Below are 144179 nucleotides of genomic sequence, written 5' to 3' on the forward strand. Positions count from 1 at the left end.
ACCATGTTCAAATCTAGATAAAAAGTGCTCTAGATCTTTATACATACCCATCTAGATGTTTCCAGAAGTATTTCAAGGTTTTTGAAGCCTTTATTCAAACATTCATCAGAGCCCCCTGGTGTTCAAATGGTAAGGCTATAGTAAGTGCTCAAAAAGGGTAATTTTTTGACCATGTTCAAATCTAGATAAAAAGTGCTCTAGATCATTATAAATACCCATCTAGATGTTTCCAGAAGTATTTCAAGGTGTTTGAAGCCTTTATTCAAACATTCATTGGTGCCCCCTGGTGTTCAAATGGTAAGGCTATAGTAAGTGCTCAAAAAGGGTCATTTTGGACTGTCTTCAAATCTAGTTTCAAAGTGTTCCAGATAATTATCCATGCCCACCTAAATGTTTCTAGAGGTATTTCAAGGCTTTTTGTGCCTTTATTTAAACATTCATTGGTTCCCCCTGGTGTTCAAATGGTAAGGCTATAGTAAGTGCTCAACAAGGGTCATTTTGGACTATCTTCAAATCTAGTTATAAAGTGTTCTAGATCATTATAGATGCCCACCTAAATGTTTCTGGAGGTATTTCAAGGCTTTTTGTGCCTTTGTTTAAACATTCATTGGTTCCCCCTGGTGTTCAAATGGTAAGGCTATAGTAAGTGCTCAAAAAGGGTAATTTTTTGACCATGTTCAAATCTAGATAAAAAGTGCTCTAGATCATTATAAATACCCATCTAGATGTTTCCAGAAGTATTTCAAGGTGTTTGAAGCCTTTATTCAAACATTCATTGGTGCCCCCTGGTGTTCAAATGGTAAGGCTATAGTAAGTGCTCAAAAAAGGGTCATTTTTTGACCATGTTCACATCTAGATAAAAAGTGCTCTAGATCATTTTACATGCCCACCTAAAGGTTTCCAGAAGAATTTCAAGATGTTTCAAGCCTTTGTTCAAACATTCATTGGAGCCCCTTTGTGTTCAAATGGTAAGGCTATATAGTAAGTGCTCAAAAAGGGTCATTTTGGACTGTCTTCAAATGTGGTTACAAAGTGTTCTAGATAATTATCCATGCCCACCCAAATGTTTCTAGAGGTATTTCAAGGCTTTTTGTGCCTTTATTCAAACATTCATCAGAGCCCCCTGGTGTTCAAATGGTAAGGCTATAGTAAGTGCTCAAAAAGAGTAATTTTTTGACCATGTTCAAATCTAGATAAAAAGTGCTCTAGATCATTATAAATACCCATCTAGATGTTTCCAGAAGTATTTCAAGGTGTTTGAAGCCTTTATTCAAACATTCATTGGTTACCCCCTGGTGTTCAAATGGTAAGGCTATAGCAAGTGCTCAAAAAAGGGTCATTTTTTGACCATGTTCAAATCTAGATAAAAAGTGCTCTAGATCATTATAAATACCCATCTAGATGTTTCCAGAAGTATTTCAAGGTGTTTGAAGCCTTTATTCAAACATTCATTGGCGCCCCCTGGTGTTCAAATGGTAAGGCTATAGTAAGTGCTCAAAAAGGGTCATTTTGGACTGTCTTCAAATCTAGTTTCAAAGTGTTCCAGATAATTATCCATGCCCATCTAAATGTTTCTAGAGGTATTTCAAGGCTTTTTGTGCCTTTATTCAAACATTCATTGGTGCCCCCTGGTGTTCAAATGGTAAGGCTATAGTAAGTGCTCAAAAAGGGTCATTTTGGACTATTTTCAAATCTAGTTATAAAGTGTTCTAGATCATTATAGATGCCCACCTAAATGTTTCTGGAGGTATTTCAAGGCTTTTTGTGCCTTTGTTTAAACATTCATTGGTTCCCCCTGGTGTTCAAATGGTAAGGCTATAGTAAGTGCTCAAAAAGGGTAATTTTTTGACCATGTTCAAATCTAGATAAAAAGTGCTCTAGATCATTATAAATACCCATCTAGATGTTTCCAGAAGTATTTCAAGGTGTTTGAAGCCTTTATTCAAACATTCATTGGTGCCCCCTGGTGTTCAAATGGTAAGGCTATAGTAAGTGCTCAAAAAAGGGTCATTTTTTGACCATGTTCAAATCTAGATAAAAAGTGCTCTAGATCATTTTACATGCCCACCTAAAGGTTTCCAGAAGAATTTCAAGATGTTTCAAGCCTTTGTTCAAACATTCATTGGAGCCCCTTTGTGTTCAAATGGTAAGGCTATATAGTAAGTGCTCAAAAAGGGTCATTTTGGACTGTCTTCAAATGTGGTTACAAAGTGTTCTAGATAATTATCCATGCCCACCCAAATGTTTCTAGAGGTATTTCAAGGCTTTTTGTGCCTTTATTCAAACATTCATCAGAGCCCCCTGGTGTTCAAATGGTAAGGCTATAGTAAGTGCTCAAAAAGAGTAATTTTTTGACCATGTTCAAATCTAGATAAAAAGTGCTCTAGATCATTATACATACCCATCTAGATGTTTCCAGAAGTATTTCAAGGTGTTTGAAGCCTTTATTCAAACATTTATCAGAGCCCCCTGGTGTTCAAATGGTAAGGCTATAGTAAGTGCTCAAAAAGGGTCATTTTTTGACCATGTTCAAATCTAGATAAAAAGTGCTCTAGATCATTATAAATACCCATCTAGATGTTTCCAGAAGTATTTCAAGGTGTTTGAAGCCTTTATTCAAACATTCATTGGTGCCCCCTGGTGTTCAAATGGTAAGGCTATAGCAAGTGCTCAAAAAAGGGTCATTTTTTGACCATGTTCAAATCTAGATAAAAAGTGCTCTAGATCATTATAAATACCCATCTAGATGTTTCCAGAAGTATTTCAAGGTGTTTGAAGCCTTTATTCAAACATTCATTGGCGCCCCCTGGTGTTCAAATGGTAAGGCTATAGTAAGTGCTCAAAAAGGGTCATTTTGGACTGTCTTCAAATCTAGTTTCAAAGTGTTCCAGATAATTATCCATGCCCACCTAAATGTTTCTAGAGGTATTTCAAGGCTTTTTGTGCCTTTATTCAAACATTCATTGGTGCCCCCTGGTGTTCAAATGGTAAGGCTATAGTAAGTGCTCAAAAAGGGTCATTTTGGACTATTTTCAAATCTAGTTATAAAGTGTTCTAGATCATTATAGATGCCCACCTAAATGTTTCTGGAGGTATTTCAAGGCTTTTTGTGCCTTTGTTTAAACATTCATTGGTTCCCCCTGGTGTTCAAATGGTAAGGCTATAGTAAGTGCTCAAAAAGGGTAATTTTTTGACCATGTTCAAATCTAGATAAAAAGTGCTCTAGATCATTATAAATACCCATCTAGATGTTTCCAGAAGTATTTCAAGGTGTTTGAAGCCTTTATTCAAACATTCATTGGTGCCCCCTGGTGTTCAAATGGTAAGGCTATAGTAAGTGCTCAAAAAGGGTCATTTTTTGACCATGTTCAAATCTAGATAAAAAGTGCTCTAGATCATTATACATACCCATCTAGATGTTTCCAGAAGTATTTCAAGGTGTTTGAAGATTTTATTCAAACATTTATCAGAGCCCCCTGGTGTTCAAATGGTAAGGCTATTGTAAGTGCTCAAAAAAGGGTCATTTTTTGACCATGTTCAAATCTAGATAAAAAGTGCTCTAGATCTTTATACATACCCATCTAGATGTTTCCAGAAGTATTTCAAGGTTTTTGAAGCCTTTATTCAAACATTCATCAGAGCCCCCTGGTGTTCAAATGGTAAGGCTATAGTAAGTGCTCAAAAAGGGTCATTTTGGACTATTTTCAAATCTAGTTATAAAGTGTTCTAGATCATTATAGATGCCCACCTAAATGTTTCTGGAGGTATTTCAAGGCTTTTTGTGCCTTTGTTTAAACATTCATTGGTTCCCCCTGGTGTTCAAATGGTAAGGCTATAGTAAGTGCTCAAAAAGGGTAATTTTTTGACCATGTTCAAATCTAGATAAAAAGTGCTCTAGATCATTATAAATACCCATCTAGATGTTTCCAGAAGTATTTCAAGGTGTTTGAAGCCTTTATTCAAACATTCATTGGTGCCCCCTGGTGTTCAAATGGTAAGGCTATAGTAAGTGCTCAAAAAAGGGTCATTTTTTGACCATGTTCAAATCTAGATAAAAAGTGCTCTAGATCATTTTACATGCCCACCTAAAGGTTTCCAGAAGAATTTCAAGATGTTTCAAGCCTTTGTTCAAACATTCATTGGAGCCCCTTTGTGTTCAAATGGTAAGGCTATATAGTAAGTGCTCAAAAAGGGTCATTTTGGACTGTCTTCAAATGTGGTTACAAAGTGTTCTAGATAATTATCCATGCCCACCCAAATGTTTCTAGAGGTATTTCAAGGCTTTTTGTGCCTTTATTCAAACATTCATCAGAGCCCCCTGGTGTTCAAATGGTAAGGCTATAGTAAGTGCTCAAAAAGAGTAATTTTTTGACCATGTTCAAATCTAGATAAAAAGTGCTCTAGATCGTTATACATACCCATCTAGATGTTTCCAGAAGTATTTCAAGGTGTTTGAAGCCTTTATTCAAACATTTATCAGAGCCCCCTGGTGTTCAAATGGTAAGGCTATAGTAAGTGCTCAAAAAGGGTCATTTTTTGACCATGTTCAAATCTAGATAAAAAGTGCTCTAGATCATTATAAATACCCATCTAGATGTTTCCAGAAGTATTTCAAGGTGTTTGAAGCCTTTATTCAAACATTCATCGGAGCCCCCTGGTGTTCAAATGGTAAGGCTATAGTAAGTGCTCAAAAAGGGTCATTTTGGACTATCTTCAAATCTGGTTACAAAGTGTTCTAGATAATTTTCCATGCCCACCTAAATGTTTCTAGAGGTATTTCAAGTTTTTTTTGCCTTTATTCAAACATTTATCGGAGCCCCCTGGTGTTCAAATGGTTAGGCTATAGTAAGTGCTCAAAAAGGATAATTTTTTGACCATGTTCAAATCTAGATAAAAAGTGCTCTAGATCATTATACATACCCATCTAGATGTTTCCAGAAGTATTTCAAGGTGTTTAATGCCTTTATTCAAACATTCATCAGAGCCCCCGGTGTTCAAATGGTAAGGCTATAGTAAGTGCTCAAAAAAGGGTCATTTTTTGACCATGTTCACATCTAGATAAAAAGTGCTCTAGATCATTTTACATGCCCACCTAAAGGTTTCCAGAAGAATTTCAAGATGTTTCAAGCCTTTGTTCAAACATTCATCGGAGCCCCTTTGTGTTCAAATGGTAAGGCTATATAGTAAGTGCTCAAAAAGGGTCATTTTGGACTGTCTTCAAATGTGGTTACAAAGTGTTCTAGATAATTATCCATGCCCACCCAAATGTTTCTAGAGGTATTTCAAGGCTTTTTGTGCCTTTATTCAAACATTCATCAGAGCCCCCTGGTGTTCAAATGGTAAGGCTATAGTAAGTGCTCAAAAAGAGTAATTTTTTGACCATGTTCAAATCTAGATAAAAAGTGCTCTAGATCGTTATACATACCCATCTAGATGTTTCCAGAAGTATTTCAAGGTGTTTGAAGCCTTTATTCAAACATTTATCAGAGCCCCCTGGTGTTCAAATGGTAAGGCTATAGTAAGTGCTCAAAAAGGGTCATTTTTTGACCATGTTCAAATCTAGATAAAAAGTGCTCTAGATCATTATAAATACCCATCTAGATGTTTCCAGAAGTATTTCAAGGTGTTTGAAGCCTTTATTCAAACATTCATCGGAGCCCCCTGGTGTTCAAATGGTAAGGCTATAGTAAGTGCTCAAAAAGGGTCATTTTGGACTATCTTCAAATCTGGTTACAAAGTGTTCTAGATAATTTTCCATGCCCACCTAAATGTTTCTAGAGGTATTTCAAGTTTTTTTTGCCTTTATTCAAACATTTATCGGAGCCCCCTGGTGTTCAAATGGTTAGGCTATAGTAAGTGCTCAAAAAGGATAATTTTTTGACCATGTTCAAATCTAGATAAAAAGTGCTCTAGATCATTATACATACCCATCTAGATGTTTCCAGAAGTATTTCAAGGTGTTTAATGCCTTTATTCAAACATTCATCAGAGCCCCCGGTGTTCAAATGGTAAGGCTATAGTAAGTGCTCAAAAAAGGGTCATTTTTTGACCATGTTCACATCTAGATAAAAAGTGCTCTAGATCATTTTACATGCCCACCTAAAGGTTTCCAGAAGAATTTCAAGATGTTTCAAGCCTTTGTTCAAACATTCATCGGAGCCCCTTTGTGTTCAAATGGTAAGGCTATATAGTAAGTGCTCAAAAAGGGTCATTTTGGACTGTCTTCAAATGTGGTTACAAAGTGTTCTAGATAATTATCCATGCCCACCCAAATGTTTCTAGAGGTATTTCAAGGCTTTTTGTGCCTTTATTCAAACATTCATCAGAGCCCCCTGGTGTTCAAATGGTAAGGCTATAGTAAGTGCTCAAAAAGAGTAATTTTTTGACCATGTTCAAATCTAGATAAAAAGTGCTCTAGATCTTTATACATACCCATCTAGATGTTTCCAGAAGTATTTCAAGGTTTTTGAAGCCTTTATTCAAACATTCATCAGAGCCCCCTGGTGTTCAAATGGTAAGGCTATAGTAAGTGCTCAAAAAGGGTAATTTTTTGACCATGTTCAAATCTAGATAAAAAGTGCTCTAGATCATTATAAATACCCATCTAGATGTTTCCAGAAGTATTTCAAGGTGTTTGAAGCCTTTATTCAAACATTCATTGGTGCCCCCTGGTGTTCAAATGGTAAGGCTATAGTAAGTGCTCAAAAAGGGTCATTTTGGACTGTCTTCAAATCTAGTTTCAAAGTGTTCCAGATAATTATCCATGCCCACCTAAATGTTTCTAGAGGTATTTCAAGGCTTTTTGTGCCTTTATTTAAACATTCATTGGTTCCCCCTGGTGTTCAAATGGTAAGGCTATAGTAAGTGCTCAACAAGGGTCATTTTGGACTATCTTCAAATCTAGTTATAAAGTGTTCTAGATCATTATAGATGCCCACCTAAATGTTTCTGGAGGTATTTCAAGGCTTTTTGTGCCTTTGTTTAAACATTCATTGGTTCCCCCTGGTGTTCAAATGGTAAGGCTATAGCAAGTGCTCAAAAAAGGGTCATTTTTTGACCATGTTCAAATCTAGATAAAAAGTGCTCTAGATCATTATAAATACCCACCTAGATGTTTCCAGAAGTATTTCAAGGTGTTTGAAGCCTTTATTCAAACATTCATTGGTGCCCCCTGGTGTTCAAATGGTAAGGCTATAGTAAGTGCTCAAAAAGGGTCATTTTGGACTGTCTTCAAATCTAGTTTCAAAGTGTTCCAGATAATTTTCCATGCCCACCTAAATGTTTCTAGAGGTATTTCAAGGCTTTTTGTGCCTTTGTTTAAACATTCATTGGTTCCCCCTGGTGTTCAAATGGTAAGGCTATAGTAAGTGCTCAAAAAGGGTAATTTTTTGACCATGTTCAAATCTAGATAAAAAGTGCTCTAGATCATTATAAATACCCATCTAGATGTTTCCAGAAGTATTTCAAGGTGTTTGAAGCCTTTATTCAAACATTCATTGGTGCCCCCATGTGTTCAAATGGTAAGGCTATAGTAAGTGCTCAAAAAGGGTCATTTTGGACTGTCTTCAAATCTAGTTTCAAAGTGTTCCAGATAAATATCCATGCCCACCTAAATGTTTCTAGAGGTATTTCAAGGCTTTTTATGCCTTTATTCAAACATTCATTGGTTCCCCCCTGGTGTTCAAATGGTAAGGCTATAGTAAGTGCTCAAAAAAGGGTCATTTTTTTGACCATGTTTAAAATCTAGATAAAAAAGTGTTCTAGATCATTTTACATGCGAACCTAGGTGTTTCCAGAAGTATTTCAAGATGTTTCAAGCCTTTTTTCAAACATTCATCGGAGCCCCCTGGTGTTCAAATGGTAAGGCTATTATAGTAAGTGCTCAAAAAGGGTCATTTTGGACTGTCTTCAGATCTGGTTACAAAGTGTTCCAGATAATTATCCATGCCCACCTAAATGTTTCTAGAGGTATTTCCAGGCTTTTTGTGCCTTTATTCAAACAATCATCCGAGCCCTCTGGTGTTCAAATGGTAAGGCTATAGTAAGTGCTCAAAAAAGGGTCATTTTTTGACCATGTTCAAATCTAGATAAAAAGTGCTCTAGATCATTTTACATGCCCAGCTAAGTGTTTCCAGAAGAATTTCAAGATGTTTCAAGCCTTTGTTCAAACATTCATCGGAGCCCCCTTGTGTTCAAATGGTAAGGCTATAGTAAGTGCTCAAAAAGGGTCATTTTGGACTATCGTCAAATCTGGTTATAAAGGTTTCTAGATCATTATAGAGGCCCACCTTAATGTTTCTGGAGGTATTTCAAGGGTTTTTGTGCCTTTGTTTAAACATTCATCGGAGCCCCCTGGTGTTCAAATGGTAAGGCTATATAGTAAGTGCTCAAAAAGGATAATTTTTTGACCATGTTCAAATCTAGATAAAAAGTGCTCTAAATCATTTTACATGCCCACCTAAAGGTTTCCAGAAGAATTTCAAGATGTTTCAAGCCTTTGTTCAAACATTCATCGGAGCCCCTTTGTGTTCAAATGGTAAGGCTATAGTAAGTGCTCAAAAAGGGTCATTTTGGACTGTCTTCAAATGTGGTTACAAAGTTTTCTAGATAATTATCCATGCCCACCCAAATGTTTCTAGAGGTATTTCAAGGCTTTTTGTGCCTTTATTCAAACATTCATCAGAGCCCCCTGGTGTTCAAATGGTAAGGCTATAGTAAGTGCTCAAAAAGGGTAAATTTTTGACCATGTTCAAATCTAGATAAAAAGTGCTCTAGATCATTTTACATGCCCACCTAAATGTTTCCAGAAGAACACTAAACACTGAACAGTTTTATAGAACTGGTCTTAAATGTTCATTATTATTCTTAATGGTTTCTTGTGCTTACTGCAGTAAGAGTGATCATGTTGTTAATTTTTAATAGTATTCTGAATAAAGTATCTTCATTAGAGGCATAACATCACCTTCCTCATATCTGTTTGAGTATTTGCAGATTCAGGGATAGTTGTTTGTACTTATTGTGGGATTGTACATCTGATGAGTGGCCAATACATTCTCTCACCTGTCACTGTTAAAATTATGAAATGGCTGCATATATGTGTGATTATACAGGGTGGGGAAGCCAAATGTACACTGAACATTTAGTTGTTTTTTCTCAGCAGACACTACGTCAGTTGTTTTGAACCCAAACATATACTGATGTCATAATCATACCTAACACTATTATCCATACCTTTTCACAAACTTTTGTCCATATGAGTAATCAGGAAAGCAAACGTCAAAGAGTGTGTGATTTGCTGAATGCACTCGTCACACCAAAGGAGATTTCAAAAATAGTTGGAGTGTCCATAAAGACTGTTTCTAATGGAAAGAAGAGAATGACTATGAGCAAAACTATTACCAGAAAGTCTGGAAGATACTATTAAAGAAGAATGGGAGAAGTTGTCACCCCAATATTTGAGGAACACTTGTGCAAGTTTCAGGAAGCGTGTGAAGGCAGTTATTGAGAAAGAAGGAGGACACATAGAATAAAAACATTTTCTATTATGGACATTTTCTTGTGGCAAATAATTCTCATGACTTTCAATAAACTAATTGGTCATACACTGTCTTTCAATCCCTGCCTCAAAATATTGTACATTTTGCTTCCCCACCCTGTATAATTAACATTAACTTTCTTCCCTTATTATCAAGGAGACCAGCCATACGAGTCAAGTCCAGAGATCATCAAAAGTACATTTGTTACGAGAGGAAACAGATTTTCAAATGCTTTTTGGGATGTGGTGAGTAAAAAAACATCAGTACACAGATATGAGATGTTTTTACCTTCATCCATGTTTATCAATGATCCAGCTGTGGTCAGTCCGGCTGTGGTTACTCTACTGTGGTCAGTCCAACTTGGGTCAGTACAACTGGGGTCAGTCCAACTGTGGTCAGTCCAGCTGTGGTCAGTCCAGCTGTGGTTACTCTACTGTGGTCAGTCCAGCTGTGGTCATTCCAGCTGTGGCCAGTCCAGCTGCAGTCAGTCCAACTGTGGTCAGTCCAGCTGTGGTCAGTCCAGCTGTGGTTACTCTACTGTGGTCAGTCCAGCTGTGGTCATTCCAACTGTGGTCAGTCCAGCTGTGGTCAGTACAACTGGGGTCAGTCCAACTGTGGTCAGTCCAGCTGTGGTTACTCTACTGTGGTCAGTCCAGCTGTGGTTACTCTACTGTGGTCAGTCCAGCTGTGGTCAGTCCAGCTGTGGTCATTCCAGCTGTGGCCAGTCCAACTGTGGTCAGTCCAGCTGTGGCCAGTCCAGCTGTGGCCAGTCCAGCTGTGGTTACTCTACTGTGGTCAGTCCAGCTGTGGTTACTCTACTGTGGTCAGTCCAGCTGTGGTCAGTCCAGCTGTGGCCAGTCCAACTGTGGTCAGTCCAGCTGTGGTCAGTCCAGCTGTGGTTACTCTACTGTGGTCAGTCCAGCTGTGGTCATTCCAGCTGTGGCCAGTCCAGCTGCAGTCAGTACAACTGTGGTCAGTCCAGCTGTGGTCAGTCCAGCTGTGGTTACTCTACTGTGGTCAGTCCAGCTGTGGTCATTCCAACTGTGGTCAGTCCAGCTGTGGTCAGTACAACTGGGGTCAGTCCAACTGTGGTCAGTCCAGCTGTGGTCAGTCCAGCTGTGGTTACTCTACTGTGGTCAGTCCAGCTGTGGTTACTCTACTGTGGTCAGTCCAGCTGTGGTCAGTCCAGCTGTGGTCATTCCAGCTGTGGCCAGTCCAACTGTGGTCAGTCCAGCTGTGGTTACTCTACTGTGGTCAGTCCAGCTGTGGTCATTCCAACTGTGGTCAGTCCAGCTGTGGTCAGTACAACTGGGGTCAGTCCAACTGTGGTCAGTCCAGCTGTGGTCAGTCCAGCTGTGGTTACTCTACTGTGGTCAGTCCAGCTGTGGTTACTCTACTGTGGTCAGTCCAGCTGTGGTCAGTCCAGCTGTGGTCATTCCAGCTGTGGCCAGTCCAACTGTGGTCAGTCCAGCTGTGGCCAGTCCAGCTGTGGCCAGTCCAGCTGTGGTTACTCTACTGTGGTCAGTCCAGCTGTGGTTACTCTACTGTGGTCAGTCCAGCTGTGGCCAGTCCAGCTGTGGCCAGTCCAACTGTGGTCAGTCCAGCTGTGGTCAGTCCAACTGGGGTCAGTCCAACTGTGGCCAGTCCAGCTGTGGTCAGTCCAACTGGGGTCAGTCCAACTGTGGCCAGTCCAGCTGTGGCCAGTCCAGCTGTGGTCAGTCCAGCTGTGGTCAGTCCATCTGTGGTCAGTCCAGCTGTGGTCAGTCCAGCTGTGGTCAGTCCATCTGTGGTCAGTCCAACTGTGGTCAGTCCATCTGTGGTCAGTCCAGCTGTGGTCAGTCCAACTGTGGTCAGTCCAGCTGTGGTCAGTCCATCTGTGGTCAGTCCAGCTGTGGTCAGTCCAACTGTGGTCAGTCCAGCTGTGGTCAGTCCAGCTGTGGTCAGTCCAACTGCGGTCAGTCCATCTGTGGTCAGTCCAGCTGTGGTCAGTCCAACTGTGGTCAGTCCAGCTGTGGTCAGTCCAGCTGTGGTCAGTCCAGCTGTGGTCAGTCCAGCTGTGGTCAGTCCATCTGTGGTCAGTCCAGCTGTGGTCAGTCCAGCTGTGGTCAGTAAAATCCGACAGAATCGTCTCAGTCAGTTGTCAGACTCCTGTCAGTTCAGTTCCACATTCAGTTTAATGTGATCTGGAGTGGACTGAACCAGTCCAATAAGAACAGAATAATATAGAAATAATGTCAACTCCAAACTTTTCTCTACGTTTAAGAGTGAAAAACGTTAATTTACATGATGAACAGGTTTCCATCTACAAACTATCCTTTCAAACAATGTGAATAATATGAACAAACTGAAAAAATCAGTGTCATTTGAACACTATTCTGCCTCAGTTTATCCTTTCCACATGTACTTTATAACTTACAGATCACAAATACACCAAAAATTAGATAACAGACAGAATCCTGTTAAAATTGTACTGACTTCTCTTAAAACATTTCAGGTTGTTCATATTTGTTCAGGTTATTCACATTTTTTGCAAAATTACACTTTGTTTTATTGTAAATACATGAAAATATTGACATTTACAGAGAAACATTTGAAGTTATCATTATCTGTATCTGTATATCAGATGGGAGACACCCCCACAGGTGACAGAGAACAAACAGGCCCAGATCCTGTGGGACCTCCAGATCCAGATGGAGACGGCCGATCAGTCTGACAGAGGTAGAGATAGACGGAGGAACAGCAGAAAAAAGAGGATGAGAAGCTGGAGGAATACCAACAACTAAAAGAGGAGAGACAGTGGTACCAGTAGTGATGGGGGGGGGGGGGGGGGCAGTGACCCCCAAACTGAGAGGATGGAACCAACAGAAACCAGGAACAACCGCAGAGTCCAACAGAGAAGAACCAGACCAGAACCACCAGACCCAGACCTGTGGTAGGGGACCCAGTCTGAAGGAGACAGCGCCCAGGAGGGACACAAGAAGATTTATATATATACAGGGTGTCCCATAAGTCTCCATACATAGGAGACATAACACATATGGTTCTAACATGTATTTCTTTCTATTTCTTCTTTATAGTTCTTCAGCAGTGGAGGACACGCATTGAAATGTGTTCCCGACAAAATGGCAGTCATATAGAGCATATTATAGAAATAAAAATGGTTTATGTCAAGAAACATTTATTTTTCCTATGTATGGAGACTTATGGGACACCCTGTATATACACACACACACACACACACACACACACTCAGCAGTGTCATCTGCTTGTCTCTCAGACAGTTGAAGCTCATTGTCGGCTTCCAAAAAAAAAAAGGTCTAGTTATTTAAACTTAAATTTGTCTTCTGTTCCTTTTTCAGAAAATGCTCAGTGACCTTATCGTACCAAGTAAAACAAGAAAATGCTGAAATTATGTTAAATTGAAACAAGGAAGAACAATGGTTGTGTTTTCTTCCAGGTCAGTAAATGAACAGTTCATTTGGTTTCTGTGATTCCACAGCAGAATGTGACGGTATTAAACTGAACTGTGTCAGTGAAGGAGCAGATCTGAAAACAGCTGTCAATCAAACTGCATTCAGCCTTTGGACTGATCCTCCAATCGGCACGCGGAAGCTCAGCATCTGGCCCGGCCGAGCTCCGCCCACTGCTCCATTCACCCCCAGAGACGCTGAGCGTCCAGGGGCGGGACAACATGGTGTCATTTATCCAATTAGTGTCCAGTTTGTAGTGGTTTTTCCAGCAGTTCCACTCAGTCCCATTGAAGTGCATGGACGCTGAGCGTCTACGACAAATGCACTGAGCAGAGATGGAGGAGAAAACACAGACACGGGAATGGAGGAGAAGTGAACAACATCCAGTCCACTGATCTGGGATCAAACTGATTCTGAACCAACTGGTCTGAGAGATGAACGTGTTCCAACACATTTGGAGTCAATGAAATGAAAACAACTGAACAGATTTGAGCATTTAATGGGAGTCATTTTAGGTCAGCTGAGCTTCCACTGCAGTCTGACACACATACTTTTTTATAATACAGCTGCTTATCCATTTTTCAGAGGGTAGTTATTGATCTGTAATCTAATCCAACACTATATGGTTTTTAGTTCAACAGTACCAGTTTCTTCGCATCATGGATCGGTGTAAATCTTTCAAACAGCACCATTCCATATTCCTGTCCTACTGTTACTGTTTTCCACCTGAATACTGGTGGAGTGTTTGGAGTCCAGTCTGTTTCAGGCAGTGGTGTAGTGGTCCCTGGAGAAGTGGGGATAGTCTCAATTTTGTATTTATTTTTTTTATCCATCAGTAGTATTTGTTCACTATTATAAAATGATCATGACTTGATCAGGAGCAGTTTGTAGGTTTGACTGGAAACACAAGCAGCTGCAGGAATGGAAATGGATTTAAAAGGAGGAAAACAGAGGAAAACGTTAGCCTTTCATAACATTTACCTTCATAACATTAGCCTTTCATAATGTTAGCCTTTCATAACATTAACCTTCATAACATTAGCCTTTCATGATGTTAGCCTTCATAACATTAACCTTCATAACATTAACCTTTAATAATGTTCCCCTTTCATAACGTTAGCCTTTATAATGTTAGCCTTTCATAATGTTAACCTTCATAACATTAGCCTTTCATAATGTTAGCCTTTCATAACATTAACCTTCATAACATTAGCCTTTCATAATCTTAGCCTTTCATAACGTTAACATTCATAACGTTAGCCTTTCATAATGTTAGCCTTTCATGTTAGCCTTTCATAATGTTAACTGTCATAACATTAGCCTTTCATAATGTTAGCCTTCATAACATTAGCCTTTCAAACTGTTAGCCTTCATAACATTACCCTTTCATAATGTTTGCCTTTCATAACGTTAGCCTTTATAATGTTAACCTTTCATAATGTTGGCTGTTCATAGCATTAGCCTTTCATCACATTACCCTTTCATAGCATTAGCCTTTCATCACCTTAGCCTTTCATAACATTAGCCATTCATCATGATAGCCTTTCCTAACGTTAGCCTTTCATAACATTAGCCTTTCATAATGTTAGTCTTTCATAACGTTAACCTCCTCGCACAGTTTACCTATTGGCGACCAGATCTTTTCTCTAAATGTACAGTCATATGTTCAGTAGTTTAAAAATCACTAAAATACACTTTATTCATTTATTTTCATTGTTTACATATTTTCCAGTCAGTGTCTATGTTTAAAGTTGTAGTTTTTACTTTAAACTTCTATTCTCTCTGATTGGTCCTGTGATACGGTCCTCTACTGTCCTCTAGTGGTGATAACACAAACTGCAGCTCACTGTTCAGTCATTTATGGACCTGATCAAACCTGTTAATGCTGTCATGGAAAACACACAACTGTTCACACACACGCTTTAATAGAACTGTTCATTGGACATGAATCAGGAGGCGTCAATACAAGTCCTAATAATAGTGAACAGAAGAGTTAAAGGAGAATATATGGAGGATTAAAGATGCAAAAGGATTAAAGGGAATTTAATCACTGATACATGTTGGACATTCAGACTGCTGTCTTCACCTGAGGGTCAGTCTGCATCACAGTAAAACAATACAACAGTCAGGCAACGATTAAAAAAAAACCAATTATACAAGAAGTCCAAAAAAAAATACCACAAATATGTACAGAAATAAAAATATTATTTATTTATATATATTAGTGCTGGGCAGCAATTAAAATGTTCAATCGCGTGGATTTCTGTGATTAATCACTATTAATCGCATAGTTATATGGGGGGGGGGGGGGGGGGTTGCCGGCATCAACAGTGTGTATTTCCTTTCAGTGATATTTCAGACTGCAGTACTCCGCTGATCAAAATAATTGCACATGTCAGTGCTTCCAAACACCTGTGTCCTTCTCCCCCCCACCATCTGAAGACATTTCAAATGAAAATGTCCATGGAACAGACCGCTACTGTTACACATGTTTATGTCCACACATGTTTATTTACACTTGTGAGTGATTGACAGGAGTCTTAGTCCCACTAATCAGTACTAATACTAATAAGAACAATAATATGTGATGTTCAGTCGTTCAAAGTAAACAAAGGGGGCCCTCTAGTGGTGGGAATAAGTGTCACTAATGTATGTTTTGTCCTTTCGGTGTTACCGTAGTCAGTTCAGACATAAGAAGGAACTAACAGACACGTTTCTTTCACTCTGTTTGTATGGCCCCAAAAACGTTTGTGAGTATTTTCTGTTCAGTTGTTGTCAGAATGAATAGTATCAAATATCTCTGATGTGAACTTTTGTTACTGGATAAAAAGTAAATCTTGTAAATCTTGTAAATCTTAAATTAATCTGTAAATGCTAATCGTTAGCGTGTCTCAGTATTTTCCCATTCAAGTTAGCATCGAGCTAGCAATCTTTTTCCCATTCATTTAAATGTATAATGCCATGTAAATGTACTAAGGCAGTGAACAGAACTCAGACATATTTTGTATGTATGTTGTAATCTTACAGTGAGTTTCAAGTAAAAAATTTGTAGAGAAGTTTTGGGCGTCCGTCTTTTCTTGGTAAACCTGTTGTCTATCTGCAGCTAATCGCTACACGCACACAAGCAGAAGAATAGGAGTTAGAATAAAATGGCATTAACGGGAGAGAAAAAAAATTGTCGGCGTTATTTAATGAATGTGTTAACGCTGTAATAACGCGTTAACTTGCCCAGCCCTAACATACACACACACACACATATATATATATATATATATATATAAATGACCAAGGGTCTTGTAGTTCATATTCAAAGACATTAATTGACATTTGCTTGACCTTTCAAGGTCACTCCAGGTCAAAGGTCACTGCACCAAATTAAAGCCCATATATGACTTCCTATCTATTATCAATAGTAATTAGATCAATATCTTCAACTGTTTCAATTTATAACACTTTGAAATGGGTCCCATTATAAACCAATGGGGATTTAGAAAATTTTTAAAAATTCATATTAAATTCACAAATCAATATTTCCCGATTCTGTGAACAAACTTGGTAGACCTTAGCCCAAAGATGTTCCACAACAAATACCAACTCATTCTAATCGACAGTTTTGGGGAAGAAGGTTCTGGAAAAACTGTTTATGGACCACAGCTGATCCCAGTCGTCCATCGGACCTTCAGGACATTGGACTAAAAACAAAATCTGACAGGTTTATCACACATCATCAGTAGGTTAAGTCAGAAGGATGGTGTTTTGTGGACGTAGACTGTGGTCGTAGACTGTGTCTGTGGTCGTGTATCTCATCCTGTCTTCCGTATCTTCAGTGTGAAGCGCCCCCTACTGGCCTGAAACAAACATGTCATCATCATGTGCTGCTGTCACTCATGTGTGTGGGAGTCCATGTCCAGTCCATTCAAACACTGAATCCAATCAGCTGATCAGGTAAATGCTGCTGACATGGGACACTCTGAAAGCACACAGACGTTCAGTCTCAGTGTTTGTTTGTCTGGATTTTACCTGGTGGACTGGAACAGACAGGAGGTGGACCGACTAAATCCAGGACTTGGACTCCACAGACTGGAATTCCCATCCTCAGTCCCTCCAGGTTTTAGCTTTAGACCGTCACATGACCTGAGTCATGTGATCTCATCTGTGTGGACATTTTCCAGATGAAACCCAGCCCAGTTCAACCTGTCAAACCATTAAACACACATGAAGGACATTGGTGTTGGACGGTGGAAAAGCACCATGAAGAAGAACCACTGAGAGTGGAAGAACCACTGATAACGGAAGAACCACCGAGAACGGAAGAACCACCGATAACAGAAGAACCACTGATAACGGAAGAACGACCAAGAACGGAAGAACCACAGAAAACGGAAGAACGACCGAGAACGGAAGAACAACCTAGAACAGAAGAACCACCAATAACGGAAGAACCACCAAGAATGGAAGAACCACCGAGAACGGAAGAACCACTGAGAATGGAAGAACGACCAGTGACGGAAGAACCACCGAGAACGGAAGAACCACCGAGAATGGAAGAACGACCAATGACGGAAGAACCACTGAGAACGGAAGAACCACCGAGAATGGAAGAACGACCAATGACGGAAGAACCACCGAGAACGGAAGAACCACAGAGAATGGAAGAACGACCAATGACGGAAGAACCACCGAGAACGGAAGAACCACTGAGAATGGAAGAACGACCAATGACGGAAGAACCACTGAGAACGGAAGAACCACCGAGAATGGAAGAACGACCAATGACGGAAGAACCACCGAGAACGGAACAAAGACTGATGACAGAATAACGGCCGATAACGTAATAATGACCGATAACAGAAGAACCACCAATAACGGAAGAACCACCGATGATGGAAGAACCACCAATAATGGAATAACCCCCAATGATGGAATAAAGACTGATGACGGAAGAACCACCGAGAACGGAATAACTTTTGGCCGTACGTTATTGGCCTAGTAAAAAAAATCTCTCCCTCTCTCTCTGATTTTATCACAGTTCTCTCTAATAAATCAAACTTAAATACAGTTATATTCATATAATTTTCTGCTATTACCTCACTTATTACATTTGCAAAGAATTTTTCTTTACCAGGGCAATAACATAATAAGTTATTACGTTATGGGTTCAGGGACCGTTATTCTGCGATCAGCTGTTATTGTGTGATCGGTCTTTATTCCATTATCATCCATTATTCTGTGATTGTCATGTCCACACCATGAGTCTGGTAAAGCTGCACAAACACATGTGTCAGATGTTGGAGGTAAACCCAGTTTGGCAGAAGCGTCCCATGTCAGCGTTCAAGTGTGTTAGTGTTGAATAAAGCTGTGAACTGACCCGACAGTAGAAGTAGAGGAAAATGATCCCCGTGATCAGGATGAAGTGGACCAGAACCACCCTGATGATCAGATTTCTCACCAAGTCTGAAACACAACAACAACAACAACAATAACCATCAGAGTGGAGCTGAAGAGTCCTGACGTCTGGAAAAGCTGACAAACTGCATCTGTTTGACACTATTCTGCTAATCACAGTGTGAACAGAACTGATCCAATCAACAGCTGGAACACATGCACATCTACTGATGGAACACATGCACATCTACTGATGGAACACATGCACATCTACTGATAGAACATATTCAGTGTGAAGAACATCTGCACTAACAGAACACATTCCCATCATGAGGCTGTTTGTGCTGAGCTCAGTGGGATTGTGTGTTTGAGTTCAGACTGCAGTTGGATTTGGGTCCAAATGGGAGTTGAGTTCACACACACACAACTGTTAGTGTTGGAACAGAACCTGTTCAGTCCTGGTGGTGGCGCTGGTGCAGTGGACAGCACTGTGGCCTCACAGCAACAAGGTCCTGAGTCCAGGTCCACCCACAGGGGTCAGTCTGAGGCCCACGCCCATTTTGGACAATGTGCTCAGACCGTCACCCATATCTACAGCCGATATCTGAGGCCCATAGTTGATGTTTTTGAAAGCACATTGACCGTAAAATACAATTGAAACACTCAGATGATTAAGATTTGTACACAGCGATATAAATGACATGATTAATCCACGTACACATAGTACTGTTTGAACATTGATCTCAGTTCACGTGGAAGAATAACTCTTGAATAAATCCAGTTTTGCTGTGAGCTGCTCTAAAGTGTCCCAGTCACCTCATGTATTTCTCTACTGGTGAAGCTTGCCTCCCAGTTCAACTCATGGACGTCACTACTGATAAGTTCAGGGTCAGTTCTGTTCGCTGGAGAAGATGTTGTGTCTACAAAGGCTGGGAACTCGCACTCCAATAGATACACGTCTACGACAACAATCCCAACACTTTGCGTAGCACGTTCTAGTAGCAAAGACATAAACTGACGGTCGGCGAGTGGCGTCAATAGGTGAGGTCCAATCAGAAGACGCAGTCAGATGACGTTGTGAAGTCCAACCTATTGTTCGGGGTGGAGAAATCCGAGAAGATAATTATCGATCGGACCCAGAATTCAGGCCTTTTGCTACTTGAGTTTCTGCGGGAGCCCTTGTCCAGAAAGACCAGCGCTGGCATTTAGGTTTCACATGTGATCAGAATAAATTCTTAAACTGAGACCAAGTGCGTCCTGAACTCGTCTTTGGAGCTTCCAATCAACGAACACCAAAAATGCTTCCAAAGTGCTGCCCACACAGGTGCCTGATCAAATACCTGACAGCATTTGGACTCTTTCATCCCCCTGGCCATCAGACTGTACAACTCATCACTGAGTGGTTGGGGGGGGGGGGGTGTCGGTCTCAATCATGACCACATTAGGACTGATCCAATGTGACTTTAAAATATCCAAACACCTTATGTAGTTGGACGACAGCCACTTTTCAAACCAGACTAGAACACTAAAATCACTGTTACACTTTATATCAATGCCCTGAAATGTGTAAATACAATCACAAGTCTTTCTTTACAGTTTTGTACAGGAAGCCCTTTTAGAGGTAGTTCTTTAGCAAGTGTCTTTGAGAGTAGATATACGATCCGGAATGTCAACCTGTACTAACCCACTGTTGGGTTTGGGTCTGTCTGTGTTTGTCTTCTAGTGCTGTATGCAAAACTGAGGAATACTGGAATTTCCCTCAGGATCAATAAAGTATCTATCTATCTATCTATCTATCTATCTATCTATCTATCTATCTATCTATCTATCTATCTATCTATCTATCTATCTATCTATCTATCTATCTATCTATCTATCTATCTATCTATCTATCTATCTATCTATCTATCTATCTATCTACTGATCCACCATGACCCCCTCTAGACCCTGGACATGTGGACCACACACACATGTACAGATGCACCTTGAACTGTGGACACTAGCTGTTCTTCACATTCAACTGGATGGACTGGCTTTAAACCTGGGTTTAAACTCAGCTGTGCTTTGAACTGAGCTCAGATTAAAGGAGTGTTTGTTGGTTCAGCCCAGTCTCTGACAGGTTCAACTGGACCGACTTTACCTGATCTCAGTTCTACCATCGTGGTTCTGCTCACACCTGTTCACTCTGCTCACTGGGAATGTTGTGGAACATGGTCATGTGACTGTTACTGATGCATTGTGGGTGTTTTGTGTGCGTTTGTCCTGACGTTACCTCCCACAGTCAGATAGAGGGCGGGGCTCTGAGACGACGTGAAGCTGCGGTTATAAACGTCCACGTGATAAACACATGTGTAGTTCCCTCGGTGGGCGTAGCCCATGGAAGACAACAGGAAGTGGGTGGAGTGATTGACGGCCGGCAGGGTGAGGTTCAGGGGCTTCGTGGTGTCGGAGATCAGCCGGAAGGAGCCTCCTGGGTACTGCGGTCGGACGGAGCAGGTGACGGTGAAGTCGGAGAACACCAGCACCCGGAACCCCTGCCGGTAGACCTCAAAGACCCCGTCAGACAGGGAGATGTTGGGCTGAGGCAGCAGATCTGTCCACACACAGAGACATGATTGGACCAAGCAGCACACATGAGCACAAACAAGCAGTCAGAGAATCCATCCTCCTCAGAGACACAGATGGATCTGATCCACAGGAGTTTGGGATGGGATGAACACTGACCAATGAAAACAGGAGGAATGGCTCATTTAGAGCACAGCTGACCTTCAAAGGCATTATGGGTAAAAAAGGACACACATGTGGTGCTTTTAGAGTCTCACATGTCAACATTTGGTCCTTTTGTCCTAAATGAGACTAATGGGAAATCTGTTTGTGTTTTCAGCCTCATCTGGTCCAAATGAAGACGTTCATTTGGGATCTGGACGTTCCATAGGTCAAAGGTCAATATTTGACACATTTGACCGAAAAAACAATGAACTGAGACAAAATAATCAACTGATGAAATGAACAGATTCATTCGATGGAACTTTAAACATCAGAGTCAGAACCATCTGGTCACTGAGAATTCAGTTCAGACAGTTTGTGTCCGTTTGTACCTGAACACACCACGTCCACAGCAGAGGAGCGATTAAAGGGATCATGTAGTTCAACACAGTCCCTGGATCCAGATGTCAGCTTTACACAAGGAACTGAGACCAACCACACAGGTCTGTCTGGAGAATCATCTGTGTTGTTGACTGAAACAACTGATCCACAGTCCAGATACTGACACACAGCAGATCCAGACTTCAGGTCCCAGTCTTTACTCAGGTCTGCTACTGGTCTCCACTGTCCCTGGTGTTGGATCTCCAAAGTACCAGCACAGCGGCTCGGCTGTCCCACCAACCTGACCCCACCTGGATCTGAGCAGAGACACAAAGACAGGAGGACTGGTTCAGCTGTTTAGAACATGTTTGGACTGTCATCCAAGAGACGAAGAGAGACGAAACATTTACAAAAGAGCTGAAGCAGTCCAGTAGAACCCAGAAGAACCATGACCTGGACAAATGAGAACCTACACAGACTAAGAAAGGAGTCCAAGAAAGATAAGGAAAGGTAAGATAAGAAGCATGAAAAAGGAAAAATCTGCTATTTTTATAAGTATTTATATAAATTTAGATTTAAATGTAAATATTATATTCATATTTACATTATATCTGCACATGGTGTCATATGGGGGGGGGGGGTTCCTGTGAACTGTTCTGTATTTCAACGACTGTAGGAAGGACTGACCTGTGCTATCCTCATTCTCTCATTAGACGTGTAAAAGTCTGTCATATGAAAGCCACGCCCCCTTGGTACCTGTACAGGTGAGTCCTGCAGCTGTTCCAGGTGAGCAGGTCTTCCCAGCTGAGCTGGACCTCCTACAGTCCAGGACCGCAGACTCATTTCCTTCACACTGGAGCTCACTGGTCCAGACTGGAGCCTCCCCCTCTCCATAGAGCCCCCCCTGGAGGAGCCCAGGAGCCCCACAGCCCAGCTCCCTACAGACCACCTGGGTATCGTTCAGGTCCAAATCCTCTTCACACACTGAGGACCAGGACCGGTTGGAGCGGACCTCCAGTCTGCCTGAACACCGACTGGAACCATGGACCAGTCTGACAGAGTCTGTGGACCCACAACAACACACACACGTTTAAAGACACAAAAGCCCCTGGACAGACGGCAGTGTGAGGGTGGACTCTGTCAAAGCCTCCTGTCAGTCATTAGTGACACAGGAACTAAACTGGACTCATGGACCAGTTCAAGCAGAACCACAACGTCCTCAAAGAAAACAGCAGAACACAGAACACACCAATAAAAGGCCCTTTAGTGCTGAATGAGTATGGAGGCAGATTTGTGTCTTTATTAATTAAACAAAAGCAAAGTTGCCTTAACCAAAAAAATATTTTCAATAAAAAAAAAAACTTCACTTCAATCAAAAGAAACCTTTTCAATCAAAGAAAAAAAGTGTTAAAAAAAAAAAAAATTAGATCCAAAAAATTGTATTTGAACACTTGTTTTCTTTGATTGAAAAGTTTTTTTTTTGATTGAAGTGAGTTTATTTTTTGATTGAAAATATATTTTTTTTATTGAAGTCATCTTTTTAGTATCTGGGCCATATTAGGGTAGGATATTTGTGTCTATATTATTCAATCCCAAAAAAATATCACTTCGATCAAAAAAAATATTTTCTTTGAAGTGAAAACAGTTTTGAAGTCTTTTTTTTTTTTTTTTTTTTTTTTTTGATTAAAACATTTTGACACAAACATCCCACAGTAGGCAGATGCTTCCCCATTGTTCAGACATGTTTGAATGACAAGTGTCTACACCAATGACGTTTAACATAGGAATGTGTGTTTAGAATTTGTCAAAGTGCAGGTATGAGGGGAAAATCCATCTTCCATCTCCATCCTATCCATCCACACAAACCCTTGAAACGACAGCATTTCTATTCCACAGACAACATTAGATGCCTTTTCAAACGGACACTGAGGGCAAAACTGTGGTTTTGTGGATGTCAGTACCATAAACAGTGTCAGATCCATCTGTTTCCAGGAAACACCCTGTACGGCTCGGCGCTTTGGACTCCAGGGTTTTGTTTCTGGGTTAAATAGTGAACGCACCGTTAGCACCCTTCAACACAAATAGTGAGCTAACGATGGGTCAGCGAACGCAGAGGCTAAACCAACGCAGAGTCTGTTTCTGGGCTTACATTCAGACTGGACTCAAACAGGCCTCAGGTCCACTCTGTGGATCCTCAGTCACAGGTTAGAGTTAGTTGAACGTCAGCGCTGGTGGACACACAGTCATTCTGAAGTCAGACTGAACATTCAGTATGTGTGAGTGGGGTCTGTTCAAAGGCAACCACACAATCCCAGTGGTCAGTGAATGCACCATAATGCAGTGGGTTTGATCAGTGACCTGTGCACTGGTTCATCTCAGACCACTGGAAACATGTGGCTCATGTCGAACATCTGCATTTAAGGACATGCTTTAGTGTCAGTGATGTTTCCATGGGGTCCTCAGAGTCCAGCAGACCCACATAGAGCTGGAAAAAGAGCACATGGACCAACACAAAGTCCAGTTCAAACTAATGGACTCAGTCCTTCTGAGCTGTTCAACAGCCTGTTGGAAAGCAGAGTCATGTGACCACGTTCATGGACTGGAACTGAATTCAGCTGCATGTGTTTGATGGTTCAGTCCAACTGTCCAATGTGTGGACCTGGTCTGACTGGGTCTGGTTTGACCCAGCTCAGATCAAACACACCTGAATGGACTCATGGAAGAACTGGGACAGAACCAGGACCATCATCAGTAGACTTACCTGAACAGGTGAGGGACAGGGGGAAGCCTCTGCGGTTAGGATATATTCTCACGCAGTCCATCAGTGCAGATGTAGAGAGAAGACAGGTGGGGCTGATGAGGCACACAGGAACATATGAACCAGATTCTCTCACAGAAACAGCAGATCCACAGTCCAGTCGACGACATATGAAATCTGCTGTCTTCAGGGTCCAGGGGTCAAAGGGATTATAACCATATCCCACGTCTCTCCATTCTCCATGATGTTTGATCTGTACTTTACCGTTACAGCGACTGGCTCCTCCCACCAGTCTGACATCATCAGGATCTGATCAAATACAAGTGACAGATAAATGAGCTCAAAGTGAGTGAACTGATGTCAGCTGGTGTCAGTCAAAGCTCCGCCCACCTGTGCAGGTAAGGTCCTACAGCTGTTCCAGATGAGCAGGTCTGTGCCCCTGAGCTTCCACAGTCCAGCAGAGCAGACTCATGGCCTTCACAGGTGAACGTCTGCACCACAGGAGCCTCCGCTGCTCCAGAGAGCGCCCCCTGGAGGAGCCCAGGAGCCCCACAGCCCAGCTCCCTACAGACCACCTGGGCACCACGAAGGTCCAAGTGTCCTTCACACACTGAGGACCAGGACCTGGACTGGTTAGACCGGACCTCCAGTCTGCCTGAACACATACTGGACCCATGGACCAGTCTGACAGAGTCTGTGGACACAGATGGAAGAAGACTGGAATAAGACGAGAGTCTGAAGTGGACTCTAAGGGACTGTAGTGGACTGGAGTAGACCAGGGTCTGGGGTTTGGACTATATAGTGGATTTGACTGGACTGTAGTGGACTGGAGTAGACCAGGGTCTGGGGTTTGGACTATATAGTGGATTTGACTGGACTGTAGTGGACTGGAGAAGACCAGGGTCTGGGGCTTGGACTGTATATTGGATTTTACTGGACTCTAGTGGACTGTAGTGGACTCACATTCATATGTGTTTGTTTCTTCTGTGTGACATGATGTTCATCAGTTGTTTGTTTGTGGACATGGATATTATAGTATTGCTCAGTTTGTGTGAGTTCACATTAAATCCGAGATGAAGTCTTGGACTGACCCGGATCTGAGAGTCCACAGAGTCTGGAGCCCACAGTGACAGTGGAAGGGTTAGGGTTCAGTGTTCATGCTCTTACCTGAACAATTCAGCTCCAGGGGTGAAGAGAGAGATGAAGTAGATCTAAAACAGTTCCTCAGTTCAGATTCATCACAGTCTGAACTGATCCTCCAACTATCTGTAACTGAATCAGTCCCTCTGTCTCTCACTGAAACTGCAGATCCACAGTCCAGTTCTGCACAGACTCTGTTTCCTAACTTCCTGTACCAGTAAAACCCATTCACTGGTTTCCAGTTTCCATCCTGTCGTTTCATCTCCAGGTCACCATGACAACGACTGGCTCCTCCCACCAACCTGAAGTGGACCACCCCTGTAGAAATAAGACAGACCAGTCAGAGTCCAGTCCAGAACCAGCCCAGCCCATGTGGACCACATGGACTGGATTCTTGAGCACATGTGGTTTCCATGTGTGAACAGTGTTTTCAGTCCCACTGACAGATTTTGTGTCCAAACGGACTCAGTTCATCCCTCATTCATTCAGTCAGTGAATTGAATGGCTCAGTCTGCTCCTGTTTGTCAGTGTTTCCTTCACTTGTGGATCTTTAAAGCCACACTTGTCCAAATGTCAGGAACAGGAGCTGAGCGTGCTCAGTGGAGCTTCTGTAAACCCATCCTTCCTGAATCCTCTGCATTGGCTCCAGTTTGTTCAGATGAAAACCACCTGAACCAGGATGTTCAGCTTCAGCCCAGTTCACATCCCTCCTTTGTGCATTTCTTACCTGTTGAAGTGCTGTTGTTTTCAGACAGGAGCCCTGCAGGAAAAACACAAAGGACAGCCATGAAAACAGGACAAGACTGGGATTAGAACTCCAACATGTCCACATGAGGAACCAAACAGGAAACTGAGGCTGATCAGGTTGGATCCAAATCTGTCTGAACTGTGTTTGTGCTTTGACTTTGACAAACGGCGTCTAAATACCAAAGCAGCACATGAGACACAGATGAAGGTTCAAATACAAATCTATGACATGATTGAACAGCAGCAGATGAACCACCACAAGACAAACTGACACATTTAGGTTGAGCAGGATCAGTCCAACTGGAGGAATCGTTCATGAATCAGCTGAAATAAACCCAGACTTGATGAAACTGATTATTGTTCAGTTTATGTTTGATGGTTGAATTCTAAAAACACTGAAGCAGAACTGATCTGGACTGATTCAACTCATACTTGGATCATCTGAACCCACATGTTGAGTTGAACAGGTTCTGTCAGTGGATTGTGGAACAGCAGATGACAGATAGACTGTGGAACCAATCACAGAGCTGGAATCAGCAGCTGCTGTGACAAACAGGAAGTGGATCAGTAAAGGTGCTTCAGACTCTTCATGTACTGGTGTGTGTTGAGAGGAAACACAACATGGATGTGTTTGATCCTGATCCACAAATCCAACACAGACCAGTTAAATCAGTGGTTTTCAACCTTTTTTGGCTCCTGACCCCATTTTAACATCACAAATTTCTAGTGATCCCAGATGTTCAAAACGGAGACTTTTTTTTGGCTAAAATTTGTTTTTTGATCCTGTAATAGTTTGCTATACTATCTTAGAAATAAACATTAATGTTAGAGGACATTCAGTCTATATACTGTATATTATTGTGGACAGAGGCAGTAAATCCAGGTGTAGATTACTGCACAAAGGGAGAATTTGATTTTCCTTGGTCAGGATCTGTCCAGACAGTCCAGTTTATATTTACAAGGAGGACAATTAATACTGAACAAACATTACATCAAATTATGAATTATGAAAGAGCTGCAGCATCTGAAATGGACCAAAATGAACATTTGACACATAAATGTCCTATATTTTTTATTAGTAAGTTGTTGGTTTTTTTTTTTTTATCAGTTACTAGAAATTCCAGGCGACCCCACATGGGGTCCCAACCCCAGGGTTGAAAAGTTAAAGACAGAACCTGAGGCTGATGAAAGCACAACACACATGTTCAGTGGTTTATCCCATGGTATCTATGACAGAAGGCAGTAATGGACCCAGTCAGCAGCTCCTCCTGCTGAATCAGCTCTGACACTGTTGGAACAGACAGGATTCAACAAAGCAACAATATTTGACTGGATTCACACTGATCTGAGTCTGAGCCTCAGGTACCATCATGACAGTCACATGACCATCAGCACACGCTAGGACTGACATCAAACACACACACACACACACACACACACACACACACACACACACCAAGGCAGTAGGTTTGATTCTGACACTAGTGTGGACACTAAAGTGCTCCAAGGCAGAACTCCTGAAAGTTGATATTTGTTTGCATTTGGAATCATAATTTCACATCATGCCGAGCTGATCGAACAAACAAACACAGAAAAAAATTCAGTAATTGACAAGTTTATAAAGTATATGTGAATATTTAAAGACAAAACAAGAATTTAATGCATTCTGCAAAGTTTTCTAATGACAAACAAATGCATCATTATTTAACTGAACCTGAGAATTTACAGACTCTACTCCTCTAACTCCTCCCTCCTCTCCCTCCTCCTGCCTCTCCTCCTCCCTCCTCTCCCTCCTCCTGCCTCTCCTCCTCCCTCCTCTACCTCCTCCTGCCTCTCCTCCTCTACCTCCTCCCCCTCCTCCCCCTCCTCTTCTACCTCCTCCTCCTCCCTCCTCTCTGTCTCCTGACACAAATATGTTGATTCATGTCATATGAACAGATTCTGGATACTCTGTTCATACAGTTTGATGGTTCAGTTTCTGTCTGAACAAATAAGGCTTTTACTTTCAATTATTACATGGAATTTATTCCCAAAAATATGGATAAAATCACATCTAGAATCTGAGGTTTTATTGTATTTCCTTCACAAATTGTCTTTATTTGTGTTTTTTAAACAGTTGCTCTCTTCTACAGAAATACATGAAAATAATAAGTAAAGTAACTTTTTAAAGTGTATCTGTTTGTCATTGAATTGTGTCTTTTCTTCAGTATCTGTGTTGAGCCTCTACAGTTCTAGACCCTTAAACTAACTGACACTGGGACTCCTATAGAAGTGTCTTATGTCCAGTTTTCTTTTCTTTGACATCCTTTACATCCTAATTACTGAGCACACACACACACACACACACACACACACATGTCCAAATGTCCATGTAAATGACTCCACTCATATTCAAATCCGTCTAGCTGATGTGACCCAGACAGAACAAATACAAACAGACTGAAAACTGACGTTAGCGCTCCAACGAGCAGGTTCCTTTGACAAGTAGATGGAGTGACAGCGGGGACGGCCAATCACATGTACGTTAGCAAAACCACAGAGCCAATCGGAGAGCGACATTTATGTTAGAGGCGGGACTTCTAGCAGAGACCGACTGTTAACCCTTTGTGTGGCAGAATCATTGCCTAAACACTCCGGACAGCGGTTGGACTGATAGTGAGTACACAGTAGTGGATGGATATTGGTAGGGACGTGTCCCTAGTGTCCATACGCAGTTCTACGCCCCTGTTTACCATTAGGACAGTCACATGACCACCAGCACACGCTATGACTGATATCAAACACACACATGACAGATGTGTAACCATGGAGATGAACCCTTCCAGCTCAGTGTGTGTGTGTGTGTGTGCGTGTGTGTGTGTGTGTGTGTGTGTCCACCCTCCCTCATACCTTGAATCCAGAAGGACATCCAGATGACCATCAGTGTGTGCTCCATGTCCACTCTCATCTCTGCTCCGTCTCTTCTCTGTCTCTGTGTTTCCTCAGGACACCAGTCAGTTCCTACTCATTCTTATCTCCTCATCTCCTCTGCTGTGGTTGGGCTTCTACGTCACACGCCTTCACATATTTGAGCAGAAATATTCCACTATGAGTCCCAACCACTGTTTTCTGGACGCAACCATTCAATCATTTACAAAAAGGTTGAATGTAGAAAATGGAACAGTCTAATGTGGAGTTCTAGTCACATATGAGTGTGGATGGAAATGGAGTGGTTGAAGGAACTCATCTGCTGCTACTAACAAGGTTCTAATAGTTTTGGATTTTTCATTCTAGTTTAGTTTTATTTAGTGTTGACTTTTTTTCTCTAATTCAGTTCATTTTAATTTGTTTTTAGAGCAGGTTTACTAGTTTTTATTAGTTTTCAGTTTTTTCTAAATGCTTAGTTGTAGTTTTTTTTTTTTTTTTCTCTTCTTCTCTGTGGTCGTATTCAAATAAATCCCAGACAGGACTCTGCTGCTTTCTCCCAACTTTAGTCTCCATGTTTCCAGGTAGAGTGGGGACCAGAAGACGACTGGAAACCACAAGTGAACACAAGTGACGGACCCTTAAATATCATATGGTGACAGCAGAGAAAACTGCTAGAGCGAAATAAATCGATTTCATATCAATCCAACATTGACAAAGATGAAAACGAAGGGAATTTAATCTATAATTTTTATCTGTTTTAGTTAGTTTTGTAAACACACAATACAGTTTCAATTAGTTATGGTTTTTTTCTTTTAATTATAGTTTTTATTTATTTCAGTTAATGAAAATGTTTTTACAATTCTAGTTTTTGTCATTTTGTTAACGATAATAACCTTGGTGCCTAATAATTGTGCACACGGTGTATAAACCAATATAAAAATAAATAAAAGTAAATCAACTGTGATGGACACAGTTGCTGATCAATATCAGAGGGTTCAGTTTTTTTACTCTTCACTTTTCTGATCCATATCACAGATGAAAAGAATCGAACCACACTGGGTTCCTGTGGTCCCTGGTTGCTGATAGGTGATTGGCTGACGCTGTCGTCGAGCCTCGTGATGCGTGTACGGACAGAAAAACAGGAAGTGTGTGATGATACAGATCAGCTCCGCTCAGGTAATACATGTTTCCGTGTGCAGATTCAGTTCAGATACTGAGTTTATCATGATCTTAAACCTTCCACTGAAGTAAACAGTGTGGAAATGGACTTGAACAATACTGGATGAATCAGAAAACTGTCCCTGTGCTCATCCTACAGACGCTCCAACACTGGTTGAACACTAAACATCTGGAGGACAAGGAGCCTTTCCAGTCCAGTGGAGCTCCAGCTGTCTCCTGTGTGAATGTGTCCTCAGTGCATGTCCTCATGTCTCAGTTGGACAACTCACTGCTGATGGAGCTAATACTGTCCTCTTCAGTTTAAGGTTCACCTTCAGTGTTCATGAGTTCAGTGTGTCCCAGTGTCTGACATTCAGCTTTAAAGTTACTAATCTAACATTTACAGCCTTTCACTTTTATATGTTGAGCCCAATTCAAACCTCTGAAATCTAAGCAGAAAAAAAAGTAGAAAATTCAAATGTCTGATCCAGACCTTCAGTTCCACTGATCCAGATCCTCCCTCCATCCATGGAAAAGATGAACATCCTGGTCTGTCCTGAGGACGGCGTCCCAGGGGAAGGCAGCAGTTCTGTCCACAGAAGAAAATCCAGCAAAAACCAGCCTGAACACAAATGGACAGACGATTACTAAGACAGTCCACAGAACAAACATTTACCTTTAACACTGGACAACATTTAAGAAGGGCTGTGTTTTCAGGATCCAAATACCTGTACCCATTTAATAGTGTTGAATTTCAGTCCAACTGGTTGAATCCATGTCAGTCATATGTCAACACATCCACAGCAGTAGAACACACGGCGCCATGTTAGCTTGGAAAGCCTCCATGTTAGCTTAGCTTAGCTCCAGCACAACCCAACTCAACTCATATGAAACGTTTTTACAGTTTAATATCAGAACAACTTTCATATCCTGACTGAGTTTAGACATATCCACTTCCAGATAACATCTTACATTCAGCTAATAAATGTAACAGAGATAAATAATCTAAGCTAAGCTAAACTAAGCTAAACGGTGCTGCTAACTTACCAGGATATTCTCTGTGGTCAAACCAGACCCTAGTGTTTTTCATGTGCACTATTTATCTGACAATTACAGTAAAATAAGTTGGCTAAAATGGTTTAAAGGCTATTTTTAACATGAAATGAAATCACTTTCCTCCATAAGTATTTCACCAATTTGGTATTTTTGGTATTGGTACTTCATATACTATTAGCACAAATGTTGTCTTCCTGTTTTCTTGTCGTCTGTTCCTAAAGTTAGAACTGAACAGGGAAAAAGGCCTTCAGGTTTGCGGCCCCGTTTACCTGGAATGAACTACAAAAAAACCTGAAACTTAAAGATTTGGTTTCATTGGACACTTAAGAGGATGTTGTATGACTTAGAGAGGGAGACGTGTGTCTGCAGATGTTTTACCTGACACACCTTGTCTACATTTCATGAGCACTTTTTGCAAAGTTGACTTTGGAAGGTTTGACTGTCTATGTGCTTTTTATGTATTCGTTTTATGTATGAAAGTCTGTGTCTGTAACTATTTAATGAACTGCTGCCCGTTTGGGCCAGGACACTTGAAAAAGAGATTTTTAATTTCAGTAAGGTTTTCCTCGTTAAATAAAGGTAAAATAAAATAAATACTATGAACTACTTTTACTGTGTACTTTTGGAGGAATCATACTCCAAAATCCCTTCTGGGCTACTTCTGGAGTAAATGAATTTTATTTTAGTAATTTTATTCATTGTTGAATTTACTCTTTAACACTATTTCCGATGAAAACACTTGTAGGCTGAGCTTTGTGGAGCTCAAATGTATTGACAAAGATGAAAACAAAGGGAATTTTATCCATAATTTTTATCCATTTTAGTTTTGTGAACACAATACAGTTTCAGTTAGTTATTGTTTTTTGTTTTAGTTATAGTTTTTATTTCAGTTAAGGAAAATGCTTTTTCAATTCTAATTTTCGTCATTTCGTTAGTTTTCGTTAACGATAATAACCTTGGGCAGGAGATGGGTCCACAGCACAACTCTTCTTTAACCCTTTCATGCATACAGGTCACTACAGTGGACAGCTGTTCTTTTGTACATTCATGGTTGTTTTAGTTGCATATCAGCCAACACTGAACGCTTTTGCATCACCCCATACACTGCAATTCATACTATTACTCTAACTTAGCTGTTCTTGATAAACTTGATCTGCAGTAACATGTTTTAGTGTAAATCAATTGCTACTTCTTATTAGACTGTAATTAACAGTTTTCTTACTCAAAATGGTGTTTTTTTTTGCATATTATCTCCATGAAGTGAGTAATAATTAGTATTAGAGTAGGTTAAAATGTGAGAAAACATCAAATTAGCTGCATGACAAAATTTTTTGTTTTTTTTTTCATAGTTTTCACACACGATATCACTTTCTGATGATGAGTTTAAAAATTATGTTCTTTGCCTCAAAAATTAAACACATGGTGTCCAGCTGAGTGGGCATTTTTGTAACTCCATGAAAAATAGGTTCATAAAAAAATTTCAATTTAGTTGTTGTTTTTTTTCTCGCCTAAAGAGGAATAAAAATTCTCAGGAAAAAAATCTCAACTAAGGTTCTCATAATTCATGCATGAAAGGGTTAAACAGTCCGTCCTCTCCTAATATTCCACTGTTTCCACTCGCTGATCCTTCCTACAGGACTCTGAGCACTTCATAAAAACCTGACCAACCGTCCATATTTACCAAACCCACCTCAGAACCAGGTCCAACGCTGCTGTTAGACCCACATTAAGGCAGACTGAGCCCCTGAGTGCCCCCCCTAGACTACCCAACCCACAGTCGGACTGAACTGAACCCTGGTCTTCATGTGGTTTCTCTAAAATATCAGTGGCTGTGTGTTTAAAACCACCATCACATCATCTGCATAGGCCGACAGTTGGACCGCTGCAGGACACCCAGGGAAACACACTCCTGTCAGGTCCTGTCTGAGTCTGTGCAGCAGAGGTTCAATGGACACAGAATAGAACATGCCTGACAGTGAGCACCCCTGTCCTACCCCCCTTTGGACATGGAAAGGCGCAGCTAGACCACCATTAATCTTCAGTATACTCACAACATCACGGTACAAAACCTGGATCCTGGCGATAAAACCCTGGCTAAACCCAAATGCAGAAAGTGTTTTCCACAGATACTGATGTTCAACCCAGTCAAATGCCTTTTCCTGATCTATGGAAGTCAGACCAGTATCTGTGCCCAAAGAGCCAGAGACGTCCACAGCAGGCCTAATTAGAGTGATGTTGTCCCTCATTAACCTGCCGGGCACACAGTATGACTGCTCAACCTGAACTATGTGTGCCATCACTTCTCTTAATCTCAAGGCCAGAGCTTTTGACAGGACCTTATAGTCTCCACAGAGCAGACAGACCGGTCTCCAGTTCTTTAAATCCTGTAGGTCTCCTTTCTTTGGGAGCAGGGTGATCACAGCCCTCCTACAGCTCTGAGGCAACAGTCCATTTTTAAAACTGTCCTGGAACACCTCCAGCATGTCCTGTCCAATCACAGACCAGAAAGTCTTATAAAAACCCACAGGTATCCCATCAGTACCTGGAGCCTTACCGTTAGCCAGGCTCATGAGGGCCTCATGAAGCTCCTCCACCGTCAGATCAGCTGATAACAGAGAGTCTGAGGACTCTGAGCCAAACCTGACAGTAAAGTTTCTTCCAGCTTTGGATCATCTACAAAGTCACTTTTAAACAGGTTTTCATAAAAGCGTGTGGCGTACCTCCTCATCTCAGCTGCTTCAGTCAGTACACAGCCATCGTCCGAGCGGAGGCAGTGGAGAACCTTCCTCTGTCCATTTTTACTCTCCAGGCTGAAAAAAAAGACTTGGAAGGGGCATCCATCATGGAGGCATTCATAAACTGTGAGCGCACCAGTGCTCCCTGTGCTGTGATGTCCAACAGGTTGGCTGTAGCAGCCTTTGGACTTTGAAGGACTTCAATCTGACCTGGATCTCCTGGACAGCTCAGTAAGTGCTGGACCTCAGTCTCCAGGTCCTGAAGGGATCTAATCATGTGTTTAGTAAATCTTTTGTAATTAATGATATGATTATTGACAAGAACTTAGATTGCATGTTTTTAATGGAGACATGGACAGGCGCTGATGGAGCGGCAACTTTAAATGAAACCACACCTCCTGATTATAACTACGCATACTCATCCCGCACAGGAAAAAGAGGAGGTGGCACAGCCACAATCTTTTCCACCTCATACGGCTTCAAAAATGTTTATTTTAATCACTACTCATCATTTGAGTATCACTCTCTGGTTTTAATTAATCCTCATATTCTTTTTATCTGCATTTATCGCCCCCCCCATGCCCTCTACACTCTTTATCAGTCAGTTCTCAGATCTCCTGTCCATCGCTCACTCAACATATGAGAAAATTATTATTGTAGGTGATTTTAATTTACACATTGATAATCAATCAGACTTGTTGGCAACAGAACTTTTAAATATTTTAAATTGTATGGATTTTAAACATGTCTCACAACCCACAGCAGAGGCCTCATACTGGACCTTGTGATCACATATGGTATTTCTGCTGATCCTGTCTGTGTTGTGGCTGTTGGCCTATCGGATCATTTTTGCGTGTTTTTTAATGTCAGTATTATTGTTCAGCCTCGGTCTGTACAAACTGTCAAGAAGTGTTATCTTACTGCTGAAGTGACTTCAAATTTTTAACCCAAATTCCTCGTCCTGTTTTACCCTCTTCCTGTGATTTTATTGTTGACAATTTTAATAATAAATTGAAATCTACTCTTGATGCTGTAGCCCCTTTAAAAGTAAAAATGGGTAAAATAAAAAACTGCCCATGGAAAAATGAAAAAAATAAAATTCTCAAGAAAAATTGCAGGAAAGCAGAAAGAAAGTGGTGCAAGAATAAAATCACAGTCAATTATGAAATTTACAGAGAACAACTTCAAAACTACAATAACTGTCTGAAGGAAGAAAGACATTCATATTTTTCCAAACTTATAAATGACAACCGCCATAATCCAAAGGTCCTGTTTTCCACATTTAGCTCGGTAATGAACCCCATCTTCGACAACAGTGCTCCGTCAAATATGCCCAACTGTGATATGTTCTTAAGTCACTTCACCAGTAAAATACAGTCTATCAGGTCAGACCTGCAGCATCTACAGCCAGGCAACGCTTTTATCTCAGATCCACTGGTTTCATCTGCTACTTTGGAGAATTTTGCCCTGGTTGATGCTGAGAGTCTTAACAAAGTTGTTTTACAGTTAAAAACAACCACTTGCTTTTTAGATTCCATTCCCACTTCTCTTTGTAAATCGTTTTTTTCATTTATAGATGACGATGTTCTTAATGTAAATTATTCTCAGCAGACAGGGGTCTTTCCAACAGCTCTTAAAACCGCCATGGTCAGACCCCTTCTCAAGAATCATAAACTGGACCCCCCCTTGCCAGTAACTACAGACCTGTGTCCAACCTGCCGTTTTTAAGTAAAGTTTTAGAGAAAATTGTTTTTAACCAGATCAACGATTTTATTAATTCTAACAACATTTTAGAATTTTATCAATCTGGTTTTAGAGCGCACCATAGCACAGAGACGGCACTGGTTCAAATTTTAAATGACATTAGATCCAACATGGACAACAAAAAGCTTGCCGTCTTGGTCCTGTTGGATCTTACGGCAGCGTTTGACTGTGGACCACCACATTCTTTTAGACAGATTACATAACACAGTTGGTCTGTCTGGGTCTGTTTTTAACTGCTTTGAATCATTTTTAACAAACAGGGATTTGTATGTTAGTATTGGGGAACACTCATCAAAAAGGTGCAAAATGGATTGTGGTGTTCCCCAAGGGTCAATTTTAGGTCCAACCCTTTTTAACCTTTATATGCTGCCTCTAGGACAGGTCATCAGGAGACACGGCATTAACTTTCATAGTTATGCTGATGACACTCAACTTTATGTTGCCGTGTCTCCAGATGACCTCAGCCCCATCGACACCCTTTTTAATTGCATTTTAGATTTTAAGTCCTGGATGGCAGCAAACTTCCTCCAGCTCAACCAGGACAAAACTGAGGTTTTAACTGTTGGTCCTGAGGCTCAGAGGGACAGGCTCGAAGCTGAGCTCCAAACCCATTCACTGGGCTCCTCTGAGAGGGTTCAGAGTCTGGGTGTTTCACTAGACTGTGAGCTTAGCTTTGAGCCACACATCAGGTCTGTCACCAAAACTGGTTTTTATCATTTCAAAAATATTGCCAGAGTACGACCATTTCTCTCTCGAGCCAGTGCACAGACTTTGATACATGCATTTGTCACGAGTCGAATTGATTCTTGTAACGCTCTCCTTCCTGGTCTTCCTCAGAAGACCATTGTGCCGCTGCAGCTGCTCCAGAACTCTGCAGCCCGACTGCTGACGAGGACCAGAACCAGAACATGTGACCCCAGTGCTCAGGTCTGTGCACTGGCTCCTGTGAGCTTCAGGATCAATTTTAAAGTACTTTTATTGGTTTTTAAAACTCTTAATGGTCTTAGCCCTATTTATTTATCTGATTTGCTTTTAACATATGAGCCCTCTGGGACCCTCAGGTCCTCAGGTAGTCATCTGTTAACTGTTCCTAGAGTCCACACTAAGACTCATGGTGAGGCCTCTTTCAGCTTTTATGGCCCCAAACTATGGAACAGCCGACCTGAGGACCTGAGGTCCGCTGCCAGTGTTCAGATTTTTAAAAGTAAACTTAAAACTTATCTTTTTAGTCTAGCTTTTAATTAAACCCTTACTGTAAACTTTACTTTGTTGCTTGTATTTTATTTCCAACCGAGGGACAGTGGGGGGGTTTTGTTGTGAAGCACTTTGTGCTACATGTAACATGTATGAAAAGTGCTATAGAAGAAAAGTTTGATTGATTGATAGTTTAATATCTGACTGTTCTACAGAGATTTACAGTTGGGTTCATTATCTGTGTGAGATAAACGCAGATTTATGCAACTGTTCATCCACCTGTTCACAGTTATCTAAGATTATTATATCCTGTGTAGATCAGTGTTCTTATTTCATATATCAACCAATACATCAGTTATCAACCAATATCGGATATTGGCTGATATATTGATATCAGCTTTTTTTTAGCCCCCAATATCACTATCGGTATCAGCTCCAAAATTCCCATATCAGTCAGGCTCTGGTCTGGACTAGGACAGTGGTCTCCAACCTGTTTTTACTCCTGATCCCATTTTAACATCACAAATTTCTGGCGACAACAGACATTCAAAATGGAGACTTTCTTTTTTTCCTAAAATTAATTAGTTTTTGATCATGCAATAGTTTGCTATACTATGTTGCAAATAAACGTTAATTTTAAATGACATTTAGTCTATATAAAATCTATTATTGTGGACAGAGGCAGTAAATCCAGGTGTAGATTAAAGGTCAGGATCTGTCCAGTCAGTCCAGCTGGGATTTACAAGGAGGACAATTAATACTGAACAAACAAGAACTGAAACTATGAATTATGAAAGAGCTGCAGCATCTGAAACTGACCACAGTGAACATGTGACACAAACAGAAGCACAGTGCTGCAGTTTCAGACTCAGTGTTTGTCATGTGTTTTATGGATTGGGATTGTCTCTGTCAACTCACCATAGATTTTTTCAGACTGATCTCATGAAAACACATTGTGACGCCAGTTTATTGCATTTGGCATGCTATACGTACGCATTTTCATCCTTATTTAACACCATTTGATGGTGTGTCAATGCGCTAGCCGCTAACCCTAACCGCTAATCGTGCTAGTCACTTACCCTAAATCTAAGCGCTAATTGTGCTAATGGTGTGCTATTTTATGTGGCGTAACAATACACGCTGAAAGCTTATGCTTACAGATAACACGCTAATTAAAAGTGGCGTGTTATCTGCACACAATTCATGATATCACATTGTATTTTTTATTAGTAAGTTTAATTTTTATCAATTACTAGAAATTTCAGGTGACCCCATTTGAATTCCAGGTGACCCCACATGGGGTCCTGACCCCAAGGTTGAAAAACACTGGACCAGGAGGATGATAGACGATAATAAACAGCAGAGGCGGGAGTGGTTTATGGACTGGGTTGGATAGGCTGAAACTAAGACTTTCAAATGAGTTTATGTTCAACATTATTATGAAATAATAAATGATCTTCATGAGGTTCTAATCAATAATATTCCATAAATACATTTACAGTCAGGTTACAGTGAGGATGGAGGAGGTTCACTTCTATATTTGTCAAACTGTGTTTTCATCTGCTGGAAGTCAGAGTTCCTTCTGGAAAACTCATTGATTGAACTAGTTTTATTGAGCTGATTTCCAAATAGTTCAGGTAGAAAAATTACATGGGATCAGAAATATAAGCTTTTATTTGTCCCACCAGGGGAAACTCCAGGTTACAGCAGCAAAGCACAAAAAGCACAAGAGCAGAAGAAAAATAAATAAAGACAAATCCAAAAAGCTATTTATACTATTTACACTATTTACAGTTGTCAAAAAAGCTATTCATACTATTTATACTATTTATACATTTATACTATTTCCAGTTGTGTGTCTGTTGATCATGATACAACAGGGATGTGGTTTATCGCCCAGAGTATCAGGATAATCCTTTCATTTGTGCATCAGTCTAATGTGGATCAGGACTCAGGTCCAGGTCCAGGGTTCTGGACAGGTTGCAGTCCAGTTCACATAAGGCTGATATCAGAAATGATGCCGCTGCTGGTCCTTTGCGTCGCACCGTGTCGATCACATCTGCAGCCTTATGGGCTCGGCCTTTCGTTTTTACACACTCATACTCTCTGTCATTAATAAACATCTGGTGTAAAAGTCGGTCCAACAGCTGGTTCAGAACAGGATCCGTCACACGATCCACAAATTCAGGCCGAACCGAAGACAACGTCTGCTGTGGTGAGATGTTCCGCTGAGTCCTCAGTCCACCTCCTCCAGTTAAAGCAGGATCTGGAAGTGACCACACTGGGTTCAGTTCACAGTCAGACCTGTGCAATCAGCTGAGTTCAGACTGAAACAGGAGAGAACAGGGGTGGTTTATGGGTGAAAGTCGACTGTGACATCACTGTCACCAAGTTTCTGTGGTTAAACTCACAGGGTGTTTCTACATAGTTGATTTTCAGAAAATGTAAAAAGATGTTCCCACCACTTCAACAAACAGATCACACAGTGTCATCTAACTCCTGTGACTGATCAGCTGACTGATGTTCCACTGTTTCCGTCAAGTCCACAAGTTATACCGCATTTATTGTTCAAGTAAAGGAAGTTAGTAAAGTTTATGCACATAGCCCTTGCTATTCTGCTACAGCCGTCCTGGATCAAAACACTTAAAGCAGATCCAGTCAATGTCAAGACTGTGAAGATGTGGACTGACGAGGCTGTAGCAGAACTGCACGGCTGTTTGGAGGCATTTATTAAAGGTGCAGTCTGTGAATTCTGTTCATTCTACAACTGACACACACATGAAGGAATCCTGTTCATTTCAGTCCTGATCTCAGTGACAGTAGTATTCCAGACAGAAGATTCACATTTAAAGCTCAGCGTCAGCCCCAAATGATGGTTATGATGTCATTGTGTGTTTTGGTCTGAGGCTCCGCCCACCACCTGTCTGCCAATCACAGAGTCAGTACCTCAGTTCATCCAGGTTGGCAGTTCCACTGAGCTGCAGCTGAACATTTATGAGCACAAATGTGTGACCTGAAGAAACCCAGAAGGACTAAAGGGATTATTCCAACGACGACAAAGAGACAAAGAGAGAAAAGAAACAAGGATCTGGAGGAGAAGAATGAGAAACAGACGACTGAAAGAGGAGAAGAATGAGAAACAGACCACTGAAAGAGGAGAAGAATGAGAAACAGACCACTGAAAGAGGAGAAGAATTAGAAACAGACGACTGAAAGAGGAGAAGAATGAGAAACAGACGACTGAAAGAGGAGAAGAATGAGAAACAGACGACTGAAAGAGGAGAAGAATTAGAAACAGACGACTGAAAGAGGAGAAGAATTAGAAACAGACGACTGAAAGAGGAGAAGAATGAGAAACAGACGACTGAAAGAGGAGAAGAATTAGAAACAGACGACTGAAAGAGAAGAAGAATTAGAAGACCGCCGCCGACTCTGCCTTAGTCTGACCACCGTAAGAATCACTGAGACCACCGTCTGCACCCGGTCCCAGGCTGTGGTCTCTTCTCCTGGTCCTGGTGAACAGACCTGGTCCTGCTGTAGGACTGGTCTCTGTCCATGGTATCTTCTTGTAGTTCAGTGTTTTCTGTGGAAGTGACCTCTGCATATAATCCAAAAGGGGGGGGGGGGGGGGGGGGGGGGTGTCTGTGGTTCGGTCGACTCGGCTCAGTATTCCTGCAGACCGTTTCCATTCCAGGATACTACAGACTTTACAGTACCTGGTCGTCATAGCGATGCGGTGCGTTACTTCTGTGTCGTCTGTTCAGAGTTGCTGATAAACTCACTTGTTGCGTGTTGTCTCGTCTGAATTTTTACATCGGCCACCAAAGACTGAATCTCCTGGACCAACCGTGGTGTAGTTTTGGGCTGTTGTCATGTGGATTAATGTACCGACATATTTACTGTCAACTTCTGCATCTATTTTTGTAAAACAGCGGGTCACAGAGACGACTGTCTGCGGTCTCTGTTCACCAGAGCCTGTGCTGTTGTGGCGTTCCACCAGGTTTGGGAACAGCCCATCCAGAGGCCTGGCTGTATGACTGGAGCTCAAAGCGTCCTCCACCATAACCAGTGCCCGGAGACGTTGTTCAGGTGATAGACGTGGCATGATGCCGTTCACTGGACTAACAATGGAGGCCTTTTTTGGGCCTTTACATAGGCCTTCCAAACCAACCCTCAGATGGTGCACAGACCCACTGAGTATTGTTCAATGTGTATTTGGTCCACTTTAGCAAAGAGACCAACCCATGTGTAATGAACCGTGACAACAGGACAGCTCCTCATTATCTGAACGACCCCAGCGCTAAGGCATCAAAAAATACACCATGAATAATTACAACCCCCTAAAGTAGAAATATGCAGACATTTACACCTCAAAGTTTCTGTTGACTGTCAGTACACTGATGTAGAATCAGTCTGGGGTGATTTTTTGTATAAATTTCTGGTGTGGTGGACAGGATTAGTGGAAACACTAGTAGTAGACACTCATACTGGATCTGTCAGCCCCTAGTCTGGGGGGAGGAGCGGAGGATACCACACTGTACAGTATCTGAATGGGACTGCAGTACCAGTTTGGGCCACAAACCTACATACGACACCTTTAATGCAGATGAAACTGGTTTTGATGGCAGTGGTGCTGTTTTTTTTTTTTTTTTTTGGTCTGATGCTGCAGGACTAAGTCTTACCAGTCAGATCTACTTCATGCCTCCAGACCTCGGCGTTTCCTTGGTGTCGGATCGTTAAAGTCACTCGTTCTGCGTTTGTTGGAAGACGGATCTCAAACATCGTGTGATAATTTGGTCCAAAGTTCAGGTCAAACTTGCTTGCCTGCAAATCAGCAGAAGATTCATAGTTTTAATCATCTCCAAAGTGACTTAAAGGTGCAGTTGAATGAAGACTCGGCTCACCTCCGGCTGTATCAGTTCAGCTTCAGGACAGTCCACACAGTATTTTTCTTTGGTTATGAGGTCACATGTGGCAGGTACACTGATGTATACGGCATTCTGTTCAATTTCTTTTACCTTAAGAAAAATCAAAATATTTTTACAAGTAACAGACACAGCAAAGGGCGTCTCAGCTCTTTTCAATTTAACGATTCACAAATAAATCATCCCTTGCAAATTATTTCACTTATTTACAAATTAGACACAGGGTAAAGAACATCGGTTTAGTTCAAATACACAACACATGTTACTAACATGTTATTACACGATAACACATACTCTACTTCTAAATGTGTCTTCTGGATTGGAGAATTTTCAGTCAGTTATGAACTTACATAAGCCTTTACATCTTTGACTGGGACATTGATTGGCAGTAGTAGCATCTCTAGTTTCTGTCTCTGTGTTCTTGGGTTTGGTGGTGTGAGGAACAGCAGAACTTGGCCACTGACTGATCTGATGTACTGATAAAAGCCTCTGAAAGCCTCCCAGACGAGGCCAAACAGGGACAGATGTTGGACGTTGATGACCACATGAGTGTCTGTGATCTCCAGAGGTTCAGTGAACTCCATTCCATCATCAGTGATGTGGACCACAGACAGCAGGCTGTTAGAGCGTTGACCTGTAAAAACACACAGCCTTCAGTTTTCATTCACACCCTCATCACAGTGTGTGTGAACCAAGGTTATAATAGTTTTGGATTTTTTTTTTTTTAACTTATTTTTTATTAAAGTTTTCTTGAACTATTACAGTGGAAAGGTGAAGCACATACACACTGTTGAGTATTCAACCTTGCGATGAATCATCATGTCCTTGATGTCTGGTAGTAGAAGACATGGTGATGGCGTCCTCTTCCTGCCTTCTATAATTTGTTCATTTTTCCCACTTGTTATCCAGTTGGGACTCTTGCGGTCTCAGTTTGTGTCAGTCTCTCTTTAACATAGATCTCCTCCACAGTGCACGTCCACTGGTCCATGGTCAGGGCTGTTAGTTTGGACCACAATCTTGTGATGGACTTTTTACTTGCAGATAATATTTTTAATTAGGTACTGATCCTCTTTTCGTACTACCTCACCCGTCAAAACTCCAAAGTACAGTACCTTACAAGATTTGGGTATTTCACATCCTATTATTTTTTAAAGGTCTGCCATATTTTGTCCCAATACGGTTTTCTCTTTTGGCAAGTCCAAAATATATGCGTATGGTCTACATCTATGAGTCCGCATGATCTCCAGCACGGTTGCTGGATTGGTACCACTCCCCTCCTGATTTCAGGAGTAATGAAATATCGGATTAAATTTTTCCATTTGAATTCTCTCCATGTCCTGGAGTTAGTGGATGTGCACAGCGTTTCACACATGGTAGACCATTCCTCTTCAGTTATTTCTTCCCCAAGCTCTGTTTCCCACTTCTGTTTGATACAAAGAGAGGAACTATTTCTACATGAAGTTTTGGATTTTTAATCATAGTTTTATTTAGTTTTGACTTTTTTTTCTCTAATTCAGTCAGTTTTAATTAGTTTTTAGAGCAGGTTTGATAGTTTTTATTAGCTGTCGTTTTTTCTGAATGCTTAGTTTTAGTATTCGTTTCAGTTTTTTCATATATATTATCTTCCATCCTATTCCAAGAAATAAGTGAGGTAACCCTGGACATTTTATTTGGGGGTGGGGTTAGGGCGGCTCTGACTGAACAGAGACACAAACACATGGACAGTACCATGTATAAATTCCCTATAGCAGGTTGGAGGGGGTAGTGTAGGTGGGGGTGCAATCCATACCAAGGTTCTAATAGTTTTGGATTTTTCATTCTAGTTTAGTTTTATTTAGTTTTGACTTTTTTTTTCTCTAATTCAGTTCGTTTTAATTCATTTTTAGAGCAGGTTTGATAGTTTTTATTAGTTTTCGTTCTTTTCTAAATGTTTAGTTGTAGTTTAGTTGTAGTTCAGTCGTCTCTTTTCTCTTCTTCTCTGTGGTCGTATTCAAATAAATCCCAGACAGGACTCTGCTGCTTTCTCCCAACTTTAGTCTCCATGTTTCCAGGTAGAGTGGGGACCAGAAGACGACTGGAAACCACAAGTGAACACAAGTGACGGACCCTTAAATATCATATGATGTTACTAGCTAAAATTACTAGAGCAAAATAAATGGATTTCGTATCAATCCGACATTGATAAAGACGAAAATGAAGGGAACTTTATCCATAATTTTTATCCGTTTTAGTTAGTTTTGTAAACACACAATACAGTTTCTGTTAGTTATGCTTTTTTTTTTTATAGTTTTCATTTATTTCAGTTAACGAAAATGTTTTTACAATTCTAGTTTTCATCATCTCATTAGTTTTTGTTAACGATAATAGCCTTGATCCATACACGTCACTTATGTGAAAACGAAACTGAAACTTTCCATACTTTCACCCTTGGCCTCCTGACTTCTGTACCTCTCTTTTACCGCTGATCTTAGACAAAATTTTCACGTTCTATCCTATATCAACATTGACAAAGATGAAAACGATGGGAATTTTATCCATAATTTTTATACAGTTTTAGTTAGTTTTGTAAACACACAATACAGTTTCAGTTAGTTATCGTTTTTTTCTTTTAATTTGAGTTTTTATTTCTTTCAGTTAACGAAAATGTTTTTACAATTTTAGTTTTCGTCATTTTGTTCGTTTTCGTTCACGATAATAACCTTGGTGTGAACAGATGAATCTGAGGATGGAGTTGGTTCATGTGTGTGATGAACACGTCCTCTCTCAGACGTCGGCAGGATCACGGTTCAGCTGTTGAACTTTCTTACCGTGCTTGGTCTCACAGTGTGGGAGGCGGAGCTGCCAAACGGCGTTCTCAGGACACTCCATACTGAACAGCGGCCCTGCAGGCGTCCTGCCAGCTGACTGGAGGAGGAGCTCATCCCATTGGACGGTCCCGTACATCAGCCCCGCCTCCCGAGCCACAACAAACACCAATCCAGTCCGAGTACAACGGAAGGCACCTGAATGAGGACAGCTGAACCTGGGAGACACAGAGCGGTCCTGTTACTGTCCTCTGTCCATGCTGAGGATGCAGGTTTCATGTCCAGTGGAAGTCAAGTGTGTCCTAGTGGAGAGTCTTCAGTCAGTCACCAACGCTGTCTTTGTCTCAACATTCAACATCAAAAACAAGACTCTGCTTAACCCTTTACTCTGATCATTAACTGTGGTTTTAGCTCCGAGTCCTGCTGAAACCATGACAACACAAACAATCTTCATCAGGCCTTTTACTTCATGTACAATTTGCAGATAAAGTGTAGGTGCTACTCGGAAACTGGATAGCCGTGATCCATGACATTTTTGAGATGGAAACACTCACATTTTCTTTACGACTTGAACAGGAGAAATTTAAAAATTGTTGGGTGCCTTGGATTACATATATAACCTCAGAAAACCGGACTTTGACTGAACGTAGAAGATGGGACTAACTCTCTCCCCTCAAGGTTTGTTTTTTTGTTTATGTGTTTTCTTTTTCTGTGCTACTCTTATGTTCATGGTTGACTTTTGTACTTGAATATCCTAATACTAAATGTACATGTGCACTGTTAGGCTCTTTTTTTTCTCCTTTCTTCTTTCTTTGTATTATGACTATGAATGCTGCCTTGTGTGTATACATATAAATTCATTTATGCACCCCCCCACCCCCCCTTTTTTTTTTCTTTTTTCAGTGTGTTTCAGTGTGGTTGGATAAATGTACAGGCTTGTTAATATCATTTTTACTATCCACTTTTTACATACTTATTTAATTTACTTATACTATCCTTTTCTTTTTTTTTCTCTCTCTCCTTTTAATGATCATTATTGACATCCTTTTTTTTCTTCTTTAAAAAAAGAGAACAGTGTACTTTGGATAATTGATGTCATGTATAATATCTTATAAGATCGTTCGGAATAAACATGTGAATTTTAAAAAAAGTGTAGTTGCTGCGGTGCCTTTAAAGTCAGAGGAACAAACTGCATTTGTGGACATAATGTGAATGAGCAGCTGCTGCAGGATGAACACTATAAACATGCATGAGTGGTGAAAGCATAAACACTGAAAGAGTGAAACTGGTACCTGTATGAAATGAGTCCAGACTCAGCTGATAGTTCAGGTGTGAACTCCTAGAATTGACAAAAGTCCAGTTACTTTAATATTCCTTGAATATTACATATTACATTTAACATAAACAGCAGATTTGTCTTTTCTACTTCATGTTTAACTCTTGAATGTTTGTCTTTATGCACTTGTTTGTCTTTCACATGTTGCTGCTGTAAACACTGCAGTTTCCCCATGATGGGACCACTGAAGTCAGATCTTATCTTATTAGTTCTGTTCACATTAGGGCTGCACGATTTTGGCAAAAAATAAAATCCCGATTTTTTTCCCTCTAAAAACTCAATTTTCCATTTCGAATTCGATTTTTGGGTAAAACTAAGTCAGCATGTCATTTTTGTGAGCAGCCCGCAATGCAAGCCACTGCTCCGACCTCAAATCTGTGACGGTATCATGTGATGGGCCCACAGAAGTTTATTTTTTTTTTATTTTTTTTCATTAAATCTTTATCGAATGAAGTAGAGTATACAAACAATGTATACAACAAGAAAATAACATAAGTTTGCCAGGGGGAATACACTACAATACAATGTCCAAATCAGAACAAATACTGATGGTTTTTAGAGCCTTTTGTTTCCAGATTTATCGAACAGCTTTGAATAAAGTTCAACATCTTTCAAAAAATAATATTTTGTTTTATGTAACAGAACTTACATTTATGAATGAAAAATTTAGCAGGTAAGAGAAATAAATAAATTATATATATATATATATTTTTTTTTTTTTTTTTTTTTTTTTTTTTCCCCTTTTTGGGGTATATGGGTGATACCAATGTAAGTCAGTGACAGGCATCAGTCATGCATGTGTGCGTGGACCAGGTAATATGAGAGATCCACATGTGGTTCTATTTAAATATGAGTGATCCACATGTGGTTCTATTTAAATATGAGAGATCCACATGTGGTTCTATTTAAATATGAGTGATCCACATGTGGTTCTGTTTAAATATGAGTGATCCACATGTGGTTCTGTTTAAATATGAGTGATCCACATGTGGTTCTATTTAAATATGAGTGATCCACATGTGGTTCTATTTAAATATGAGTGATCCACATGTGGTTCTGTTTAAATATGAGTGATCCACATGTGGTTCTGTTTAAATATGAGTGATCCACATGTGGTTCTGTTTAAATATGAGTGATCCACATGTGGTTCTGTTTAAATATGAGTGATCCACATGTGGTTCTGTTTAAATATGAGTGATCCTCATGTGGTTCTATTTAAATATGAGTGATCCTCATGTGGTTCTGTTTAAATATGAGTGATCCACATGTGGTTCTGTTTAAATATGAGTGATCCTCATGTGGTTCTATTTAAATATGAGTGATCCTCATGTGGTTCTGTTTAAATATGAGTGATCCACATGTGGTTCTGTTTAAATATGAGTGATCCTCATGTGGTTCTGTTTAAATATGAGTGATCCACATGTGGTTCTGTTTAAATATGAGAGATCCTCATGTGGTTCTGTTTAAATATGAGTGATCCACATGTGGTTCTGTTTAAATATGAGTGATCCTCATGTGGTTCTGTTTAAATATGAGTGATCCACATGTGGTTCTGTTTAAATATGAGTGATCCCCATGTGGTTCTATTTAAATATGAGTGATCCTCATGTGGTTCTGTTTAAATATGAGTGATCCACATGTGGTTCTATTTAAATATGAGTGATCCTCATGTAGTTCTATTTAAATATGAGTGATCCTCATGTGGTTCTGTTTAAATATGAGTGATCCACATGTGGTTCTATTTAAATATGAGTGATCCTCATGTAGTTCTATTTAAATATGAGTGATCCACATGTGGTTCTGTTTAAATATGAGTGATCCACATGTGGTTCTGTTTAAATATGAGTGATCCACATGTGGTTCTGTTTAAACTGGTGGATCCATGCGAGGAACAGACCGACCCAGGACACACTGGAGGGATTCTATCCTGGAGCTGGTGGATGTGTGTGGGCAGTGGGCTGTGTGGGCTCCTCTGCTGAGGCTGATGACCCTGCGACCTGGACCCAGTTCGGAAGAAGACAGTATGGTACGGATCCAGGACAGTGGAAGATGAGTGATCCACATACAGTTATATTTCAATTGTGGGATCCGTGAAACCACGGTTTACATTGGTATCACTACTGCGGGTTCATTAACAGATTTAAAATCCGGTCATTACACAGACTTCTGTGAAAGACTGCTGTCACAGATAGGAGGAGGAGCCTACGGTAGCTTGCGGGCGCGCGGTCCAGCACGAAAGAGATTAAATCGATTTGATGATTTCCCTTTTTTAAAAATCATCCTAATTAAAAAATCTGATTTTGATTTAAAATCGATTAATCGTGCAGCCCTAGTTCACATGTACTATTTGGTCCTGGTTCATGGCTTGACTGTGATTGGTCCCAGTGGTTGTCATTTCTCTGGGTGTACCTCCCAGTTGGACGCTCCAGCCTGAGCCTCTGTGCAGACCAGCTGCTGCTTCTGTGGATCTGCAGGATTCATGCCAGGGTCTGGGTCCACACAGACCTCTGCCACGTCCTCACACACCTTCAGGTCTGAGACTGATGTGGATGGATCTGGTGGGTGATGAGAACCAGCAGACGTTAAACTGACATGTGGACATTCTTCAGCCCAGTGGCTCCAGACACAAACAGAACATGAAACATCATCATCCACTGACATTATTACCTCCATCAGGACATACTGTGATCACTTTGTTTGTTTGTTTGTTTGTTTGTTTGTTCTCATCTTCAGTGTAAAACTCTTCCACCCATCTTTCCCAGATCTTCCCCACAGATAGGCCTAGGCCCTGGGACCAACCCAGTCCATTTTGGTCCCAGTAGGACAAAGTTCAAGGTCACAGCAAGGTCACAACATCTACAGTTTTCCATCTGTCATCACTGAGACATTTTACAAAATTCATAAAAAAATTCCAAACGACTCCGATTCTCCTCCAGTTGGATCCACCTGTAGCTTAGAACAGTCTCTTGTATGTGGAACTAAATTGTCCACATCCACTGTGGAATTTGGACCCTGTGGACATTTACACTGAACATTGGAAATCCCATTTCCCACACATTTGAAATTAGAGCTCAACTAATACTGATCGGAATTGAATATAATTGGACAGACACATGACTGGGACCAAGCTGCAACTTTGTATGAAATATCGTTCCGCTCCATTTCTCTTCTGTTACGCTCTGTTGACTTCTGTTATTTTTTCATTACCATGTTTGACCACAATTTTTCTGCTGTATGAAAAAACCTTGAAACTGTTGAATTTAAACAGAAATAGTCGATCCACACATGCACACTGTTCGGGGTGCTTGGCGGAGGTTTGCGTTCTCTGAACACTTGTTTCATTCATGTGATTTGTTTTTGTAAAGTTCACTTCCATCGTCCCTGCAGAAAAATGTCCCGTCTGCATTAATCCAAGTCCAACGAGGAGCAGTGGGGACATCCAGGGACCGACTCCACATCTAAACCAGAACCTCAGTCAAGGACACTGAGAGGAGAGTTAACCTAGCATAGGTTTTTGATGGTGGGGAAAACCAAATGAGCTAAAGAAACCTGCACAGCATGAGGAGAACATGCAAATCCAGAGACAGGCCCTGGTCCAACTGGGTCTGATATTGACCAGCTCATCTGTGCACCAGGCCTCCAAACCAACACCTTTGAGTTCAGTTCAATTAGAACCTGTTCCTGTACTCCAGTGTTTTTCAACCTTGGGGTCTGGACCCCACCTGGGGTTGTCTGGAATTCAAATGGGTTCACCTGAAATTTCTAGAAAATGATAAAAAAAAAGAAAAAAAAAAAGAAAAACAAAAACTTACTAATAAAAAATATATGGTGAGTTGACAGAGACAATCACAATCGATCAAAGACATGACGAACTCTAAAGCTGAAACTGCAGAGCTGTGGTTCTGTTTCTGTGTCAAATGTTCACTGTGGTCAGTTTCAGATGCTGCAGCTCTTTCATAATTCATAGTTTCAGTTCTTGTTTGTTCAGTATTAATTGTCCTCCTTGTAAATCACAGCTGGACTGACTGGACAGATCCTGAGCCTTTGTGCAGTAATCTACACCTGGATTTACTGCCTCCGTCCACAATAATAGACATTATATAGACTAAATATCCTCTAAAATTAACATGTATTTGCAACATAGTACAGCATGATCAAAAACAAATAAATTTTAGCAAAAAAAAAAAAAAGTCTCTACTTCGAATGTGTGGGGTCGCCAGAAATTTGTGATGTTAAAATGGGGTCACAAGGCAAAAAAGGTTGGAAACCACTGCTGTACTCACATTGTTGGTGTCTGTCAGCTGTAGTTCTATTCGGTCCATCACTATAGAAATAAACACAAACACAGCGGTTATCTGGGCTGTTTTACACACAGTGGAACTAAAGACTCCAAAACATCTGACCATCTCAAACTGGACTTGGGAGTTCAGCTATGTTTAAACCAGTGGTTCACAGTCTTTTTTCTGTTGCAGGTTCTGTTCAGTGTTGTGTTAAACTTTCTTTGGTAGATTACCCTCATTATTTTAATCTGTCAAAATGATGGACAGCCTTTAGAGTTTTCTGTCATTTAAAAAAAAATCTGTCAATGACAGAATATTTTCGGTTAACGTGACCTCTGTTGCACATGTTTCTTTTCCAGTCAAATCCTTGTCTATTCTCCAAACCTAAACTCTTTGTCTAGTCTAGTGGCAGATCACCATGGCAGTAGATCTGTCTGTTGTCCGTCCCTAAAATGAGTCCAGGGTGCTCCAACACTAAAACATTAGTTCCACCTGCTACATGTTCTAACCTGAAGGGGAAAAAAATAAACACCCAGGAGTGAACCCATGCCCTTCTGACAAGCCTTCACGCCTCCCCTAGGGGGCCTGCCCCGCAGTTTGAGAAACACTGGTGTAAACTGACATGAAACAGGAAGTAGTAAGGATTAGTGGTGGAATTAATTAATCAAATATTAGAATCAAACATGAATGAAGTGACATCAGTCCCATTAGTTCCCATTTAAGACATCTGTCAATCGACCATGAGATGACTCTCCATTAGTCAGTGTCAGCTGTAAAATAAAGGTCTACAATAGTTTGTAAAGGTCGTAGTAGTGACGGTACCTTTTCTCTGCAGGTCCAGGTTCAGTGTCAGAGTGTAGAGGAGGGTCTTTGGACTGGTCACTCTTCATAGACCCACAGCTGGACTCTGCAGACTCTGATGCGTCCTCGTCTTCATCCAAACAATCGCTAAATGGGACTCCAGTTAATATGTCCAATGCTCGTCGATGATCAAAGAGCCTGGTAAGATAATATATACACCGTTGTGTTTTAATGCATGGCCTTGGCGTGTCCTTCCTTATTGTTGTCTGTTGCCATTACCCTGAAATCCCCCTTACACCTGATCCACATCATATCCACCTTTAATCTGGATTAAACTTCAGATGGCTCATGGATGCAGTGTTGTCTGTTCTTCAGGATAAAACTGTTTTCTACTCAAACTCACTGTATCATCTATTATGCTAGTCCAGGGGTTTGCAACCTGTGGCTCCAGGGCCACATGTGGCTCTTCAGCACCTCTCTACGGCTCCTCTGGTCAAAAAACATAAGGAACATTTTGAAATGAACAGAATGAGTCATTACTTTTTAACATTATTAAAGGCCTAAATCTATTCTAACTTTGTCTGTTTGCAAAAATGCACAGGCTTTACATGGAATAAAATAGATTTTTTGCAACATAAAAAGCAAAATGGATTATTTTCTTGCCAAATTCAATACAAGATGCTCAATTTGCATTTGTTCTTAGTTTGTAAGTATGCCACTACACATGAAAGTTGTGCTTTTTCTCCATTACACAACATAAATATGTTTTGGAATAGTGAAATAGTGTCCATCATTTAAAAAACTGTACAAATCTTGAATGTTTTCTTTCTTGTAGTTGTATAATTTCATACATGCACCAGACATTGCATTATTGTAATGGAAATACAAAGTTAAAAAGCAAACTAATCACAACTAGGCTACAGCAGAGCAGTCACCTCATGGTAAAATGGAGATGGGTTTAAATATTTTTTTCATGACTCCAGTCAGATTTCTTTCTGTTTTTTTCAAGACAAAAATAGCTCTTTAGTTTGTTTAGGTTGCCGACCCCTGTGCTAGTCAATTCTGAGCCGGTACGCAGCCTTAGATCCTCGGGGGGGCGGAGGGCTCCTGGCTGTTCCAAAGTCCAGGTTTAAATGGAAATGCGACCGCGCCTTTTCCATCAGGGCCCCTCGACTTTGGAACAGCCTGCCCCAGGAGATAAGGCTGCGGAATCAGTGTCATCTTTTAAATCCCTTCTTAAAACGCATTTTTATAGACTTGCCTTCATGTGATGTTGTGTCTTTTTTAATTACCTCCGCCAAGGAGGTTCTATTTTTGCCAGCATTGGTTTGTCTGTCTGTCCATGTGCAAGATAACTCAGAAAGTTATGGATGGATTTGGATGAAAATTTTGCGAAATGTTGATACTGGCACAAGGAAAAAATGATTACATTTTGGTGGTGATGGGGGGGGCACCAATCTGTCTTGGCGGAGGTCTGAGCTCTCCGAGTGCTTTGCTAGTTTATATGTAGTAACTTTTCTTTTTAGGGTGGTCATTGACAGTGGTTTCAGAGCGGTAACTAACCCTAACCTCTTAACTGTTGTAAACGATTGTAAAACATAATAGTTGAATTTACATCCATAAATAATGTTAGCTAAGGTTTAGGAAAAGATGAAGGTTTGGGCTAAAAACAGCTCCTTTCACATCATTAATGTTTTACATTTGAAAGGTTTTGCACTTTCTTTGTACTGTGTGATTTAATATAATGGTATAAAACACTCATGTATAAAAAGCATTTGTCTTAACTGTGCTTTTGAGTAGTTCAATTGTGTTAGTCATTAAAACTTTTGACCTGATGATATGTTTAGTTTGAATCCAGCCTTTCAAACATGATTACCTCCAACAAGGAGGTTCTGTTTTTGCCAGTGTTGGTTTGTCTGTCTGTCTGTCTGTCTGTCTGTCTGTGTGCAAGATAACTCAAAAAGTTCTGGATGGATTTGGATGAAAATTTCAGGAAATGTTGAAAGGAACAAATTATTAAATTTTGGTGGAGATGGGGGGGGCACTGATCTGCCTTATCGGAGGTCTGTGCTCTCTTTGAGTGCTTTTCTAGTGTTTTTAATGTTTTAATGTTGAATATTCATTTTTACGCTGTTTTGGTTATTCATTTATATTGACATACATGATGTTTTATTGCACTCCTTCATTTCGCATTAATCTGACGCCATCATGTTCTGTTATTTCTGCCCTCTCCACTATGATACATTCAAAGTTAGTCATGTTTTCACGTTGCTGTACTTATCTCTTTTATTGTGTTTGTGCTGTTTGCTGTTTTTTCTGCTTTTTGTGCACTTTGTTTTGTCTGTCAAAGTACTTTGTAAACTCAGTTTTTAAAGGTGCTATATAAATAAAGTTGTTATTATTACCTTCGCCAGGAGGTATTGTGATCACTTTGTGTGTTTGTTTGTTTGTTTGTTCTCATCTTCAGTGTAAAACTCTTCCACCCATCTTTCCCAGATCTTCCCCACAGATAGGCCTAGGCCCTGGGACCAACCCAGTACATTTTGGTCCCAGTAGGCCAAAGTTCAAGGTCACAGCAAGGTCACAACATCTACAATTTTCCATCTGTCATCATTGAGACATTTTACAAAATTCATCCGAAATTCCAAACGACTCCGATTCTCCTCCAGTTGGATCCACCTGTAGTTTAGAACAATCTCTTGTATGTGGAACTAAATTGTCCACATCCACTGTGGAATGTGGACTCTGTGGACATTTACACTGAACACTGAAAATCCCATTTACCACACATTTAAAATTAGAACTCAACTAATATTGATGTGAATTGAATAGAATTTGACAGAGACATGGCTGGGACCAAGCTGCAACTTTTTCTGCTGTATGGAACAACCTGGAAACTGTTGAATTTAAAAAGAAATAGTCGATCCACACATGCACACTGTTTGGGGTGCTTGGCGGAGGTTTGCATTCTCTGAACACTTGTTATTATTATTATGATTATCATGATTATTATTATTATTATTATTATTATTAACTAAACATTAATCTTCAATTTTATAACTTTCTTTGCATCAGACCTTGACTAAACATGTAAACTTGACAGAACTCACCAAAGATTCTGTATTCTACAGTCTGGATTGTGCAGAAAATTCTGCATCAACTCCAACGCTGAATAACTCAAGCTGTTTCCACTAAGTTCCAGTTGTCTGAGATGGGAGGGATTGGACTTCAGCGCTGAGACTAGATAAGAACAGCTGATCTCTGACAAACCGCAGTTGAACAGTCTGAAGAAAGAAGAAATGATGCAAATTAAAATTCATGATTAATACAGTCAGATGTGCATCGTCGTGCTGAAATAACCATAGACATCCTGGGAAATATGTCAACTTGATGATGCGTCTGTAAAACTCAGGCACCAGCAGTTAAATCTGAATGATTTAAAACAGGGGTGTCAAACATGCGGCCCAGGGGCCAAAACCAGCCCGCCAAAGGGTCCAATCTGGCCTGCGGGATGAATTTGCAAAGTGGAAGTTAGGTCATCAAACTCAAAAATAATATCATAATAACCTATAAATAATGACAACGCCAATTTTTTTGTCTTTGATTTAGTGCAAAAAACATTAAATCATGAAAATGTTTACATTAACAAACTATCCTTTACCAATAAAATGTGAATATCCTGAACAAATATGAGCAACCCGAAATGTCTAAAGAAAATTCAGTGCAATTTGAACAATATTCTGCCTGTTACTGAATGTTTTGTGTCTTTGTAGATCGGATCTGTAATGCATATGTAGAAATGATAAGTTGAGGCACAATATTGATAAAATTGTACTTCTATTTCTTAACAAATTTCATTTTTTTCAGGTTATTCACATCCTTTTTGTTTGGATGGTTTGTATCCTGGCCCGCAGGATGAATTAGTGAAATACATAAATTATACTGAAGATATTAACAATCAAGGATGTCAAAATAATTTTAGTTCAGTTCCATCTAAAGTGGGTCAGACCAGTAAAATATTATCATAATAAACTATAAATAATGAAAACCACAAATTTTTCTCTTTGTTTTAGTGTAAAAAAAAAAGTAAAATTGCACAAAAATGTTAACATTTACAGACTAGCCTTTTACAAAAAATGTGAAAAACCTGAACAAATATGAACAACCTGAAATGTCTTAAGAGATTTAAGAGTAATTGTACCAATATTCTGTCTGTTATTGAATGTTTTGTGTATTTGTAGATCCACTGTGATCTGTATGTTGTAATGAACATGTAAAAATGAGAAGCTGAGGCCAAATAATGGCATAAATTGTTAAAAATTGCACTTTTTTTCTTAATAAATTTCAATTTGCTCATGGTTTGTTCATGTTTTTCCACATTTTTTTAAAGGATAGTTTGTAGATGTAAAAATGTTTATAATATAATCTTACTTTTTTCACTCTAAAACAGAAATTAGACATACACATTTTAAAAAACTGATATTAATGTACTATCATGTTATTATTTTAATGATCCAGCTCACTCCAGGTCATACTGGGCTTTATATGGCCCCTGAACTAACATGAGTTTGACACTCCTGATTTAAAACACAGAGAATTGTGCAGGATTCTCTAGAAGCACATAAATGTTCACCCGAAACAAAAATGTAACACAACAGCAATGTTCTGTTTATTTAATTCTGTTTGTGCAATGGACAAAAGTCTATTTACACTTTTATCTGGTACATGGGTGTCAAACATGTGTCCCGGGGCCCAAATGCGTCCCACCAAAGGTTCCAATCTGACCCCTGGGATGAATTTACAAAGTGCAAAAATTCCACAGTCCAGGCTGTGGAACTCATTTTAGTTCAGGTTCCACATACAGACCAATCTGATCTACAGTCAAATATCAGAATAATAACCTACAAAAAGTAATGACTCCATATTTTCTTGGTTTGATGTGAAAAAAATATTACACTATAACTGTAAATAATGACAACTTCAATTTTTTGTCTGTTTTTGTGCAAAAAAATATCATTAAATTACGAAAATATTTCATTTACAAACTATCCTGTAACAATAAAATGTGAATAACCTGAACAAATATGAACAACCTGAAATGTCTAAAGAAAGTTCAGCACAATTTTGACAATTTTCTGCCTGTTCCTCAGTGTTTAGTGCAGTGGTTCCCAACCTTTTTTGCCTCATGACCCTATTTTAACATCACAAATTTCAGGCGACCCCAGACATTCAAAACAGAGACATTTTATTTGACTAAAATTTATTTGTTTTTGATTGTGTAATAGTTTGCTAAAATATGCTGCAAATAAATGTTAATTTTAGGCCACATTTAGGCTATATAATGCAAATTTTTATAAGTAAGTTTTAATTTTTTATCAATTACTAGAAATTTCAGGCGACCCCATTTGAATTCCAGGCGACTCCACGTGGGGTCCTGACCCCAAGGTTGAAAATCATTGGTTTAGTGTCTTCGTGGCAGATACTTGAGGGCAACAATAGGGCTGACGAGCCACTGCGGGACCCACAAAAACTGAAGTCAAAGTCCTCATCGAGACTGAAGGACCAACAACAGAGTCTTTGTAGATCTGATCAATAATGTTTGTAAGTTAAGGCAGAATATTGTCAAAATTGCACTTATTTTTCTTAAGAAATTTTATTTTTTTCAGGTTATTCACATCTTTTTTGCTTGGATAGTTTATAGACGGAAGTATTTTCATAATTTAATGGGTTTTTTTGTACTAAAACAGTGGTTCCCAAGCTTTTTTTGGCTCGTGACCCCATTTTAACATCACAAATTTCTGGTGATCAAATCAGACTGAATGTGGAACCTGAAAGAAAATGAGTTTGTGAACCCTGATCTAGATACAGACCATAACAATACATTAATTAGATCCAAGATTGGATCAAATATGCAAATGATGACCTGACCTCAGATCCCGTACTCTACAGTCTGGACTCTGTAGGAAACCACACAGCAGTTTCACCCCTGAATCCAGCAGCTTATTTGCACTTAGTTCCAGCTTCGTCAGATTGGAGGGGTTGGACTTCAGCGCCGAGACGAGAGATGAGCAGCTGAGCTCTGACAAACCACAGTTAGCCAGTCTGAAAGAAAAACAAAACAGTTTTATTAAATGTCCAGCTCAAAATAGAAAAATACATCATGTAAAAACAAAAATGCTGCTTTACATAACAAAATAAAGAGTAATACTTATTGGTGCCTAATTACAATTTTTTAATTCAAAGTAATTCAGCGTTCAAAGACTGAGCCTTTCTAGTAACAGCGACCTTTTCTTTTCTGAAATTAGGTAATAAACACAAGCAAATTTACAATTTTATGGAAATCCACTGACTTATGCATTCAAATAAATTACTTTCAGTTGGTTAAATATGTACAATGTACAATTGTTAATAGGCCTGTAACGGTACACAAAATGTTTGGTTTGGCACGTTTTTGGTTTTCAAAGCCACGGTTCGTTTTTTTTTGTTTGTTTGTTTGTTTGTTTTTCAGTTCAGTATGGGAAGAAAGAAAACCCCTCAAAATGTCTTTAATACATTTATGAATTTTTGAACATTTTCCCCAAAAATTTTTGGAGACAATAGAATATAGAAAAATCGGACCAATGTCCCTGTAGCTTACCGGCCAAATGGTCGGAGCCGACTGGGGGGGTGCGGCCCATAACTAACATAACTAACGCTGGTGTGAAACAAAAGTGAAACTTCACATCCTTTACATGTTATACAGGGACTGGACTGATGGTGGAGGGTCTTCAGTCTGTTCCTTCCAGGTTGTCAGCATATTTGTTTTGTTTTTTTTTTCCTTATATCAGCTGCTATTTCATATTTCGGGTCAATGTGTGCTCCTTCAGTATGTCCATGTGAAACTTGCGCGGATTTAAAGTTCCACATCAAACGACGTCTTTCGTTCCTTCTTCTTTTTCTCCTCATACTGTGCTGTTTCAGTTCAGCTGTGGACTGAACCGAACAGGTGGGACCTGAAACGGTTCGGTTCAGCATGTGGACCGGTACAGGCCTAATTGTTAACAGTGAACTGACCTCAAAGTCTGTATTCTAGAGTCTGGATGCTCCAGAAAATCACACAACAACTTCACTCCTGAATCTTGAAGCTGGTTCCAAGTCAGGTCTAGCCGCCGAAGATGGGAGGGATTGGACTTGAGAGCTGAAGCCAGAGAAGAACAGCTGATCTCTGTCAAACTGCACCATCCCAATCTGAAGAAAGAGAAAAAAAGGATTCCACTGTAGGAGACACTGTTTGACTAATCATCTGTTATACATGTCGGAGCTAGGGCTGTGTATCAGCAACAATCTGCCAATACGATGCAAATCACAATACTAAGATCACAATACAAAACATCGCGATATATCACGATACTGTTAAAAAGGCAATTTTTTACTGGTTTTGGGTTTTTCTTTTTTTAAAGATTTTTTTCCTGGAAGAATTGAATTTCACCCTAAATCTGCACAAATCCTAAACACATTTGTATTTGATCCCAACAGGATCTAATGTTCTATCACCAAATGTTCAAACTGTGTTCAAACTGAAATTCTGTTTTACAGACATTCCAGTTTCAGATCCTGTTCAAATGTTCAGATTCTATTAGTTCACAACTAACATCAGAACAGGATTTTTGTGTAATCCAAACAAAGGAACTACCATCTGCCTCTCAGACAGTAAAAAGTGCTTTTAGGATGCATCAAGTAACCACTATTTAATAAAACAGTGTTAAATTATATTAAATAAGATAAACAGGCTTTTTATGGGCCACCATGATGCTTTGTTTTATTCGCTTAAGTCTTTTATTCCTGTTATAGTATTTTATTTTCTGTTGGACTGTCTTCTCTCTGTAGCACTTTGGGATTCTGCTGAATGAAAAGTGCTTTATAAATGCAATTTATTATTATTATTATTATTATTATTATTATTATTAATAATAATAATAATAATAATAATAATTAATAATAATAATAATAATAATAATAATAATAATACAGAAAACCAAAAAACTAAAATTAATAAATAGCTAAAAATGTAGATACAGTACTTAATACTGTTACAGTACCATGAAATGAAATATTGCGATACACTGCAGAACCCATATTTTCTAACACCCTTAGTTGGAGCTATGCTGTGTTTCAGTTTTTTTTCCATCAATGAGCTGTCAACATACAGAATGCACTCACAGATAACTCAATAAAATAGATTTATAGTTTCATTCACATTATCTTTAGTGAAAATACATCATATTTTTTATATGATAAATACCTGCAAGTGATATTGAGCAATCTGAGCACAACATAGAGAACATCACACATTGTTGAAAAAATCATGTAAAATACGAAGTCCAGAAATATAACATAGATACAAATGTTTATAGATATTTTACATACAGTGGGTATGAATATTAATATTGATATATCTATATCATACTCAATACTGTTTTGTATCAGATAAAAAATGAGGAAACCGAACTGATCAACATTTTGTTCCCTTTCCTCTAATCACTATGTTCACACCAAGGTTCTATTGTTTTGGATTTTTCATTATAGTTTAGTTTTATTTAGTTTTGACCTTTTTTTTTCTCTAACATTAAACATTAAACTATAAAAATACTGACATTTCCAAACTCTCCTGTACCAATAAAATGTGACTAACCTGAACAAATGTGTCCAACCTGAAATGTCTGTATTAAATTCAGTCCAGTTTGAACTCTTTTCTTCCTGTTCCTCAGTGTTTAGTGTCTTTGTAGATCTGATCCAGAATGCACATGGACTAATGAGAAGTGGAGGAAGAAGACTGAGAAAATTGCATTAAATTTTCTGAAGTTCTTTTAATTTAAATTTCAGGGTTTTTTAGGTTTTTTTTTCATAGTTTATAAAAGTATTTTCATAATTTAATGGGTATTTTTGCTCTAAAACACAGACATAAATTGTCAGTTGTCGTTATTTCTAGGTTCTTCTGTTCTTATTTTCCTGGTTGGGTCCACTGCAGATCAAATCAGACTGAATGTGGAACCTGAAAGAACAGGAGTTTGAGAGCCCTGGTGTAACAGAGTACTTATACCCCTTTATGGATAATTTTCTTTTGAGCTGTTTAGGGTTGGGCCAGTCTAAGATTTTTCAAACTGGTTTGATATCACAAAACAAAACGATGCACCAGATTTTACCACAAGGCGTTGAACTCAGCAAAAGAGAAGTGGGATTACTCCAGTCCATCACTGAGTGTTGTGACTCTAGTCCACTAGGTGGCAGTAATGCATCTGTTAAATACTATAGAACAGGGCAGTCAAACTCATTTTAGTTCAGTTCCACATTCAGCTAAATTTGATCTGCAGTGGACCGAACCAGTAAAATAAGAACAGAATAATATAGAAATAATGAAAACTGCAAACTTTTCTTTATGTTTTACAGTGAAAAAAGCAAAATTACATGATGAAAATGTTTACATCTACAAACTATCCTTTCAAATAATGTGAATAACATGAACAAACAGAAAAAAAAATTGTAATTTTAACAATGTAATGCTTTAGTTTATCATTTCCACATGTACATTATAACTTACAGATCACAGTGGATCTACAAATACAACAAAAAATTTAATAACAGGTGGAATATTCTTAAAATTGTACTTACTTCTCTTAAGACATTTCAGGTTGTTCATATTTGTTCAGGTTATTCAGATTTTTTGTAAAATTATACTTTGTTTTAGTGTAAATACATGAAAATATTTACATTTACAAAGAGAAACATTTGGTCCAGGCTGTGGAACTCATTTTAGTGTCGGTTCCACACAAAGACCAATCTGATCTACAGTCAAATAATAACAGCAGAAGAACCCACACAAAAGAATGACTGCAGATTTACTACTGGGTTTGATGGGAAAAAAATAATATTACATTATGTCTGTAAATAATGACAACTTCAAATTTTTTTTCATTGTTTTAGTTCAAAAAATAACGTTAAATTATGAAAATATTTCCATTTCCAAACTCTCCTGTACCAATAAAATGTGAATAACCTGAACAAATGTGTCCAACCTGAAATGTCTGTATTAAATTCAGTCCAGTTTGAACTCTTTTCTTCCTGTTCCTCAGTGTTTAGTGTCTTTGCAGATCTGATCCAGAATGCACACTGCAGTAAGTATTTTCATAATTTAATGGGGCTTTTTGCACTAAAACAGAGACATAAATTTGGAGTAGTCATTATTTACAGATTATTAAGCTATAATTTTTTAATATTTTTTTTTACTAGTCCGGCCCACTTGGGATCAAATCAGGCTGAATGTGGCCCCTGAAAAAAACAAGAGTTTGAGAGCCCTGCTTTAACTGATCCTTTTTTGTTGTTGTGGCTTGGGAAAAGGCCCTACCTTTTGCCAAGCCACAGTTATAAATAAGAATGTGTTCTTTATCTGTCTATCCTGGTTAAATCAAAGTTAAAAAATAAATAAATAAATAAATAAATAAATAAATAAATAAATAAATATATATATATATATATACAGGGTGGGGAAGCAAAATGTACAATATTTTGAGGCAGGGATTGAAAGACAGTGTATGACCAATTAGTTTATTGAAAGTCATGGGAATTTATTTGCCACAAGAAAATGTCCATAATAGAAAATGTTTTTATTCTATGTGTCCTCCTTCTTTCTCAATAACTGCCTTCACACACTTCCTGAAACTTGCGCAAGTGTTCCTCAAATATTGGGGTGACAACTTCTCCCATTCTTCTTTAATCGTATCTTCCAGACTTTCTGGTAATAGTTTTGCTCATAGTCATTCTCTTCTTTCCATTATAAACAGTCTTTATGGACACTCCAACTATTTTTGAAATCTCCTTTGGTGTGACGAGTGCATTCAGCAAATCACACACTCTTTGACGTTTGCTTTCCTGATTACTCATATGGGCAAAAGTTTGTGAAAAGGTATGGATAATAGTGTTAGGTATGATTATGACATCAGTATATGTTTGGGTTCAAAACAACTGACGTAGTGTCTGCTGAGAAAAAACAACTAAATGTTCATTGTAAATTTTGCTTCCCCACCCTGTGTGTGTGTGTGTGTGTGTGTGTGTATATATATATATATATATATATATATATATATATATATATATATATATATATATATATATATATATAAATACACAAGTATTATTAGTAACATAAATTAATATGGTAAACTGATTCATTGTAACCTGATAACAATGAACTGACCTCAGTGTCTGTAATCTACAGAGTGGATTCTGTAGAAAATCGTCCAACATCTTCACTCCTGCATCCTTTATGTCTTCATTTTTTCTTAGATCCAGTTCTATGAGATAGGAGGGATTGGACTTCAGAGCAGAGGCCAGAGAAGAACAGCTGATCCATGACAAACTGCACAAACTCAGCCTGATGAGAGAATAAATGATGGAGATTAAAATATAAGAATGGCAGTTAGATGTACGGTGGCCCAGAGGTGCAAAAGCCCAAAAAATTATCCAGTATGAGAAAAAAAAGACAACAGCCCAAAAAATGATCTACTATAAGAAAAAAAAGACAACAGCCCAAAAAATGATCCACTGTAAGAAAAAAAAGACAACAGCCCAAAAAATGATCCACTGTAAGAAAAAAAAGACAACAGCCCAAAAAAATGATCCACTATAAGAAAAAAAAAAACAACAGCCCAAAAAAATTATCCACTACATATTTTTAAAATAACTTTATTTTTAGCGTACAGACCTCCCCTTCCAGTGGGTTACTCTTGTTAGCATTAGCCACATTAGCTGAAGGCTTTAAAAATTTTTAGCCTATGCTTTTATTTTTTCTGGTGGCCTTAATTTAAAGCAAGAGACCTTTGGGTAAACAGCGCCCCCTTAACTGAAAAGGTGGATGATGATTTTTTTCTTAGAGTGGATCATTTTTTGGGCTGTTCTCTTTTTTTCTTAGAGTGGATCATTTTTTGGGCTGTTCTCTTTTTTTCTTATAGTGGATAATTTTTTGTGCTGTTGCACCTCTGGGCACAGATGTGCTCAGGTTCAAATATGTATACATTTTTAAATACTTAGTTTTTTTTCTAAATTTTAGAGTTTTAAAAGGTTTGAAAAACAGATCAGCTGATGGTTTTTATCTGCACAAGAGAAACAGAAACAGTTTTAACCTCAGTATGCTGTTTGTTGTTTGCTGCTGATGATTAAACTTGAAGAACATGCTTGAATTGTGTGTGTGGTTAAAGCATTTACAGTTAAAATGGAAATATTTAAGAGTTCTTATTTTACAATATCCTAATATACACAGATCTACAGTACCTCAGGTGCATGAAGACTTCATATTGAAGTGGTGATATTGAACTAACCTGAGAATCTGTAGTCTGCAGTCTGGACTCTGCAGAAAACCACACAGATGTTTCACTCCTGAATCCTGCAGATCTTCATTTCCACTCAGTTCCAGTTCTCTTAGATGAGAAGAATTGAACTTTAGAGCCGAGCCCAGAGGAACACAGTCGATCTCTGACAAACAGCACCAGCCCAGTCTGAAGAAATAAATTATACCAATTATTCAACTTCAGTAGACAACGTCCCTCCTATAAATCAGCAACTCACCATCTGTTCAGAACGGACAAAGATTTAAAATATATAAAGTGAGAAAACTTGACATCTAAACTCAACAAGACACTGAATTAAATGGTGTGCATATAAAATAATTCCACTGCATCTGCTAATTAGAGTTGAAGTAGGGATGTAACGATATGAAAATTTCATATCACGGTTATTGTGACCAAAATTATCACGGTTATCATTATTATCGCAGTATGGTTGAAATTGTGCTCAAAATGTTCAAAAAGTACAAATACACACACTGAAAGAATTTAACCAAGTTGTATTTTGTGGATATGATCAGGAGTGTATGTGGACATTGGTTTTTACGCTGCTACTGAAACCTTAAAGTTCTATCTAATCTAATCTGATCTGATCTAATCTGATCTAATCCAGATATTGTTCAGATAAAATAATTATCTGAACTGAATTTTGACATCCATCCATCCATCCACCCGTTCGTCCGTCCATCCATCCATCCACCCGTTCGTCCATCCGTCCATCCGTCCATCCATCCATCCTTCCACCCACCCACCAATCCATCTATCCTATAAGGTATAATGCTCAGTTCAGCTCTACCAAAGATAGACTGAATCACAAAATACATTTTCGGATGAAGATATTCAATGGGAACCAGTATAATATGAGTTTTATATCTGTACTTTACTGTCACTGCAACTTTCACATCATATTAATCTGAGAAAAGACTAAACATGCCACCTGACCGAAGAGTGTGTAGTTTACAAAGTGGACTCTGCAGAAAATCACACAGCAGCTTCACTCCGGAACCCTTCAAATCTCTGTTCCCACCCAGGTTCAAGTGTCTCAGGTGGCTAGGATTGGACTTCAGTGCCCAGACCAGACAGCTGATGTCCGACAACCCACAACACCACAACCTGCAAAGGAAAAAAAAAAACTATTATAATGTAGAAAACGATTTCCAGAGTAAGTACTACTGTCCTGCATGTTTTAGATGTTTCCCTTTTCCAGTCCACCTGATGGTCGTTATCAGGCTTCTGCAGAGCTGGATCATAGGCTGATCATTTGAATCAGGTGTGTTGGAAGAGGGAAACATCTAAAACAAGCAGGATAGTAGATCTCCAGGAACAGGACTGGACACCCCTGATGTCCATTTCACAAAGTAGGTTCAACAAACTCTGAGTCTAACCTGAACTATTATCTCAGCAAAAGACAAATGCTCACAAGCACAGATTTAGACAAATTTGAGAACAATATCTGAGAAATAGGCCTTTTGTAAACAAAGAAAAAGTTTAGATCTTTGAGTTCAGCTCATGAAAAATAGGAGCAAAAACAAAAGTGTTCCATTTATATTTTTGTTCAGTGTACAATGACAGACTCCAATTTATGAGACAAAACATGTAATATATCCAAAGACAGATGGTGAACTGACCTCAGAGTCTCAAGTCTACAGTTCTTACTCTGCAATCCACCAGAAAGTATCTCCAGACTTGAATCCTTCAGGCTGCTATAACCCAGGTCTAGTTCTCTTAGATGAGAAGATCTCGATTTCAGAGCTGAGGCCACAACTTCAAGGTGAGTCTCAGAGAGTGAAGAGTTAGAGAGTCTGTGAATGACAGATTTAAAATGAAATGATTGTTATGCAAACTCAACCATTCTTCAATTTGATGCCACTTATCCAGGTCCAGGCCTCAGCAGTAAATCCCTGACCTACTTCTCCATGGCCTTCTTGTCCCAGTTGGAACTAGAAGCACTCGGAGAGCGCAGACCTCCGCCAAGGCTGATCAGTGGCCCCCCCCGTGGGCCCCCCCACCCCCGATCACCACCAAAATTTAATCATTTCTTCCTTATCCCATTTCCAACAAACCCTGAAAATTTCATCCAAATCTGTCCATAACTTTTTGAGTTATGTTGCACACTAACGGACAGACAAACAAACAAACAAACCCTGGCAAAAACATAACCTCCTTGGTGGAGGTAATTACCTACACCTAATGAGGGTTCATGTAGGAGGTATCTGGACCAGATGAACCACCTAAACTGGTTCTTTTGATCCTGTTGTAAAAGCCATCCCAGAGGAATTGAGCTGAACCTCTAAGCCACAGGTGTCAAACATGCGGCCTGGGGGCCAAATCCGGCCCACCAAAGGGTCCAGTCCGGCCCTGCAGGATGAATTTGTGAAATGCAAAAATTACACTAAGAATTAACAATGTTCAGGTTCCACATTCAGACCAATTCAATCTCAAGTGGGTCACACCAGTAAAATACTATCACAATAACATAAAAATAATGACAACTCCAAATGTTTCTCTTTGTAAATGTAAATATTTTCATGTATTTACACTAAAACAAAGTATAATTTTGCAAAAAAAAATGCAAATAACCTGAAATATCTTAAGAGAAGCAAGTACAGTTTTAACAATATTCTGCCTGTTACTCAATGTTTTGTGTATTTGTAGATCCACTGTGATCTGTAAGTTATAATGTACATGTGTAAATGATAAACTGAGGCAGAATATTGTTCAAATTACACTGATTTTTTCAGTTTGTTTATTGTTTTGAAAGGATAGTTTGTAGATGTAAACCTTTTCATAATGTAAATTAACTTTTTTTGCTCTAAAACACAGAGAAAAGTTTGGAGTTGACATTATTTATATATTATTACATTATTATTTTTCTGGTCCGGCCCATTTCAGATCAAATTTAGCTGAATCTGGACCCTGAACTAAAATGAGTTTGACACCCCTGCTCTAAGCAGTTTTTCTACCAACTGGTTCTATTTCCAGTCAGATCAACAGAACTTCAACCCCAGTGTAGACAATGTGGGTTAAACACTACTGTCATTTTCCAGACCTTTCAAACGGAAAGTTGTGCTCCATAGCCTTGAACTTCTTAGGTGAAATCATTAAAGCCACAGTGATCAGCTGACCAACCTTGGTAGGACTCCCTTTTTAGCTTAACGTCACCCTGTACCTCTGGTGTCCACTGACAGGGTCCAGAGTTACTGTTACAACAAGCACAAACTTAAGGTCACAACTGTGTAGTCTCTTTAGAAAAGGTGTTGACCATGGCCCATTTGGACTCCCTAAGCTGAAAGTTGAAAGTCTGAACATGTAGCTGCTAGTCTGATAACACAACTAAAGGCATTCCACAACCTATTGCCAAGGTTTTTTGGGGGTGTTGTGAACTCCTTTATGCTCAAGGTATTCATTACGATGAACTACGTTTAGCACTTAAGTCAAATAACAGAAGACAACTTGACTCAGACAAGGCTCATGTTTTTGTAATTTCCCGAGTCCCCCAGTAGAACCATGAAGCCCCCAGAGAGAGGACTTTCCAACACCCGATCCAGGAACTGAAAGAGACTTCTCCAAACTGCTGTTCAGTACATAACTTCAAGCAACTGAAACAAACCTCCAACTGAGCCAGGGGGATTTAGAGAAAACCTACACCTGCTCATTGACTCTCATCCCAGACAACTTCAAAGTGGAAAAGAGTCCAGCCCCTCAAGGAGATAAAGATATAGCTGAATAACAAACAGAATCTGGTGCCTGTCAACTACTCACACCAGCCGAAGTTCCCTTAGCACTAGAGAAACTCAAGAGCAAACTTTGGCAACCAGGGATCAGATCGTAAAGGTACACCATCAGCTCCCAACCAGTCTACACAGTGCAAGGTTCCCAAGAGGGCAGGGCCATGGGTTTCTTCAAGCTGGGCTCCATAGCTGAAGGCCCACCACCAAGCCCCTCCCTCAAAATCCTAATTCAACTCCCTGAACTTCCACCAGGTTAAGCAAAGCAAGACGTGACAAATCACAGATCAATAGCATTAATGTTTATATCAAGACTTACAGAGCTCTTCTGCAGTTCCTCACAGCTGGAATAAGCCTTAGTCGTCCTTCAAGTGATGCGTTGTACTTATTCAGGGCCAACTCATCCAGAACCTCCTCTGACATCTGCAGCATGTAGGCCAGAGCTGAACACTGGATCTCAGACAATTTCTTTAGTGGTTTCTTCCCTGATTTCAAAAACTCTTGGATCTCCTGATGGACAGTTTGGTCGTTCATCTCTGTCAGACAGTGGAAGATGTTGATGTTTCTGTCAGGAGAGATACACATAGGCTCCATAGATTTCAGGTTGTGTATGACTATCTGTATTGTTTTTGAACTGATCTCTGTTGGACCCAGTAGATCTCCTAAAACTCTCTGGTTGGACTCCAGACAGAGGCCATGAAGGAAACGAATGAACAGGTCCAGGTGACCATTTTTACTATTGAGGGACTTCTTCAGGGCTGTTTTGAGGAAGACCTCCAGTGTTGAATTACGGTCCCATCGTTCCAGAAACCCCTCCAGTACTTCATAGTTCCTGTTGGTGTAACAGTGGTAGATGTAGACTGCAGCCAGAAACTCCTGAATGCTCAGATGAACAAAGCTGTAGACTGTCTTCTGGAACATCACTCTCTCTGTTTTGAAGATCTCTGTACAAACTCCAGAGTAAACCAAGGCCTCTGTGACGTCCAGACCACACTGCTCCAGGTCTTCGTCATAGAACATGATGTTTCCTTCCATCAGTTGTTCAAATGCCAATCTACCCAACTTCAGAAGAACTTCCCGGTCAGCCTCTGTCAGCTCTTCTGGACTGGTCTCATGCCCTTTTTCATACTTCTCCTTCTTCCTCTTTGTCTGGACCATGATGAAGTGTGAGTACAGGTTGGTCAGGGTCTTGGGCAGATCTCCTCTCTGGTCTGAAGTCAACATGTGCTCCAGAACCATAGAACTGATCCAGCAGAAGAGTGGAATTTGACACATGATGTGGAGTGTTTTCGAAGTCTTGATGTGTGAGATGATTTTGTTGGACAGATCTTCATCACTGGATCTCTTCTTGAAGTACTCCTCCTTCTGCTCATCAGTGGTGAATCCTCTGACTTCTGTTATCCTGTCCACACATGAAGGAGGGATCTGATTGGCTGCTGCAGGTCTGGAAGTTATCCAGATGAGAGCTGATGGAAGCAGGTTCCCCTTGATGAGGTTGGTCAACAGGACGTTGACTGGTTTCTTCTGTGTGACGTCTGAAACCACCTCAGAGTCGTTAAAATCCAGTGACAGTCTGCTTTCATCCAGGCCATCGAAGATGAACAGAAGTTTGCAGACGCTGATCTGCTCTGCTGTGACCTTCTGTAATGTTGGATGGAAAACATGGAGCAGCGTCAGTAGACTGTACTGCTCATCTGAGACCAGGTTCAGCTCTCTGAAGGACAGCAGAACCACCAGACTGATGTCCTGGTTTTCTAAACCCTCGGCCCAGTCCAGAGTGAACTTCAGCACCGAGAAGGTTTTTCCAACTCCAGCGACACCGTTGGTCAGAACCACTCTGGGTTTCTGCTGGTCTGGAGGGGCTTTGAAGATGTCCCGACACCTGATTGGTTTGTCGTGGATGATCTTCTCATAAACCCTCTCCAGCGTCCTCACCTCATGTTGGGTATTAACGTCTTCACTCTGTCCCTCTGTGATGTAGAGCTCAGTGTAGATCTGGTTTAGACTGGTTCTACTTCCTGCTTCATCGGTTCCTTCAGCCACACATTCACATCTGCTCCTCAGACTGAGCTTATGTTCTTCTAAAACCTTCACTGAAAGAAAATAATAAAAGTTAAGTAACTTACATAGATTTTTCAGTTTCCCAAAAATATTGTAACTGAGAAAAACCTAAAGAAAATGTAGTGAAATTGTTGTTTGTGTTTTCAGATGTGAGGTTGTGTCCAGACACATGTCCAGTCTTACTTTGTACAGTGGTGTCCATCTGTGGTCCAGTTCTGGTTCTGGATGTTTCTTCACACGGGGGGTCTCCTGATGAACCAAACTGGTCCCTGCAGACTTCATCTGCAGAACCAGTGTCCATAGTTGGTCCACACTTTATCACTCAGGATGTTCTGACACAAAAAAACAGGATACTGGATCTACCAGGTGTCCTCTTCCTGTCTCTGTGGACACAAATTCAGGTGTTTCTTACATGCGATGTACAAGAATGATGATTAGTCAGTTAGTCTTCATCAGAGTCAACATCCTTCACATTAGGGATGCACCGATTCCGATACAAGTATTGAGCATCGGCTCCAATACTCAGTGTATGTACTTGTACTCATACCCATAAAAGTAATCCAATACAACTGCACCGATACCACTTACGGCCATGTGACATTCCCAGTTCAGTGCAGCAGGTACGAGGAGGAGGAATAATGTGTGTGAGTGTGAAGAGTGTGGAGATTTTTCCAAATAAATGATGGTGATAAAAGTAACACTGACTGCAAGTAAAGTTAAAGACACAGACAGATACAGACGCAGCCTACTGTCCGTCCTCTGCGTACATTCCATCTGTTTTCCAGGTGCTGGAGGATGAGTACCCAGACAGAGAATACCAGCGGAACCATGGAGGTAGAGGATCTGTTCAAAGAGCCACTGTGGGAGTTAGAGAAAAACTACTGACACATTTAGGACAACTACCCGGGGCTCGGCCGGGGGTACAGAGCGGTGCAGACCGCTGCCAGCAGAAGTGGAAATGAAACTGTGCATGCAGGCCACCAGCTCTGCCTCAGAGAGAATCTTTAGTGCATCAGGCAACATTGTGAGTTGTGAGATGTCCTGTCTGAAGCCAGACACGGTTAACAAGCCAGTGTTCCTGGCAAAGAATCTGTAGAAGTTGTGCTGTAACTACCTCTGTTCTGTGAGTAGCAAATGCATTTTCTGTAAACACTTCTGTTGTCTTTAGAAGAATAGAACATGTTGCACTTGAATGCACTTTCAATATTTCACCTTCCACCAGCTGCTGCATATGTTTGTTATTTATTGGTAAAGCAGAGCTGCAGTAAAATGTCTGATTTGTAATTCATTTATTCGTACTTTATGTTAATGTTGATGACTGGCAGTGAGTTCTTATGAATAAAACTGCACTTTCCACATTCTTTTGTATTATGATGTTTGTATTTTTCTGAAAAATGCTTGGTTTTCACCGAACCTGTAGTCATATTGTATCGTATCGATATCGAGATATCTGGCATGAATATTGAGATATGAAATTTTGTCCATATCGTTCAGCCCTACAAAGAACTGGAATGGGATTATTAAGTACTCGTATTGGTACTCAGTATCGGCAAGTACTCAAATGTAGGTACTCGTACTCGGTCTGGAAAAAAGCGGTATTGATGCATCCCTAATTCACATTGTCATGGAGTTCTCCCTCTAATCATACAAAGTCTTTAATGTGGATTTCCTTTTTTACCAACAAAACCGAATGTTTTCAGACTCATCAGGTGAAGCTACAGAGGTCACATCCCAGAACATGTGGCCATAATATTACAAGAATAAAGTCGTACCCTGCTGGTCCACAGCAGTAGTATCTGTGTTGGATAAAGTCCTGGATCTGAACTAGACTCAGTAAATCTGCTCAGTCCCAGCAGATCATGCATATATTCACTGGAGTCAGTCCATGGTCTACTGGAAATGACCTTTGGATCAGCTGGTTCTGGTCCTAGTTTTGGACCCTTTGGATCAGCTGGTTCTGGTCCTAGTTTTGGACCCTTTGGATCAGCTGGTTCTGGTCCTAGTTTTGGACCCTGGTTGTCAGTCCTGATGAAACCATGTATATTAGTTTCAGGTCCAAATAGCGCTGACCCCCTCCCCCCTGGATCAGGTCTGGATCCTCCATTTGTGTCCACATGTCAGTGTTCATGGACCACTTGTTCTTTGGTAGCTCGTACAGATCCATGTCCAGTCCAACTGTCCTTCATTTAATTTCAGATTTCCCATGTTCCTTTGCTCTGGCTGTGTTTACTGCTATACTCCGTCATGTTGAACAGGTTGGTTTAAGACACTCAGTCTGACTGAGAGGGGCGTGGCCTGGGGGGGAAGTGACGTATGTGCAGACCCTCTATATCCAAGCCGCTGCTAACTTCACCTCGTTAATAAATACACAGTATGGTACTGGTAAGTACGGTACTTTATTAGGACGATGTGGTTCCACAAATACAAGTGGTATGTGAGGAAGAAATGGTAAAAGTAACAAAAGTACAAAGTAAAATCACTTTGTATTATTTGTACTAACTTCCTTAAGTTTCAAATTCTTATGGTACTCACGTGCACACACGTTTTAACGCCTTACTTTGAAAACCGGAAACGGAGACGCGTCCATTTCACTCAGCGGTTTAACGTCCGGCTTCATTTACCCTGGTGGTTCGGCGCGGTTCGGTTCCTGTTGTTTCTTCTTTACTTTGGGTTTGTTTTGTGTTCTAACGTCCGAACTTCCTGTCTGTCACCGGACGAACGGTCTTAGCTCCGCCTCTTCCGCCTCCTGTCACTCCAGTCTGCCTCCACTGATCTGCGCATGTCCGGATACACCTGCGCGGCTCACAGATGGAGTGGAGCTGTCTGTAATCTATAATATCTGTAATAAACATCTATAATAAGTCTGTAATATTTGAATTTACTAAAAAATGAATGAAGAAAATAAGAATTACACAAAAAAACAAATACTGTATGAATGTATAATATCTACAAAACAAAATAAGACAAAATAAAAGTATTATTAATGAATGAATGAATGAACGAATGAATGAATGAATGAAATCTTTATTTTGAACATGTAGACAGTGAAATCAAAACAAAAATCAGCCAACAAAATATAAGTACTGATACCTAAATGATTGATAAGCGAACAAACAACAAAAATAAATAAATAAATAAATAATAGAATAACAATAGCACACATCCTTTTTCCTATATACATTAATGTGATAATACCAATTTACAACTTATCCTACCAGATATTAATTCAAAAAATAAATTAAAAAAATTATATATATATATATATATATATATATATATATATATATATATATATATATATATATAAAGACATATAATATTCTATGTTGTCCTATATAGTAATATCATAATAATATATTCATATATCCATATTTAAACTAGATATTATCAGCACATATGTGTCAAAGCCCCACTATGAAAAACAACTGGATTCCCCCCTCAAGCCCTTTCCTCTCTGTATTTTGTAAAAATCATTTGTTTGTATTTGTTTTTTAATGAAAATAAATAATTGGTAAAAATGTACAAAAAATACTACACATCTATAAATCATGGTAATAATTTTAACAGTAATAATAATGACAACCAAAATCCATTTATTTTTCAAATGGTTAATGCTGGAGAAGAATTCAAATAAATACACAAATACTATCTATCTATCTATCTATCTATCTATCTATCTATCTATCTATACATACATATATATATATATATATATATATATATATATATATATATATATATATATATATATATATATATATATTTGAGCAATAATAATAATAGTAATAATAAACAAAATTAATAATAATTGAAATTAATTAACTAGGGATGCACCCATACCACTTTTTTCCAGACTGAGTATGAGTACTTACATTTGAGTACTTGCCGATACCGAGTACTGATCCTAGTCCTTAGTAATCCCATTCCAGTTGTTAGTTCCTTTTGTAAATGTGCTTTATTGTCGTTGTCATTAGTCTGACTGGAACAAAGTGCTGCTACTGACATTTAATGTGTTGGAATGAGCGTTTGTCAGTTAATCCACCAGGGGGCGCCACTCTGAATTAACCATACTGGACAAATACCACGAAGAAGAGGAAAGTTTTTAGTGAAGAAGAAGAAAGTCAGTAATACCAAACCTGTAGACGACAGAGGAACACTACTGTGATACTAATGTTAGTGTTTTCTCTGTAAGGTTTAAAAGTTTAGCTTCAGCAGGAAGAGAAAAGACAAATGAGTGACAGGTTTGGTTTTCACTTCCGCTGGCTGCGGTCCGCACCGCTCCGTACTCCCACTGGTATTCTCTGTCTGGGTACTCATCCTCCATCAGCTGGAAAACAGATGAATGTAGTCAGATTACAGACAGAAGGCTGCGTCTGTATCTGTGTCTGAACGGTACTGTCAGTCAGCCTTACTGTGATCACATCATTTATTTGGTTCCATCTCCACACTCTTCACACTCACACATTCTTCCTCCTCCTCGTACCTGCTGCACTGAACTGGGAATGGCACACGGACACAAGTGGGATCGGTGCATTTGTATCGGATTACTTTTATGAGTACGAGTACACACACTGAGTATCGGAGCCGATGCTGATACTTGTATCGGTATTGGTGCGTCCCTAGACTTAACAAAAACTATGAACTATCTGTAAAGAACTTTGAATGTGGATGAAAAATGAGAAACAGCTGATGTGTCAAAATGACACACATGAATGAAACAACATCAAAGTAAAGAATAATAATAATAATATAAAAAAAAAAATAAAAAAAAAGAATAAATACGGATGAAATAATGTGAGTGTGAATCAGTGAAATGATGAAGTTCAATGTTTCTTTAATAAAGTTCGAACTTTCTGAGAATAAATGTGTCAAAAACCAGTTGCTGCTCTCTGATTGGCTGACAGCAATTTACTAAAGAACCATCTGGACATAAAACACTCATGTTAAAACTGATTAATTATCAGTAATCAGAACTGATCAGTGACTCCATTCTTACCCCAGTTCAGGGCGTCACCATGGTAACACAGGCCCGCTGTAGAAGCTCATTAAAGTTTGTCATTAATGAGACTAACAGATTAATTCAGATTAAAGTGTTTTAATGAAATTTGTGTCGACAAGGAGTTGGAAACCTATTAAAATAAATGAAAAATAAATCCAACAGAGAGTTTCACATTAAAACCAAAGTGATTTGATATAAACTGAGGCTGGAAGCAGAAACACAGAGACGTTATATTTAGAAACAGAAAAGACACACACTGTAAAAAAAAAAAAAAAAATCTGTAATTTAACAGAATTTTCACTGTTTATTTTACAGATTTTTCCTGTATTTTCAAGAAACAGGAAAATATCAATGAAATGACAAAAACAGACTGTGATTTTACATGTCAAATGGAAAAGAACACGAAAAAACTGCAACTGTGAATAACCATAAAATTTCCCTTTTTTAAAAGTTTTTTAACAGAAAAATACAGTTAAAATACATTTGCAAATGTATCATAATTTCACAAATATTTCTTTTCTATCTGTGAGATTAAACTGTTAATTTAAAGTTTAATACTGTTAAAAAAAATAATAATAATAAAACCAGATAAAATTACTGACCATTAACAGTAACAGAAGTATTAGTTCTGTCAGTTGAACCAGACTTGTTTGTTCACTGACAAATATCTTGTGTAATTACAGGAGGTTTCACAACACAAATGTTGAATAAATGTATTTTTGTGAATGTATAACATGTATAAGCACTGATAAACTGTCCAAATACAGTTTTTATCAGTGGATTGGACAACTGAGTCTCACTGAAAATTATTACCTCCGCCAAGGAGGTTATGTTTTTGCCAGGGTTTGTTTGTCTGTTTGTTTGTCTGTCCGTTAGTGTGCAATATAACTCAAAAAGTTATGGACAGATTTGGATGAAATTTTCAGGGTTTGTTGGAAATGGGATAAGGAAGAAATGATTAAATTTTGGTGGTGATCGGGGGTGGGGGGGGCCCACGGGGGGGGGGCACTGATCAGCCTTGGCGGAGGTCTGCGCTCTCCGAGTGCTTCTAGTTTATATATATATTTATAGGGAATTGGATTGTTTTAATAAATGAAAATATTCTTTATTAAACATTAAAAACTCAAAAAAAAAACAAAAAAAAAAAAGAGTAAAATCTCATGTAAAGTTAGGGCAAAAAAACTGTATTTTAATTATGGAAAATTACCGTATTTTTATGAGATGGTTATTTTCCGTTATTTAACAGTATTTTTTCAGTACCCCTGCCACCAGAATATTACTGTTTTTTTTTTTTTTTGTTTTTTTACAGTGTTCTTCTCTGTGGTCGTATTCAAATAAATCCCAGACAGGACTCTGCTGCTTTCTCCCAACTTTAGTCTGCATGTTTCCAGGTAGAGTGGGGACCAGAATCCCTTCCAAGCTCCAAAAGTGTTTGTTTTTTCATCTGAAATAGGCTTTAAGACTAAATTCAATGATGAATAAAATTAATTTTTCTACTAAGAACCTTGTGAATTTGGTATTTTTGGTATTAGTACTTCATATACCATTAGCACAAACACTATGAACTACTTTTACTGTGTACTTTTGGAGTAATCATACTATAAAATCCCTTCCAAGCTCCAAAAGTGTTTGTTTTCTTGTGAAATAGTGTAAAAGACTAAATTTAATGATGAATAAAATTATTTTTTCCAATATGTACCATGTGAATTTGTAATATTTGGTATTAGTACTTCATATACTGTTAGCACAAATACTATGAAATACTTTTACTGTGTACTTTTGGAGTAATCATAATCCAGAATCCATTCCACACTGCACTTCTGTTTGTTGTATTCAGTGGTTGGAACAGATAAAATGTAAAAAAAGATTAAAACTTTTAAAAGTTTATAAGCTCTGTAATTTTTTGCGGCTCCAGGCTTTTTTTTTTTTTTTTTTTTTTTTTGGTGGAAGACGAGGCAAAATGGCTCTGACTGATAATAAAAGTTGCAGAGCCCTGGTGTAGAAGAGTAAGAGTCTTTCCAAATGGAAAACACCTTCATTTGTTCATTTGATGCCATTGAATCCGTACGATGATGATGATCATCGAATTTTATAAGAATTTTGATAGAACACAATTACAACCATGGAAGTTCTCAAGACAATGTCCGTCATAAAATCTGTATTTATTTTTTTCAGTTTCACCACGTTTATTTTGAAGGACAGTTTATCTGTTTGGTAGAACATGTTTTCAGACAATGACAGCTTACACATGTACAGTTTTTTCTTCATAAATATAACAGAATCATCGTAAATGAATCATCACCAGTGACTGGAAGTGTTTTCATTCGTTCATCTTCATTCATTTTCATATAAAACAATAGTCGATCCATTCATGGAGGTGATTTCATGCAATTATTCGATCATAATTCAATGTTTTTTTTCTCTGTCCAGTGAAACTATCAGACTCATTATGAACTGAAAATATCTAGACACAGAAACAGCTACGGAAACCCAAAAGTCTCCAGTGTTTTTTATTCTCTGATAAGTGATTAAATGGAGGTGAACTAGAAATAACCAACAGTGATGAAAGAGCTTTAAGACTTTTATTTAAGAGAGGCAAAAGTTCATTAATGTGTCAAACTGAAATAAATTAAAGCCTCAAACACCACATGTTAATTCCTTCTTTCATGTCAGATTCTAATTAACTGATCCGTTAAATGCTTCGTTAACTCCACGTCGTCGGCCCAGTTCTACATCCACACACTGAAAACACCGAAACCTGGAAAAAAATCAGACCGATCACTGAATCTGAGCAGAAGGAGGTCAAGGTCAATCCGTGAAGAACATCGAATGAATTTATCCAAAGATTCACAAACATGAAACTGAAGCTCCGTATGTTCAAGAAAAGTGAAGGTTAGTTTCACAGTCAGCTGCTTCCATCACAGTGGTTCACATCTTCAGCTTATTTCCACTGAAATCACCAGAAATGATCCAATTACCAGAAAGATACAGGATGTTTCACAGCACTTTAAGTGACGACGTCTTCACATGGTTTTCTGTGCATTTAGGATCCAAACCTGAGGAGGATGGCTTTGTTTTGTCACATGGTTCTGTCACCTCCAGGTCTTCAGTGGTTAATGGTCCAGAACATCATCTAGAGCCAGTTTTGTCAAACTGTATCGGAAACAAAACACCCATAGTTGACGCCGTTGATGATGATGAAGTGAATCATAACGACAGAGGAACCAAAATGTCTCCCACTGGTTTCATGATTTATTTACTCAGTTAATCTTATACTGGGGGGGGGGGGTTTATTGTCAAATACCACATTAGCCCTGATTTTCTGATGCAACAAGATGTTCTCAGCACTCCTGTGGAATTTTTTTTGAAATTTTCATCCTAACCCCCCCACACCCCAAAAATGACTTTTTTAACTCTGAAAATCTGCTCTTTCAGCTCCTCCACTCTTTTGTCCAGTTCAGTGTCTAAATCTGTTCATGATGGGACAGTTCATGGTCCTGTCAGTGCCAGACTGGATCATAAGAGTACTGTGGACTAGGAACAGTCTAAAGTCAAGGTCATGGTGGAGGTCAAAGGTCACCAAAATGACTAGTTTTTTCAAAAATTCATACCATTCTGACATTTGATCAAATCTGTCCTCAGTTCTGTTCCTCTGGTTTCCTGGTGGGACCCCCCCCCCCCCCCCTTTGGCCCTTTACAGACACAGTACAGACTAAATATTACAACATGTACATTCCATTTGAATTTGCCGCCATTAGTGTGGAGGAAACACTAGCATACATTTAGGAGGGAAGCACTAACACTTCATTCATTCATTCATTTTCTGAACCCACTTTATTCTCACTAGGGTCAGGGGGCGGAGCCAACCCCAGCTACTTACGGGTGAAGGTGGGGTTCACCCTGGACATGTGACCAGTTCATCCCAGACTGAACATATAGAGACAAACACACTGTCACATTCACACCTATGGGCGATTTAGATGAACCCATGAACCTATCAGAGCATGTCTTTGGATGGTGGGAGGAGCCAGAGGACCAGAGAGAACCCACACAGACACAGAAAGGCTCCACCCCCATGGACTAAAGGCCCCACCCCCATGTCCTGGTGTTGAACTGACCCCAGGACCTTCTGTCTGTGGCTCCAGGTCTGTCCTCTGCCCCCACAGGACAGGTTCATGTAACTGTCAGTGCTGTGGAACTGCCGTCTGTTCTGTGTTCATGTCTGTGCAGAATACACAGGAAACAGTTGTGTTGAATGGGTCTGACTGAATGTCAGCTGTTTGTGGTCAGTAGATGTGTTCTGAGGACAGAACCTGAGCCCAACATTTGGAAGAACCCACATGAACAGCTGAGTTCCATCACATATGCATTTGGACCATTTGGGTGACCTTTGACCTCTAACTGGACCTTGACTCTACAGCTTCTGTAGTGCACAGCACTGCAGACATGACATGTCTGCCAAAAAACATTTAAGGGCCCAGCATGAGCACATTGACACATTGTACTTGATCAAAAGTGAAGAAGGTTTGAAGTTGACAAAAACTCCACGTTTTCAGGGCTGAAAAAGTAATTTTCAGGGTGGGGGGGTTGGGGATTGATTTGAAATTTTTTCACATTTTTGTATTCCCAAGACATGGGAGCATTAGAAAATCTGGGCTAAAGTTGAATCTGAACCCCCCCCACTTCATATATATATATATATATATATATATATATATATATATATATATATATATATATATATATATATATACAAAAGGAAAAAAAAAAAGAAAGCTCCAAATTGTTTAAAAATGAAAATAAGATGAACAATAAATTAACAAAAAAAACAAAAAAAACAATTACAATTACAATTAAAAAAAAAAAAAAAAAATACTGAAGAATAAATGGTTTCCAAAATGTAGTTTCGAAGCTTTTTGGAACCAGAAGTGATCATATTTGGACAAGACCTCATCAGCGTTTAACCAGAAACAGTTTTCTTTTATATTTCAGTGAATATTTTCTGATTTCAAATGCACATTAATCCTGAAAACTGTTTGTACTTTTCACAATAAAAGCATCACCAATACTGTGACTGAAGGAGATGTGGTTATTTACATGTTTTTACAGTCTTCATGAACCATCACCTTCCAAATGAAATCAGATACACTATCAAAGACGACAGCGGTGGCATGACATCATCAGAAGGCGACATAAACAGGAAGTGGAGGACGATAAAGCTGACGTGGTGGCTCAGACCTCCATACTGTCACCCTTTGGCGTCTGGGAAATCCACAGGTTGGACGGATCGGACGGCGTCTTAGTACGAGGTTTACTGGAAAACAGACAAAAAAACAACCACGACGGATGAAAACAAATACATGAAAACACACCAAACAGATAAAAAAACAGACGACAACCAGATAAAAACAAACAAAACCTCCACCAAGGCATATCAGTGCCCCCCCCCCCCCCCCAGGATCGAGGACCAAGTTCCAGGACCTGTTAATCCAGGATCCGTTAATCCAGGACCTGCCGGTCTACGTCCAGGCCCAGTGTGTGCTCACCTTCTTGTGAACATCTGGAAACAGCAGGTGGCCGATGCCACCAGGATGAGCAGCATCAGGGGGATTGTGGGAATTATGACGTAGACCAGCAGCATCCCTGAAACAGACAGGTCAAAGGTCAAAGGTCATAGTCAGCACCAATCACAGCTGGAGACAGGAGGTCAAAGGTCAGGGTGGTACCTGATGCTCCGGCCATCATAACATGAGGAGGAGCGTCAGCGCTGCGATCTGGTGACGACGCTGAGGAAACACGACCCATGATCACATGACCATCCCAACATGGTGGAAGACAGAAGAAGAAGAACAGGAAACAAACAGAAGAAGAACAGGAAACAAACAGAAGAAGAACAGGAAACAAACAGAAGAAGAACAGGAAATGAACAGACCGACAATAATCAAACCTACAGTCGCTACAATGACATATTAGCTTCGTTTACAGCTTCACAACCCACAGATGGAAGGAAGTGTTCATGTTTTGACCATATATGGACGTTCCTTCCTACCTGTCCCTCTGACTACAGGTGTGTCACCCTGTTCCTTCACCAGGTGACTGTCTGAAAAAACAAAACAACACAATAAAGGGAATCATCAGCAAAAACAACAAACCTTTATTACAGTTTGAACCAGTGTTTTTCAACCTTGGGGTCAGGACCCCACATGGGGTCACCTGGAATTCAAATGGGGTCGCCTGAAATTTCTAGTAATTGAAAAAAAATTAATTAAAACTTACTAATTGAAATTAACATTATATAGTCTAAATGTTGCCTATAATTAACATTTATTTGCAACATATAGCAAACTATTACATGATCAAAAACAAATTAATTTTAGCAAAATAAATGTCTCTGTTCTGAATTTCATGGGTCACCTGAAATTTCTAATAATTTATAAAAAAAAAAAAAATTAAAACTTACTAATAAAAATTTCCATTATATAGTCTAAATGTTGCCTAAAATTAACGTTTATTTGCAACATGTTATAGCAAACTATTACATGATTAAAAACAAATTAATTTTAGCCAAAAAAATGTCTCCGTTTTGGATGTCTGGGGTCGCCTGAAATTTGTGACGTTAAAATGGGGTCTGGAGTAAAAAAAGGTTGGAAACCAGTGGTTTAAAGGCTGATTTAAAGGATGATATTTGTCTTTTGAAATAATTCATAAAAGATGCAACAAGATGAAAGTGACAGAAAGAAGCTGTAGAAAACATGAAGGATTTAAAAAAGAAACTGAGGAAATGAGACAAAAACTAAACAAGAAACAAGACCGTTATTGTTTTAAATTACTTGTAAAAGATGCAACAAAGACTAACGCTGCGTTCCAGTCCACCTGTAACTGCTGTTCTTCCATCCTTCTACTGCTGTTCTTCCATCCTTCTACTGCTGTTCTTCCATCCTTCTACTGCTGTTCTTCCATCCTTCTACTGCTGTTCTTCCATCCTTCTACTGCTGTTCTTCCATCCTTCTACTGGTGTTTTTCCATCCTTCTACTGGTGTAAATGCTCTGGAATGTTCAGTCAAACCTGGGACTTCCACCTGTGAACTCGTACTAGATCCATGTTCTCCCAGTTCTGAGTTCTGACGTCACGTAGCAATGGCGCCCCCCCATGGATGTGGCGTTTATGCAGATTGTTTATTAAAACAAGGTATTGATCTGATGTTATTTATCTGTAAATGTTCTGAATAATCGGCAGCTGCTCTAGTGTTAGCTAGTTTTCAGTCCAATGAGTTCAAGAATAAATTAATACCTAGTGCTGGGCAGCGATTAAAAATTTTAATCACAATAACTATGCGATTAATCATGATTAATCACATAGTTATATGGGGTGGGGGGGTTGCTGGCATCAACAGTGTGTATTTCCTTTCAGTGATATTTCAGACTGCAGTACTCCGCTGATAAAAATAATTGCACATGTCAGTTCTTCCAAACACCTGTGTCCTCCCCCCCCCCACCATCTGAAGACATTTCAAATGAAAATGTCCATGGAACAGACCGCTACTGTTACACATGTTTATGTCCAACTGTGAGTGATTGACAGGAGTCTTAGTCCCACTAATCAGTACTAATACTAATAAGCCCAATAATATGTGATGTTCAGATGTTCAGAGTAAACAAAGGGGGCCCTCTAGTGGTGGGAATAAGTGTCACTAACGTATGTTTTGTCCTTGCGGTGTTCCCGTACTCAGTTCAGACATAAGAAGGAACTAACAGACACGTTTCTTTCACTCTGTTTGTATGGCCCCAAAAACATTTGTCTGTGAGTATTTTCTGTTCAGTTGTTGTCAGAATGAATAGTATCAAATATCTCTGATATGAACCTTTGTTTCTGGATAAAAAAGACGTTGTAAATCTTGAGTTAATCTGTAAATGCTAATCATTAGCGTGTCTATGCATTTTCCCATTCAAGTTAGCATGGAGCTAGCAATCTTTTTCCCATTCATTTAAATGTATAATGCCATGTAAATGTACTAAGGCAGTGAACAGAACTCAGACAGATTCAGTTTGTATGTGTCAGTTTTACAGTGAGTCTACAGGAACAGATTTGGACACAAGTTTTGAGCGTCCGTCTTTTCTTGGTAAACCTGTTGTCTATCTGCAGCTAATCGCTACACGCACACAAGCAGAAGAATAGGAGTTAGAATAAAACAGCATTAACGTGAGATTAAAAAAAATTGTCGTTATTTAATGAATGTATTAATGCGGTAATAACGCATTAACTTGCCCAGCCCTAGTAAAACCAAATACGAATCCAAATATACAAAAAATAACACAAACGGTAGAACAGCTCCTCTGGCCTTATGCTGTTTTTCCTCCTCTGTTTCCCTCAAATAAGCAAAGAACAAACACCTCTGGGATAGAAATCCTACTATAATGCACGTTCTGCGTCCGTCCGCCCAGTGTCCCTCCCATCGATGTCCGTCTGATCGATGTTCCATCACAGGAGGGCGTTTGTACGGGTTTTCCTCAGCCTTCACAGACCCGATCTCTGCCAAACTCACCAAAAAAATACAAACATGGCCTGACTATGTACTAGGCACAATTTTACGTCTGTATTCAAATGTTGTGAGGTATGCTGGGAGATTTTAGCCTCTCTTGCTATCGTACAATGGCACCACGGGTACAATGCCGCTAGTGATTGTAAATGAACATAACGTACGGTAGGGATGGGAATTGACATTCCCAGTAGATCGATTCCTTGGAATTGTTTGTCTGCCTGCTTAACGATTCTGCCTTCGTTGTGCATGCGTGATGACATCACATGTACGCTGCATTGATTTGGTCAGAACGTGGCCAACATGGTGTTGAGGCAGAAACGGTCTAAACAGACCACACCAGGTCCAAACAGACCACACCAGGTCCAAACAGACCACACCAGGTCTAAACAGACCACACCAGGTCCAAACAGACCACACCAGGTCCAAACAGACCACACCAGGTCCAAACAGACCACACCAGGTCCAAACAGACCACACCAGGTCTAAACAGACCACACCAGGTCCAAACAGACCACACCAGGTCCAAACAGACCACACCGGGTCTACACAGACCACACCAGGTCTAAACAGACCACACCAGGTCTAAACAGACCACACCAGGTCCAAACAGACCACACCAGGTCTAAACAGACCACACCAGGTCCAAACAGACCACACCAGGTCCAAACAGACCACACCAGGTCCACACAGACCACACCAGGTCCAAACAGACCACACCAGGTCTAAACAGACCACACCAGGTCCAAACAGACCACACCAGGTCCAAACAGACCACACCAGGTCCAAACAGACCACACCAGGTCCAAACAGACCACACCAGGTCTAAACAGACCACACCAGGTCTAAACAGACCACACCAGGTCTAAACAGACCACACCAGGTCCACTGGAACACTGTCAAAGCTTCCATTTCTTCTAAAGGTGGAATCCCTCTAATATCCTCAAACATTTGTCCACAGCATGTGATTCATTTACAGGAATGTCACATATTTGATTCTCTACTTAGCGGTGCTTGTGAATGTAGCGGCAGAGTGAACGCCGGGCCGGTTCTGGTGCGGGCAACAAACATCATACCCCCTCAAATACAAGTTTCCGAAGGGAAGAAGGGAAAGGAAATGAGGTGCACAACAATGGGAGACAAGCCGAGTAGATCCGGTTCCACGTAGTAGAAATGCAGCAATAGAGGAATTAGTAAAGAGTCTGTAGTTTCACTGTACGCCCCCCCACCCCAGCCTCCTGAACCGGGCCCGGCATCATCTATTATTATTATTTGTTCATACTGTATATGTTCTATTTTCTGTGCAGATGGAAATATAACAGACAGTTCATGCAAACACACCTGTTTGGACTCTTTTATTCCCTCACCCAATGAGAATCGATAAGAGAATCGGATCGATAAGGAAAATCGATAATGGAATCGGAATCGTTAAATTCTTAACGATTCCCATCCCTAACGTACGGTCCTCCATGCTGGATTGTTTGCATCTAACTCCCACAATTCCTTGCGCTCAGGCAGTTTGGCGTGACTCTCCTGGAACGTTACAAAGTCCTGAGTTGTGGTTTGAAGTCGTGACTTACAGACTCAAAAAACGGTCTGGAACGCAGCATTAAATAAAGTGGAACATAAAAACTAAAAACGGTCAAATCCAAGTCCTGCACTGCAGGCGCTGAGCTGAATGGAAGGAAATAAAGGACGCTTCATTCTACAGGCATCCTCTGCCTCCTGATTGGCTGACGGTACCTGGTTCGTATTTGCAGATGAAGTTGTGTTTCATGTTGCAGCGGTCGTCGTTCCATTGGTAGAGATAAGCTCCACCCAGTCCAGGAATGGCGGTGGGCTGATGGTACATGACGACGCAGGCCTCGCCTCCGCACGACGGTTCGTCAAAATACCAGTTCCTGCGTCAGAACGGCCAACGTCACCTTCGCCTCGTCATCGTCAGACACAAACATCTAAAGGTTCCTCTGAACATACATGTCGGACTCACCTGAAGGGGGCGGGGCTTCCGTCCGTCCAATAGTACATCTGCGGACAGGAAGTGAAGGCGTGGCTGGTTTCAGTCTGATCGGCGCCGTCCACACGAGTCAGACCGATCCAGAAATCCCCATCTGAGATCCCGCCCCCAGAACCAGGACCGCCCACAGCGCCAGACCTGAGCTCCTGAAGGGGAGACCGGTAACAGGTGAGTGAAGGGGAGACCAGTTACAGGTGAGTGAAGGGGAGACCAGTTACAGGTGAGTGAAGGGGAGGTTGGGGGGAGGATGACACCGGAAACAGGTGAGTGAAGGGGAGAACGGGGGAAGGATGACACCGGTTCCAGGTGAGTGTAGGGGCGGTCGGGGTCGGTGGTACCTGCAGCAGGTGTTCGATGTCCCTCTGCTCTCCTGGACTCTCGATGCTCAGCAGCGCCCCCCCCGTCCATCTCGCAGGCCTGAACAGCTTCTCTGAACGCGACGCGGCTCGACACGTCGTGGAAATACGCGATTTTATAGCAGGGACGTTCAGGACCGCCCACACACACCGTCTGACCTGACCAATCAGAGAAGAACGACATCATGCTGAACGTCAGGGCTCATTCACAATCACAGAAGCAGGAATAGAACAAGAAAATATTTCAAACAAACACTGTAAAAAAATAAAAACATAAAAAAAAAAAAAAAAACAGTAATATTCCAGCAGCTGGGGTGCCAAAAACTACTGTTAAATAACAGAAAATAACTCTTTTTAAAAAATACGGTAATTTTCCATAATTAAAATGCAGTTTTTTGCCCTAACTTTACATGAGATTTTGCATATTTTTTTGACTTTTTAATGTTTAATAAAGAACATTTTCACATATTAAAACAATCAAATTACATATATATATATATAATTTTCAGTGAGACTCAGTTGTCCAATCCACTGATAAAACTGTATTTGGACAGTTTATCAGTGCTTATACATGTTATACATTCACAAAAATACATTTATTCAACATTTTTGTTGTGAAACCTCCTGTAATTACACAAGATATTTGTCAATTAATAAAACAAGTCTGGTTCAACTGACAGAACAAAAACTTCTTTTACGGTTAATTGTCAGTAATTTTATCTGGTTTTCTTTTTTTTTTTTTTTTTACAGTATTGAACTTTAAATTAACAGTTTAATCTCATAAATAGAAAAGAAATATTTGTGAAATTACGATACATTTGCAAATGTATTTTAACTGTATTTTTCTGTGAAAAAAGAAAAAATTTCTTTTAAAAAAATGTAAATTTTCTGGTTATTCACAGTTACAGTTTTTTCATGTTATTTTACGTTTGACATGTAAAATCAGAGTCTGTTTTTGTCATTTCATTGATATTTTTCTGTGTCTGAAAAATACAGAAACAATCTGTAAAATAAACAGTAAAAATTCTGTTAAATTACAGATTTTTTTTTTACAGTGCAGTAAAATGACAAAACGCTGCATCATTTTTTTTGTGTTTTAACAGAATGTGAAAAAAAACACGTTTCTTTCTTCCCCGTTTCTTCTTGTTGTTTCTTCTTTATCTGTCGACTCATTGGGATCATTTCCTCCTCATTGGGTCCAGGAGCAGAAAGCTTTTCCTGACATTAAAGACCCAATTAGAGGCATCAGCAGTGTGCATTAAAACTGCACTTTTTCTGCCTGCAGTCTGTGTTGAATCCCAGTGGACGCTGCAGTGATTAATACTGAGTCTGGTCCAGGCCTCCTCGGACCGCCGGCTACTTTAAGTGATTAGCTGGAGTCTGTTCTGCACCATCATCACTTTCCTGTTAAAGCCACTAAAGAGCTCCATATATATGTGTCCACTTCAGCCGCTCTGCGTCTGCTTCAACTCACATCCACAAAAACTGTGGACGCTGCAGGACAGTAAGAGAACCAGAACCAGAACTAAAGCCAGAACCAGAACCCAAACCAGAACTAAAACCAGAACTAAAGCCAGAACCAGAACTAAAACCAGAACCCAAAACCAGAACTAAAACCAGAACTAAAGCCAGAACCAGAACTAAAACCAGAACCCAAAACCAGAACTAAAACCAGAACTAAAGCCAGAACCAGAACCCAAAACCAGAACTAAAACCAGAACTAAAGCCAGAACCAGAACTAAAACCAGAACCCAAAACCAGAACTAAAACCAGAACTAAAGCCAGAACCAGAACTAAAACCAGAACCCAAAACCAGAACTAAAACCAGAACTAAAGCCAGAACCAGAACCCAAAACCAGAACTAAAACTAGACCTAAAACCAGAACTAAAGCCAGAACCAGAACTAAAACCAGAACCCAAAACCAGAACTAAAACCAGAACTAAAGCCAGAACCAGAACCCAAAACCAGAACTAAAACTAGACCTAAAACCAGAACTAAAGCCAGAACCAGAACTAAAACCAGAACCAGAACCCAAAACCAGAACTAAAACCAGAACTAAAGCCAGAACCCAAAACCAGAACTAAAACCAGAACTAAAGCCAGAACCAGAACCCAAAACCAGAACTAAAACTAGACCTAAAACCAGAACTAAAGCCAGAACCAGAACTAAAACCAGAACCAGAACCCAAAACCAGAACTAAAACCAGAACTAAAGCCAGAACCCAAAACCAGAACTAAAACCAGAACCCAAAACCCAAAACCAGAACTAAAACAAGAAGCACTCATAGAGCGTGGACCTCCACCAAGGCAGATCAGTGCCCCCCCCCCCCCCCCCCCCCCCCATCACCACCAACATCTCATCATTTCTTCCTTGTGCCAGTATCAACATTCATCCAAATCCATCCAGAACTTTTTCAGTTTTCTTGCACACAGACAAACAGACAAACCAGCGCCGGCATAAACAGAACCTCCTTGGTGGAGGTGGCCTGGCTAAAACCAGAACCTAAAGCCAGAACTCAAACAAGTGTTCTCAGGCACAACAAACCCCGCCCCTCACATGTACAGAGGGTCTGTACTGCTAGTGGAAGTCACGGTGGCTCCGCCCACTGCCAGACAGAGGCAGATGAGTGACAGCGTTGGCTTCAGTACTGTCTGAACTGAAGAACAATACTGAATCCAAAATGGGGCAGAGCTGTTGTTGGTTGGTTGTATTTTCAGGTTCTTAAAGCAGTGGGAGCTATCGTTTTACAGACACCCAAAGACGAAGAAAACAGAAGCAGATGGATCCACAAACCCAGGAAACCAAACCTAGATCTGTGGATCCTGTTTGGTGTCAGCTAACATTCACTGATGCTGTATTTTTGGTCCAATCAGACCTGAAATGACCTATTGTTTTGGCTAACGGTCCTTCTTAGTGCAGCTCTTGGTTTCATGATCAGATCTTTCCTGGTTTTTGTCTCATTTTGTGATTGTGAACCTTGTGCTCCTACATGATTAGTAAACAAACTGAAACTGAGGCCAACCTAGTTTTACAAATACGGAGGAACTGGAGAATAAAGCTACGACGGAGTATTAGGACCACAGAAGAAAAGAAAAACACTGGGCACTACCAGAAGAAAGTCAGAAAATATGGAGATAAAACCTGGAATTTAATGAGAATAAAGTCGAATACAAAAAGAATCACAATGTTCTGACATGTTCCCTTCTCTCTGGCTGTGTTTACTGCTGTACTCCGTCCTGTTGAGCAGGTCAGTTTAAGACAGTATGACTGAGAGGGGCGTGGCCTGGGCTTAGAGGGGCGTGGCCTGGGGGGGAAGTGACGGATGTGTGGACCCTCTACTGTAGGTTATTTTGTCATGGATCCAGCTGATGTCATCTGTGTGTGCATGTGCTGATGTCAGCATGAGCTGACTCTATAAATGTGCCAAGTTTGAAGTAAACTGAAATAAAATCTATGTTTTTATAGACATTTTAAATTTCACCCATTATATGTAAATGGGAGGAAAAAAAAGAAAAAAAAAAAAAAAATTCTTAAAAAATTTGAACTTTGACCTACTTTTCCCCGTAGCAACCACATGTAACAGCAGGAATCTCCATAGCAACCACATATAACGGCAGGAAACATGTGCAAGTGGCTGGAAATTGGGCCAAAGTCACAGAAGAAGAAAAAACAAACAACGGTGCCAGTATTTCAGACTCCAGCTGTGAAGTTAAACTGACAGATGCACCAGCATTGTTTACATCAGAAACGTGGACTCACTCTGGCTGTTACAGAGTGGATGGGCCAAAGCTGGACCAGGACTTTTCGGACAGGACGTATGAACTGTCTGACCAAAACATGAGACACGGGCAGCACGAGACATGAGATGTCATGTTTTCTGAGTTAGTTTAAAATGACACTGATCTCATGAAACGCCATTGTATGCCACGCCAGGTCTTATAATAGTAACCCTCCGGTATCCAGGTGTGCCTTTTACGCACACTTTGCACTTCATGTTATAAACCTTCATATTATTTTTCATAATTTAAATAAGGTTAGAATTCAAAAGTTGTTCATTTGTGCATGATCTTTAAACTTCTGTCCACCAACTCAAATGTGCACATTGTAAACAAAAGAAAATGACCAGACTAGCATCTGTCTGCCAAGTGTGCAGAAAACGCACTGTTTCTAACATTTGATCTGTATGATTAGGACTGAGCTGGATTTACAAAAATAAAATCAAATTACAGGAGAAAAATAAATCCATATATAATATTTAATAGTTTGATTTATAGGTGTGCATTTTACGCACACTTGGTGACAGATGCTAGTATTTTTGAACATTTGACCCAGTGCCAAAAATAATAATAATGCAAATTAACCAGTGTTGGAGTTAATCAGTGACATATGCCAGGATGAAAAAATCTAATATGTGATCCACTTTTTATGGAGTATATGAAAAAAAAAAAGTGTTTTTTGCATCCAAAAAAAAAAGGTTTGTTTCCATTACAAACACGGCATTTAAAGGGTTAAAAAATGTGACAGTTATTGAGTATTTGGTATTTTTATTTACGGCTCAAGTTGATGAAACAGAAAAAAGTGTAAAAGAATTAAAACAAACTGTAGGAAAATGTTTTGACATTATTCCACAAGTGTGTGAAAAAGGCACACCTGGTGTTTAGTAAGGGCCTGGTGGACGGGATACCAGAGGGATAATAATAATAATAATAATAATAATAATAATAATAATAATAATAATAATAATAATAATAATAATAATAATAATACAAATAGTACTTTTTTGGAAACTCCAAGACGCTTCACAAACAAACAAACAAAAAGAACAGAGGAAAAAAAAGATGGTGGCTCAAGAAAATGCAAGTTTAACAGTTTTTTTTCGACATGCTTTGTTTTTGTCTCTGTTGAAATAAAATACTTTCATTTGGGAACTCACCGCTTACAACACGAGCTCCGTCTCCCCTGGCGACCGCTGTTGTCATGACAACCACCCAAACCTGCAGCATCACCTGGTGAAAAGTCATAATGCTGGAAAAAAACGTGAGAATAAACCCTGGAACAAAGTGAAAGTGAAGCGGTTAAAGCAGTGTCTGCGTCTCAGGTTTTCTGCTCCATCTCTTCCATGTTCGTCTTCATCTGTTCGAGCGTTTGTGAAGCCGGAGGAAATGGGGAGGGGAGGGGCTGCAGACTCCTCCCCCTCCCCTCTACACAAAGCCTCCTATTTCATTAACGCACACAGTTCAGAGCTGACTTTAATTCACTTAAACGAGGACGCGGATCAATACGTGGAGCGGCAGGGGTTGTGCTGCAGTTATGACACATCTGTGCTCCTGTTTATTGATCCTCCATCATTACAGACGCTCACATCCACTGCATTTATTCACAGCTCCATCAGATCACAGCCCACAGAAAAACTGAACCAAAAACACACCGACAAACCGTAAAGTCTGTGAATTTAAACATCTAATAAATAAATAAATACAATTTTTAAATAAATAAATTATTAAAAACAATAACAATAAATAAATAAATAAAAATAAAACAAAAATAAAAGATCAATTTAAACAAATAAATGAAAATAAATTTTTAAAAAATAATAAAATAAATAAAATAAAATAAAAATACAAAAAACTACAACAAAAAACAAAAAACACACACACAAAAAGCAGTGTTTTTCAGCCTTGGGGTCGAGACCCCACATGGGGTCGCCTGGAATTTCTAGTAATTGATAAAAAATTTAAACTTACTAATAAAGATTTACATTATATAGCCTAAATGTTGCCTAAAATTAATGTTTATTTGCAACATCGTACAGCAAACTATTATATGATCAAAAACAAATTAATTTTAGCAAAAAAAGAAAATGTCTTCATTTTGAATGTCTGGGGTCGCCTGAAATTTCAAATAATATTATAATATATAATATATAATTATAAAAAAAATTTAAAATTAAAATTTACTAATAAAAAATTACATTATATAGCCTAAATAGCCTGTCAGTCTGCCCCAGGACAGCTGTGGATACAGATGTAGTTTACCACCACCAGAGGGAGGATGTGAGAGCGAATGAAGAAAGGATCAATAATGTAAAGCGCTTTGGGTGTCTAGAAAGGCACTATATAAATCCATTATTATTATTATTATTATTATTATTAAATGTTGCCTAAAATTAACATTTTTTTGGCAACATATTTTAGCAAACTATTACACAATCAAAAACAAATTAATTTTAGCCAAATAAAAATGTCTCAGTTTTGAATGTCTGGGGTCGCCTGAAATTTCTAATTTATTTAAAAAAATTTAAACTCACTAATAAAAATTATATTATATAGCCTAAATGTTGCCTAAAATTACTGTTTATTTGCAACATAGTACAGCAAACTATTATAAGATCAAAAACAAATTAATTTTAGCAAAAGAAGAAAATGTCTCAGTTTTGAATGTCTGGGGTCGCCTGAAATTTCAAATAATTTATTTTAAAAAATTAAAACTTACTAATTAAAATTCATATTATATAGTCTGTTCTGATCAAATAAAATGTGTTCAGTATTTGTGCATATTTCTGGTGTAATTCAATTCTTCCAGGAAATAATCCTTTAAAAAAAGAAACAAAAATGTGTCGTTTTAACAGTATGAGGATAAATGGTGGTCCATGGTGTGGTGGTCCTGGTGTTGTGGTTTGCGTGGTACCTCCAGGTTCTTGCAGATCCACAGCCCTGGTCGTCATTGTGGTGTTTCAGTGTCAGTTCTGCGTCAGGTGTGGGCTTCTGTCTGAATGTGTTGCTTTAGCAGCTTTAAGGGCGTTTCCATGGTAACTCTGTTTGTGTATATTCACATCAGCTGATTGCGGTTTCGTGGACGTGGACACGCGGCCGCTGATGTGAAAACGGTCGATGTTCAACGATGTGACAAACGCACGATATTCTTCATCTGATGGAAAATGGAAATCGATGGAGGCCTGAGCTGCATTTGACCGCTCCACTCGTCCGCATCGAACGGACCCACGCACGCAAATGACGGTCCCTGAACGCAGCACGGAAGCATCTGATCCATTACCCAGCATCCACCTGGGGCCAGATCGATGGAGTGGACCTCAGGTTGAGCCGCACTCACATCTCAGTGTCATGTCTGGCACATGTGTGTTCACACGGTCACATTTATACCAGGCCTGTAACGGCCACGAACCCAACCGAACCCAACCAAACCAAACTGAACCAAACCGAACCCAACCAAACCAAACCGAACCGAACCAAACCAAACCAAACCGAACCAAACTGAACCAAACCGAACCGAACCAAACCAAACCAAACCGAACCGAACCAAACCAAACCGAACTGAACCAAACCAAACCAAACCGAACCGAACCAAACCGAACCGAACCGAACCAAACCGAACCGAACCAAACCGAACCGAACCGAACCAAACCGAACCCAACCCAACCAAACCAAACCGAACCGAACCAAACTGAACCGAACCCAACCAAACCAAACCGAACTGAACCAAACCAAACCAAACCAAACCGAACCGAACCCAACCAAACCAAACCGAACTGAACCGAACCAAACTGAACCAAACCAAACCGAACCGAACCAAACTGAACCGAACCAAACCGAACCAAACCAAACCGAACCGAACCAAACCGAACCAAACCAAACCAAACCGAACCGAACCAAACCAAACCGAACCGAACCGAACCTAACTGAACCGAACCAAACCGAACCAAACCGAACCAAACCAAACCGAACCAAACCAAACCGAACCAAACCAAACCGAACCAAACCGAACCGAACCGAACCAAACCGAACCGAACCAAACCGAACCAAACCAAACCGAACCGAACCAAACTGAACCGAACCAAACTGAACCGAACCAAACCAAACCGAACCGAACCAAACCGAACAGTTTCAGTTCCTGCCTGTTGGTTCGGTCCACAGCTGAACTGAAACGGCACAGAATGAGGAGAAGAAGAAAACGGAACTAAAGACGTCTGTTAATGCTGAACTTTAAATCCACACGGACATGTTGAAGGAGCGCACACTGACCTGAAATATGAAACAGCAGCTGATGTAAGGTTAAAAAACAAACAAACATGATGTGAACCTGAAGGAGCAGACAGAAGAGCGTCTGCCACCAGAACAGTCCTGTTTGGACCAGTTCAGGTTCAGGTCAAAGACAAGCGCTGATGTTGGGATTATCTAAAGTAGGTCCAAAATAATGAAGTGAGACTCTGGGTTTAAAAACACATTCCTTTTTACTGCGTGCGACAACTTGAAACTCACACAACTTTTCACAACTCGTAGCATGTCTGCATCTGCTTCTGTGAAACTCCTTATGCTTTCTGGGTAACGCTAAGCCTCATGGGAAATGTAGTTATCTTAATCTTAGTATTTACTACTGCTTATTTTAACCCTCTGGTATCCAGGTGTGCCTTTTACGCACACTTTGCACTTCGTGTTAAAAAACTTCATATTATTTTTCACAATTTAAATAAGGTTAGAATTCAAAAGTTGTTCATTTGTGCATGATCTTTAAACTTCTGTCCACCGACTCAAATGTGCACATTGTAAACAAAAGAAAATGACCAGACTAGCATCTGTCTGCCAAGTGTGCAGAAAACGCACTGTTTCTAACATTTGATCTGTATGATTAGGACTGAGCTGGATTTACAAAAATAAAATCAAATTACAGCAGAAAAATAAATCCATATATAATATTTAATAGTTTGATTTATAGGTGTGCATTTTACGCACACTTGGTGACAGATGCTAGTATTTTTGAACATTTGACCCAGCGCCAAAAATAATAATAATGCAAATGAACCAGGGTTGGAGTTAATCATTGACATATGCCAGGATGAAAAAACCTAATAATATGTGATCCACTTTTTATGGAGTATATGAAAAAACAATTTTTTTGTATTTCTTGCATCCAAAAAATGGTTTGTTTCCATTACAAACACAGCATTTAAAGGGTTAAAAATGTAACAGTTATTGAGTATTTGGTATTTTTATTTACAGCTCAAGTTGATGAAATAGAAAAAAGTGTAAAAGAATTAAAAACAAACTGTATGAAAAATTTTTTGACATTATTCCACACGAGTGTGAAAAAGGCACACCTGGTGTTTAGTAAGGGCCTGGTGGACGGGTTAACACAACTTTTAACATAAATCACAAATGAAATATACTGTATCTTTTTACTCAGAAATAAATGAAATGCAATTGCACGTGTGACAAAATGATAATAAATGTAAACACAGATGACTGATAGTTTCTATTAGTAAATGAAGTCCCAGCAGTAGCATGTGTTCAGGTCAGAGCCACGCTGTGGGACTGTCAGCTGGTCCTGGGACATTCTGAACACAGCCAGTCCAAAAAGTTTAGTTTTTTTTAGGTTACGTCAGTTTTTGTCTTGAGTGTTTGAAGCTGAAAACCTCTAAAGGATGTTGAATGACCTCTGAACCCACAGCTTCGCTCCACGTTCTGCTGAAACTTTGGATTCTATGAAACACTGAAGGACAATCCAAGCAGAGTTAAAGGGATCTTCTGATGTTCTGCTGAGGTCATGAGTTCATGGAGCTTTTGTTTCGTTGAAGCTGTTGTAACTTTGAACAGAGTCAATGTGTTTTCAGTTTCAGTTGAATGTGTTTTCAGTTTCAGTTGAATGTGTTTTCAGTTTCAGTTGAATGTGTTTACAGTTTCAGCCGAATGTGTTTACAGTTTCAGTTGAATGTGTTTACAGTTTCAGTTGAATGTGTTTTCAGTTTCAGTTGAATGTGTTTTCAGTTTCAGTTGAATGTGTTTTCAGTTTCAGTTGAATGTGTTTTCAGTTTCAGCTGAATGTGTTTTCAGTTTCAGTTGAATGTGTTTTCAGTTTCAGTTGAATGTGTTTACAGTTTCAGTTGAATGTGTTTTCAGTTTCAGTTGAATGTGTTTTCAGTTTCAGCTGAATGTGTTTTCAGTTTCAGTTGAATGTGTTTAGTTTCAGTTGAATGTGTTTGCAGTTTCAGTTGAATGTGTTTGCAGTTTCAGTTGAATGTGTTTTCAGTTTCAGTTGAATGTGTTTTCAGTTTCAGTTGAATGTGTTTACAGTTTCAGTTGAATGTGTTTTCAGTTTCAGTTGAATGTGTTTTCAGTTTCAGTTGAATGTGTTTTCAGTTTCAGTTGAATGTGTTTACAGTTTCAGTTGAATGTGTTTTCAGTTTCAGTTGAATGTGTTTTCAGTTTCAGCCGAATGTGTTTACAGTTTCAGTTGAATGTGTTTTCAGTTTCAGTTGAATGTGTTTTCAGTTTCAGTTGAATGTGTTTACAGTTTCAGTTGAATGTGTTTTCAGTTTCAGTTGAATGTGTTTTCAGTTTCAGCCGAATGTGTTTACAGTTTCAGTTGAATGTGTTTTCAGTTTCAGTTGAATGTGTTTTCAGTTTCAGTTGAATGTGTTTACAGTTTCAGTTGAATGTTTTCAGTTTCAGCTGAATGTCCATGCTCACATCCAGCTGAAGCTCAGATGAAGTGGACGTTGCAGATGGTCAGAGGAAATGTGTTAGTGATCTGATTCAGATGTGCTGTTTCAGATCATCTTACCGACGCCGCTGACGTTCACTAACATCTGAAACTCGAGCCTTCATCAGTGTTGAAGATCAATGTGGACGTTTCAGAGCGCGGATGGAACTGTGGCAAAAAGAACAGAGCTCTGCAGTTCTGCTGAGGGTCTGGGACACGAGTGGACATGAGTGGACATGAGTGGACATGAGTGGACGTTAGTGGACATGAGTGAACATTAGTGGACATGAGTGGATGTAAGTGGACATGAGTGGACGTTAGTGGACATAAGTGGACATGAGTGAACATTAGTGGACATGAGTGGATGTAAGTGGACATGAGTGGACATTAGTGGACATGAGTGAACATTAGTGGACATGAGTGGATGTAAGTGGACATTAGTGGACATGAGTGGACATTAGTGGACATGAGTGGATGTAAGTGGACATGAGTGGACATTAGTGGACATGAGTGAACATTAGTGGACATGAGTGGATGTAAGTGGACATGAGTGGACATTAGTGGACATGAGTGAACATTAGTGGACATGAGTGGATGTAAGTGGACATGAGTGGACATAAGTGGATGTGAGTGGACGTTAGTGGATGTGAGTGGACATGAGTGGATGTGAGTGGACATTAGTGGACATAAGTGGATGTGAGTGGACATTAGTGGACATGAGTGAACATTAGTGGACATGAGTGGATGTGAGTGGACATAAGTGGACATGAGTGGACGTTAGTGGACACTAGTGGATGTGAGTGGACGTGAGTGGAAATAAGTGGACATGAGTGGATGTTAGTGGACACGAGTGGACATTAGTGGACATGAGTTAATGTGAGTGGACATGACTGGACACCAGTGGATATGAATGGACATAAGTGGACATTAGTGGACATGATTGGACATAAGTGGACATTAGTGGACATGAGTGGACATAAGTGGACGTTAGTGGACATGAGTGGACACTAGTGGACTCAGGGTTAGTTGGACGTCATGTTCTCATTCAGATTCCGGGGCTTTAAAGTCAAACTGCAGAAGTTGAAGGTTCAGCTCGGAGTCAAACACACACTTCTTTTCCATTTGAAGGAACATCACATTTACATAATGAACCCTTCGCAGAACGGTCCGTTAGGCCCCGCCCCCCGCTCTCAGTATTGATCGTGGTATCGATCGGCTGCAGGCGGTTGATCGTCTCCGTCCACAGACACACTCCACGTCCTGCTGATCACCACAGACAATCAGTTCCATCCGTTAAATACCAGCCGCACTAATCACCTCCTGCATTGTAATCTATTACTTTTTAATATTTCAGCCTCTTTTCGACAAACGCACGTCGTCGTTCCGTAAATCTGGAGGATGATGTCGTCTGTCAGTCACACACCGCTCTGTCAAACACAAACAGATCAATAAAGTTTCCTCTAAATTCTTCTCTAAATGTGGATTTATGAAGTCGATTTGGACCAATCAGACGGCAGCTGCTCGGACTACACGATGACGCATTAAAGCGTCTGAGGCTGAAATATGAGCGGATCCATCTGCGTAAACACACAAACCCACACACAAACCCACACACAACACTGTTCTACTGCAGAACCTTCAGTAGAACCTGAGACAGAACCATCGTTCTGTTCTTTTATTCACATTTTCTTTTAAACTGGATTAAACTGATGTCGTTGAATCTCATATTATGACGATACAGATGTATTTTCTCATGTTCTAACATTGTATGACATCATCTGGTGATGTCATCGACTCAATAAAACTGTTCTGAGGTCAGTTCTCACAGAAGCCACCGTTACCTTCGACACTAGCAGGAAATGCATTATGGGATATTTACCAGCCAAGTCCGCATGAGTCACCCAAACTACAAAAGTGTTTTCGTCTGAAATAGGCTTTAAGACTAAATTCAGTGATGAATAAATTTTTTTTTCCAATATGTACCATGTGAATCTGTAGTATTTGGTATTAGTACTTCATATACTATTAGCACAAATACTATGAACTACTTTTACTGTGTACTTTTAGAGTAATCCTACTCCAGAATCCATTCCACACTGCACTTCTGTTTGTTGTATTCAGTGGTTGGAACAGATAAAATGTAAAAAAAAAAAAAAAAAAAAAAGATTAAAACTTTTAAAAGTTTATAAGCTCTGTAACTTTTTGCAGCTCCACACGATTTTTTTGGTGGAAGAGGAGGCAAAGTGGTTCTGACTGATAATAAAGGTTGCAGAGCCCTGGTTTAAGGAGAACATCTGGGTATTCCACCTGATGTGGGTTTGTGCGAACTCTAAAATGGAACAGTGTTTGGGCCTATATTGGGTTTATATTCCTTTAAATCCCCTTCACACTCTGATTACAACCAATGAATTAAATGCTCTAACAAAAATAAACTTTTATTCACCTGTGGAACAGACAGGACTGAAAACACACCATCCAATCATTTTAACCGACCCATGGAAATGATTGAGTGGTGACATGTCTATCAAACTCAAATGCCTTTTGTCCCTCCCCCTCTGTGAGTACAGTCAATACAATGGAGGCGTGGCTTCAGGGGGGAAGTCTGAAGGAAGGGGGTTGGACTTTTGAATTGTGTATTTTCAAAATGTGACTTAAACCGTTTTTCCCAGATCTCCTACCCCACCTTTAAGAGTCAGTCCCTTACTTTTAATGCCCACTGACTTCAGCCACGCCCACTGACTTCAACCACTCCCACTGACATCCTCTTCAAAAGTGTCACATACGGTGGCCGACAGTGCCATGTGCCATCATCCCTGTCATATACTGTTTCAGTTTTGCTGTGTGCCATTTCACTTGTGTAATTCATATATTATATATATATATATAAATCAATCTTCTCTTGTCCCTCCTGGGCGCTGTCTCCTTCAGACTGGGTCCTCTACCACAGGTCTGGGTCTGTTGGTTCTGTTCTGGTTCTTCTCTGTTCCTAGACCTGTTCTCTGTCGGACTCAGATCTCTGCTGTTGTTCCTGGTCTCTGCTGGTTCCATCCTCTCAGCTCGGGGGTCACTGCCCCCAGTGCCCCCCCCCATCATTACAGGGACCACTGTTGCCTTCACACTTGGTATTTCTCCATCTTCTCCTGCTCCTTCTTTCTGATGTTCTATCACTTGGGGTTGCTCCATCTATCACTACCGCTGTCTTTTGATGTTTATAGTGGCTGGAGAGCTCAGTGGCACCATTGACTTTGGGGCGGAAGGTTGCTGGTTTGAATCCCGGCAGGACCGAAGCATGGATCCAGGTGGGCCCTTGGGCAAGGCCCTTTACGCTATACCCCTGTACCTCCGAACCTACAACAAATGACAGAGTCATAGCGGCTCGGACGTCACCTGGACAACAAGGTCCACACCAGGAGTCAGGGAACCAGGACATCCTGATGTCAAAGACGACTGGAACAAGACATTGATGGAGCAGAGCAGAGAACATGGTACTGATGGAGCAGTACGACAGGAGTAACCCCAGGGACAGAGGGTCCATGCAGAGGAGGGGGGAGAAACGGGTGCTTCAAACCCCACATCCTCACTGACGGAGAAACAGCTGTTAGCTCAGTGTTCAGATGTCTGCAGGAAGAAGCTGTGATCACAGCCAGAGACTGATGAGGGTCAGCCGTGGACCTCATCCACCGTACAAAGACCCTACGGCAAGGGGGAGGAGCCAGGACCACAGGTCAGCTGGGGGGTGCGTTCACCATCATCCCCAAATATCAAGATTGGATATATATATATATATACACACTGAACAAAAATATAAATGCACGACTTTTGTTTTTGCTCCCATTTTTCATGAGCTGAACTCAAAGATCTAAAACTTTTTCTATGTACACAAAAGGCCTATTTCTCTCAAATATTGTTCATAAATTTGTCTAAATCTGTGTTAGTGAGCACTTCTCCTTTGTCCTTTGCTGAGATAATCCATCCACCTCACAGGTGTGGCAGATCCAGATGCTGATTAGACAGCAGGATTATTGCACAGGTGTGACTTAGGCTGGCCACAATAAAAGGCCACTCTAAAATGTGCACTTTTACTGTATTGGGTGGTCCAGGGGGGTCAGAAAACCAGTCAGTATTTGGTGTGACCACCATTTTCCTGGCACAGTCTTCTTCATGAATTCTCTGAAACAGCTTTGGAGATGGCTTATGGTAGAGAAATGAACATTCAATTCACAGGCAGAAGCTCTGCTGGAGATTCCTGAAGTCACATGACCAGTGCATATTCCCTCCAAACTTGTGACATCTGTGGTATTGTGCTGTGTGATAAAACTGCACATTTTGGAGTGGCCTTTTATTGTGGCCAGCCTAAGGCACACCTGTGCAAAAGTCCTGCTGTCTAATCAGCATCTTGATATGCCACACCTGTGAGGTGGATGGATTATCTCAGCAAAGAACAAGTGTTCACTAACACAAATTTAGACAGATTTGTGAACAATATTTGAGAGAAATAAACCTTGTGTGTACACAGAAAAAGTTTTAGATCTTTCAGTTCAGCTCATGAAAAATGGGAGCAAAAACAAAAGTGGTGCGTTTATATTTTTGTTCAGTGTATATATACATATATACACTGGCTGTGGTCAGACTTAGCAGTAGGTGGGTCCCTGCGTGTGTGGTCCAATGCTGAGGTCAATAAGGTTAATTGTTGTGTGTGTGTGTGTGTGTGTGTGTGTGTGTGTGTGTGTGTGTAACAGTGTAATTGATGGCTTCCATGTTTCAGCCTCTGATAATTGGCTTCAGTTCTGGTCAATACTCTCAGACCATCACACTCACACTATTGATTTGAGTTGAAGACAAACCCCTCCTTCAATCTGATGGTCATGTGACCAGCCTTTTAAAGAGTGGAAGACTCCAGACTGAACTGTGGATGAAAGCCCTACAGGACACTGACCCCTGCTGTTCACCTGACAGAAGTACACCCACAGAGTCACCAGAACTGATCTGAGAATAGGCTCCACCAATCAGAGCACAGGTCATGTGATCTAATTTATTTGTTTATTTGCACTAAGAATCAGTCAACAGTCTGAATGGTTGTACCATCCTTTACAGTTGGGCACAAAATACAACAGTTTAAATTCTAGAGCTGGGCTGTCAAACTCCTTCTGGTTCAGTTCCATATTCAGCCCAGTTTGATCTGCAGCGGGCCAGACCAGTAAAATAATGACTGAAGAACCTATAAATAATGACAAATCCAAGTTTTTCTTTTTGTTTTAGTAAAAAAAAAACCAATTAAATTATGAAAATATTTACTTTTTACAAAAAAGATGTGAATAACCTGAAAAAACAGAAATTTCATTTGAAAAAACTGTGCAATTTTAAAAATATTCTGCCTGGACTTATTATTTCTACATGTACATTTACACAAAATGTTCCATTAACATTTGGTAACAGGCAGAATATTGTTCAAATTTTGGAGTTTGGAACTAAAATTTGAACAATTTCTACAACATTCCATCTGTTGTTATTAACACAACTCCAGATCCCATTGGATCCATAAATGCACCAAACATTTAGGAACAGGCAGAATATTGTTACAGTTGAACATTTCAGGATGTTCATCTTTGTTTTTATTTATGTATTTATTTGCATTTTAATGTGAAAGAATACTTTTGTTAATGTAAATATTTTCAGTGTAATGCTATTTTTTTCACTTAAATTTTTTCCACATAATTTTTTTTAATTAGCCCCATTTGATCTCACGCAGGCCTGAACCAGTAAAATAATGACTTGAAGCCAACGCTGTCACTCATCTCCCTCTTTCTGCCACTCAGTGGGCAGAACTGCGGTGACTTCCACTAGCGGTGACGTCACGTGCGGACCCTCTATATCCCAAGTGTGTAAACATTTTTTTTTTGTTTCCTTCCTTTGTGTAGTTTAAGTAGATTTATACGTACTTTTCTTCGTTGGTACTTTATTCACATTGATCGACTCCGATGGAAACGCCAAAAACATCTGGACAGATTGAGTCTGAGCCTGAAAGACTGAACCCAGAGCACACGACCCTGAAAAGGCCACACCTTCATGTCATTATCGTTAAAGATTTATTGATGATAAAACAACACAAACACAAGCTTTAAAAACCGTAATACTGTCACTGAGGGGGTCAAAGGTCACCACATGTGTCCTGTAGAAGTGATGATGATGATGTTCAGTCTGATTGTAAACATTAACAGAATCACATTTAACCTCAGGTTCACGCCCTCCAGGGTAGGAAACCGTCCTGAGCTGATTGTCTCTGTGATGTCATCACATCGCCGCGGCGTCATCAGCCCTCCAGCTGCCACTGCTGCGTCTCCGAGGCGTCACAGATCGCCATGGCAACGTAGCCTTTGGGCCCGACGGGCTGAGCGACGGCGAGACACTGACCGACAGAGACCTGGTAGAGACGATTGGACCTCTGCAGATGGAGACAGCCAATCAGAGAGCAGGAAGAAGACATGACAGCCAATCAGAGAGCAGACATTTAAGACGACTTTAAAGCTCACAGCCAATCAGAGAGCAGGAAGAAGACATGACAGCCAATCAGACAGCAGACATTTAAGACGACTTTAAAGCTCACAGCCAATCAGAGAGCAGGAAGAAGACATGACAGCCAATCAGAGAACAGACATTTAAGACGACTTTAAAGCTCACAGCCAGTTTGAAGCTGAGAGCCAATCAGAAAGCAGGACAGATATGACATCATCTCACCCCCAGACTCCACTGCTGCGACCCCCCTGAGCCGTGGCACTTCATCAGCCTGGGGGGGTCGAACGTCCTGATCTCGGACACATCCAGACACAGCAGACCGGCCAAGACCAGCTGACCCTCCTCGTCGTAGGCCCAGTCCTGCACACACAGGTCACATGACCCCATCAGTCCTCTGACACCAACGGGACGTCACCAAACGTAAGGTGATGTTACCGTGACAACGCAAACAAATTACCAACAAAGAAGACATAAGACTGACTTGAACTCATTAGGGATACAAAGAACCACAGAGTCATTATTGATTGATACGAGGGCTGTTCAATAAGTTCATGGCCTCACCCAGAACAGAACAACACAGACTGATAATTTATATTTTATTTTTCAACATAATCTCCATTTACAGCAATGCACTTGGTCCATCGATGTTCAAGCATCACTATCCCATCACCATTGACACGGACCAATGCATTTGATTTTTACTCAGTATTTCTGGGTGAGGCCATGACCTTATTGAACAGCACTCGTATCATTATTGATCGATTCACTGTAAATCCAACAGGAAATATTTGTGGGTTTTGACTTCATTATTATCAAATAATCAATAAAATTATTATTGTGTAAAAAAAAAAAAGAAAACATCTTAAAGTACAAATAAACTCTTGAACTATGGTTGGGCAGCATAGTGGCGCCTCACAGCAGGAAAGTCCTGGGTTCCCATATTTTAAATCATATGGAGGCCTGGATCTTCCAGATCTGAAAAAATATCAGGTGAGTTCACTTTTATTATATACCCGAGAGTGGATATGTGAACACTAATCTGCAGTGAGGCTGGACATAGAGGCCTCATTATGTGAACTAGCAGCATTGTACCCATGGTCCTATTGTATGACAGCACGAGAGGCTAAAATGTCCCAGCATACCTCACAACATCTGAATACGGACATAAAACTGTGCCTAGTAGATAGTCAGGGAATGTTCCCATTCATTTGGTGAGTTTGGCGGAGATCGGGCCTGTGAAAGCTGAGGAAAACCGGTACAAACGCCCTCCTGTGCTGCAACATCAGGACATTGATCGGACGGACACAGAACATGCATTATATAATAGGATGCCCTCTTAAAAGCTTGCTCTTTTTGAAAAATATGAAAATGGTAAATAAATTTTGTAATAACCCAATAATTGTTAATACAGTCAGAGCTTGGTGAATGGCCCATCACATTGAAGGGAGAACTGGGAAAACCTCCCCCTACACCCCTATAGTCAATAATCTGGTCTTTCTTCCAGGTGTGCTAGATTCAGGTTTTAAGGACTGGGTAATTAAAGGTATTTCCACTTCCGGTTGTCTTTTTAAGGAAGGAATTCTCATGTCATTTGACCAAGTTGTCGAAGTCTTTGGAATAGGGAAAAACAATCTTTTCCGCTTTTTTTCAGATAAGAGACTTTGTTAAAAAAGAAACATCGTTAATGAAGGACAATGAGGTTTCAGACATTGAGTTTATCTGCGACTCTCTGAGCAGACAACACGGAAGTAACACGCCGCATCGCTATGATGTCCAGGTACTGTAAAGTGGGGAGTATCCTGTAATGGAAACGGTTTTCAGGAATAAGACCTGGTACCTGAGTTGAGCCGGTTCCATGTAGTGGAAACGCAGCATTAGTATGTGCTATAAAACTCTGAAAGGTCACTGTAAGCTTGATTCTCCTATTTTGGCCCACTCATGGGGAAGAGAAATGGATATTGATATCACACAAGACATGTGGAGGGAAATTTGGAATGCGGCCAAAAAAAATTACTATCTGCGATCGTTCTTGGGCTTCACAACTTAAACTGTTACATAAAGTAAAGTAAAGTAAAGTAAATTTTATTTATAGAGCACTTTTCACAGACAGAGTCACAAAGTGCTTTATCAATTCAAATCAGAATCAAATTAAGTTTACAGAGACCCAACAGAATCCTTCAGGGGCAAACACTTGTGATTGGTGACAGTGGCGAGGAAAAACTTCCCTTTAACAGGCAGAAACCTCGAGCAGACCCAGACTCCTGAAGGATGGCTGTCTGCCTTGACCAGTTGGGGTTAAAGAGAGAGAGAGAGAGTAAAGGAGGAGAAAAGAGAGAGCGATAGAGATATAGAGAGACTGGGGGGGGGGGGGGGGGGGGGGATGACACATGGAGTACGTTATGATGAATACATAGAGTGTAGTCAGTCTGTGGTGGTCCTGGGTCAGGTGGGAGACTAAAAAGCCTTTTTGAACAGGAGGGTTTTGAGGTGTTTCTTAAAGCTCTCTACAGAGTCCATGGACCGTAGGTGTAGAGGCAGGTCATTCCATAGATGTGGTGCCACAGCTTTAAAAGACCTGTCACCGCGTGTGCTAAAACAGGTCCGTGGAACCATCAGCAGGTACTGTCCTGAAGACCTCAAGCTACGAGTCGAGCTGTAGGGCTGGATCAGGGAAGCAATGTATGCAGGGGCCTGGCCATGTCGGGCCCGGAAAGTTAGCACAAGAATTTTGAAATGAAGACGATATAGAACAGGGAGCCAGTGGAGAGATTTAAGGATGGGAGTGATGTGGGTTCTCCTGTTTGTGCGGGTCAGGAGCCTGGCAGCAGAGTTCTGGACAAACTGTAGACGGGCCAGCTCCTTCTTGTTTAAGCATGTAAACAGGCTGTTGCAGTAGTCTAAGCGAGAAGATACGAAAGCGTGAACGATCATCTCGAGCTCATTTGTGGACACCATAGATCTGAGTTTGGAGATGTTGCGTAGGTGGAAGAAACAGTTTTTGACTAGGTGTTTGGAGTAGAATTCTAAAGACATGTCCTGGTCAAAGATGACACCCAGATTCCTCAGTTTTGTCTTTACCGAGGAACTCAGGTCTCCAAGGTGATGTTTGATCCCTGGGATTGCACTATCCGGGGCAATGATGAGGGTCTCAGTTTTGCTGGAGTTCAGCTGGAGGCTGTTATCATTTAGCCACTGCTTCAGCTCTGACAAGCAGTTGATTAAGGAACTCAGTTTGTGGGGCTCAGAGGAGTTAAAGGAGCAGTATATCTGGATGTCATCCGCGAATAGATGATAGGAGACATCACTGTACTGTCGGATAATGTGGCCAAGTGGGAGGACATAGAGTAAGAATAGGACTGGTCCCAGGACAGAGCCTTGGGGCACACCACACAGTAGATCCGCTGAGTCAGATTGGAAGTTGTTTATTGACACAGTGAAGCTTCTGCCGGTCAGGTAAGAGGAGAACCAGTCTAGCACATGACCTGACATCCCTACCAGGTCCCTCAGTCTCTCAATCATTATGGTATGGTCCACTGTGTCAAAGGCCGAGGAGAGATCTAGCAGGACCAAGACCGTGGATTTCCCGGAGTCAGCCGCCATCAGGATGTCACTGGACACTTTTAATAGTGCGGTTTCTGTTGAGTGGCATTGTCTAAACCCAGACTGAAAAGTGTCATAGATCTGGTGTGTCTCCAGAAAAGCTGTAAGTTGTTTAGACACTGCTTTCTCAAGGATTTTGGCCAATAGGGGGAGCTTTGAAATGGGCCTGTAGCTTTTGAAGTCTGTGGGGTCCAGTGTGGTTTTCTTTAGTTTAGGTTCTATGATGGCCTGTTTGAAGGAGCTGGGAAACAAACCAGTTGTGAGCGACAGGTTAAAAAACTTTATGACCCATGGTCCAATAGTGTCAAAGACACCGACAAGGAGCTTATGGGGGAGGATGTCTGCAGAGTTGGAGGAGGGTTTCGTTTTGGATAAAAGTGCTGAGATGTCCTCCAGTGTCACAGGGTCGAAAGAGGACCAGGTTTGCAGAGGGGGATCAGATAGGGTCAGACGGCCAGAGGGTGGTGGGATATTGTGTTTAATATCCCTGATCTTGTCTGTGAAGAAGTTTAGGAAGTCATTGCTGTCAGCTTTACAGAGCACAGGGGCAGCAGGGACAGCAGGGGACACAATGGACTGGATTGTGTCAAAGATTACTTTGGGGTTTTTCTTGTTTGTGGCTATAAGTTTGTGGAAGTAGCTGGATCTTGCCTCCTTAATCATTTTATTTAATGAGGTTATGAGATCTTTAAGATGTAACCTGTGTACTTCCAACTGGGTTGATTTCCAAAGACGCTCAGTTTTGCGACAAGTTCTCCTTAGGTTTAAGATGTTTTCATTTATCCAGGGACAAGACCACTTACGAGTGACATTAGTTTTCACGGGAGCCACCTGGTCAAGAATAGAGCTGCAGTGTGTGGCAAAGCACTGGATAAACTCATCAACATCGGGACACTCATTAAGAAGACTAGGGTTAAACAGGGCACGGAAATCCTGGGCTGTGGACTCTGTAATGATCCTCCTCTTGGCCCTTCTAGGTGCAGGCTTGGGCTCAAGAGGCACACATAAGTCAAAAAACACACCACAATGATCACTCAAGTGGACATCCTCAACACACACATTTGTGACGTGTAAGCCCAATGAGAAAACCAGGTCCAGGGTATGTCCTTTCTTGTGGGTGGGGCCAGATACATGTTGTTTGAGGTTAAAAGTGTCAGTCATGGCTAAAAGTTCCATTGCTGGGCTGGATGAATTGTTATCGATGTGCAGATTGAAATCCCCAAGAATTAAAACCTTCTCCAGTTTTATTATCGATGTAAGGAAATCACTGAAATCGCTTAAGAAGGCACCAGCAGGGCCAGGGGGACGGTAGATTAAGAAACAGTAAAACACACTGGACGAGCCAATCTTGATCATTTGTGACTCAAATGAGGGAAAGTCATCGGTGCTCATCCCTCTGCATATGTATTTGTCTTGGTGCACTACAGCAAGGCCACCGCCCCGGCGACAGGGGCGGGGCTGACCAACAGCAGAGCAGCCAGGAGGGCACAGTTCATTTAAATGAATGAACTCCCCATCCCTTTGCCACGTCTCCGTCAGGAATAATGCATCCAAGTTCCTGTTGGTAAAAAGCTCATTTAGGGAGAAGGATTTATTGGCAATGGAACGTGCATTTAGTAATCCAAACCGGCTAGGTGGTGGTGACATCATGGTGTTCGTGTCCGCTGTGTGTAATGGGATTTGTGTCAACCACCTACGGTGCCTTTTAGCAGAGTGAAACCCCATACGAGACCTGGATATGACAGGAATGGGGAAGAGCAAGGCAGAGGTGTAGGCTGCTGGAGATGGGGAAGGAGAAGAGGAATTCACTGAGGTGGTTAGTTGACAGGTGGACAGTGAGGGCCTGGGAAAGGAGGAGAGATCAGTTGGGGTGTTGTTTATTCTCACTACAGATTTTATAGGAGACTCTGAACGTGGTGATATTAGATGTGACCAGCAGGGGGAGCAGGTGACTGCAGCAGAAGAGGGAGGGCATAGTCACATTGGTGTGGGTGTGGTTTTGGTCAGGACAGCGTGTTGGATGTTTTGAGCCAAGACCCTGCTGCCTAGTGTAGAGGGGTGGACACCATCGGACTTGTAGAAGGAGGGGCGGTTCCAGAACAGATTAAAGTTATCAATAAAACTGAAGCCGTTCAGAGCAGAGGCGGACTGGAGCCAGGTGTTCAGGCTGAGGAGGCGGCTGAAACGGCCCACACCACGGGCAAAGGAGGGGAGGGGCCCGGAAATGAAAACAGCCTTCCCGGATCCTTTCAGTTTATCAAAGAGGTTTTTAAAATGAACCTTTGTCACTTCGGACTGTTGAAGAGAAGTGTCATTGAAGCCCACGTGAACTATGATCCGCGTAACGGTGGACGGCAGTGAGAGCAGCAGCTGAGGGAGTTCATGGAGGATGGAGGTGACGGTGGAACCAGGAAAACACCTGGTTATGGCGTTAAAGAAACGGATGTGACGGATGATGGAGTCCCCGAGGATAGCGGTGGTCGGAGGGAAAAGTGGTCGAGGAGACGGTGTTGAAGGTGAAGGGTTCCTGGTCTCTCTAGGTGGACATTCCACGGGTGGACCGTCGGAGTGACGGCGGACGGCCTCTCGGAGGAGGCGGCGCCGGGCAGAGGAGCGGGCCGAGGAGCGGGGACCCTTGTTCGACGGCTTCACAGGAGGACCGGCTTTAGGACCGTCGCCGGTAATCAGCTCGGTGGCAGCCACGGAGTCAGCAGGAGCCGGTTCCGGGACAGAGCCAGGTGGGATGGGGGGCACACCAGCCCTGGCGGGGGGAGCCGGAGCGTCCTCCACGGACAGGACGGCGAAGCGGTTTGATGTGTTGATGGTCGGCGGTGGTGAGTCTTTGCTCGTGTTCTTTTTGCGGCCACGAATCACCACTTCAGACCAGGGTGTAGAACACGGGGGGCGAGAACAGGCAGAGGAAGGATCCCATAACACCGTATCATCACAGGAGGCTTTGGGCTTCTCTGCGCTTTTCAGGAACAGACTGGACAGTGTGGGAAGGCGGCTGGAGAAACCACAGAGCTGGGCATTTTTCTCCGCGAGTTCTGCGGAGAGGCGCAGTATTTCCTCTTTGAGATCCGCGATAGTTTGGTAAGCCTTTACCAGGGTTTTGTTTGCTTGGACGAGAGGACTATCTCCAGCTGATGAGGATGACGCCATGGTGGAAGCAGCGAGATACCGGGCAGAGCGCGGGAAGCGGTGGGTGACAACCAGAGGTAAGGATCCACTGACAATACTGACCTGTCCTGATGAAGGTTTGGATTGATGGCGTCAAGTTAAAAAGACACGGTTAAGAGGTTGGGTTCAAGTGAGTAAGCGTTGAAAGGCAAGAAATAAGTAGTTAAAAGGCTGGATTTCTGAGAGTAGATCCGCCGGCGGTTTGACAGACGCCACGCATGCGCAGAAGACGAGGAAGGAAGACATAGAGCCCACCTGGCACCAAACCGTTTATCTAAATGTAAACCGGGCTCTTCTCCAATGTTCTAAATGTAGAATATATGAGGGCAGCCTCACACATTGTCTCTGGTCATGCCCCAACACTCAGGGATAGTGGGAGTCTGTCCTACTGGAAATTAGAAAAATTCTCAAAACCCATTGATTTTGATCCTCTCTCTCTTCTCCTTGGCTTTACCAAATAGGTGTATCAGTACAAAACATAATAGGAAACGATATAATATTTTAACATTCTGTGCCCGAAAGAACATACTGCTACACTGGACTTCTAATAAACCCCTCTACTAAAAACTGAAAATTTAATAAATATATTCTTTAAAAAAAAAAAAAAAGAAGGTCCTGGGTTCGATTCCACCCAGGGGCCTTTGTGTTTGGAGTTTGCGTGTTCTCCCCGTGTTTGCATGGGTTCTCTTCGGTACTCCAGCTCCCTCCCACCGTCTAAAGGCATGCACTAATTGGTTAACCTAAATTGCCCATACATGTGAACGTGACAGTGATTGGTTGTTTGATCTCTATATGTTCAGCCTGTGATGAGCTGGCAACTTGTCCAGGGTGAACCCCACCTTCGCCCAGAGGTTGCTGGGATAGGCTCCGCCCCCGTGACCCTCTAGAGCAGTGGTTCCAAACCTTTTCTGGCTCGTGACCCCATTTTAACATCATAAATTTCTGGTGACCCCATACATTCAAAACAGAAATTTTTTTGGGTAAAATTAATTTGTTTTTGATCATGTAATAGTTTGCTATACTATGTTGCAAATAAACGTTAATTTTAAACCACGTTTAGGCTATATAATGTATATTATGCACCTTTTTGGTGTCTGCTTCTCAGTTTCTCTGAGATGTCTTAGTGCACAGGTGTCAAACATGAGGCCCGGGGGCCAAAACCGGCCCGCCAAAGCAAGGTTATAATAGTTTTGGATTTTCATTCTAGTTTAGTTTTATTTAGTTTTGACTTTTTTTCTCTAAATCAGTTCGTTTTAATTAGTTTTTAGAGCAGGTTTGCTAGTTTTTATTAGTTTTCATTTTTTTCTAAATGCTTAGTTTTAGTTTAGTTTTATCGTCTCTTTTCTCTTCTTCTCTGTCGTCGTATTCAAATAAATCCCAGACAGGACTCTGCTGCTTTCTCCCAACTTTAGTCTCCATGTTTCCAGGTAGAGTGGGGACCAGAAGACGACTGGAAACCACAAGTGAACACAAGTGATGGACCCTTAAATATCATATGGTACCAGCAGCTAAAATTGCTAGAGCGAAATAAATTGATTTCATATCAATCCGACATTGACAAAAACAAAAACGAAGGGAATTTTATCCATAATTTTTAAAGTTTTAGTTCGTTTTGTGAACACACAATACAGTTTCAATTATTTATTTATTTATTTTTTTAATTATAGTTTTTATTTATTTCAGCTAACAAAAATGTTTTTTCAATTCTAGTTTTTGCCATTTCGTTAGTTTTCATCAATGATATTAACCTTGTGCCAAAGTTTCCAGTCTGGCCCGTGGGATGAATTTACAAAGTGCACGTTAGGGCATCAAACTCAAAAATAATATAATACCCTATAAATAATGACAACACCAATTTTTTCTCTCGGATTTAGTGCAAAAAGCATTAAATTATGAAAATGTTTACATTAACAAACGATCTTTTAAAATGTGAATAACTTGAACAAATATGAACAACCTGAAATGTCTAATGAAAATTCAGTGCAATTTTAACAATATTCTGCCTGTTCTTAAATGTTTTGTGCCTTTGTAGATTTGACCTATAACGCATATGTATAAATGATAAATTGAGGCATAATATTAATCAAATTTTACTCATAGTTCTTAACAAATTCCATTTTTTTTCAGGTTATTCACATCCTTTTTGTTTGGATAGTTTGTAAATGTAAATACTGGCATAACTGGGGGTTGTGTGGGGGGATGGTAACAAACCTGTTGGATAAAGCCCAGGGTCAGTTACACAATGATGGCAATGACAGGACAGTGTTAAAAGGAATGAAAAGAACACAGGAAATATTAAACTCATAAAAACAGGAAAAAAAATAAAGACAAAATGATTCGAAGTCACTCATTTAAAACCCACTGTAGCAAAAAAAATAAAAAACCCAAAAAACAGAAATGGTGAAAAAAAGCTGGCGTCACCTGTTCAGGGTCTCTGGGGTCACATGGTCTGAGGACGACGGCCCCGCCCTTCTGACTGGCCCGACCCTGAGCCACCAGACAACGGCCTGTTGCTAGGTTACGAAGCTGAAACACAATCAGGACACAAACACTTCAGTTCCATCTCCATCTGATCTGTTGTAGAAACAGGAGAGTGAACTCTACAGGTGTGAAAAACCATGTCAAGTTTATACATTTAAAGACCATGAAATATGTAATACGTATGTAATATGTAATGAAATATAATACAATATGCAATATACAATATGTAATGAAATATGTACACCCTCATGTCAACCTAATCAGCTAACATGAGGGTAGCAGGCTAAGAGCGGCTAACATGTGAATAGGTGCCAACATTAGTTTGCTAACAGTAGCTAACAATCTAACAGCAGCACAGTGAGCTACCAGCAGCTAACAATAGCTACTGTGTGAACAGGAGCTAACCCTTGTTTTCTAAAAGCAGCTAATATTAGCTAACACATTTACAGCTGCTAACATAGACAGGCGTTCTAAAAGCAGCTAACATTTGCTAGTGCGCCAACCTGAGCCAACATTAGCTAATAATGAAATAGCAGCTAACAGCAGCACAGTGAGCTAACAGCAGCTAACAATAGCTATTGTGTGAACAGGAGCTAACCATTGTTTTCTAAAAGTAGCTAAGATTAGCTAACAGATTTACAGCTGCTAACATAGACAGGTGTTCTAAAAGCAGCTAACATCTGCTAATGTACCAACCTGAGCCAAAATTAGCTAATAATGAAATAGCAGCTAAAAGCAGCACAGTGAGCTAACAGCAGTTACCAGTAGCTAGCGAGCTAAGTGTAGTTTTCAGTTCATTTAGACTGCAGTGAAATCACTTTAAGTTCGAAACTTAAAAACTGCGTCTTTTGAGAAAACAGTTGTAGCCTCAGTTAGTTAATAATGAAAATATATCTGATCTTTTATTTTTTTAGTGCCAAGCTTTTCCAAAACAAACCCATGTTTTTATTTGCTCTGCATCTGTAGTAAAACCATCGCTAACATTAGCTTCACTGAACCCTGGTGAAGGAGGTCAGAGGTCAGTACCCGTCCTCTCTGCAGGACTTTGGGTCGTCTCAGTCCTTTGTTGATGAACAGTGGCTGCTGCTTGTTGCCATTGGCGACCGTCTGCATCTCGGGGTAAACGGTGTCCAGGTACCATTTAAAGGACTGACACTGAAGACGCTTCCTGAGAGACAAACGCTCACTGATGTCCCCAAAACCACGTCCACGAAGCTCCGGACGCAGAGACAGGTACTGCTCCTGAGGACACAGGTAGGACCAGAGTGGACATGTGAAGACCAGCACAACATGAGTCCAGACTGACCTGAGGATGGACGGACACAGGACAGATGTCCACCACAGGTCTAATCAGCAGCAAATGAATACTGAACAAACAAGAACTCAAACTATGAAAGAGCTGCAGCATCTGAAACCGACCACAATGAACATTTGACAGAGAAACAGAACCACAGAGAAACAGAACCACAGTGCTGCAGTTTCACAACCACAGTTTGTCTGATGTGGACTGGGATTGGCTCTGTCAACTCAACATATATTCTGTAGTAAGTTCGTAGGTGTAGTTTCTTAACACTCCATTTTGTGTCCAGTTCTTGAGCTGGAGTCATTGACGCGAGACTTCTTTGAAAAGCTGAACTATTTACTGAAGAAAAATGATTCACATTACAACAAAAACTAGAAAAGCACTCGGAGAGCGCAGACCTCCGCCAAGGCTCCAGGGTCTGTAAGGTCCAATGTGGTCTCCAGGGTCTGTAAGGTCCAATGTGGTCTCCAGGGTCTGTAAGGTCCAATGTGGTCTCCAGGGTCTGTAAGGTCTAATGTGGTCTCCAGGGTCTGTAAGGTCTAATGTGGTCTCCAGGGTCTGTAAGGTCTAATGTGGTCTCCAGGGTCTGTAAGGTCCAATGTGGTCTCCAGGGTCTGTAAGGTCCAATGTGGTCTCCAGGGTCTGTAAGGTCCAATGTGGTCTCCAGGGTCTGTAAGGTCTAGTGTGTTCTAATGTACTTAAATACATGTTCCTCACCTTACATGTTTTTCTTATATTTTTTCTTGTATCTTTTAATTTTTTTACCCCCCCCCCCCCCCCCCCCCACACACACACACTTATGGGTAAAGAACCAAATATAGTATATATATATATATATATATATATATATATATATATATATATATATATATATATATATATATATATATATATATAAAGCTTCATTAACTTTGATTTTCTACATAACAATAAAAACATTTTAAATTTTCACAAAAGTGATAAAGTCTTGTTAGGTCCTCCAATAACACACTATGGTTGAAATTCTGAATTTCAGAGTATTTCTATGAGTGTCCTCTAAAGGGATAAGGTGGTTCATATGATTTAAGTTGATGAATTGGAAAAAAAAAAAACTCGTGTTTTTGAAGTCAAGCTGGTGCACCTAGTTTAAATTTAAGTCACACTGTCTTGAAAAATAGTCATAAATGTGACCAAACTGGTCGCAGTCTGGAGCCCTGCTTATTGACCTGTCTGTGGACACGTCAGTGTGTGACATATGGTCCTACCTTGTACTCGTCCATCCAGACGTGCGCCAGCCGCAGTGAATTGTGGGCCATGGTGTCCTGTCCTCCAGGTGACCCATATGGACGCCGCTTCCTGAAGATGTGACCAACTCTGGAGCAGGGAACGATGATCAGCTGACCGCCACACATCCAGATCTGGAGGAGACACGGTGCATTCACAGGCACTGGGTTAAACTGTGACACATTCACAGACACTGGGTTAAACTGTGACACATTCACTGACACTGGGTTAAACTGTGACACTTTTACTGACCTTGGGGTAATCTGTGACACATTCAATGACCCTGGGGTAATCTGTGACACATTCACTGACCCTGGGGTAATCTGTGACACATTCACTGATGCTGGGTTAAATTAACACTGCATTAAACCGTGACGCATTCACTAACACTGGGTTAAACTGTGACACATTCACTAACACTGGGTTAAACTGTGACACATTCACTGACACTGGGTTAAATTAACACTGGGTTAAACTGTGACGCATTCACTGACACCATGTTAAACTGTGTTACTGTGTCTGTCTCACCCTGAAGGAGATCTCCAGGTTTTCTCCGCCCCAGATGTCCATGCCAGCATCGTATTGGCCCAGTTCATTGAAGTACTTCCTGTTCATGGCGAACAGGCCCCCTGCCATGGTGGGAGATCTGAGGGGGAGCAGACCACCAGCAGATCCATAAAACCTACATTTCCACCACTTTTACAAAACCAATGATTTTATTTTATTTTTTGTAATTTTATGACATTCCCAGTTTTTCCTGGTCATGTGACACCTGGGTGTAACCCCACGTGTTCGATCAATCGGTGATCTGGTACCTGATTGGTCCGGCGGCTCCTTCGGGTCCGCTGAGCTCGGCGGGGGGAACTGGGTCCCACTTGAAGTGCAGACCCCAGTTGAACCCCCCACGGACAATTGGCGAGGGTGAGTAGGCCAACGTGTCCGCCGAGATAATGTCGATGACGGGACAGACGACGGTCCGACGGTCCTTCTGGATGGGCGCCAGAAGAGGCTGCAGCCACGCCTGGTTCACCTCACAGTGGCTGTCCAGAAAGACCAGCACCTCACCTGGACCAGGAACAACATAAGACCAGTATCTCAGCTGGACCAGGAACAACAACAACATCAGACCAGTACCTCACCTGGTCCAGGAACAACATCATCAGTGGGGCTGGGTAAAAAAAAAAAAAATCGATTTGATCGATTTCTTTTTAATTTTGTGTAATCGATTAATGGTGGATGAGATCAATTTTTTCAGAGCAGGACTACGAGTAAATGACCCGGAAACCGCCGACGTGGAAGTACGGCCGGGTCCATCTCGCGAACCCCTCGTCTTGGTCGTGCTCGCGACAGTTCTGGTGTGGGAGGATTGTGGAGGAAGGGTGGGGAAAACCCCTCAGTGGGAGGAAGGGTGGGGAAAACCCCTCAGTGGGAGGAAGGGTGGGGAAAACCCCTCATTGGGAGGTCCTCCTGCCCTCAAACTGGAACCCACAGTGTGGAGGAACTGGCCGGCGGAGGCGGGTCGCAGAAGCCAGTTGTTCTAGAAATATTAACTTGGATCACCTGTAGCTGAGGGTGGAGTTACAGGAATAGTAAAGCGGAAATCACAAAGCTCCGCCCACCCTCCCCTTCCAGTGAGTTTCTTGTATCAAGGGCCCAACATGCTTCTGTTTCAGGGGTCAAACTGGTGTCAGTGCCCCAGGGTGACCGTAATGAGCCTTAAGGCTGGAAGCACCAGGTATAAAACAGAATAAAGATGAAGAAGAAGTCTGTTCTATAGAAACATGGACATGTTTGTGTCCTGTTCATTATTTCAGAGCAGATTCATCTGTTTACTGCTGAAATGTCAGATTTATTTCCATTTATTTCCTTTCTAATATCTATTGATTCTGTGTTGCATGGCTGCAGTAGTCAAATAATCAAGTTACAACTTGAAATTGTACTTTGGTATCACTAAATTAATCTGAATCAACCAATTAATACTGAACCGAATTGAATCGAAGTTAATCCATTCAGAACTTTATGAATCGAAATCAAATCAATTAAGGAAATTGGCCATGATACCCAGCCCTAGTAGGGAGTGATAATGATAGTGAATAAACAGCCTTACCGGTGGCGTGCGAGGCTCCTATCATGCGTCCTCTGATGAGTCCTTCCCTCTTGTCGTTCCTCACCAGTTTGACCTTCCCCTGCAGCTCGTCGTGGACGTAGCGTTCCAAGTCATCCTTCAGCTCATCTAAACACAAACAGCAGCACATCACAGCATCTGAAAACACAGGCGGCGGCAGTGGCAGGGCGGATGGGGCTCTGGTTTACGGCATTTACCGAGCTCGCTGTGGTCGTCCACCAGGATGATCTCGTGCAGCAGGTAGGTGGGCGTTCGGTCCAACACACTGTGGATGGTCCTCAACAGGGCGGAGAACGCCTCATTGAAAAAACAGATGACTACGCTGGCAGAAGGTAGAACCGCTGGATATGCCTTATCACGACACCTGGACAGATGAGGAGCAGTCAGGTGGAATCGGTTGAAGAACCAGGGGTGTATGAAAATGTCTGTTCTGCAATATATCGCGATATTTCATTTCACAAAACTGTATCGATATAAAAAAGTACTGCATTGATATTTTTAGGGATTTATTCAAAAGCAGATATTGTGAAAGTTCATTTTTATTTTTCTTTTTTCTTTATATTTTATTTATTCTTATTTAACACTCTTTTATTAAATAATGTTAGCTCCTTTATTGGGATTGCACAAAAATAATGTTATGTTAGTTCTGAACTAATAGAATACGAACATTTGAACAGATCTTGAACTGTAATGTCTGTAAAATATGATTTCAGTTTGAACACAGGAACATTTTGTAATATAACATTAGATCCTGTTCTGATCAAATAAAAATGTGTTTAGTCTTTGTGCAGATTTCTGCTGTAATTAAATTCTTCAAGAAAATAATCAAAAAAGAAAAGGCAACACTGCTGCTGCTAAGGAGAGAAGCATCATGGGAGAAAACTGTCGCCCGAGTCAATGTGTAACTTGGAATAAACTAGGCCACTAGGTGTGTTCGAAAACATCGGTTCTGTAATATATCACGATATTTCATTACACAATACTGTATTGACATGAAAAAGTAAAGTATGGATATTTTTAGGTATCTATTCAAATGCAGATACAGCGGAGGTTCATTTTTGTTTTTTGGTTTTCTTTATTGTCTATATCTTATTTATTATTATTTAACACTGTTTTATTAAATAATGGTTATTTGAAGCATCCTAAAAGCACTTTTTATTGTTTGAGAAACAGATGGTAATTCCTTTGGAAACTAGGAGAATTAGAAAAATGTTGTGATATAACATTAGATCCTGTTCTGATCAAATAAAAATGTGTTCAGTATTTGTGCAGATTTCTGCTGTAATTCAATTCTTCAAAGAAATAACCATTTAAAAAAAGAAACAAAACCAATAAAAAAAATTGCCTTTTTAACAGTATCACGATATACTGTGATATATCATATCGTGAACCTAGTATTGTGATTTTTATCATTTTGCCAGATTCTTACCAATACACACCCATACTCATACACTGGATCTGAATCATGTCCCCCTCATTAAACCCCACGTTGGGACATTTTATCGTCATAAAACAAGTATCAGAGTCACATTAACAGAGTCATGTCATAAAACTGAAAACTCACGTTGTCATGTTTGCAACCCTCAAGAGTTTAAAAGTGCAAAAATTCAGATAAACCTGTGAAAATCATCTTTGAATTTAAAGAGTCGAATTGAGATTAAAACAAATGGACCAACGTAGATGTGTTTTATAGACGACATCTGTCTACGACATGCAACAGTTAGGTTCATGTGAGGTTAACCTGTTCCTGCCACCTAATTAGTGTTCATTTCCTCCAATTTACCAAGTTCCAAAGCTTAGAACTGAAGAACCACAGTGACTAAATTAAGCAAAGATGCCTCATTTAAAGGTAATAATCTCTGGTTTCAGAATATTTCCTTTTTTAGTTTGTGGATAAAATACGACCTGAACTACATCCACTAGTTCCATTATCTGTGATGACTACCCAGGGGATTCTTTCGTTATGTTTGTTGTTCAGGAAAACTGTAAAATAAACTTAGAGACTCAACTGTGGAGAATCTAAGCTTTATAATGAGGTATAACATGTCTATATTGACCAAAGTTTTACTGTAGAAACTTTAATGTCAATGCTTAAGCACTAAACAGGAATATTAACAGTGACACCACAAAACATCACTGCATCAGATTCAGTCGCTGGTAAATACATCGATAGGACGAGCTCAAACACAACAACACGACAGAACAACTAAAGCCAACATACTTAGACCTGGTCCTCCTCAAATCAGTTCAGCCTTTATATTTGAACCCATTCCTTCAATCTCAACTTAATTCACTTAAATCAGGGCTGTCAAACTCATTTTAGTTGAGGGGCCACATACAGCCTAATATGATATATAGTGGGCCAAACCAGTAAAATAATAGGATAAAAACTTAGAAATAATATCAAGCCATAGTTTTCTCTGTTTTTGAGTGAAAAAAATCAACATTTCGTAATAAAAAAGGTTTACATCTACGAACTGTACTCTAACATAACATAAAAATACATGAACCTGAAAATTCTGAAGAAAAATAAGTGACATTTTAACAATACTGCACCATAGTCTATCATTTATACCTGTACATTATAACTTACAGATCACAGTGGATCTACAAATACACAAAACATTTGATAACAGGCAGAATATTGGTAAAATTCCACATACTTCTCTTAAGACATTTCAGGCTGTTCTTATTTGTTCAGGTTATTCACATTTTTTGTAAAAGGCTAGTCTGTAAATGTAAACATTTTTGTGTAAATTTACTTTATTTACACTAAAATAAAGAGAAAAAAATATCTTTTTTCATTATTTATAGGTTATTACGATAGTATTTTTCTGGTCTGACCTAACTGAGATTGAATTGGCCCAATATGATTTTAACATCCATGACTGTTAATATCTTCAGTACAATTTTTGCATTTCACAAACTTATCCCACAGGCCAAATTGGATCCTTTGGTGGGCCGGATTTGGCCCCCAGGGCCGCATGTTTGACACCTGTGACTTAAATAATCTCAATCACTACATTAAAATGAATTTTGTAAAATAAAAAAGTCAAATTGATTTCTGATTAACTCACAATCTGTGCACAAAAAAGAAAATAATGAACCAAGATGTTTTAGTTTTCTTCAGGTTCAGTCAACATGTCATTTTAGTTAAAGGTTAAAGAATCAGTGCTGACGTTAACTTCAATGACCTTAAGTCAGCACATTCCTCCTCTGACCTATGACCTCCAACTGTAAAACAGATGAACACTGAAATATGGAGTCACCTGTACAAGAAAAAGAAGAAGAAAGAGGGAGGAGGAGGAGATGTAGTCTAAATCACAGGTGTCAAACATGCGGCCTGGGGGCCAAAACCAGCCCACCAAAGGGTCCAGTCCGGCCCCTCAGATGAATTTGTGAAATGCAAAAATTATAATGAAGATATTAACAATTAAGGATGTGAAAATCATTTTAGGTCAATTCAATCTGAAGTGGGTCAGACCAGGAAAATACAATCATAACAACCTATGAATATTTTTTTGTCTTTGTTTTAGTGTTAAAAAAAAAGGTAAAATTAACACAAAAATGGTTATATTTACAGACTATCCTTCTACAAAAAAAGTGAATAACCTGAACAAATATGAACAATATGAAATGTCTTAAGAGAAGTATGTAGAATTTTACCAATACTCTGCCTGTTACTAAATATTGTATGTATTTGCAGATCCACTGTGATCTGTAAGTTGTGATGCACATGTATAAATGACAGACTAAGGTGTAATATTGTTAAAATGTCACTTATTTTCAGGTTGTTCAAGTTATGTTCAAGAACAGTTCGTAGATGTAAACATTTTCATTATGGAATTTTACTTTTTTCACCCAAAAACATAAGAGAAAACTTTGGTGTTGATATTATTTATAAGTTCTTAACCCAGTGGTTTCCAAACTTTTTTGGCTCATGACCCCATTTTAACATCACAAACTTCTGGTGACCCCAGACATTCAAAAGGGAGAAATTTTATTTTTTTGGCTAAAATTAATGTTTTTGATCATGTAATAGTTTGCTGTACTATGTTGCAATAAATGTTAATTTTAGAGGACATTTAATCTATATAATGTATAGATGTACACAGTTTTTTTGTTTAAATTAAGCAAAAAAGATCTTGAATTAAGCAAAAAAATCTGCCAGTGGAACAAGTGAAAATGATCTTGATAAGATTTTCAATATCTATTGTCTAAAAATAAGTTCTTATATCTCACTTAAAATTTACTCTTTAGGTGATTATGTCTTATTTTAAGTGTGACGAGATATTTTGACTAGAAATGACAAAAATACGCTTGGTAAGATTTAGATTTTTGCAGTGCGGTGCTTCAGTTTCAGCTTCAGAGTTTGTCTTGTGTTTTATGTATTGTGATTGTCTCTCAACTCACCATATATTTTTATTAGTAAGCTTTTTTTTTTTCTTTTCTTTTTTTTATCAATTGCTAGAAATTTCAGGCGACCCCATGTGGGGTCCAGACCCCAAGGTTGAAAAACACTGTCTTAACCTATTATTTATGTTATTTTCCTGGTCCGGCCCACTTTACTTCATATGAGGCTGAATGTGGAACTGAACTAAAAGGAGTCTGACACCCCTGGTCTAAACCCAGAACTTTCCTGGACTAAACTGGTCATGTTTTGTGGTGAAGTCTGCCTGGCTCTGGCTGGTCCTGACTCAGACCCAATGACAGTGGACCCGGTCTGAAGCGGTCCTTGGGCGGGGGGGTTCCTTACTGGGCGTCTCTGGTGTCGGGCAGCTCTCTGTGGGATCCCAGTCTGTTGGAGATGAGGACGTTGAAGGCGTGTCGATGGTACCCGGTGTCTCGGACCTCCTGATCCGCCTCGTTGAAGATCATACCTGAACACAGAAGCACGTTGCACACAAACCAGTCACGCATATACCTGGACTTTCTACTGGTTTCTGAGATGAGCCATCCATTAGTTTTATTTTACATCACTGAATTAATGAAACGATAACAGAACAGTCAACTGTTGAAAATCAAACGTATACGACTGTTTACTTGGTGTTCTACGTTCCCTCTGACCCGTCACTCACCCATCTCTGGGGATAGCTCCACCCCCTTATGGGCCGGCAGAGGCCGACGCCCCGCCTTCCGGTCGGCCACGCCCTTTGTGATTGGCTGGCTGCGGTGCTGCAGGGGGATCCGCCCACGGCCGGGATCCGGCCCCAGAGAGAAGTAGAGGAAGAGGAGGACGGACCAGGTGGCCGAGGTGACGAGGCAGCCATAGCAGAAGTACCGCAGAGTGACACTGGCCATGATGGCCGAGAGAGCATCGCTTTACATCACACTGACAGAGAGAGAGGGGGGGGGGGTGAGAGATATGAAATTTTCCAAATAAAATGATCAAATTTACAACAAATTCTAAATTACGATTGACATGTTCAAAAAATGTAATTACACTTAGAAATGTTATAGTTATTTTTTCATTACTTTTAGATTAGATATGCTATATTTTTCAACTTTAGACCAGACATTAGCAGAGTGTTGCTCCTACTAAACCCTTCCTAAACCACTCAGGCCTGTGTGACGTCATCTCAGACTAAAGGACGACCGTCACCTGTTGCTCACCTGACCAGGTGTCAGGTTCACTGGTTAATAATTCTCCTTCATTGAGTTAACTGTGGATAAAGCAACTCAGACTGACCTGGATCTAAAAACACTGGAGTCCAAACAGTATAAGCAGAGGAAATAAGTTCAAAAAACTTCAGAAAAACCTGATTAAGCTTCAAACACTGCACTGTAAAAAATATCTGTAATTTAACATAATTTTTACTGTTTATTTTACAAATTTTTTTTGCATTTTTAAGATACAGGAAAATGTCAGTGAAATTCCAAAAACAGACTGATTTTACATGTCAAATGTAAAATAAAATGAAAAAACTTTTTTCACAGAAAAATACAGTTAAAATACATTTACGAATGTATTGTAATTTCACAAATATATATTTTCTATTTATGAGATTAAACTATTAATTCAAAGTTTAATACTGTAAAAAATAAGTAAATAAAACGAGATAAAATTACTGACAATTAACAGTAACAGAAGTATTAGTTCTGTCAGTTGAACCAGACTTGTTTGTTCACTGACAAATATCTTGTGTAATTACAGGAGGTTTCACAACACAAATGTTGACTAAATGTATTTTTGTGAATGTATAACATGTATAAGCACTGATAAACTGTCCAAATACAGTTTTTATCAGTGGATTGGACAACTGAGTCTCACTGAAAATTATTTATATTTATATTTATAGGGAATTGGATTGTTTTAATACATGTAAATATTCTTTATTAAACATTAAAAAGTCCAAAAAAAAATGCAAAATCTCATGTAAAGTTAGGGCAAAAAACTGTATTTTAATTAAGGAAATTACTGTATTTTTATGAAATGGTTATTTTCCGTTATTTAACAGTATTTTTTCAGCACCCCTGCTGCTGGAATAATATTGTTTTTTACATTTTTTTTTTTTTACAGTGTGAGTAGGCGATTATTAAAAACCTCAAATAAAACCAGAGACAATGAAATAAATGGGAAAATAATTCAAGTCAAATGATTAATGTAAAAAAATGTGCCATTATTTTACATTTCAAAGACTCCAGCTGATGTGTTTGATTAATAAAATACAGACATTAGTTTAATGACAAATGAACAGGAGCGAGCTTTAGGTTGAACATGAAATTATTTGGATTCAATCAGATTCATGTTTTATTTCTAATTGAGTCAGTTTATGAAGCTGCTGATCTGTGATTGATTATGGATTAATTAACTACACTGTCATATGTCAGCTGCTTTAACCCTCTGATGCATAAATTTTGAGAACCTTAGTCAAGGTTTTTATTTTTTTTCCTGAGTGTTTTTATTCCTCTTTAGGCATGAAACAAAAAAACAGTGTGATTGAAAATTTGTAATTGGAGTTACAGAAACGTCCACTCAACTGGACACCATGTGTTTAATTTTTAAAGCAAATAAACATGTATTTAAAACACAATAACAGAAAGTGATATGTGTGAAAACTATGAAATAAGAACATTTTTAATGCCGCTAATCTGATATTTTCTCACATTTTAGTATACTCTAATACTAGTTATTACTGACTTCAGGGAGATAATATGCAACAAAAAAAACAAACAACGTTTTGTTAAAGAAAACTGTTAATTACAGTCTAAAAACAATTAGCAACTGATTTCCACTCCAACATGTCAGTGCAGATCAGGTTTACCTAGAACAGCAAAGTTACAGTAATGGACTGAATGTCCGTGGATTATTATGGGATGGTGCATTAGTGTCCACTGTGTTGGCTGAAATGGAACTAAGACAACCAAAGCCATAAAAATATACAGAGAACAGCTGGAGAAGAACTGACCACTGGAGTGACCACTGTGCATGAAAGGGTTCACTTCATTTATACCAATGAAATAAAACTAAGACTAAATGACACAGACTGGGTTTAAATGTTCCTTTACATTTGAATCATGTTAGTTCAACTCTAGTTTAAGTCCAGATACAGACCTGCTGAATGATCTGGTTCCTCTTCAGGTTCGTCCTGGTCCTGGTCCTGGTGGATCCCAGGTTCAGGTCTGGTCTGAAGCTGATCCTCTGACACGGTTTAGTTCATTTCTTATTCTTATTTGTGGACTAAACCCGGGTTTGACTCAGTTTGAGTCTAAAACAAGTGAAATCTCAAAACAAACTGAGTTCAGCTCCAACTACACACGTCCTTCTGGTCAGTGTTTTGGTCAATGAACTTCAAACCGAATTAAAACCTGGTTGTAATTAGTCCGGATCTGACTCGGGTTTTATTTCTGACAGACCCGGGCTGTCGAACCTGGTCCGGTTTAGTCTAAAACGGTCCGGTTTTAAACGGACCCTGGTCTGAACCCGACCTGCTCACCTGTAGGACCCGGTTGGGGGAAAGTTCGTCCAGATCCGGAATCGTGACGCTTTAGTTAACGAAGAAACTAAATAATAATTAACGCCGAGCCGAATCTGCGCCGTTTCCCTCCGTTTAACGGCGACTAAGTCCCGGTTTAACGCTGTCCGATAATGGAACCCGTTAGCTTAGCCGCTGAATTCAACGGGCTTTCATCCGGTTCTTGACCCGGATCCAGAGTACGGGCCCCGGTCCGGGTCTCGGACCCTCAACTGGACTCTACTCACGTGTCATTGGAAGCTGGCTTGGCGGCACTTCGGTAGGCGGTCGGTCCGTACGTCCGCGACGAGCAGCAGATGGAGCTAATCAGGCGGCGAGAGGACGGTCCGCGCGCCGCAGCTTTCACCGTTAACACACACATACACACAGGCTGGCACGCACGCGCACATATGCACGAGCGCGCGCGCGCACACACACACACACACACACACACACACACACACACACACAAACGGCCTTTTCCGGTCTGACCCTTCAGAATAAGACACAACACAATTAACCTTCAAAATAAGACGAGGGCGGAAACACAACTACACAAAATAAGACACAACAGTAACTACACAAAATAACACATACATACACATTGTAACATATAACTACACACACCAACATTAAAGTACACAACAACCACACTTACATAACTACACTACATCACACATAATAACACACAACAACACAACATACAGACAACTATGTACACAACATACAGACAAAAGTACACAACAACCTCACAAAATACAGACAACTGCACACAACTACACAACATACAGACAGAAGTACACACAAACACACAAAACCACACAAGTACACAACAGTCCAAAAAACACAGACATCACAGCATAAACCACACAAAATATGACAAAACAACAGTTTATTCACGCACATGGACAGACAACTACACAAAACACAAACAGAACACAATAAGACAAAACTACACACAATTGCACAAAATAACACAACCACAAAACCAGACAAAAGCACACACAACCACACAACATATAGACAAAAGAACACAAGTAGACAAACCTAACCAGCAACCCCACAAAAGGAAGTACACACAAAGAAAACATACAGACAAAAACACAACATGTACACAACAGTACACAAAATACACAAGTTTTAATGTGTAGACCTTTAAAGCTTTTACAAATTCTTCATTAATAAACAGGAACGTGTGTGTGTGTGTGTGTGTGTGTGTGTGTGTGTGTGTGTGTGTGTGTGTGGAGCTAACAGCCTGTCTCTGTCTCTTGCTCTCTCTCTCTTTCTCTCTCTCTCTCTCTCTCTCTCAGGTCCACTCAGTGACATCACTAAACCTATTCTGTCTAACTCAGTCTCTTCATATTCATCGGTGCTGCAGTTCGTTACATAAATTCCTATTTCCATTTTCAACACAGACTTTTGGAGCAAAGGCGACTTTTCCACTGGATCTGATGATAAAATACACCCCCCCCCCCCCCCCCATCACCACAGCCCCCCCACCCCCCCACCTCTAAAATGAATCCAGTTCTGCTGCCTTTGACTTTCAATAAACACTCAAGTATCAGTTTCAACAGAGTCTGGACCAGTACAGACCAGTTCAAACCAGTTCAGACTGGTGCATACTGGTTCATATGAGTTCAGAGCAGTTCAAACCAGTTCAGATCAGTTCAGATCAGTTCAGACTGGTGCATACTGGTTCATATGAGTTCAGACCGGTTCTAACCAGTTCAAATCAGTTCGGACCAGTGCATACTGGTTCATAGGAGTTCAGACCAGTTCAAACTGGTTCAGTCCAGTCTGCAGGTCTTACTGGTGGGTGAACAGAGCTCCCAGTGTGATCCCAGCTGCTCCCAGTAAAACCAGTCCACAGACGGTCCTCAGAGACCAGAGGCCAGCCTCAGGTCTGGAGTCCCCGTACAGGTCCACAAAGGCATTCTGGGAAAATAACACACAGCAGGAGTTACTGTCTCATCAACCTGAACAAAAACCTGAACCAGGACTAACTGAACCAGGACTAAACCTGAACCAGGACCAACTGAACCAGGGGTAAACCTGAACCGGGACTAACTGAACCAGGAGTAAACCTGAACCAGGACTAACTGAACCAGGACTAAACCTGAACCCGGACTAACTGAACCAAGACAAAACCTGGACCAGGACTAACTGAATGAGGACTAAACCTGAACCAGGACTAAACCTGAACCAAGACAAAACCTGGACCAGGACTACCTGAACCAAGACTAAACCTGAACCAGGACTACCTGAACCAAGACTAAACCTGAACCAGGACTAACTGAACCAAGACAAAACCTGGACGAGGACTACCTGAACCAGGACTAAACCTGAACTGGGACTAAACATGAACCAGGACTAAACCTAAAACCGGACAAACTGAACTGGGACTAAACCTGAACCTGTTTCTGTCAGATTTCTACCTGGTTACTTAGTTATATGGATACCTAGTTATCTAGTTACCTGGTTTTCTGGTTACCTGGTTATGTGTTTATCTGGTTACCTGTTTTATTGATATTTGGTTACCTGGTTATGTGGTTACGTGGTTATCTTGCTATCTGGTTACCTGGTTATCTGGTTACCTGGTTATCTTGTTACCTAGTTACTTGGTTACCTGGTTACTTGATTACCTGGTTATCTGGTTACCTGGTTATCTTGTTACCTAGTTACTTGGTTACCTAGTTACCTGGTTACTTGATTACCTGGTTATCTGGTTACCTGATTACCTGGTTATCTGGTTACTTGGTTATCTGGTTTCGTTGGTAGACCTGGTCCAGACCTTTTGGTGTCTGGCTCTAAACTACCAGGTGGTGTCTCCACTGTCCAGCCCGCTGAGCAGAATGCATGCTGGGAAAACCCCAGCGCTGTGTTGGCAGATGTGAAACATCCACATGATGATGAGGGCAGAAGCTGACGGCCTGTCCTGTTCCCCCAGACTGAACCAAGTTTCAGAATCAAGTCTTTAACCCAGAGCTCAGTTCAGGACCTGGACCAACCAGATCCAGATCAGGTATCAGGTCTGTCTCTGATGAGGCTGTACGTTCGATCCCTAAGGCTTCTTTATCGTGCTTTTCTTAAACATTAAACATTATGGCTAATGTAGTTTTCAGTCAGTATGTGAGTCCAAAACCTCCAGGATCTGGTCCAGCATGTGAACCTCCAGAGGTTTGGGGACACTTTTATAAATCATCTGTTCCAAAGCATCATGGGAGCTGTAGTTTTCCTCTCCAAACACCTTTGTCTGTGGAAAGTTTTGTGTCTGAATTCTGAGAAAGCATCGGCCTGGGTTCTTAGAGCTGACAGCGACTTCTACAGAAACAACCCATCTGTCAGCTGATCTGAGGAGGAAACGTAACCACGGCGACCGTGAAAACGACTACCTGGAAAGACGCTTCTAGGTATGACGGCTGGAGATAAAAACTGAAGGAAACCACAGACCGAATAAAAATAGAAAGTAAAACCTGTCGACTGGAGCTGGTACTTGACTTCAACCTGAGTGATCACATCCACACACACAGAGTTCATGTGCATTAAACTGAGGCTCAGGCTGAACTCTGCTCACTTTCACTTTAACCTCCTGCAGAGTTTTAGGGGCTTTCTACACTTTGCATCTGATTTACATTTGAACCAAAAACAGAGAGAACGGAGTCATATGTGACCTGAGGGTTAACCCTTTAGTGTGTGGACAGCAGCACCTCCACTGACAGCACGAACCAGCAGTTACTAATAGTAACCAATAGTAACAACAGAGACCAATACTTACTGATAGTAACCAACTGTAACAAATAGTAACTAAAAGTACCTAATAGTAACTATAATAACAACAGTAACCAATAGTTACTACTAGTAACCAATAGTACCTAATGGTAACAAAAGTAACAACAGTAACTAATAGTTACTAATAGTAACCAATACTAACCAATAGTAAACAATAGTAACCAACAGTAAAAATAGCTAAAAAAAAAAAAAAAGTAACAACAGTAACCAATAGTAACTAACAGTAACAATAGTAACAGCAACCAATAGTTACTAATAGTAACCAATAGTTATTAATAGTAACCAATAGTAAAAATAGCAACTAAAAGTAACAATAGTAACCCATAGCAACAACAGTAACCAATAGTAACTAATAGTAACAACAGTAACAACAATAACCAATAGTTACTAATAGTTACCAATAGTAGCTAATAGTAACAATAGTAACAAATAGTAACAATAGTAACAACAGCAACCAGTAGTTACTACTAGTAACCAATACTAACCAATAGTAAACAATAGTAACCAACAGTAAAAATAGCAACAAATAGTAACAACACTAGCCAATAGTAACTAATAGTTACTAATAGGCTCCAATAGTAACTAATAGTAACAACAGTAACCAATAGTTACTAATAGTTACCAGTAGTAGCTAATAGTAACAACACTAACTAATAGTAACAATAGTAACAACAGCAACCAATAGTTCCTACTAGTAACCAATACTAACCAATAGTAAACAATAGTAACCAACAGTAAAAAATAGCAACAAATAGTAACAATAGTAACAACAGTAACCAATAGTTACTAATAGTTACCAATAGTAACTAACAGTAACAATAGTAACAACAGTAACCAATAGTAGCCAATAGTTACTAACAATTACCAATAGTAGCTATTAGTAACAATAGTAATAACAGTAACCAATAGCTACTAATAGTAACCAATACTAACCAATAGTAAACAATAGTAACCAACAGTAAAAATAGCAAAAGAAAATAGTAACAACAGTAACCAATAGTAACTAATAGTTGCCAATAGTAAATAATAGTAACAATAGTAAGAACAGTAACCAGTAGTTACTGATAGTAACCAGTAGTAACAAATAGTAACCAATAGTAACCAACAATAATGGATAGTAACCCATGTGTCACTCCTTCATTTTCGCACTACTTTGTGTCAGATATCAGTTTAGTTTTTTTTTTTTAATCAGTTATCAGTTGGAATTGATCAGAGGTACTTGGTCGTATTATTTGACCTTTTTGTGCATCTGACGTCAACACAAATGGATGAAACAAACAAGTCGAACAGCTGATTCAGCGCAGCAGAAAAAATCAGCCATGATGAAAACAGTCAACTTGTCTGACTCCGCCCACCTCGCCGTCCTCTTACCCATCCTCCGTTGTCTTCGATCCATCCCCGCAGCGTCGGCGAGTCCAGACTCTCCTCCATCCAACCTGCGACGTCATCCACCTGACTGGCCCCGCCCCTTCTGGCCAGCTCGGCGCTCACAGCTCCGCCCAGTTCCATCAGGGCCACGATGCGTCCCCAGTTGACGCCGTCCCTGAACACCTCCTCCCGAACCGCCGCCAGGTTCCTGCGCACTGAGCCGCCGTCGTGCGGCATCAGCGCCGAAACCTGGGCCGACAGGTCGTCACGGTAACAACGCTCCAGCTCATCACCGGCACAACGCAGGACGACCTGCAGCCTGGGCGGAGCCAAATGGGGATCTGGGCGGAGACAAGGTGATGCGTCAGAGGATAAACGGTGTGTTTAGTGTCGTTAACGTCATCATCCTCACCTCGCCGCACACGTTCTTCTTCACCTTCTTCTTCTTCTGTGGTTGCCGTGGCACCTCCGCGATGCAACACGCTCGTCCGCTCAAGCGATAAGGCCTCGGCCGGTCGCCGTGGTGATGGGAGTCTCCAGGCCACGCCCTTCTGCAGCAGCTTGTATCGGAGGTAATCCTCCACCATGTGGCGGCTGTTGTAGGAGGCAGACATCGCCCCGCCCCCCTGCAGGGGCGACACCTGTCACTGCAGCGCCTGAGCCAATGGCATTACACTGTTCCAGAAACAGCCAATAGGAACACAGCGTCTGACGAAGAGGAAGTCAGGTCCAAATATGGAGTTTAGAAACAGGAAACTCAAGAACACATCAACTTCACATGTGGAGAAAATACACACCAACATGAAATATAAAAAACTCACCAAAAACTCCAAGAATCTAAACAAAAACACTGGTTAAAATGAAAAGTGCAAAGGAAAAAAAAGTAAATTATGATTAGAAATAAATAAATAATTAACACAAATCAATGTGGAGAATCTGAATTAAAAACAGTCATTAAAGTTTAAAGCACAAAACAATAAGAATATTATTCCCATGAACTGATCAAAGAGTTAAAAAGAAAAACATACAAGTCAGATTTAAACTGAACTGAACTGAACTAAACTAAACTAAACTAAACTAAACTGAACTGAACTGAACTGAACTGAACTAAACTAAACTGAACTGAACTAAACTAAAGTAAACTGTACTAAACTGAACTCTCTGTTTCCTTCTCACCTCAGGCTCAGGTTCCCTCTGTCTCTGGTTCTGGACTCTGATCCGGGTCAGGTCTGTGTAAACCCGCTGCTCAGACCCGTATTGATCACTGATCAGGTATTGGCTCCTCCCCCTCTGGACTCGGTGCTCCAGCTCCTCACGCGGAAACAAAACCAACCGGAAAATCCTGGAAACAGCCGAACTGGACGTGGGTCAGACCCGGACCAGGACCAGGAGTAGACCTGCACGGACCAGGATCAGGACTAGACCTGCACGGACCGGACCGGATCAGGACTAGACCTGCACGGACCAGGATCAGGGGTAGACCTGCACGGACCAGGATCAGGGGTAGACCTGCACGGACCGGATAAGGACTAGACCTGCACGGACCGGACCGGATCAGACGTAGACCTGCACGGACCGGATCAGACGTAGACCTGCACGGACCGGCACATGTTCATCCCTGACAGTCTGGCACGAGCCGCCTGAAGCCACGCCCCCCGGAATTCCCCGACTGTAACAGACTCTTCATTCATGTTTTTCTTTATTTTTTGTTTGTTTTCGTCATTTGGCGGAATATTTCGTTCACGTTTCTTGATTTTCACATCTATTTCCTTTCTTTTTTTTTTCTTTAGTCATTTTTCTAGTATTCCTTTGATTTTTTTCCTCCATGTTTTTTTTTTAAACTATATTCTTAACATTTCTGATTTTTTTCCTTTATTTTTCCTGTTTTCCTTCATTATTTCTTGTCTTTCTCATCCGTGCCTGGGCTCTGGTCTCTGGTCTCAATTTGATCCAGAACCAGGACTCTAACAACTGTGTGATGAGCTTCGTTATCTGTCATATATTTACAACAAACCACATTAACCCTTTCATGCACAGTGCTCACTCCAGTGAACAGCTGTTCTCTTGTATATTCATGAGTTTTGCTCACTGTAAAAAAAAAAAAAAAAAAAATACTGTTAAATAACGGAAAATAAGTATATCATAAAAATACGGTAATATTCCATAATTCAAATACTGTTTTTTGCCCTAACTTTACATGAGATTTTGCTTTTTTTTTTTTTTACTTATTAATGTTTAATAAAGAATATTTACATGTATTAAAACAATCCAATTCCCTATAAATATATATATAAATAATTTTCAGTGAGACTCAGTTGTCCAATCCACTGATAAAAACTGTATTTGGACAGTTTATCAGTGCTTATACATGTTCTACATTCACAAAAATACATTTATTCAACATTTTTGTTGTGAAACCTCCTGTAATTACACAAGATATTTGTCAATGAAGAAACAAGTCTGGTTCAACTGACAACAAATACTTCTGTTACCGTTAATTGTCAGTAATTTTATCTCGTTTTATTATTATTATTATTATTATTTTTTTTTTTTTTTACAGTATTAAAGTTTAAATTAACAGTTTAATCTCATAAATAGAAAAGAAATATTTGTGAAATTATGATACATTTGCAAATGTGTTTGAACTGTATTTTTCTGTGGAAAAAAAAACTTTTAAAAGATGTAAATGTTCTGGTTCTTCACAGTTCCAGTTTTTTCCTGTTCTTTTCCATTTGACATGTAAAATCACAGTCTGTGTTTGTCATTTCATTGATATTTTCCTGTATCTGAAAAATACTGGAGAAATCTGTCAAATAAACAGTGAAAATTCTGTTAAATTACAGATTTTTTTTTACTATCTATCTATCTATCTATCTATCTATAATAATAATCTTTTATTTTTGTAGTTTTATTTAACCGCCACCAGGGGTCGGCGCTGAGTCGTGTTGTTTCTAACGGTGCAGTCGGTGTCACGTGAACGCGCTTTAAAAGACCACCTCACGCACTTAGACGCGCACAAACAGGGGACGCGCTCCTCTCCGGTTACCGGGGACGCGTGAACGGAGTTTCTATTTCTGCCTCCGACCCGGAAACAGACCGACAAGCGGAGACCGAGGAGGACCCACACCAGGACCAGGACCAGAGACCAGGTCTGAGCCAGAGTCCCAAACCGAACCCGAACCGGGACCGGAACACGGTCCAGACATGTCAACGCAGCTGCCGCCGTGCGTGATCGACTGCGGGACGGGGTGAGAACCGACGGACGGACCGACTGGTCACGTGAACCAGCGCGTATGACATATATGTATGACACATGTAGGGCCGAGGACCGAGAGGGTCTGAGGACCCGGTCTGAGGACCCGGTCTGAGGGTCCGGTCAGCCGGAACCAACTCAGATCTGATGTCCGGTGTCAGAAATATGGATCTGCGTCTGATAGACTGACTATTATTATTATGATTATTATGATTATTATGATTATTAATGATAATAATAATAATAATAATAATAATTATTATTATTATTATTATTGTCATTAATATTATGAGACTATTATGAGTGTTGTCATTATTTCTGTTGTTTCAGTGGTTTTGCTGTTTGTTTGTTTGTTTGTTTGTTTGTTTGTTGTATCTGTAACAGTTGTGGTGTCTGTTTTTCTGTTGTCTGTCTTTTTCCTGCTCCTCAGATCGTTGTATATTTTTGTCTGTTTCGTTGGGTTAGGGTTAGGTGATGACATCAACCTGACCTTTACTGACCACATGATTCTTTTTTTGGGTTTATTCAGTTTTATTCTTCATCTGTAACTGACGACCGGTTTGTGGTGTTTTCTGCGCAGGTACACGAAGGTGGGATACGCCGGAAACACGGAGCCGCAGTTCATCATGCCCTCCTGTAAGCACTGACCTTTGACCCCACAGGTACAGGTGAGGTGTGACATTCACAGACAGCTGGGAAAACACAGCATCCATTCTGGAGTTTGACTGGTTGAACTTCATCTGTTACAGAAACAAACCCCTCTGACATTCAGTCCGGTTTTCAAACTTCCAGACGTCACATGATCCACTTATCTGACAAATTCAAACAGAGAATGTTTGGGCCACTTTAACAATTTACAGAATTTAACAACGTACAGAACTGTAAAAAAAAATCCACATCCTGTGAGAACTACCCTGTCCAGGTGTGACTCCTCCCCCTCAGTGTCACTGTTTACCTGTCCAGGTGTGACTCCTCCCCCTCAGTGTCACTGTTTACCTGTCCAGGTGTGACTCCTCCCCCTCAGTGTTGATGTTTACCTGTCCAGGTGTGACTCCTCCCCCTCAGTGTCACTGTTTACCTGTCCAGGTGTGTCCATCAGGGAGTCGGCCAGCGTTGGTGATCAGAGTCAGAGGAGAGTCGTCAAAGGAGTCGATGACCTCGACTTCTTCATCGGAGACGAAGCCGTCGACAAACCCAACTATGCAACAAAGGTACGATGAGCACGACGACTAGCAGACGTCAAACCACAACACGTGTCATCATGTGACCAGACTTCAGCTGGTTTAGGTCCATCCTCCATCCGTCACCTGAACCCGCTCAGACCTCTGGTGGGCGGCGGTTCCTCTGCAGCGGTTGAAGGTCAGGATGTTCCCACAGGCTCAGACCAGGACCGTCAGCATCACCGATCCTGGACGTTTATGGTTTTACTCATTTCAACATCCCTTTTATTGGCTTGTGTGTTGTTTTTTTATTCTTCTGTGATTCAACCTGAGTAATGGGAGGAGGTTGTGGATGAACTCGTTTCAGAACGATGGCTTTGTGGTTGTGGCTGCAGTGGCCGATCCGTCACGGAATGGTGGAGGACTGGGACCTGATGGAGAAGTTCATGGAGCAGATCATCTTCAAATACCTGAGGGCTGAACCTGAAGACCACAGCTTCCTCATGGTAGGACCTCCACCTGCACCTCCACTCCAGACACCTGAACTGGACCTGGACCACAGATGTACGCTGTGTTTGTGTTTGTGCAGACGGAACCTCCTCTCAACACTCCAGAAAACAGAGAATACCTCGCAGAGATCATGTTTGAGACCTTCAACATACCTGGACTCTACATCGCAGTACAGGTGAGTCAGATGTAGGGATGGGAATCGAGAACCGGTTCTTTTTGAGAACCGGATCCCAGTAGCTCAGTTCCTAGGAATCGTTTGCCTGCTTTACGATTCTGCTTATCGATTCCGCCTTCGTTGTGCATGCGCGATGACGTCACACGTACGCTGCATTGTTTTGGTCAGAACGAACCCAGCATGGTGTTGAGGCAGAAGCTGTCCAAACAGACCACAGCAGGTCCAAACAGACCACAGCAGGTCCAAACAGACCACAGCAGGTCCAAACAGACCACACCAGGTCCAAACAGACCACACCAGGTCCAAACAGACCACAGCAGGTCCAAACAGACCACAGCAGGTCCAAACAGACCACAGCAGGTCCAAACAGACCACAGCAGGTCCGGTTGAACTCTGTCAAAGCTTCCATTTCTTCTAAAGGTGGAATCCCTCCAGTCTGTTCAAACATTTGTCCACATGTGATTCATCTGATTCTCTACTCAGCGGTGCTTGTGAATCTAGCGGCAGAGTGAACACCAGGCCATCATCTGGGCCCAGTTCTGGTTCCGGTTCGGGCAACAAACGTCGTACCCCCTCAAATACAAGTTTCTGAAGGTAGAGGAAAGGAAATGAGGAGCACAACAACAGGAGACGAGCAGAGTGGAACCGGTTCCACGTGGTGGAAATGCAGCAACAGAGGAATTAGTAAAGAGTCTGGAGTTTCACTGTCACTGTACGCCCCCCCGTCCCCCCCCCCCAAACCGGGCCCAGCATCACCTGTTATTATTATTGGTACAAACTGTATTTTCTGTGCAGATGGAAATATAAAAGACAGTTAATGCAAACACACCCGTTTGTACTCTTTTATTCCTCCATCCAATGAGAACCGATAAGAGAATCGGATCGATAAGCAAAATCGATAATGGAATCGGAATCGTTAAATTTTTATCGATTCCCATCCCTGGTCAGATGGACACAAGGACGTGGACCTGAGAGTCCACCAGGTAAACCTCTTCTTGGTCTCCATCAGGCCGTGCTGGCATTGGCGGCGTCCTGGACGTCTCGACAGGTCGGACAGAGGACTCTGACTGGAATCGTGATTGACAGCGGAGACGGAGTGACGCACACTATACCTGTGGTGAGACGGGGGGCGGACATAGACCAGTTGATGTTCAGGTTCCACACCTACAGACTGGACTGACAGATGTCGGTTTCCTCTCTGCTCTCTGATTGGCTGATGTATCTGTCTATCACAGGCAGAGGGCTATGTGATTGGCAGCTGTATAAAGCACATCCCCATTGCTGGGCGGGACATCACCTTCTTTATCCAACAGCTGCTCAGAGACCGGGAGGTGGGCATTCCTCCAGAACAGTCACTGGAGACCGCTAAGGCTGTCAAGGTATGCCCCACCCACTCATCTGTTGGCCCCTCCCACTGTGTTAGCCCACTAGCTAAGGTGAGCAGGTGTCAGTTCATTAGTAAATATGAGCTGCTAGAAGCACAGTATCAGCTGTTTCACTAGTTAATGCTTAAATTAATCCTTAATTTCCTGAGGGCTCCACCCAAGGAGGAGGCAAATTTAGTTTGCTAGCTGAAAAGCTTTGTGTTAAATGATTTTAGCTTGCTGGTTAATGTTAACATCTGCTAGCTAATGAGTTAAGTAGTTGATGTTATCTATATTTCACTGGCTAGCCGATATTAGCTGCTGTTAGCTTGCCAGGTAATATTAACCCTAACCCTATATTAAACTTGCTAGCTGACATGAGCAGTTATTAGCTTCTAGTTAATAGTAGCTGCTGTTAGCTCAAGGAGCTACTGTTAGCTATATTTGGCTAGTGGGTTGACTGTTAGCGGTTCAGCTAATGTTAGCTGGTTTGAATTTTCTGAACTAAAGGCAACATTTCAATTCATTTTCCTTAAATATCAAAGTGCTGTAGATGAGCAGAATGGATCCAGTTTCCATTTTGGATCAGGTCACGACCAGAACCTTCTCTGGTTCATGTTTATTGTGTTTGTTTTTATTTTTTTGTTTGTTTGTAGGAGCGCTACTGTTACATCTGTCCGGACATCGTTAAAGAGTTCACCAAGTATGACTCGGACCCATCAAAGTGGATCAAACAGTACCGCGGCGTGAACAGCGTCAGTCAGACCGCCTTCCACATCGACGTCGGATATGAGCGCTTCCTCGGCCCTGAGATCTTCTTCCACCCAGAGGTGACGATGTGGTTTTGAGGATAAAGTCCGACCTCCAGATACCGAAGCTCGGTTCAGCCCAAATCTGGACATTAACGATCAGATAAACAGGTCTTTATCGTGTCTTTCAGTTCGCGAACCCAGACTTCATGCAGCCCATCTCAGACGTGGTGGACGAGGTGATTCAGAACTGTCCCATCGACGTCCGGCGGCCACTCTACAAGGTAACGGCAGAACATTGATAGGGCTGGGTAAAACAAATGATTCAATCGATTTTGAATCGATTTCTTTTTAATTTTGCGTAATTGATTAATGGTGAATGAGATCGATTTTTTTCAGAGCAGGACCACGAATAAATGACCCGGAAACCACCAACGTGGAAGTGCGGCCAGCTCCGTCTCGCGAACTCCTTGCAGAGATGGGGTGTCTTGGTCGTGCTTGCAATGGTTCTGGTGCAGGAGGAATGCAGAGGAAGGGTGGGGAAAACCCCTCTGTGGGAGGGAGGGTGGGGAAAACCCCTTCGCTGGAGGTCCTCCAGGCCTCAAACTTGAACCCACAGTGCGGAGGAACTGGCCGGTGGAGGCGGGTGGCAGAAGCCAGTCGCTCTAGAACTGTTAACTTTTGCTGCATTTCCACTACGTGGCATCGGCTCAACTTGACTCGGCTGGACTCCACTCTGGTACCAGGTCCTATTCCTGGACACTGTTTCCATTACAGAATACTACCCGCTTTACAGTACCTGGTCGTCATAGTGATGCGGTACGTTACTTCTGTGTCATCTGCTCAGAGAGTTGCTGATAAACTCACTCGTTGCGTGTTGTCTCGAGAAACTCTTGGTGAATTTTTATGTTGGCCACCAAAGACGGAATCTCCTGACTGAATGGTGTAGTTTTACAGTTTACTGTCATCATGTGGATTCACCTACCGACAGATTTACTGTCAACTTCTGCATCTGTTTTATATAAAAGGGCGAGTCACAGAGACAACTCTGACCAATCAGTGTTCTGCAGTGTTTACACAGTGTCACCTTTTAGTATCTGGTCCCCAGTCCTGGAACCTCAGCGGAGGTGAGACCAAAAAACTAGTACCAGGAACCTGATTCCGGGTCCTTTTTCGTAATGGAAACGCAAAAAGGCCGAGTCGAGCCGATACCATGTAGTGGAAATGCGGCATTTGATCACCTGTGGCTGAGGGCGGAGTTAGAGGAATAGTAAAGCGGAAATCACGAAGCTCCGCCCACCCTCCCCCTCCAGTGAGTTTCTTGTACCAAGGACCCAACATGAGTCTGTTTCGGGGGGGGGGCAAACTGGTGTCAGTGCCCCAGGGTGACAGAAGCACCAGGTATAAAACAGAATAAAGAAGAAGTCTGTTCTGATCCACTGGAGAAACATGGACATGTTTGTGTCTGTTCATTTTTATTGTGATCACTTTGCTTTGTGTGGGGTTTTTTTTGTTTGTGTGTTTGTTTGGTTGTTTGTTAGCAAGATAACTCAAAAAGTTATGGACGGATTTTCAGGAAATTTTGATACTGGCAAAAGGAAGAAATGATTAAATTTTGGTGGTGATGGGCGGGGGGGGGGGGGGTGATGAAATGTCAGATTTATTTCCTTTCTAATATCAATATTGATTGTGTGTTGCATGTCTGCAGTAGTCAAATAATCAGGTTACAACTCAAAATTGTACTTTGGTTTCACTAAACGAATGTGAATCAGCCAATGAACCCTTTCATGCATAGTGGTCACTCCACTGGACAGTTATTTTAACTGTTGTATATTCATGGGTTTTGTTGTTTCAGTTCCATATCAGCCAACACAGTGGACACTTATGCACCATCCCATAATACACGTACATTCAGACCATTACTGCAACTGTGCTGTTCTAGATAAACCTGATCTGCACTAACATGTGTAAATCAGTTGTTAACTGTTAGACTTTTTTTTTTTTCATTTTATCTCCATGAAGTGAGTAATAACCAGCATTAGAAAATGTCAAAATGTGAGAAAACATCAGATTAGCAGCATTAAAAATGTTTTTATTTCATTGTTTTCATATTGGGCTTTAAACACATGTTTCTTTACTTCAAAAATTTAATGCACAGACATTTTTGTAACTCAGTGAAAAAAAAAAACAAAAAACGATTGCATTGGTTTTTTTCATGCCCAAGAAGGAATAAAAACATTCAAGAAAAAAATTTTGACTAAGGTTCTCATAATTCATGCATGAAAGGGTTAATACTGAATCAAATCGAATCGCAATTAATTGATTCAGAACCTTATGAACTGAAATGGAATCGATTAAGGAAATTGTCCATGATACTCAGCTCTAGTCAATGATAGCAGCAGTCTGAGGTCCATGTCTGTGTCCAGAACATCGTCCTGTCCGGAGGGTCCACCATGTTCAGGGACTTCGGCCGGCGGCTGCAGAGGGACCTGAAGAGGGTGGTGGACGCCAGGCTGAGGCTGAGCCAAGAGCTGAGCGGAGGCAGGATAAAGGTCAGAGGTCACACACGGGCAGAGGCCACGCAGACGAACAAACGCCCGTCCGACAACAGGCGACTCACCTGTGGTTTGTGTTTCAGCCCAAGCCCATGGAGGTCCAGGTGGTCACGCATCACATGCAGAGATACGCCGTGTGGTTCGGAGGATCCATGCTGGCGTCCACGGTAACAAAAACACAACAACAAGCAAACACACACAGTTTAGGAGTCTAGAAAATAAAATAAAAACTTAAGTGAATTGTGAAACTAAAGTCATAACAGTTGAAAATGTCGAGAAAATAAACAGAAAAACCTGAAATGTTAAAATGTCAAAAATAAATGAGACAAAAATAAACAAACATTGATAATCTGACATTCAGGTAAAATATTAAACACATTTTCCAGTTTTCAGGTGTTTTGGTTCAAACAGTGATTTCCTTTCCTGTTTCATGTGTTTGGTCATTAATACGGCTGTGTACCGGCAAGAATCTGGAGATATGATGCACTGTAAAAAAAAATCTGTAATTTAACAGAATTTTCACTGTTTATTTGACAGATTTTTCCTGTATTTTTCAGATACAGGAAAATATCAGTGAAATGACAAAAACAGACTGATTTTACATGTCATATGGGAAATAACACGAAAAAACTGTAACTGTGAATAACCAGAAAATTTACATTTTTTAAAACAATTTTTTTTCTTTTTTCACAGAAAAATACAGTTCAAATACATTTGCTAATGTATCATGATTTCACAAATATTTCTTTTCTATTTATGACATTAAACTGTTAATTTAAAGTTTAATACTGTAAAAAATAAAGTAAAATGAGATAAAATTACTAACAGTTAACGGTAACAGAAGCATTAGTTCTGTCAGTTGAACCAGACTTGTTTGTTAATTGACAAATATCTTGTGTAATTACAGGAGGTTTCACAACAAAAATGCCAAATAAATGTATTTTTGTGAATGTATAACATGTATAAACACTGATAAACTGTCCAAATGCAGTTTTTATCAGTGGATTGGACAACTGAGTCTCATTGAAAATTATTTATTTATATATTTATAGGGAATTGGATTGTTTTAATACATGTAAATATTCTTTATTAAACATTAAAGAGTCCAAAAATATGCAAAATCTCATGTAAAGTTAGGGCAAAAAACTGTATTTGAATTATGGAAAATTACTGTATTTTTATAAGATGGTTATTTTCTGTTATTTAGCAGTATTTTTTTGGCACCCCTGCTGCTGGAATAATACTGTTTTTTATGTTTTTGTTTTTGTTTTACAGTGCAGACATTCCAGTTTCAGATCCTGTTCAAATGTTCAGATTCTATTAGTTCAGAACTAACATCAGAACAGGATTTGAGTTCAATCCAACAAAGGAACCAACATTATTGAATAAAAGAGTGTTAAAGAATAATAAATAAAATAGAAACAAAAAACAAAAACAAAAATGAACCTCCACTAGATCTGCATTTGAATAAATACCTAAAAATATTGATACAGTACTTTTTAATATCAACACAGTATTGTGAAATGAAATATCGTGATATATTGCAGAACTGATATTTTCTTACAGCCCTAGTCATTAATTTTGTTTGTTTGTGTGTTTGTTTGTTTGCGTGTTTATTTGTGTGTTTGTTTGTGTGTGTTTTTGTTTCTGTGTTTGTTTGTGTTTTTTTTTTTTGTGTGTTTGTTTGTGTGTGTGTGTGTTTGTTTGTGTGTGTTTTTTTGTGTGTTTGTTTGTGTGTCGTCTCTCACCTCCAGCCGGAGTTTTTCCAGGTGTGTCATTCTAAGAAAGACTACGATGAGATCGGACCGAGCATCTGTCGACACAACCCCGTCTTTGGCATCATGTCCTGATGGCAGCCCGCTAGCCCATTAGCCCATTAGCCGCTACATCGTCAGCCCGCTGTTCGATAGATAGCCAGCCAGCTAGCTAGCGTGTTAGCCTGCGGGCTGTCCATCCATCCGGCCTGTTTACCTTGCTACCTGCTAGCCACCAGCCACTTAGCCACTCAGCCTGTCTGTGTTCCTCTCAGTTTGTAGCCTGTTAGCCTGTTAGCTGGAGTTTTAGCCAGCTAGCTCAGCCTCATTCAACTCACACGGAGGTCGCAAAGTAAAGCACAACAGTAAGGAAGAGTCACTGCACAGTTAGCTTACCTGTTCCCCTTAGAGAGACGCCTAAGCTAACTGCTAGCCTGTTAGCCGTGTCAGATGTAGCTGCTGTTTTTGCGTTTAAAGGTCGAGGGTTAGTTTTAGACTCAGAAGCTTTAGACGATTTAACGACGCTCATTTTCTACGATGACGTTCATTTATGGAAACAGAACGAGATGATTCATCTGAGTGTTTATGATTAATAATCGAAACTCAGTGATCAGACACGTTTCAATTTATTTCATCATTATTTCACTACGGAAGCGTACTGCATTCACACAAAAAACACAATTTGGCTCTGTTTTTCCGAATTAACAAGATAATTATCACGTAATTATGAGAAAAAATAAGTTTTAAAAAAATCAGCTCTGTTTTTCTGAATTAACGAGATACTGTTTTCTGAAAAAATAAAAAATTGCCTCTGTGTTTACGAGATAATTTTCTCGTTAATTCTGAAAAACAGCCGAATATTTTTTTCAACTTATTTTTTCTTGTAATTACAAGATAATTATCTTGTTAATTCGGAAAAACTGAGCCAAATTTTATTTTTTCTGCGAATGCGATATGCTTCCATATTTCACTGATTCAACAAAATGAAAAGACTATTTTACATTTAACTCCACATAATTTAATTTTCATGTATTTACATGAAACTTGGTTGACTTTCAGCTTCTGCCTTTGAACACAACACACAGTTTCATGAAACCAGGTTCTTTAAACGAAACTCAATCCACGAAATGTTTTTGCAATAAAACCCCGACTTAAATGACTGAAGGTAAAAATATGCAAATCAATCCAAACCACCTTCATTCTGTTTACGTTGTATTTATGAAACATGAGGGTGGATGTGAGTGTTTGTCAAAGGGTTTGTTCACATTTGGACTCAAACAACGTCACATGACCATAAAGTCTGGAATATTCGCAATAAAAAAAACTGGCAAATGGAAGAAAAAAACCATCTGACATTAGACTAATAAATTCATTTAAAAAATAGCACAATTAACAAGAAAAACACCTCTGACATTAGAGCAGGCCTGTCAAACTCATTTTCTTGTGGGTTCCACATTCAGCCCAGTTTAATCTGCAGTGGGTCGCACCAGGAAAATAACAGCATGAGAACCAAGAAATAATGACAACTCCAAACTCTTTTAGTGCAAAAAATAATATTCAATTATGCCAATATTTACAAACTATCCAAACAAAAAGGATGTGAATAATCTGGAAAAAAAAAGAAAAAAGAAAAAAAGAAATTTGTTAAGAAAAATAAGTAAAATTTTATCAATATTCTGCTTCAATTTATCATTTCTACAAGTGCATTATAGGTCAGATCTACAGACACTAAACATTTAGGAACAGGCAGAATATTGTTCAAATTACACTGAATTTTCTTCAGACATTTCAGGCTGTTCATATTTGTTCAGGTTAGTCACATTTTAAAGGATCGTTTGTTAATGTAAACATTTTCATAATTTAATGGGTTTTTTTGCACTAAATCAAAGAGAAAAAATTGGTGTTGTCATTATTTATAGGTTATTATGATGTTATTTTTTTAGGTCGATGCCCAAACTTGCACTTTGTAAATTCATCCACAGGGCCGGACTGGAACTTTTGGTGGGCCTGTTTTGGCCCCAGGACGCATGTTTGACACCTGTGGATTAGAGTAATACATTCATTTTAAAAAAACAGCACAATTTACAAGAAAAAAACATTCTAATTTCAGTCATTTTAAAGTAAAACATTTACACAAAACGAGTCTCCAGTGTGTGGGAAAAACTGGAAAATCTTTGAAAATGTACGACAAACTCTTTTTTTTTTCTTTTTTTTTTTTTTATTTGCAAAGTGAATTTTAAAAAAAATGACAAAGTCAGAAATTAATGCAAAAAGAAACAACTTTGCAAGAAAAAAAAAACTAATTGAATTATTAAATTATTCATTTTTATGACAAAATTGTTGGTCGTAATATTCTGTTTGATAAACGTAAACTGTTTTTGTGTCGTTACGTTTCATTCACTGACTTTGACAAACGCTTCATTTGTCACTTTCTGCTTCGCTTGTTTCGTTTTGTTGTTTCACATCCAGTTTTTTTCTATATGTGAAAATGTTTTATTTATTTGAGTTGAGAAACAGACTCATCAGGACTGAAACAACAACAGAAGGATGATAAATCAGAGTTTATATTTATACTGAACTGAGTTTGATAGAAAATTCATCTATATTGTGGTGATGATGCATTCAGGTACGGCCCCATTTTATGTTCAATCCAGTTTCTGTGAATAAACCAGCACTGAAAAAAAGAGATGGTTTTAGTTTGAGATTTTAATAAAAGAAAAAGTCACAAATAGACGAGAAAAACACATTTATGACAAAAGGTTCCTTTAATAAATGCTGAAATGTTCTGTTGCACTTTGACGTTTTATCTGTGAAATAAACTCAGGAGGATTGGACTCATTTTCCGTCATTAACCCTTTCACGCATGAATTATGAAAACCTTAGCACAGATTTTAGTCCTGAGTGTTTTTATTCTTCTTTAGGCATGAAAAAACAATGTGATTTAATTTTTTTATTGAACCTATTTTTTATGAAGGTAGATTTGTTTCTTTATTGCTCTAACCATGAAAAAATATTTTCAATCAAACAAAAAATTGGCAATAAAAAAAAAAATCCTTTTCAATCAAAGAAAAGAAAGTGTTGCATGCCAGAAAAATATTTAAGATCCAAAAAATTGCATTTGAACACTTTTTTTCCTTGACTGAATTTTTTTTTTTTTTTTTTTTTTGAGTGAAGTCAAATTTTTTTTGATTGAAAATATTTGTTTTTCATTTGTACTTGTAGCATAGTAAATGTACTGTGGTTCATTCCACTACAGGAAAACAAAGTCAAATAAAGCAATTTTAGGTGATTTAACTGGTAAAATATTCAATAAAATAATTGGAAATATAATTAAAAGTAACAAAATAAGACGAATGCAGAAAATATTTAAAATCCAAAAAATTGCATTTGAACACTTTTTTTCTTTGAGTGGAGTTTTTTTTTTCTTGAGGT

The 144179-nt window shown here is 40.2% G+C and overlaps 6 protein-coding genes and 2 long non-coding RNA genes across 12 annotated transcripts; 1 reads left to right on the plus strand and 7 right to left on the minus strand.

The window, feature by feature from the left end:
- Positions 1–16294: 16294 nt before the first annotated feature.
- LOC115411475 (uncharacterized) lies at positions 16295–20718 on the minus strand. The gene is made up of 3 exons (XR_003934218.1): positions 20664–20718; positions 18375–18460; positions 16295–16854 (listed from the first exon to the last, which is right to left on the minus strand). It is a non-coding gene; the product is annotated as an uncharacterized LOC115411475 (long non-coding RNA).
- Positions 20719–20933: 215 nt separating this feature from the next.
- On the minus strand, positions 20934–22290 carry LOC115411474 (uncharacterized). The gene is made up of 3 exons (XR_003934217.1): positions 22235–22290; positions 21490–21795; positions 20934–20984 (listed from the first exon to the last, which is right to left on the minus strand). It is a non-coding gene; the product is annotated as an uncharacterized LOC115411474 (long non-coding RNA).
- Positions 22291–38593: 16303 nt separating this feature from the next.
- LOC115411461 (NACHT, LRR and PYD domains-containing protein 1-like) lies at positions 38594–64119 on the minus strand. Its single transcript, XM_030123595.1, has 15 exons — positions 64101–64119; positions 63434–63610; positions 62314–62490; positions 58137–58310; positions 57012–57185; positions 54194–54367; positions 51105–51281; positions 50286–50326; positions 48412–48557; positions 45959–46005; positions 44670–44884; positions 42213–42496; positions 41842–41955; positions 41620–41761; positions 38594–39203 (listed from the first exon to the last, which is right to left on the minus strand). Exons 1-15 carry the CDS (start codon positions 64115–64117, stop codon positions 38872–38874), a joined length of 2391 nt encoding a protein of 796 aa, XP_029979455.1. The 5' UTR covers positions 64118–64119; the 3' UTR covers positions 38594–38871.
- A 3381-nt stretch (positions 64120–67500) lies between these two features.
- LOC115411462 (NLR family CARD domain-containing protein 3-like) lies at positions 67501–71951 on the minus strand. Its single transcript, XM_030123596.1, has 3 exons — positions 71804–71951; positions 69430–69629; positions 67501–69278 (listed from the first exon to the last, which is right to left on the minus strand). The coding sequence occupies exons 2-3, from the start codon at positions 69545–69547 to the stop codon at positions 67501–67503; spliced, it is 1896 nt and encodes a 631-aa protein (XP_029979456.1). The 5' UTR covers positions 69548–69629; positions 71804–71951.
- Positions 69208–90294, minus strand: LOC115411471 (chondrolectin-like). Its single transcript, XM_030123619.1, is given in 11 exon segments — positions 69208–69218; positions 73739–73742; positions 79218–79559; positions 79792–79888; positions 79972–80031; positions 80295–80345; positions 84526–84683; positions 84773–84945; positions 85138–85200; positions 85202–85314; positions 90090–90294. Coding segments are annotated over 9 exon segments (885 nt in total). The 5' UTR covers positions 90178–90294; the 3' UTR covers positions 69208–69218; positions 73739–73742; positions 79218–79477.
- Positions 90295–101718: 11424 nt separating this feature from the next.
- On the minus strand, positions 101719–124464 carry LOC115411465 (polypeptide N-acetylgalactosaminyltransferase 11-like). Of its 3 annotated transcripts, none has more exons than XM_030123600.1 (12): positions 124319–124464; positions 121194–121447; positions 120872–120995; positions 116313–116479; positions 116098–116223; positions 114806–115055; positions 114519–114636; positions 113972–114124; positions 112451–112666; positions 111365–111469; positions 102386–102523; positions 101719–102092 (listed from the first exon to the last, which is right to left on the minus strand). In XM_030123600.1, the coding sequence occupies exons 2-12, from the start codon at positions 121414–121416 to the stop codon at positions 101961–101963; spliced, it is 1752 nt and encodes a 583-aa protein (XP_029979460.1). In that variant the 5' UTR covers positions 121417–121447; positions 124319–124464; the 3' UTR covers positions 101719–101960. The 3 variants fall into 3 exon arrangements, with proteins under 3 accessions (XP_029979460.1, XP_029979463.1, XP_029979462.1); XM_030123603.1 differs by lacking the exon at positions 124319–124464 and adding an exon at positions 124053–124302; XM_030123602.1 differs by lacking the exon at positions 124319–124464 and adding an exon at positions 123671–124038.
- A 1133-nt stretch (positions 124465–125597) lies between these two features.
- On the minus strand, positions 125598–130852 carry LOC115411473 (apoptosis regulator Bcl-2-like). The gene is made up of 4 exons (XM_030123622.1): positions 130404–130852; positions 129640–129935; positions 129231–129568; positions 125598–126005 (listed from the first exon to the last, which is right to left on the minus strand). Exons 2-4 carry the CDS (start codon positions 129839–129841, stop codon positions 125877–125879), a joined length of 669 nt encoding a protein of 222 aa, XP_029979482.1. The 5' UTR covers positions 129842–129935; positions 130404–130852; the 3' UTR covers positions 125598–125876.
- A 1468-nt stretch (positions 130853–132320) lies between these two features.
- Positions 132321–141391, plus strand: LOC115411468 (actin-related protein 3B-like). Of its 3 annotated transcripts, none has more exons than XM_030123608.1 (12): positions 132321–132475; positions 133061–133116; positions 133567–133691; positions 134036–134146; positions 134230–134325; positions 135335–135442; positions 135561–135704; positions 136346–136519; positions 136630–136722; positions 138865–138990; positions 139077–139160; positions 140748–141391. In XM_030123608.1, exons 1-12 carry the CDS (start codon positions 132432–132434, stop codon positions 140841–140843), a joined length of 1257 nt encoding a protein of 418 aa, XP_029979468.1. In that variant the 5' UTR covers positions 132321–132431; the 3' UTR covers positions 140844–141391. The 3 variants fall into 3 exon arrangements, with proteins under 3 accessions (XP_029979468.1, XP_029979470.1, XP_029979469.1); XM_030123610.1 differs by having other exon boundaries at positions 132373–132475; positions 133061–133148; positions 134008–134146; XM_030123609.1 differs by lacking the exon at positions 132321–132475 and having other exon boundaries at positions 133066–133116; positions 134008–134146.
- The last annotated feature ends 2788 nt before the right edge of the window (positions 141392–144179 follow it).

Source organism: Sphaeramia orbicularis, chromosome 20, assembly GCF_902148855.1.
Source record: "Sphaeramia orbicularis chromosome 20, fSphaOr1.1, whole genome shotgun sequence".
NCBI classification, from domain to species: domain Eukaryota; kingdom Metazoa; phylum Chordata; class Actinopteri; order Kurtiformes; family Apogonidae; genus Sphaeramia; species Sphaeramia orbicularis.

Coding starts and splice junctions, on each gene's coding strand:
- LOC115411473 (XM_030123622.1), bottom strand. CDS start 129,841: ATGTCTGCCTCCTACAACAGCCGCCACATGGTGGAGGATTACCTCCGA. Junction 129,569..129,639: donor AGAAGAACGTGTGCGGCGAG/GTGAGGATGATG, acceptor GTCTCCGCCCAG/ATCCCCATTTGGCTCCGCCC. Junction 126,006..129,230: donor TCGAAGACAACGGAGGATGG/GTAAGAGGACGG, acceptor TTATTTTCCCAG/AATGCCTTTGTGGACCTGTA.
- LOC115411465 (XM_030123600.1), bottom strand. CDS start 121,416: ATGGCCAGTGTCACTCTGCGGTACTTCTGCTATGGCTGCCTCGTCACC. Junction 116,480..120,871: donor CCCGACACCAGAGACGCCCA/GTAAGGAACCCC, acceptor TCATCTGTCCAG/GTGTCGTGATAAGGCATATC. Junction 112,667..113,971: donor TCTGGATGGACGAGTACAAG/GTAGGACCATAT, acceptor CTGTGTCCTCAG/GAGCAGTACCTGTCTCTGCG.
- LOC115411468 (XM_030123608.1), top strand. CDS start 132,432: ATGTCAACGCAGCTGCCGCCGTGCGTGATCGACTGCGGGACGGG. Junction 135,705..136,345: donor AGACCGCTAAGGCTGTCAAG/GTATGCCCCACC, acceptor GTTTGTTTGTAG/GAGCGCTACTGTTACATCTG. Junction 138,991..139,076: donor TGAGCGGAGGCAGGATAAAG/GTCAGAGGTCAC, acceptor TTTGTGTTTCAG/CCCAAGCCCATGGAGGTCCA.
- LOC115411462 (XM_030123596.1), bottom strand. CDS start 69,547: ATGGACACTGGTTCTGCAGATGAAGTCTGCAGGGACCAGTTTGGTTCA. Junction 69,279..69,429: donor GATGGACACCACTGTACAAA/GTAAGACTGGAC, acceptor ATTTTCTTTCAG/TGAAGGTTTTAGAAGAACAT.
- LOC115411461 (XM_030123595.1), bottom strand. Junction 50,327..51,104: donor CCTGGACCTGCAGAGAAAAG/GTACCGTCACTA, acceptor TTATTTCTATAG/TGATGGACCGAATAGAACTA. Junction 39,204..41,619: donor GCATGAAGTAGATCTGACTG/GTAAGACTTAGT, acceptor GGTCACTTCCAG/ATCCTGCTTTAACTGGAGGA.